The following is a 144,179-nucleotide window of genomic DNA, read 5'->3' on the forward strand; positions in this document are numbered from 1 at the left end:
TGAACCATTTATTTATATTTCCTTTTCTTTCTCTCTCCTCTTTCTGCTAGGGACTGAACCCAGAGCTAAGCAAATGTTCTATCACTCAGAACACCCCAACTCTATCTTGTATATTTTTTAAAAAGGATTGTAACTACTTTAGAATCTCTTTACAGGGGCTGGGGATGTGGCTCAAGCGGTAGCGCGCTCGCCTGGCATGCATGCGGCCAGGGTTCGATCCTCAGCACCACATACAAACAAAGATGCTGTGCCCGCCGAAAACTAAAAAATAAATATTAAGAAAAAATTCTCTCTCACTATCTCTCTGTCTCTCTCTCTCTCTTTAAAAAAAAAAAAAGAATCTCTTTATATATCCGGACTACTACTTCTTTGTAATAGAAATTCCAAGTGTGACAATGCAAGGAACACATTAATTTTTTTCTTTTTCCCTATGGTGTTCCAGTTATCCTGGTATTTATTTATTCAATATCAGGGATTGAACCTGAGAGCACTTAACCATTGAGCAACATCTCCAGCCTTTTTTTATATTTTATTTAGAGACAGGGTCTCACTGAATTACTTAATGCCTTGCTAAATAGCTGAGGCTGGCTTTGAACTTGTGATCTTCCTGCCTTAGCCTCCCTTGCTGCTGCGATTACAGGTGTGTGCCATCATACCTGGCTCTGGTTTTCATTATTTAAGGAAAGGTACATGGTGTTTTTGTTTTTGTTTTTCCTTTTTTTTTTTTTGCTGTTACCACCAAAATAGCTGGAATAGTAGGAGAGTCATGAGAAATAAAGCTAGTTAAAAAAAGGCAGGTGCCAGATCATGTAGAATCCTAAGGTCTACATTAGAAATTTTAGTTTTATTTTTGCTGTGTTTTTATTTGTTTGTTTTGTTTATTTGACACAGGGTCTTCTTACATATCATTGCCCAGGTTGGCTTCAAACTCTTGGACTCAAAAAGATACTCCTGCCTCAGCCTCCTAAGTAGCTGGAAATATAGGCATATGCCACCATGCCTGGCTTTTTAAAAGTTTATTTATTTTTTTCTTTATGTAGTTCTAGAGATTAAAACCACGGCCTCACACATGCTAGGCAATCACTCTACCGTTGAGCTATACTCTAGCTAGTTTTATCTTAATAGCAGTAGACACAGAAAAGTTTAAAACGGGAAATATACCTACAGGGATATTTGAGGAAATCTCCCCTAGCTGGAGGTAACAATACTGGGTTTCTTGGCTCAAATAAGGTGCAAGACACAAAGAAGTGACTGAAGTACTGGGGTATGTGGCGGAATTTATACTTGGGATACTTATTCAGTCTCAACATTTTTAATATTAAAAGACATGTAATTGTCTTTCTGATTCTAACATGGTTCCTATAAATATTCCTACTTAAAGCTAACATTTCAGCTTTTCCTTATCTGAAGTTCAGTAGCTGCCTACCTGTATGGTACATAATATGTGAATCTACTTTCTCCTCTGGGAAGCAACACAATCTCAAGCAAGGTTAGAAACCTCTTATGCAGTTCTCTGGAAAGACTGAGTGGATACCACATCACCTGGTCTGTATAGGCAGACTGGCCATGGACTCAGCTCACTTTTGTTCTTCCCATCGATTGTAGCAATTTGTAACTGTCCACTTGTCTGCAGATAATGTCTTTAAATAATGCTAGCCTGGGAGCCATAATAAACTGCTCATTACAAATTTAGCAAATATATCTAGCTTTGCTTTCCCAGATACATTTGATATATTATCGGTCCATTCCTCTAACAATAGGAAAATGCTGGAAGTTAACAAATGAGTTGAGAAATTATGTGTCAATTTAATTAATCTAATTAATGTTACAGCTAGTGCTTCTTGAAGATAATGGCCTATAGAACTATAAAACTCTAAAACCATTAGTGTCAGCTAATAGGCAAAGGAAAAATGGTCTGTATAACATGAGAAACATTGTTGGGTTAAAATTTTGAAGTCAGGAGTTTAACTCAGATCCATGAACTGAGGTGAATAGAACCTGTTCAATTTGCAGATAATGTTAAAATTAAATAGAAGAATATAACCCTAGGTGACAAGTTGGAGAATCCACAGAATATGACTTTAAACGATCCCAAAAAGCAAAGCGAAATAATCAATCTTACTTTTGACTGATATTTGTCTTCTGAAGTTTTGAACATTTTTTACATTTTCTTATAAAGAAAGTTCTGAAAAGAAAAGGGAATATCCCTGATCTTTGGGGAAAAAAATCCTAAAGAAAGCAATATACATTATCTATTTATAAAGATCCCTTGGATTACTTTGTGGTGAATGGATTAGAGGGCAAAAGTGGTAGTGGGAATACCACTTCTAGGTAATAGAAAACGGTGGATAATAGATGAATTTGAAAGATCTTTAGGAATTATAAACAATAGAATTTGGTGATTAATGGGTGTCAGGGGTGAGGAAAAGGAATAGTCAAATATAACAGTCAATTGTGCCGTGTTTTCCACAAAGTCCTTCTGTTAGTCAGTTAGCTTTTTATTGCGGTGACAAAAATACATGACAAGAACAACTTAGACAATGAAAAGTTTATTTTGGCTCATGGTTTCAGAGGTCCAGTGTATGGTCAGCTGACTCCAAGTTGGGGCAGAACATCGTAGCAGAAGGGTACTGTGGAGGAAAACTCTGCTCATGATGGCTGTGTGTGGGGGGAACCTCAGGGAAGTTGAAGCCTTCCAAGGTACACCAACCAGTGACCAGCTCCTCCAGCCATACCCAACCTGCCTATAGTTACCACATAGTTATAGTCAGTCTGTTCAAACTAAGATGGACTGATTAGGTTGCAGCTCTCATAATCTAATCATTTCACTTCTGAATATTCCTACATTAACACAAGAGCTTTTAGGGAACAACTCATATCCAAACCACAATACCCTTTAAGTAGTCATAAATGGAAAATTCTAGGCTTTGTAGTATAGTCACTGATTTATTTTGCTTTTTCATTACTATGACCAAAAGACCTGACAAGAACAATTTTAAGGAGGAAAAGTTTATTTTGGCTCACAGTTTGAGAGCTCTCAGTCCATAGATAGCCAAATGTATTCTTTGGGGCCTGAGGTGAGGTATAAAATCATGGTAGAAGAGTGTGATGGAGGAAAGCAGCTAGGAACCAGGCACCAGGAAGCAGAGATAGAGCTCTCCTTACAACAAAATATAAACGGTAAAGGCACACCCCCATCAACCCACTTCCTTCAGCCACACCCTACCTACCTAGAGTTACCATCTAGTTAATCCATTCAAGTGAGTTAATGCACTGATTAGGTTAAGGCTCTCATAACCTGATCATTTCACCTTTAAGCTTTCTTGCATTGTCTCACACATGAGCTTTTTGGAGATATCTAATATCTAAACCATAATGGCCACTAATAAGGGGATCTTATCCTTGTGCTGGAACAATGAGGAAGTGCCTGCCCATTACATCTGGGTACTATGGCTCACTGAGTACATTGATAGGTACTGATGTAAGGTAATGTGTTCTGCCTTAATAATCTTCCAATCTGGAGAGTATTTTATTAGATGTGGTTCTTATGCCCATCATACATTAGGCATGCCACAAGAGAACCAATTAGACATAAAAAAAACCAATAGAAGATGAGTCTACCTAGCTGCCTACTTATCTCAATTTTAATTTTTACACAGTTGATTTCTTACTTTAGCAATAAATCAAAGCAAAAGTAACTGAACTGGGGGTTATGGATATGGCTCAGTGGTACAGTGCTTGCCTAGCATGCACAAGGTGCTGGTTTTGATGCCTAGTGCTGCCAAAAAAGAAAAAAGAAACAAAACAAAAAAACTGAATTGAGTTTAGCTTGTTGTTTGTATGTATCTACTCTTAAACTTAAATCAGTGAGTTTCTGGTTTGAGCAATTGACTATGTAGATGGTGAAGTTCAGTTTTGGACATTCTGTCTTTGAGGTCTCTTTGATAATTCAAATAGAAATAGGATCAAAATCCCACAAGAGATTATGGATTAAAAATAAAAATTGAGAGTTCTAAGCTAAATATTTCAAAATTGGAATCAATGGCATGGATGAGATCACCTAGGGAGAGAGTATAGTTAGAAGAGAATATGTCCAGGAAATGAACCTGAGAAAAACATATATTAAATACTTAAGGATACTGAAAAGACAGAAGTATATACCAGAATAGTAAGAGAAGCATGGTGTCTAAATAACAGGAGGAAGACTATTTTAAGTGGAACATGGTCAAGAGTGTGAAATGCTACTGAGAGTCATGTAAAATGAAAACTGAAAGTGTCCACTGGATTTAGCAACAGAGGTTATTGATGGCATTAGTCTGAACTGTTTTGGTACAGTGGTGGTGGTTAACTCTGAATATAAATAGTTGTTTCAGGTCTGTCTGGGAGGTGAAGAGAGGGCACTAAATACAGACAATCCTTGAGAAATTTAACTTTAAAGTGATGAAGAGAGTTTAAAAGCAACATTTTAGGAAGACAGAAAAGAGGAGAGAGCAAAGTAGTAATAGTTGGTTAATTTCTACTCAATTTAATGCATAAGCATTTGTTCACTGCACAAAGGGCACCGGGTAAAGAACTGAAAATTGAGAGATGAGTAAGAAGCAATCCTTTCCCTCAAGGTGGTCAAAAATTAGTAGGGGCAGGTTATAGATGGATAATTACTACAAGGGAAGATGCTTTAGATTAAGTAGTAAAGATACTCTTTACTTTATTAGGAAGTATCTTTATTAGGAAGGAAATCAGAAGATGTAGAAGTGATGTTTGAACTGAGTTTTGAATTCATATGCATTAGTAAAATGACTTTGAGGAAGATATTCCAGGCAGAGGGAAAAGCATAGTTTACTGGAAAACTATATGCAGCCTTTAAAGAGCATGGATTCTTGGAATTATTGCCTAGATTTAAATCTTGCCTCCCTCATTATCAGCTCTGGGGCCTTGGGAAATCACATCTTTGCAAAGCTGCAGTTTACTCATCTATAAAATGAAGACTCAATCCTTGAGTTAAAAAACAAAAAGAAAAGAAGGAAGGCTGATAATTCCTATCTCATAGGATTTTAGAATGGCTACAAAGCTGCTGAGAGCTCTGAATTAAATATCTGGCATATAGAAAACATTCAATATGCAATAACTCATAATTATAGGATCTAAAATGCAAGAATAAGGGCAGGGTCTGAAGCTAAAGAAGGTAATCAGAGGTCAGATCATGATAGATTTGTCAGGAAGGACAGCACTGTTCCCAGCATTAATTAAAACAAACTAGTGCAATTATTAGGAAACAGTTAAACTAAAGTCAGGCTTAATTCCATTAAAAAACAGTATTCAGGAAGTTTCTTAATTATAATCTTCTGTTGATGAAGCCTAAGGCAACAGGTATGTACCTTATAGTCTAATTAGGAGGCCAAAGTTGCTAACCTTTCATTGTGCAATTTGCAAATATATTTTACATTACAACATCTTGTAATACAGTGCATTATTTTCCATAAGATTATTGCTAAACTTCAGTTTTCTTATATTTTTCCCTATGTTTTTTAAAAATGAACTAGTAACATGATGATTCTATGATTTCATTATATTAGAAAAAGCTAGTTCATGGGTTAGGGATATAGTAGTGTAGCCTAGCATGTGTGAGGCCCTGGGTTCATTCCACCCCCAATTTCAAGGGAAAAAAAAATTGTACCCTACCACAAAAACAACAAACACTGATCACATAGGGCAGGCCAATTTTTTGCATTTGGCAGAGGCATTTTAAGGGTAGTCAGACTGCAGCAAAAGCTGCAGTTGGATCTAGGGAAATTTGCAAGAAAATTGGGGCCTCTTATCTTTTTGTAATAGTTTGAATGGACAAAGGTTTCATACTACAAAATCAATAATTTATCCTTTAGATTTTTTTAAAAAATATTTATTTTTTAGTTGTAGTTGGACACAATACCTTTATTTTTACTTACTTATTTTTATGTGGTGCTGAGCATCGAACTCAGGGTCTCCCATGTGCAAGGCGAATGCTCCACCACCAGTGAGCCACAACCCCAGCCCTATCCTTTAGATTTTTATTTTGAGCAAGTTGTTTTTCTCTTTGAGATAGTTCAACTTCTCACTCATGTTAACAGTATTCCTTCTGTAGGAGCAATTTCTGTCTTGAAAACATTTCTGGGTTACTAATGCTTGGAGTGCAGAACTCTATAGAACATTTTTCTTTCTTTTTTGGGTACTGAGGATAGAACCCAGAGGCACTCTACCACTGAACCACATCCCTTTTTATTTTTTGAGTCAGGGTCTCACTAAGTTGAGTAGGGCCTCACCAACTTGCTAAGGCTGGCCTCGAACTTGTGATCCTCTAGCCTCAGGCTCTTGAGTCGCTAAGATTACATAAACTCGCCACCACGCCAGTTGAGTATTTTTGAAGTTAAAAAGATCATGGGGGTATAGTTCAGTGGTAGAATGCTTACCTAGCTGTCTAGCACTTGCACGGACCTGGATTCAACCCCAGCGTAGGGGGGCCTGCGAGGCAAAAAAAAAAAAAATTATGCTGCTGCTATCTTCATTTAGAAAATGTTAGTTCCTGATGATTCCTGTGTTATATATCTTTCCACAAGCATTTTTAACACTGATTTGGGCATTTGATATGAAGTATATTGTTAATGCTGGTTTTGTTATTTGGTATGAAGTGATTTTATTGTCTGGTTCCTGTGCCTCAATTTCCCTTATCGTTTTCTGATCCTCTGGACCTATAAATAATACGTCACTTTAGTACGTTCACGTATATGTAATTGGGTCAATTCTGAAAGATGTAATGGCTCTTCGGGTTCATTTCTCATGAACCCAAGTACAGTTGACTGTACTTTCCCAAGGCAGGTCTTCCCTTTCCGCTCCTAGGTTCTTGATAACCACACTGAGATGATCTATGCGTGCAGGGGTCTTTTCAGGGACTCTGGATTTTAGAGTGTTCCCTTCCCATTCCTCGCCCAAGGTAACATCTATGATCCAGTACACAGTACAAGCGCGGATGGCTGAACCAAACATTTCGGGAAACAATACTACCTGATATTTCTTTATTTCACAGAAAACTGAATCTAATCACACGCACCTGTACGCCTTCCACGTAGGAACCAGCTAGATTGGTTTTACCAACCACTAACGGGTGTTTAAAGGCAGGCTCCTCTATCAATCTTCACTGCAGCTAAGTCTGTCACAGCCCTTCCAGAAAGAGGCGCTTATGGCTTGCCAAGCCGCCGCTCACTGGAGGACGCGGGGTTCTCTGCCGGTTAGCAGCGCGGCACCCCACACAACGCGACGCGCCACTCGGTGAATGATGCAGGACTCGACCCGTTTCCCTGCCCTCCCGCTTCCTCGACGTCAGTCCCGCCCCCTTAATCTTTTCCTGGCGAATTTTAATTTCTCCTCCGCCAAGCGGGCAGAGCGCCGAAAGATCGATGCTGCCTCCACGCTCCGAGAGCCGCCATCTTTTTTTTTTTTGGGCGGGGGAGGGGGGAATGGCAGGAGAAATACTTGTAGGTGCCGCACAGGCTCAACGGGATGCTGACTGGGTTTAGCTTCTTCTTTTCCCAGCACTGTTGTACCAGACCGGCAGAATCCACCAAGGTCCTCTCTCTGACTACCTCTCCGGAAAGAGGCCTCAGCTCCCGCGCGACACAACCCCGTTTTCTGTCCCACAGTGAGTGCAGCGCGGCGGCGCGGTACCCGTGCGCGCCTCCGCGCGCCCTCTGCTGTCAGTTGCCCCGCGCGTTCCCGCCGGCGCGCGCGCCGCTCCCCACACGCCCGCGCCCCTCCCCCGCCCGCCGGGCTCTCGGCGCAGGCTCGCTTGTTTGTTTCTGCAGGAGCCCAAGGAGAGGCCGAAGCCGAGACGATGCCTGGGAAGCTGAAGGTGAAAATCGTGGCCGGGCGCCATTTGCCAGTGATGGACCGTGCTAGTGACCTGACTGATGCCTTCGTGGAGGTTGGTGCAAGGTCTTGCCCCTCAAAATCCAGAGAACGCCAAGCCCAGTGAAGGATCTACCCACCTGCTCCCAACCCCTCAGCCCATTCCCTTTCCACTGCCCTGCTGTCGTGCTTGTCCAGACCTCCCAAGAGGGATGTCCGCCGAGGCCGAAGCCCATGTGATGGGTGCATGGCTGGCCACAGTCCGCGGTACACCCCGCCGCGCGGAGAGGTTCTTACTGCTCTGCATGCGGGGTGACCCTAATGTCTGGACTCACAACAGGCCACCTGCCAGTCAGCACAGATCCCAAGGCGTGGCCGCGCGGCCACGGAAACACAAGCATGTCCTTCTCTAGGGGAAGGATGACTTTTGGCGCCTGTGTGATGGACCTCTGCGTGAGAATATACATACAGCCCTTTATGGGCATTCCGAATCCTATCCTGCATTGTAGGATATCCACCTTTAGCCTGACATTTTCAGAACCATCAGTGTAAGTTCCAAACACAACTGGAACACTTTCTCTCTTGTATAGACTGGTAGTTCTGACGAGCTGTTTCAAGTGTAAATTTAGTGCCTTGAGGTAGGAAGTCATTAAGTGCTATGGATTTAAATTACAAAATTGCTTTTTAAATCTAATGATTAGTTTAAAAGTCATGCAAATTAGTGCAGGCGTACAGCCTGGAAAGTAATAAACCAGAGGCTGAAAGAAGCCAAGAAAATATTGCAATAAAAGTCGATGTGATGAGCCAAAGGATTACAGCAATAATCGTTTAGGCTATTAATGCTTAAAGTTAATAGATACATGATAATATACAGCCTGATTTCATCTCAATATAAAATATTTTTTGTATTCCTTAAATGTTCTCTCACCACTGTAGTTTACCTCTACTTGTCATGGTAATTCTTAATCCCAACTTCATATTCATTTGAAAAAATTCTGTATGCTTTTGGCTAGATGTTAGGTAATAGGGATACACAGATAACCAAAGCATACTTTTTCCACACATTTTAGTAACTAATAGGTAACATGAATTGTATTTCATTATTGCCATATCTGTGCTAAGTACTTTTTAATTATTATCCCATATTACAGATGAGGTAACTGAGGCCCAGGGATGATAATATATTGCATAAGATTACTTAGCTTGTAAATCTCCATAGCCTGGCAATCATTTCTCCTAACCACTACGCTATTACTGCCTCTCCACGCAAGATGAAGAGTGTTAAATTCAAATATGGCAACTTAATTCTGTCTCTGAAGGTTTAGGAAAACTTGTAAGGAACTGACATTTGAAGCAACACTTGAATTGGGCCTTGAGGGACACCCAGAATTTTTACTGTACAGAAGGAATACAAAGACAAGAATGTGACACCTGGTATATTCAGGGAACCATCTTAATTTGAGATGTGTCTGGAATAAAAGGGGTACGTGAGTTTGAGGGTTTGAGGCTGGGCTGGTAGGTTTGAGTCAAATCTAATTTCCTATGATGTTTTTCCTTTATAAATAGGCAGTGGTAAGCCAGGGGAGCTTTTTCAGTGGAAATAAAAGATTATATTTGTATTAGGTTGTTTCTTTTGGGGATTACCTGAATTTATTGATTTATTATTTATGGTGCTGGGGATGAAACCCAGGGCCTCGTGCATGCTAGGCAAGTGCTATGTCACAGAGCTCTATTCCTAGCCTGATAGGTCCTTGATGTACTGGACCGATGTGAAGCAGGAAAAGCAGTTAAGAAGATGGTAAAATTGTCAAGGCAATATGTGGAAATGGGAATAGATTAGTAAAGATTTGAGAATATTTTTGAGATTAAAATTCTTAGGCCTTGAAAACTGGATTTTGCTGGTGAGGGGGGAGATCAGGTTCAAGGGTGACTCATTAATTTCATTGTTCAATAAATAGTTGTTAAGTGTCAGCAATTTGCTAGTCCCTGTGATCCTTACTGGTCTAGCTGATATATGACAGTGAACAAGACAGACTTTGTTCTTGCTTTTAAGGGACTTATTTTTGTGACTGAGACAGACATTTAAAAAGCAAAGAAATTATTAAATATACGATTATAAACTGTGGTGAGTACCGTAAAGAAACAATAAAAAGGGAATAATAGGGAACATTTACCTTAGGTTGAATAAAATCAGTCTGAGTGTCAGGCAAGCAAAGACCGATTGAATGAAAAGGAGCCAACGGGAGTGCGTGTGTGTAAGCATAAGCATAAGGCAAGGGGACAGAAGAGAAGCTGGAAAAGGAGGAAAAAAGAGTCTCAGAAGAGGGAGGACGCTGAGGAGACTGGTGTGTTGTAGGAAGTGAAGGAGCATGTTTATGGCAGTCATGTTGTGAGTAAAGGGGAGAATGGTATAAGATAAAGTTGGAAAGTTGGTCAAGTAGCCATGATTAGGATTTGGAATTTTATTTTATGTTCTTTTGTGGTACTGGGAAGTGAACCAGCGGCACTCTACCACATTTCTAGCCCTTTTATTTTGATAGAATCTCACTAAGTTGCAGAGGCTAGCCTTGAACTTGTGATCCTTCTGCCTAGCTTCAGAGTTGCTGAAATTACAGGCCTATGCCACACACCAGGCTTGGAATTTTATTCTAATTTCAATCAGAAGCAGTTAAGCGAGCCTTTTTTTGCTATGTAGGGAATGGATTGAAGGGAAAACAGTGGAGGCAGGCACCTCGCTGTGAGATTTTGAAATAGTTCAAATAACAAGGTAATGTTTTGTTAGTGGAGAGAAGTGGATAAATTCCAAATATATTTTGAAAGTAGACTAGAGAAGTTGTTGATAGATTGGAGTCATGGAGAAAGGAAAGGAAGATTGAAATATGATTCCTAGCTTTCTGGAGTCAGTGGGGTAATATTTTGAGATGCTGCAGGGATGATAGAGACATATTGGAGATAATCAGTTTCCATTTGGGCATGTTAGAGTGGGATTGTCTTTAGGACCTTTCTTTGTGATTGTAAAGGAGGCAATTGGATTTGTTACTCTGGTATTCTAAAGAGAGGTCCTGGTTAAAAGTGTTTCTCAACCTTTGAGACTTAGTACCCCCTTAATATAATAGATATTTTGATGTCTACTCTTAATATTCTGGCATGATTTTCATAGCTAATATAATTTATCTGTGCTCATAATAAAAAAATCAATGCAGTGCTTCGATCATAGTATGACAGAGAAATAAAGGTATTTTTTAATGATTTCAATATTGAAATATTTGTCCATAAGCATAATAGAAAACAGGAAGTAATCAGATTGAGTCAGTGGATATTTATTGAACCCTTGTATGCATCAGACACTGTAGTGGGCAGTAAATAAAGTGAAAACTACTTTGCTCATAGAACTTACCTTTTCGTGGGAGGGGGAAGTGCATAAAAAATATAAGTAAAAGATGCAGTATGCTAGATGGTAAGAGTGTGCCCTGGAGAAAATAGAGCTGGAACATTCGATGGAGATTGCCTTACTTATGTGTAAAATCAAATGACTGCCCTTCGTGGAGTGAGGCAGAGGTGTAGTTCTGGCATCTCATAGATCTTCATTGCTACTGGTTATCTGATTTTCCAAAATACTCAACTCATGGAGAAGAACCAGAGTTGTTTCTTGATTATATGATGGCTTTAGTTTCTAAAACTATACTTTGATCTGTAAAACTGAGTTAAGTTCTAGGTAGATTTCTTAGTCATGTGCCTATGTGGTGGGACATTCAAATGTCATGACATGGGACAAATCTTCATTGTTGTGACTTTTGCCTTGTAGGACTCCTTCTATCTCTAGTCCTTTCTCATTAACTACTACTATTGTTTCCCCCAAAACACTACTAGAATTTCTAAAGCTTTCTTAGAAGTTGATTCTTTTCCTTTTGGCAAACTTCTAACTCTTAGGGAAGAGAAAAGTGAGATGGATCCTTGAAAAAAATATCAAGAGGTATATTAGAGGATGACTAGAGAAAGGAAGCTGAGATTGTCAGGCAGTGGGTGGGCAGGGGGCAAGGTGGGGGGAGAAAAATAAGGAAGTAAGTCCTAACAGGCCAGAGGAAGTTTCTAGAAAGAAGAAACACTCATCTGTCAGATGGCACTGAGAAATCAAATAAGAGAACATAGAAATCATTGGATTGGACAATATAGAGGTTGTTATTGATCTTGATGAAAGACTTGATGAGGATGAAGCCCACACTGTAATGAGTTAGAACTAAAGTATGTAAGAAATAAGGAAACAGAAATAACAGGAGTAGGCAACTGTTTCAAGAAATATGGGTATGAAGGGAGAAATAAAAAATACTGTGGTACCTAAGTATGTAGGTTTTAGATATTTTAAAACATGTTAGAAAATACTAGAACATATTTGTGTTATAATAGGAATAATCCAGCAGAAAGGGGAAAATTAAAGCAGGAAAAAGGGGATAAAAAGGATTACCACATAATAAGGGGATAAATTTTGTAATATAGGCTATAAGTAATATAAGCTCACAGGAAAGGGAGATAATGAATCCTAGGCGCTCTCTCTCTCTCTCTCTTTTCTGAAGAGGGAATCTTCCTGTGTTGCCTAGGCTGCCCTAAACTCCTGGGCTTAAGTGATTCTCCCTCCTCAGTCTTCCAGGCTACAGGTACGTGCCACCAGGCCTGGCTAGTTAAAAGAAATCTTTATGCTGGGACTGTAGGATGGTAAAATTTCCATAGGCAGAAAGAAAAAGAGCATTTTCAGGTGAATAGGATGAGCCTGGTAAAAGCAAAAGGAGGAAGAGAGCACATGTAATTGAAAGAAGGGTTCTGTCAAATAGAAGTGGAAATAAAAGCAGTTAAAGTGGATACAGAGTGCTGAGTAGTCTGATAATCAGAGTAAGAAGACTGTGTAATAGAAGCTTTCTTAGCCAACTTCCATTGACTGACTCATTGCAGTCTCCAGTGCTCTGCATGTCTTCCATCAAGCATATTCTTAGATCCCCCCATATCATTAGACTACTCTAAAGAGAGTGTGCCCCCATAAGTTGGCTGATATACTTTACCCAGAAGTGGTTGTGTTTATTCCCAAATCTGTTTATATCAACCGTTGTTATTGTAATTAATTTAAACCTTATATAAATTGGTAGAATTCAGTTAATAAGGCTATGTAAAGACTTATAGAAATAGTCTATAAAAATTGATGTTGAATTAGGTGGAGAAAAGATTATGAAAAATATAGGATGCCACCCCCATCTAGTGTGGGAGGCTGAACTAAAGTCACTCGTGTGAACTTGGGGTGACACAAAATACCATACAGACACAAAATACCTTTTATATGAGCTTCAGGATGTCTTCCTTGTCTCCCGGGCTCAGGATCCCCAAAATAGGGCAAGAGAAGGTCACCAGAGGCTGATGAGAGAGAGAGGCGGGGGTGGGGGGAGAGGGCACGCATGTTTGCAAGGGGGCTTTTATTTGGCCGGGGTGGGGGTGGATGCTGTTTCTTAGAACATTCTATCCAAAAAAGGCAGAAGGGGTAGGATTACAAAGGAACAGGTGAGTGTAACTCAACCCCAGGGGTGATGCCTACACCTGGACCCACGCCTTGTTATCTGATCTGGGGTAACTGCCCAAGTTACTTCGGACTTATAGTCCTTAAAGTCATGTTCATCCAGGGCGGTCCCCACTATAGGATACTTTATTATTATTATTTTTTTTACAAGTGATTTAAAATTCTGTCACTTTACAAACCCAAACCAGAAAGCACAGATGACATGAATGTGGTTTATGCAAAAAAAAGATATAGAAATCTATAGTGGACCTGTACTCAAAGAAGAGGCCTTTGCTTGTGTTAGAAGGCAGGAATGAATGTTTACATATTTTATATTAACATGTTTCAGCTTGTATTACAATTTTATTATATTATTATTTGGTACAGAGGATTGAACCCGGGGCGCTTAACCACTGAGCCACATCCCTAGCCCTTATTTATTTATTTATTAGTTGTAGTTGGACACAATACCTTTATTTATTTATTTGTGTAGTGCTGAGGATCAAACCCAGGGCCTTGCACAAGCTAGGCGAGTGCTCTACCACTGAGCCACAACCCTAGCCCCCTTTTTTATTTATTTTTTTTTAAAAATATTTTTTAGTTGTAGTTGGACACAATATCTTTATTTTATTTATTTATTTTTATGTGGTGCTCAGGATTGAACCCAGGGCCTCGCACGTGCTACGTGAGTGCTCTACCGCTGAGCCAGAACCTCAGCCCCCCTTTTTTATTTTTAAAAAATTTTTTGTAGTTATAGATGAATCGAGTGCCTTTACTTTGTTTTATTTTTATGTGGTGCTAAGGATCACACATGCAAGGCAAGTGCTGTAGCCCCAGACTCCCTGCCCTTTTTTAATTTTTCATTTTGATACAGGGTCTTGCTGGGTTGCTGAGACTGGCTTTGAACTTGCTATCCTCCTACCTCAGCCTCCCAAGCCACTGGATTACAGATGTGTGCCACTGTGCCTAGCTTGTATTGTTTTTTAACGATTCTCTGGTTTAATCAAGTTGCTTGAGTAACTGGTTAAGTTCTGGTACTGAGAATTTTTACTCTTTATGAATGTGAGGAGTTTGGGGAGCCAGTGAAGACCAGTAGTACTTAAAGATGATTCTTGCAGGAATCTTTAGGAAGAGTAAAATGGGGTTCTGAACAAGGGAATAATTAATGAAATATATCTCTATTAATGTGCATGTTACAAACTGTTTGGCTAAACTATGTTGTTATTTTGTGTTTATCTAGGAGCTTTTGAAGGAATACTCAGAGGGAAAGAAATTAATATTTAATGAATATTTTCTCTGTATCAAACATTTTGCTAGGTTTCTACATGCATTATCTCATATAATGCTCCCAGCAACCCTGCTTTTCAGAGGAGAAAGTAGATTTAAATAGCAGGTTAAATAACTTTCTCAAGGTAATTTAGCTAATCAGTGGGAAAAGAGAATGCCTTACTTTACTGGTGGAATCTGCATTAAAATTCCTGATGTTCTTTAACAAAGTTGGAAGACATTTAATTACTGAGTAATAAAATATCCTTTGAATTGAATAAGGCTAAATGAACTGTGATTCTCCTTTACTAGTAGAAAAAAATCATTACATTTTGGCAGAATGCATACTCTAGACTTTTTCTTTTTCTGAAATCTTGTTTTTTGTTTGTTTGATGTAGTTTGGGAACTATCAGATCTTTATCTAGAATGCACTGTTGTAAAAAAAGTTCAATGTAGCAGAGCTGTGGTGAGGAACAAAAGAGGGTGCTGAACTTAAAACATGATTTGCTTTTTTGGTGAATCAAACCCTTAAGTGTATTTATTTAGCATTTTAATGTTTTTATAATCCTAACAACATTTTACTTCAAAAGTTTTAGGTAAATTAAACAATAATTTATCCCAATAAAATATGTAAGATGTTCCTTAATTTATGATGGGATCTTATTTCAAAAAAACCCATGGTAAATTGACAGTATTGTAAATTAAAAGTGTGCATTTAATACACTTAAACTACTAAATATCAGGGTTGGGGATGCAGCTCAGTAGTGGGTCACACATGCCAGACCCTGGTTTAATCCTCAGCACCACAAAACAAAACAACAAAAAAAACCCAATGACCAACCATTGTATCTCAGTCTAGCCTTCTAGCCTTCTGAACCCTTCTTTCAATTACATGTTCAGAACACTTATATTAGCCTATAGTTGGGCAAAATCATCTAACAAAAAGCCTATTTTATGGTAAAATGTTGGATATCTCATGTAATATATTGAATGCTGTACTGAAAGTGAAAAGCAGAGCGGCTGTATGGGTATGCTTTTGCACCATTGTGAAGTTGAAAAATTCTAAATTGAGATTAGAAACGATGGAATATTCTAAGTTTGGAGACTGGCTGTATTTCCTTCATGCCTTGAGTATTGAAGTATAATGAAAATTAGATTAGTGAGTAAGCAAAAACCTCTCCCTAAGTTTCTTTTCCCCTGTTGAGTTTCATTTCTTTAACATTGTGATTTGAAAAGAAAAAAAATATGTAGTATGTGAATACCTCCCATTAAAAAGCATTTGAACACTCAGAAATATAATTTGGAAATTCTTATTCTTCAGGGAGAATTGCTGTTTTTTCTTTGGCTTGTGTTTGTATACCCTCCCTCTTCTTATTTATTTATTATTTATTTAGTGCCAGGAATTGAACCCAGGGGCACTCAGCCCCTGAGCCACATCTCCAATCCTTTTTTTTTTTTTTTTTTTTTATTTTGAGATAGGGTCACGCTGATCTGCTTAGGGACTTACTAAGGTCCGAGGCTGACTTGAACTCAAGATCTTCCTGATTTAGCCTCCTAAGCCGCTAGGATTACAGGCTTGCACCACTGCACCCGGCCCTTCCTCTTCTTTAAAAAAAATTACTTTTATATGCATATCACCTTTTTAGAAAGAGATGTAATTAAACTTTACATATTTTTCTGCTTGTTTTATCCCTTTTTCTGTCATTTATAATCTTACTATGACAGTATATATAATCAACTCCATTTTTTAATTGGGATGCATATGATTTATTTAATTACTTTCTTTTTGAATGACTATTTAAGTTTTTATATTTTGGGGGAGGGCAATTTCTGTGGAAGTACTTCTCTAAGTTAAATTCCTGGAATTGGATCTGGAATTATATAATTTGATTAGAATAATGTTATTGCCATTTGAGTTTTTAATTTCTAATATTTTGGATTTTAAAATGATACATTAAAAATAGGTAATACATATTTATGGTTCATAATTCAAAAGATACAAAATGGGTCAACTTTCATTTTTACTGCCTTTACTTTAACCAACCCATTAATCTCTTTCTTATGTCATCATTAAATTTTCTTGTAAGTCCTTCTAGAAATAATCTATATACTTTAATGTTTTTCATTTTTCTCTCCCCAAAGAATGCTATATGCACCATTCTGCAGTATAAAGTTTTTGTTTGTTTGTTTATTGAACTGAGGGCTTTTGGCATGCTAGAGAAGCAGCCTACCATTGAGCTAGCTACATCCCCAGCTCTATTTTATTTTGACCTCTGTTTCTTATCAGTATATAGGGAGCTGTTTTATTCTTCTATTTAGTACTTCATTTTGTGGCCAGGCTGTGGTTAACTCAGTCATTTCCAAATTAATGAATATTTAGATTGTTTCCAATATTTTGCTACTATAATGCTGATATGTATTATGCACCTCTTAAGCTCTCAAGAAATAGAATTGGGAGCTTAAAAGACATGGACATTTAAAATTTTGGTATATGTTAAACTGTTCTCTGTACAGACTTCTAAATTATACTTGCATCAGAAAATTATGAGAGTGCCTCATCAACATTGTTTTCAAACCATTTGATCTTTGCCAGCCTAAGTAAAAATGTTTTAATTTCCATATCTCTACAATGAGGTTGGTTATCTTATTTGTGGCAGGAGGTGGGAGTTGGGGGTGGTTCCTGGGAACTGAACCCAGGGGCACTTTACCACTGAGCTACATCCCTAGCCCTCAATTCTTTTTATTTTTTATTTTGGAGACAGGGCCTGGCTAGGTTGCCCAGACTGGTCTCAAATTTGTGATCCTCCTGCCCTAGCCTCAACATGCTGGGAATATAGGTTGAGCCACCACAACCTGCTCTTATTTGTCTTTGGCTTCATGATTCTTTTTTTTTTTTTTTTTTGTGGTGCTGGGGATTGAATCTAGGGCCTTGGGCATGCGAGGCAAGTACTCTACCAAATGAACTATATCCCTGGCCCTGGCTTCATGATATTCTTTACCATGCAAGAAACTGCTATTTTTATTTGCTCTTTTTAATTCTTTTATACCCCTAATCAAACTGCTTATGTGCCAAATGGTTTATATCATGATAAATCAAACTAAATGATAAAATAATAGAAATATTCAGAGAAGAAAAATAATTGGAGTTTTAGATATTTTGCTTTTGGAAATTTTTTGGACCAATTAATATCAGCAATTATAATTTTTACCTGATTGAACCAGCATTTACGAAGCATATACACTGTGCCAAACTGCTGTGACCAAAGTGAATAATCCTTAGTGTATTTTGAGATTAGGAAAAATAATTGATGATGATAACTGAAGGAATCAGGGAAAGAGTTTGAAGAGATCAAATGTAGAAAAGGGAGGCAAGTGAAGAAGTAATTGTCTGTTTTGCTCTTCAGCTTCTTGACCACTTCCAAATCTGGTCTGAGGTTTCACAATCACCATTCTTTTTTTTTTTTTTTTAAGAGAGAGAGAGAGAATTTTAATATTTATTTTTAGTTTTCGGCAGACACAACATCTTTGTATGTGGTGCTGAGGATCGAACCCGGACCGCACGCATGCCAGGCGAGCGCGCTACCGCTTGAGCCACATCCCCAGCCCAATCACCATTCTTTGATGGAAACAAATCCCAGGGATTTTAACTTACTTTTATTCCTTCTTTATTTCCTTATTTACTTATTTTTGGGTCTTTGGGATTCAGTGCTTGCCAAGATTGTCTATGAAATAAGATAAGTCTCCTTACTCAACCCCTTTCATTTTCCCTGAAGATAGGAACATAAAACATAATAGTTTATTGCCTATCATATTGTGTGAGTACAGATAAGGGGTTAAGAAAATAACAAATATGGGTAAGTTAGAAAATAGAAAGAAATATTACTAAATTTTTCTAATAACGGGCTGTGCTTCTGGATTCTCTTGCTGAGAAAAGAGGATAGTGAGCTGGTCTTTACCTCTTGATTTTTATTTTAGCATGTCATCTCTCCTTAAGATTTTTCTCCTGTTTGGGGGTGAGGACCTTATTTATGCAAGGAAACTGCTTTACTACTGAGCAGTCAGTCTAGGACTTTCCTCTTTTTTTTTTTTGTGGTGCTGGGAATTGAACACAGGGTCTTGTGCATGCATGCACAATCACAACTGAGCTAATTCTCCAGCCCAGGACTGTCCTCTTTCATCTCAGCATATTTAGTGACCGCACTAATCCCTTCCTCCATGCCAATAAAATGATCTATGATCTATGTTTTGTTTTTTCCTGTGCAGCTAGCTGGTCAAGCAGAGCAATGGAAATTAGGTGAATCTGCAAGCACCTTGTCAGAGCATACCTTTTTCCTCTTGGCTTAGGGGATAGTTGGCTTTTTTTCCCTCTATGCTTAATTTTTCTCCCCTTGCTTGGCTGACATTAACATTTACTTTTTTCCACATTTCTGATGTCTATTCACATTTCTGAATGGTTTCTTATTTGTATTTAGGTAAAATTTGGTAATACCACCTTTAAAACAGATGTATACCTCAAGTCACTCAATCCACAGTGGAACTCAGAATGGTTTAAGTTTGAGGTAAGTTCTTAAATGCCCATGTTTTTTGAGTATATATTTTCTTAAGTGACTCTTTTCCTTTAGGAATGATAAAAGTATCTTTCATTTCAGGCATAGTAGATTTTCTACAGTATAAGAATATTTCTATTTCTGCCTCACTAGGAACACTGAGTTTTTAAAAAAGTTTTTAAAAGAACACTGAGTTTTTACCTTAAAAAAAATATAGTATATGGTAATGCAGATGGAAAAAAAAAAGCCTTAAAGTGTATTATTTTATTATTATTATTATTATTTTTGGATTTTAGCATATATAAAGAAATACTTAAGAACAACATACACAGTATTTTTTTGTGCCATTTTAGCCATTTTAAAGTATACAATTCAGTAGCATTAATTACGTGCCCAGTATTGTACAACCACCATCACTATTTCCAAAATACTTTTATACCCTGAATAGGAATTCTGTGCCTACTAAGCAGTAACTCGCTAGTTCCTTTTCCTCAGACTTTAGTAACTTATCTATATTCTATCTTTTTGAATTAGCTTATGTTAGACTCTTCATTTAAGTGGAATCATAATATTTGTCCCTTTTTATTTGGTTCTTTCATTTCCTTATGTTTTCAAGGATCATTCACATTGTGGCAGGTAGCAGAATATTATTTTTTTAAGCTAATATTTCACTGTATTTGTGAATTTTGTTTATTAATTTTTTTGCAGTGCTGGGGATTGAACCCAAGACCTTCTGTAAACCAAGTGCTACTGTACACCCTGAGCTACATCCCCAGCCCTTTAAAAAATTTCTATTTTGAGACAGAATCTCATTAAGTTGTATAGGCTGGCCTTGAACTTGGGATCCTCTTGCCTTAGCCTCTCAGGTCACTGGAATTACAGGTGTATGCCATGATACCACTGCCCCCTCCCCCAGTTTATTTTTTTAATGGAGTTATTTATATTTTTGTTGTTGATATGTAGAAGTTCACTATACTAAATATCAACTCCTTATCAGGTAAATAACTTGTGAATTTTTTCTCCCATTTTAATAGGTTGTCTTTTTACTTTATTGACACTACCATTTGTATAAAAGTTTTTTATTTTGTTGAAATTTGAGGTATTTTTTGTTGTTGTTGCTTGTGCTTCCCTGATCCATTCCCTATATTTTTTCCTGAGAGTTTTATGGTTTCAACTCTTATACATAGGTTGTTAATCCATTTTGAGTTCGTTTTTATAATAGCTTGAGGTAAGAGGCCAACTTTATTCTTTTATACAAAGAAGTCCAGTTGTTTCAACATCATTTGTTGAAGAAACTGTTCTTTTCCCGTCCTTCTCAGAAATCAATTTAAAGGGCGCGTGTGAGGTACAGACCACACTTATTGGTAGAGTGGCTGTGAGTTGGTGAGGGGTAACTTGGCTATCCCAACTGTATACCAAAAGGATGCAGTTGTAGAAACTATTATTCCTAATCTCCCAATGGCTTTTATCCAAAGGTTTCCAGCCAGATGGATCTTTCTAAGGAAGAAAATTTCTAGTTCCCATTAACTCCAACTCTTTTAAAAATAGAGTTCCATATTGTTTGGATAACATTGGTTTGGAAGTCAGTAAATTATTGTAAACTATTTTCAACTTTACCTTTGAGATAAGTTAAAACAAATTAGTTGTACATAGAAGTATGGGAGCTATTCCATTGATCTATATGTCTGTCCCTATGTCATTACCATATTGTTTTGATTACTGGAGCTTTGTAATTAAGTTTTTAAATCAGGAAGTGAGCCTCCAACTTTTCTTTTCATGTTTAGTTGATTTTTTTTTTTTTGTCATGAACTGTTTTATCTCTGCATTTTTTCTTGTGGATATGTACAGATTTTCTTTTTAGCTGTTTTCAAAATGCCATTTTATATTTTGAAAAATGCATTATTGCACACATTCAATCTGTACCATTTTCAACTACATTATTAAGATAAAATGTGGACTATGTAAGTCAAAGAAAGTGAGCAGAGAAACTTGCTTACATGATTTCAGATTTATAAAATTATGAAGTGCATCTTTCTTGTCCTAGAAAAACATTTGAATACTTACATAGGTTTATTTTGAGACTTCCTCCTTTCTTATAACCTAGAAACGGTTAAAAAATATTAATTAATTACATTGTTATTGGAAAGCTAGGAGGAGGAAGGCTTCATGTGTTAGTTTTTATGATGCTAAGAAATTATCATTTTAGAAAATACCATTTTATTTTGTTGATGATTCAATACTGTTAATTTTTAAGGTTAAGGAATACTTCAGTAGCTTATTTTAAACAATATAGGTTCTATGGTATTCCCTATAATCTCAGCTACTAATGAGCTGAGATGGGAGGATTGTGTGAATGAAGCTACTATCCTGGGTAACATAGCAAGACCCTGTCTTAAAAAAAAAAGTGTGTTTGTGTTTATTTGTAGTTTTTCTGAAGTAAGAGATTTTTAAAATATTAATGGTTTCAGAAACTATAGTCACCAGCCATTTTCTTTACAATTTAAATTACTATTTTGACTAATGCTTCTAGTTAATAGCATATATGATATCAAGAATATGCATAAACTTTGTGTTTATAGTTGATGTTATAAAGTTCTTTTTTTTAACTGTTGTTTATTTGTGTATGTTTTGAACACTCAAATATCTTAAAGTAGATGTTTTCTCTCATATAAAAGAAATGTTGAGACTGTCAGTATATAGCTTCATGTAGACATTTTAGATTCAAGACCCTTTCTGTCTTTTCTTCATCATCCATTCATGAGAATCATGTGACTTTAATTATTTTTTTGTATTTTTTATTGGTACATTATAATTGAACATAAAAGTGGGATTTGTTGTTACATATTTGTCTATGCACACAATATAACAGTATAATTTGGGCAGTTTCACTCCCTAGTACCTCTACTTTCCCTCCCTCTTGTCCCCCTTTCCTCTACTGGTCTCCCTTATCTTTTTATGAGAGTTTGCTGTGCTTTTCCCCACCTTTTTCCTCTTTAGCTTCCACATATGAGAGAAAACATATGACCATTGACTTTCTGAGTTTGGCTTATTTCACTTCACATAATGCTCTCTCAAGTTCCATCCATTTTTCTGCAAATGACATGATTTCATTCTTCCTTTGGGTGAATAGAATGCCATTGTGTATGCGTACTTTGGCTTGTCTTCAAAGTGACTCAGAGTCACTTCAGGTTCCAAGTTAGCAGCTGGAGTTCCAGGCATCTTCCTAGTGTTCTAGGCTGGCAGAAGAAGGTAGAGAAATGGGGAGTACTAGAGGGACCAGTGAATTAACGTGCACTTTGAGCTGAGCAAACCCTTTGTTTGTTTGTTTTGTTTTGGTACTAGAGATTGAACCCAGGGCCTAGCATGGTATGCAAGTGCTCTACCACTGAGCTATAACCCTAATCTCTAATTCCTAATCCTTGACATCATACTGTTTTTATGTGTGTACTAATCTCTTTTTATCTTTGTGCTTAGATATCTATTCTTTTACAGAAATAAGTCATTTTTAGCCAGGCAGAGTGGCGCACGTTTGTAATCTCAGCAACTCAAGAGGTTGAGGCAGGAGGATATCAAGTTCAAAGCCAGTCTTGTCTCAGAACATTTTGAAAAATGACTCGCCCAGGGTTAGAGAGCCCCCGAGTTCATTCCTCAGTGCTAAAAAAAATTTTAAAAAGTCATTGTTTTCATTTGGTATATGTATTCATTTGTGATAGTTAAGATTTTAAAATTAGATTTAATTTCAAGGTATACTTTTAGGTGGATGATGAAGATTTACAAGATGAACCTTTACAGATCACAGTTCTTGACCATGATACTTACAGTGCAAATGATGCCATTGGTAAAGTGTACATTGATATTGATCCTTTACTGTACAGTGAGGCTGCAACAGTCATCTCAGGATGGTTTCCAATTTATGACACTATACATGGTAAGGAGTAATAATTTAAGAAATATCATAAAATTAATGTTTTATATTTATTCTTAAAGACTTTACTGCTACATGGTTTTAAAATGTATATCTTACATGCCTTTTTAAAAATAGACAGGTAGAAAAGTAATAGTAAAATATTGTTCATAGAATTTTTACTCCTCTGATCGGAAATTAAAATTATGCCTGCAAAATTTGTGCAACATAGTAAGTAAATGCATTATTTAAAAATTATCTTGAGGTACTGGGATGTAACTCAGTGGTAGAGTGTCTAGTATGCATGAGGGCCTGGGTTTGATTCCTAACACCTCAAAAAAGAAAATTAATTTTGCTGGTACTCTGTTTCTAAAACACATTTTCAAACTGATAATATTTGCTTATAAAATCTTAAAAGTTTTTTTGTTGTTAAAGCAGGGTTTTCAAAGTATACTGTAAGAATAATTAAGGGTCTCCAAAAATGCTTTCATAGGGTCTGTGAGTTGAGAACTATTTTTAGCATAATATTCATACATATTTACTACATTTATTCTCACTTTATTCCAAGAATACAGTGGAATTTTCTGGAAGTTTTTCTGACATTTGATGTTACCACCAACTGAATGCAGAGCAGAAATGAGAATCTGTGTTATCATTAAGTAAATTATAGGTATTTGAAAAATGTAACAATACTTCTCTTAATACTAAATTTTTTTAGTATTAAGTGATCCCCAGCGTTGCAAAATAAATGAATGAATGAGTAAATAAGTAAGGGCAAATATAGAACCTGAGTTATACAGTCAGAAAAAAAAGAACACGTTTTCAGAATACAGTGCAACAAATGTGCATGATATATTATGGATTACAGAATGCATGTTATAAAGCATTCATTATGTGATGATCTCAAAGTTGTTTAGAACCCAAAGAATTATATTTATGTGATATCATTGGAGAAATTTGCAGAATACATTATCAAATGTTTATCCTAGATAATTACTTTTCTGGATTATTTTTCTTGTTTGCCTCCCCTCCGCGTTTTTTTTTAACTTTTCCCCTATTTTTCTATAACATACATATATAATACACATACACACACAGACACACACACATATTTCCTTTATAAACAGAAATCTAGTCATCTTTTATGTTACCAATTAAGAAAATATACTGATATACTGCCAGTTATGGCCTTATGAGCCTTTAGTTTCAGCTTCTCAGGAGTTTGAGGCAGAAGTTCATACTCCTTGAACCTAGGAGTATGAGACCAGCCTAGGCAAAACAGGAAGACCCTGTGGTCAAAATTAAATGAATAAATTAAAAAAAAAAGAGGCTGAAATACTAATCTGGACTTGGATTAAAGGTAGTAAATAGCTATATAAATGAATAAATTTCCCCACCATTTACTATTAAATATTGTTTCTAGGGAGTTAAATATGTTTATGGGCTCTTTGTTAGAAATACAATCTTATGATTTCAATAGACAAATTAATAAATGACTTTTCTTAGAAGGCCCTCTGCCATAAGTGAATTTGAAGTCAAACAGTCAAGTGAAAATATTTAGTAAATATTTAGAGCTAAGAGCTGGATCATTATTTTTTATTAGACTATGTTTTGAAAACCCTTATTTTTTGAATTTTAAAATTGGTGTATTTTAATTATTTACAATAGTGGGATTCATTATGCCATATTGTACATGCACATAGAATAATTTGATCAATATCATATTTTCAAAATTTTTTAGTTAGCTTATTTGAAATTTTATTCATTGAAGTGAATACAACTTCTGTTGAATTATAATCTTGCATTAAGTGTTAAGAGTATATACTCTGAAATCATAAAGATCTTACTTAAATCCTGGAATCTTTCACTAACTAGCTAATGACACTGAATACATTATTTAATTTTTATTAATTACATGTTTCTTTCTCTGTAAAATGGGTATGGTACTATGACAGAAATTACCTTTTTGGGTTGATGTGAATACAGTGAGATACTATATGAAAAACATTTAATATGCCATCTGTCAGTACTCAGCAAATGTTATCACCACCATCGTTATCATCATCGTGGTCATTGTCATCAATTTAAATGGGATTCTGCTCCATTCAGTCTTAGTTCAAATAAATGCAGACTTTTGGTAATAGTGAAAATTATTCATTCTTGTGCATAGGTGTTCTGCTTCAGAAAATACAAGAAAACCACTGATAATGAAAGTAATTAAGATACAAAGTTAACATTATTATTATAATTTATACATTATTTTGAAACCATTAATTGCATCTATTTGCTTCATTATTTATTGTACACTATTTTCTTAAGGTATATTGATTTTCCTTTTGAATATGTAGGTATCCGTGGAGAAATCAATGTAGTTGTCAAAGTAGACCTCTTCAATGATTTAAATCGATTTAGACAGTCATCGTGTGGAGTCAAATTCTTTTGCAGTAAGTAAATATATTGTCTTATTTAACAGGAAATTTAATGATTTTTAAATGTAGAAAAATTCAATTAATATTTTAGAAGGCTAATAAAAATGGTATACTTTGATTTTAATACTAAAGAAAAAATTGTTAATTTTCCAGAAACAATTACTGTAGCTCTCTGGCTATTTATTTGATTTAAGAGTAAATGTTATCTAATTTTTACAAGTTTATTGAAATTTATTTTTGAAAAATCCAGTAATGTTTTATTGTAGTATAGGTCACTGAAGGATAGGAGCAGAACATTTTAGCCAAGCACTGTGGTACAAACCCATATCACATAGGCTTTTGCGAGTATGAAGCCCCAAGAACTCCCTGAAATATATGAGTCTGGCCTGTGCAAATTTGGGCATCTTCTAGCCAATCCTTATTAGTAGGGTTGAGAACCACTAGGTAGTTGATTATCTTTGATACATAAATGCTGTTTTAATATACTAGTTTGGTGTAGATGTTCTAAGATTCTACCCCTTAAGATCTTACATAAATTCAATGACATTTTATTTAAATATATATATATATATATATATATCTATATATATATCTTTTTTTTTTCAACATAGTGCCTTTATTTATTTATTTTTTATGTGGTGCTGAGAATGGAACCTGGGTCCCGCCCGTGCCAAGCGAGCGCTCTACCGCTGAGCCGCAATCCCAGCCCTGACATTTTACTTAAATGAGTCTTAAGTGAGCACATATTAAACAAGTCTATTATATAGAGCAATGACTGTTGGACCAGTTGACTATATGACCATGGATTATTAGAAACTACAGGGCTATTTGACTCCTTTGGTTATATCAGAAATGTAGTGGTCTAATTCTTAAAACTGCAGTATGTGGTATACAGAAGAACTTCTGCCAGGGACCCTGAATAATTTGTCTTAATAATAAACTAGTTAACTTTAATTTTGATTTTTTTTTTGCCATGTCACTGTACTTTTAATTCAATATTAGATTCATCACATTTTGTGATTCCCTTCCTGTGTATGTTTTTTATTTTTATTTTTTAAATAATTTTAATTTTTTAAAAATTTTAAAATTCTAAATTTGTTATATACAACAGCGGAATTCATTACATTTCATATTACACATAGAGCACAATTTTCATATCTCTGGTTGTATACAAAGTACCTTCACATCCTTCATGTCTTTTACCTTGTGATAAACAGAAGCTCTAATAGATAGTTTGTTTTAACATGTACTTTGGATAATGATGTTCATCTCATTCCACCATCATTTCTATGCCCATGCCCCTTCCCTTCCCCTCCCACCCCTTTACCCTATTTAGAGTTTGTCTATTCCTCCCATGCTCCCCCTCCTTACTCCACTATGAATCAGCCTCTTTATATCAGAGAAAACATTCGGCATTTGGTTTTTTGGGATTGGCTAACTTCACTTAGCATTATCTTCTCTGACTCCATCCATTTATTTAATTTTGATTTTAAAACTTTTTTAACTGATATATAAAATGTATAAATTGTACAGGTTTTTGGAATACCATGATATTTTGATTTTTAAAACTTTATATGATATGGAGTGTTACTTAAGGTCTCTAGCTGTTTTCTTTTGTTTTTCTTCTTCTTTTATTTTTCAGTAGTACTGGGGAATCAAACCCAGAGCTTCATAGTTAGGCACTCTACCACTGAGCTACATCCTCAGTCCTCCTTTTTTTTTTTTTAAGTTTGAGATGGGGTCTCACTAAGTTGCCCAAAGTTGCCTTGAACTTGGCAATCTTCTTACCTCAGCTCCACAAGTAGCTGGGACAACAGGCATGCACTACCAGGCCTCGCTCTGTAGGTATTTTCTTAATTGTAAAAGTACAATTCATATTTATCAGGCTTACATGAAAAAGTGAGGTGTGTCATGAGAGAAAAGTTATTTGTAAGATTAAAATGTGTCTTAGAAGACTTTTTAATTGGGAATATTATAATTACACTAGTAATTACATAATTACATTGAGATCATCATAATATAAAAGATGTTTTTGTATATCCAAAAGGTAAGAACTTTGACATGCATTTTTTAAAATTCATTTTTACCTTGTGATAAACAGAAGCTCTAATAGATAGTTTGTTTTAACAGCAACGTCTATTCCAAAGTGCTATAGAGCTGTGATAATTCATGGATTTGTAGAAGAACTTGTAGTCAACGAAGACCCAGAATATCAATGGATCGATCGAATTCGTACACCAAGGGCATCAAATGAGGCTAGACAGAGACTCATTTCATTAATGTCAGGTATAAATAAAATAATTTCATTTTGATTAATACTGAGTTTTTGCTTTCCTTTTGTAATGAAGGCTAAGATTTTAGGTGACTGATTCCCTACTCTTGGCCCCATCCCGCTGAACATTTTTAACAAGTGGAAATCTGAATCAGAAGCTTGTAGTAAACTAGGTAATGAAAGGAAATTGTGTTATTGAAGTGGGGTAGTGGGTGGAAAGAGCCCTGAGTTAGGAGGTTCAGAAAGGAGTCCTGAGCAGGAAACTGGATTTTAGTTTTCTTTCCTCTAGCATTGGTTTATAGTCAGAACTTAAGTAAATCTTTTATCCCTGTCTCTGATACTCTCTGTTCAAATGATACTCTCTGTTCAAGACTTTTCGTAGTCTTTTCCTGAGAATTTGTTGTTTAGTTTCCTCTATTGCTCCTGGCACTTCCTTTGCCACTCTTATCTCATTACCTTTCTTTATTCTTCTTTGGAGAACTCATTTACTACTTGAAATTTGTATTTATTTTTGTGTGTGCGTGTGTGTGTATACAATATATATTCACAAAAGACACAAACAAGAATATATGTTATATTTAATAAATGTATTATATTTGTATTCTGTATATTTGTGCTGTGACATAATCATACTGTATTATAATAAAATTATGTTCTATGTATTATGTTTATACTTATATATTCTCTATAATATCTATTTTTGTTTACTTATTTAATTATCTTTTTATCCCACCAATGTTAAACTTCACTAGATTTGGAACTTTACCTTTACTGTTCACCCAAGCATCTCTAGCACTTTGAGGAAGGGAAGAATGCCAAGCACATAGCACAGAACCAAAAAAAGGTTTGGTAAATGAGGTGCATGAATGAGTCTCATTTCCCTGAAAGTAGGAAGTTAGACCAGATAATCTTTTAAGTTCCCATCAAGTTCTAAAATTCTATGATGTTTTTAAACTTGTTTTTTTGTCACTACCTTATCTAGCTTTATAGTATGTATTGTTGGGAAATGAAACAAAGCATGAGTTTTTTTCTTTCTTTTGTGGTAGGTGAACTACAAAGGAAAATTGGCTTAAAAGTACTCGAAATGAGAGGAAATGCAGTTGTTGGCTACTTACAGTGTTTTGATCTGGAGGGCGAGTCTGGGTTAGTGGTACGAGCCATAGGAACAGCGTGTACTCTGGATAAATTAAGTAGCCCAGCAGCATTCCTTCCTGCATGCAATTCTCCATCTAAAGAAATGAAGGAGTAAGTATGAATTAATGAAATTGTTCTTATGGAGATTTTTATCTCTTACCTATACATTTTCATTTGCTTTACAACATTTTAGTAGCATTGTTTGATGTGTATTTCATTTTCTTCTGTGATTTTTCTTATCAGAGATGACTGTCAAACTTTAACTTAAAAATATTTACATAATCCTAGTATTTTATTTATAATATAAAACGTGAAGTAGTATAAACTTAAACTTTCTACATATTTATTTTATTTTATTTTTTTTAGAGAGAGAGAGAGAGAATTTTTTAATATTTATTTTTTAGTTTTCTGCGGACACAACATCTTTGTTTGTATGTGGTGCTGAGGATCGAACCTGGGCCGCACGCATGCCAGGCGAGCGCGCTACCGCTTGAGCCACATCCCCAGCCCCTATTCTACATCTTTAGACATTATGTATCTAAAACATAAAGTGAATATTCATGCAATGTGTGGAATTTTATTTATTTTTTAGGGAATTATAATTAATTCAATTATAATTATAATTAATTCAATTATAATTATAATTGAATTATAATCCAATTATGTTTGTTATTGGCAACATAGTATAGAGAGGAACAAGGATTGGCTTGTGCAGGAGTCTCAAACTCAGATGTCTACAGAGGCCAGGCAGTTTATTAAAATAAAATAATTGAATAGGAATACTGGGGTCTGTGTAAGGCTGAAGATGGCAAATCCTCCCTCTTTCTTTTCTTTCTGCTTCTTTGCTTCCTCCCTTCCCTCCACCCCTTGTCTTCCTCTACATTTCCTTGTCCTCCCCCGACTTTTGTTTTTGTGATGAGGGGGTCTCACTATGTTGCCGAGGCTGACCTTGAACTCCTGTTCTCAAAGCTATCCTTTTGCCTTAGCCTCCGGAGGAGCTGGGATTACAGGTGCATTCCACTGTGCTTGGCTTGGCAAACTTTTCTTTCAAAGGAGAGATGCTTAATAGTTCAGGCATTGACAATAGGGTCTCTATCTTTATTTATCAGAAACAAAACAGAAAAACCCATGAGTTTGCCCATCCCCTATCTAAGAGGTTAGAATCATAAATTTTTATTTCTAGAAACTATGTGTGATGGTTCCTTTGGTTGGATTTGGTCTATGTGTTCTTATTTGTGTCAAAGGCAGAGATTCCAGTTTGGTGATGTTATATGTTTGTTGAACATCGGTAATTAAAAAATTGGAAATCCAAAGTGCTCCAAAATTCGAATGTTTTTTAGTGTTGGCACTCAAATGTTTCAGATTTTGGAACATTTTGGATTTTGGATTTTCAGAATAGGATGCTCATTGAGTAAAGTCTGTAAATATTCAAAATCTGAAAAAAAATCTGAAATCTGAACTCTTGTTCTCAAGCATTTTGAATAAGTGATTTGAAAAAGGACTTTCCTGTCATAGTGATTAGGTTAGTAGGTTCTTTTGTGGGCCAGAGATACTGACACAGCAAGGAACAACTTGTAACTACAAAAACTTGTTCCGTCCTAAATGCCAATAGTATTTTCATTGAGGAGCACTGATTTAGAGATATGTCTAGATTGAGGATTGGTAAACTTTTTAAATAAATGCCCCCATAGGACAGGTAAATAATTTTAGTTTTTGCTAATGCAACTATATGACTCCACTGTTATAGCACCATAGCAGTCATAGACAATATGCAAACTAATTGGTATGGCTGAGTTCCAGTAAAACTTTATTTACAAAACAGATGGCAGGTGGATTTGGCTTGCAGGCTGGAGTTTACTGACTCCTGTTCTTGATTGTCTGGGAGTCAGCATTCTGTAGTCAGAAAACTTAAACCATTTCCCAGTTCAGCCATATTTAAGGGAGGTTGATTGGAAAACAATCACAGTCTTAAAAAAAAGTGTTCTAAAATCTGACCCTTTTTAAAATGACATTTTATCTTAAGCATATTCTTTTTGGTTAGCTATTTCCTTTTTTCTGGCCTTTAGTCATTTGGATTAAATTTTATTCATAAGAGGAAGCATGGAATTGCATAATTTTATTTGAAAACACATTGACAAATGAAGTAATTAAAAAAAATAAACTCAAGAGTGAAGTTGCTAAAATAGGTCTGGAAGAACATGAACTGTCAGCTGCTAGAGGTAGAATCAGATTGCAGGTTTAACTTTTTGAGGGATTTAGAATTTTCCCCCTTCTTTTCATAGCAAGTTTAAGTGAAGACCTCCTTCTCTCCACTTGACACTCTCTAGTTTTACCTACACTGATTGAAGGGACTTGGCTTTTGCAGTTGTGATATCTGAAGGTCTTTTTCCACTCTGATATTTAGTGGAAAGAAAAAGCTGTATTATCTGTTGGTGTCTTAGGATGAGATATGAATAGCAGGGGAATATGTTTCACATGCTTTCAGGAAGAGATCCATTGATGTAAACCTTCTGGGATTGTATAGATATTCTCCTCTTCTAATTTGTCATAGCCATTGTCTTTAAATTATCAAACATTTACACAATGAAGAATTTAAGTTGTTTTGTTAGGATTTTCTGAACAGCATCTTACTACCTAGTTCATGTTATTTAGAAAAACCCTCTGTATTCAGGCAACTTTATTTGAGCCAGCTTCATTGTATTCTTGATAGTTTGAGTGCTATTTCCAAACTTATTTTATGTCTTGGCTGATTATAATTATTCTAGTATTTAATTATCATATAACATTGCTGAGTCTAGATAGGAGTTTGATAAAAGGTAGTGTAGATTGGATTTAACGGATTAAATGAATTACCTAAGTGAATTAGATATTACAATGTATAGAATGGACTTAATATTAGAAATACCATAGGTTGTTATTGTGAGGCAGCCTTTCATGCAAAGACTGATAGAGTCAGAACTCCAAGAATACATTATGGTATGCTTCAGTGTATTTGAATTATAATTTGATGTCATAATTTGAACATTTTAATGGTATGTTCTACTTCATGAGTTTTTTTCCTTTTAAATGTTTAACATAATGCAAAATATAATACCCTTTTTCTTGCTGAACTCTTGGTGGTAAAAAGTGTTAAGTCTAATGTATCACTTTTCTAAAAATGCTTTCTAAGAGACTTTAGCCATAATTTTTCCTATGTACAGCTCTGATTCTTAGACTAGACTTTTTCAGTGTAAGAATTCTCAGATTTTTTTCATGCTTTAGCAACAAAATACAAAACAAACAAACAAAATCTCACTTAGTTGTTTCTATAAAAATTGATTGCCAATAAGGTGTTTGATTTTCATCAGTTATACAAAACACATTTTAAAATTTATGTTAGCAACAAAAGCAGAAACACTTTTCCCATTGTAAATCAATAATATTTTCAAAAGGTAGCCTGTGGAAGCTGGTAAAAACCTTTGTGGCCAATAAGTGACAGCTCATGTTTGATCCTTGACAGGTTATGATTGGTGGGATTTTTCCCTGAGCAGTTAGTACACTCATTAAGGAAAGGCCAGGAAAAGTAGAACTCTTGCCTGTTTTTAATTTGACTTCTAAAAAATGGGAGATATGATAGTTTATTTATATAGGGTTCTTCCCCCCGTTGTACAAAAACAAAGATATTGTACAGTGAAATAATTGTTAACATGAAGTTCACGATTCTTTTTTATGTAATATACCTATTTATTACATTCAGTATAACTTTTTTAGCCAAATTCCTCTTGAAATTTAAATTTTTTAATATGAATTTACATTTATATATTTAATCTAAGTTTATTTCTATATACACAAAGATGTGTTCTATTAGAGGATATAAGTTAGTATCTTACAAAATTTCAATTCAGAATGTAGTTTATGTAGTATATTCAGTATGAGAACTAGACAACATTATTTACATTGCTTTATTAGTATGCTTGTAAAAGCAGTGTCCCTTTGTTTTGTTTTGTTTTCAGTGTAGCCTGGTTATAAGCTATATATTTGATACGTTGAAATACTAGAATGTGTGTATCTATTTATATACTAGAATGTGTATATCTATTTATATTCATTCAGTTCACTCATTTCTCTTTATGTGTCAGTTTTCACATTCTTAAATATTCTTGTCGTGAGATTCTAGACAGAAACAGTTGTTAGTTAAGCTTTCTTCATAGAAAAATATAAATATATTTGCGGTTTATATCTCAGTTTCAAAGGTAATATGAGAACTTTATATTTGACTTCTCACTTTTATAGGTGTTTCTTCCCATAAATATTGCATAGTAAGTTCCATTTTGATGAAATTAATATATTAAGGCAACTTGAAATCCAAATCTTAGTATTTTTTCTTATTTACAATCATAATTTATTAATCTGAACCTTTCAAACTACAACCATATCCTAACAAATTAATATTTAGATGTTCTTTTTGAATTTCATCTTATTTTTTTTGCATGCGAGGGATTTAAAAATAAGTTCTCTCCTTGAACTAAAGCTCCTTCAAAATTATTTAACATAACTTTGCAATCTGTTGTATGTATTGTTTTCTTTTCTTCCACTTTGACCACAAATTCCCTCAGGTCTCCGCTGGTCCATCCTCCAAGCCTTGGATGCCGCTCGACTCACAACAGCCCAATTCACACTGCTACTGGCTCACGACTTACTCAGAACTTCTCTGTGTCTGTTCCCACTCTCATCTATACTGGTACGAGACTGCTCAGACTCCAGAGCTGGGGAGAGGCAGGCCACGGGCAGAGTGGCTGCAGAGGCAGGCAGGCAGGTAGCGTAGGCAGGTACCACAAATCTTTGCTTCTTCATTTTCTTACTGGAAGTCCAGCTGCAGTGAAGAACTTCTGTATTTAGTTGCCGCAGAGGCTCACACATTATGGAAGTGAAAGTATTCTTCCAGCTTCCAAAGTCTCTTCCACAGATCCTCTCAGAACCTTATCTTATATAAGTGTACTGTGAGTTTTGAGGAGAATCTCTCAAAATGTGTTTTGTGATTATTTCTATAATTTTTTAGAAATGAAATTGTTAATAAGATTCTAAAAGAAATAGATACCAAACCTTCTAGTTTGCTTGTTTTCTTTATGTACTAAACCTGTTAACGGTAGGGTCTGTTTCATTCTGTGGAAGAGAGCTATTGGAAAACAGGTAAGCAACTATTCTGCATTAAATGTGATGTTTCTGTGTAGCTATATTCATTTTCCTCTTTGATGTGTTTTTAGCTGTGGCACTCTTGATGCTATAGGATAAGGAAACATTTTTTTCTTTTGAAGATACCTGTGTGTGTGCAAATATGAAAACAATTATGAATATTTCCACACACCATTTGTAGCCATCATTTTTTCTTTTGTAACTTAAAAAATCATTTTAAAATATTTTGTCATTTTTTTAATTTCTCCTTTTAATATGTTTTAGCCCCTAAGTCTGTCATTTCATGCTTTTTTTGCTTTATCACTTGGCTTATTAACTGTTTCAATGCAGATAATATTTATCTGGAGAATGATGAATGGTTAAACAGCAATTGGTTGTCTTTGACCTCATTCCCAGCTCCACATTTAAGAAATGACTGCTGGCCCTGCCCCAATACTTTCCTGGTGTTTGGATCATGCTGCCAACCGTCAAGCCCTTTGGCACATGATTACTTATTTTTTTCCACCTTCTTCTGGCAGGATTCCCTTCAATGAAGATCCCAATCCCAATACTCACTCATCAGGACCCTCAACCCCTCTGAAAAACCAAACTTATTCCTTTTCACCTTCCAAGTCCTACAGTCGACAGTCCTCTTCTTCTGACACAGATTTGAGTTTGACACCCAAAACTGGTAAGGCGCTTCCACCCACCTTTTATTTTTTCTTTTCTTAAAAAAATTTGTTTCTGTTTCTTACTAGCTTTCCATCCAAATCTTTCCTCCTGTTTTTGGCATTTAAGTTAAAAAATAATGTGACTTGATTATTTTCAGTTATTACAATTAAAATATTAAGGTTTTTTTTTAGTTCAGAAATTATCTTGTTTAAAGATCAACATTTTGTTAATTTAATCAGAGTGTAGCCATAAAGTCCAAAATTCATTTTTGTGTGTAGACTTTTTCATTTCATACTCAGGAGGAATAACATCTTAAAGCATTTGAATAGAAAGTAACACTAGTGGCTTACAATCAAACTCCTTGAAGTATTAGCATTTTTAAATTCATTGTTTGTGCCTCTCTGAATTTAATTCTGAGATTTGATTATAAAAATAATTTTCAGAACTGAAATGATTACCTTGGAGTACATAGCTATTCATCTATTTATTAATTTGTTATTTAAAATGTCTGGGTTTGCTAGTTTTATTCTCTAGCTTAGAAAATGCTATTTTTAGTTATACTTGAATATTTCTCAATTATTAAACTTATAATTTTTTCCCTCTCCTATTTGTATTTTTATGAGTAATCTTTGTGGGTTTTTATGCATATGTTTATGATAAAAAGTTCATACAGATTAAGTTAGTATCTTACTCCCTAAAATAGAATTAACTTATATAAAGCATTAAATTATTGTTATTTCTAAGGAAAATTAAAAATAAGTTAAAACATTTAACAGTTTATAATTTTTGTAAATAGTATTTTTGTCTGGCAGTTTTCCCATCAGATTGATTTAAGTATAGTTCTTATTTGTATTACTTTTAAACTTACCATCTTTAATAGACTTACTTTTGTGTTAGAAAAGAAATTTATAAAATGATCCCAGATTTTGTGAAAACAATGAAAAGAAAGCTAATTCCAAACCAGTGCTACTTATAGAGAAAGGACTTTTTTTTTTTTTTTAAAGCTCATAGCTTTAATTTCTATTTTTTATAAATGTCATTAAAACATAAAGATAATTATAGACTTACTTCTTTTGATAATAACTTTATTTTTACATATACATTAAGCTCTTCATTTTCCTGAGTTCCACCTCTGAATTCAACCAACCATAGATTAAAAATATTTGAAAAATAATTGGATCTATGCTAAACATGTACAGATTTAAAAATTGTCATTTTTCTCTAAGCAATATTGCTAACAGCTATTTACATTACATTGCATTAGGTATTATAAAGTAATCAAAGATGATTTAAAATGCATAGTATGTACACAGGCTATATTCAAATATGATTGCATTTTATGTAAGGGACTGGAGCATTTGTGGATTTTGGTATTGGGTGTGGTGGTGGTGCTTATCCTGGATCGGTCTGTTGCAGAGCTAAGAGATGACTGACTTTAATTATGAAAAAACATCTAAAAATAAGATAGTATTTGACTATAATGGATGCTTTGAAATGTGACATTTTAACCATATTTATGCTATAAAAATTGAATCACTCAAAGTACAGTAAAAAATGTTTTTTAAATAAAGAATAGGAGAGTCTGGCCTTCATATTCATGACAATCAGAATTAGACAGACTTAGGATAGTATTTAAAGGATACTTTTTGAAGCTTTTTTTCACTAACTTTGTATTCCAGGCCACTTTTCAATACTCTTATCTATTATTTTCCTTTGCCATATCACATAAAGTTTTGAGAGTATTTCCTTGGCTTTTTGTTTCTAAAGTCTATGCCTACTAAAGCAGATTGTTAAGATATAAATCAGTTGAACCACGCTTCTCTTAACTGATAGGCAATTAACAGTATTAGCAATGACAACCTTTTTGTATTATTAGTACTTAAAAATTTATTTACAAATGAAGTATTAATTTTCGTGTGTAAGCTTGCTCTAAATACAGTTTGTTTGCCCATAAATATTTACTACCTCAATAGCTTATTTATAAAATATTAGCGGTTTTTAGTTTCTTGGCCTTAGCATGAGCCCTTAGATATCTGAATAGTTCTGAGGAGCATTCCTGTTTTTCATAGAGAAGTAATTTGGTAAAATTAAAATTGTTTTAAAATTCCTAGAACTATAATTCAGCATGTTTGTCATGCTTTTCTGCCTTCTAATTTATCCATATGTAGAATAAGTATCTTGAGAAATATTGGAATGAGATAATCTGATTATAATTGATTTATCATTACTAACTGGGAAGACAAAAGTAGAACAAAAGTAATAAAGCTTGGATAGAAAAAGTTGTTTTTTGTTGTTGTTTATAATTAATGTTCTTGCTTGTTTTTTCTGGTAGGTCTCCTCTTTTTTTAAAAAAATTAACTATTTCTGTAAATTTTAACTTATGACATTTTATGAGGCTTTATTTTTTTCCCCAAGTAGTCAACTAATAAGAGTGGGATTTTCAAATGCTAGTGTTAGAATACTAATTCGACACCTGACTTGAACTAAATTTTTCTTTTTTAATCAGGTCGCTAGCTATGTATAGTTTCTGTGATCCAGAGGTTATCGGACCCTGATGAGGCTCAAATATCCGTACTTCACACAGTACTGTGATCAGATTAAAGTGTGAACAATTTTAGAGAAAAAAGAAAAGTATTAATATATCTCAAAGCTGGACAGAAGTTGGTATTTATTTTAGATTAATAATGACAATTGCCTACACCTAATATGGTGCCATTTGATTTTATTTTTTAAAGTAGATATTCAATTCAAATACCCACAGTGCTATCTTTTATATTAGCTAGTAAAATTTAAAAATACTGTACTTTACCACTTTAAATAAGTGTTTATAGTTGAGGCAACAAGTTTCAGGCTTTAACACTTTGAAATGTGGTACATTTTAACCCTTTGAATTCATAAACAAGAAAAGGGTAGGTAATTTAAGTATTTTGAAGAAGTCAGTTAAAAGTAAGACAAAAATGATTAAAATGGCATTAAATCCTCAGTCATTAAAATTTTTTTAAAAGAATGTAGAGTTTGAAAGGTTTTCATTTAAGTTTTAGAATATACCTTTTATTTGTATTATATTGGATAGACAGTTTTGCTAGTGACTTTTCATATGCTTAGTATAACTTGTCTATACATTTTAAAATTCATTTTTACTGTTATGTTTGCTGCTTCATCATTGCTTTCCTTATCCTGCGTTTCCTGATCATCTTCTGAATCTGCATCTTTTCTCTGCTACTTTCCTCCACAGCACCTTACCCACAGGGACCTAGGATTTACCTGTGTCCCAGCTCCCCCTCTCTCTCTTGTGGTTCCCTTCATCTTAAAAAGTCCTGTCTCCTCCTCTCGGAATCTAGCCTTACCCCTCATCATTCTAGCCTTGTCAGCCCAGTTCTGAGGAAAAGTGTTTCTTTCAGTGAAGAGCTGTTCCTGGCTGCTTCTGGTAGGATCACATTATGTCAGCTTTTTAATCCCTTTAAACTTTGAAAAAGTTTAATTATTTCATACTATAAAGAATTATTGCATATTTTTACAGGATGTATTTCTATTATTTTTTTTACTGATAAAGAGTTGAACAATTAGATTTATCATAGGATATAATTGAGCATTACTTGATGGATAATTACGAATATTTGGTAAATTATTTTATACATTAAAAAAAGTTTATGTCTAATGACATAGATCTGGCTGTTCACAATAATTATTTAAGTTCTTAGTACTAGCATTTCTGTTTTAGATGCTTTACTTTCTTCCCTACATACCAATTCTGTTCACGTTGGACCTGTATCATCTCATTGCTAAACCATATGGTTACATTAGTAAATTATTCTGTTTGAATCAGTTTAAGTCTCATTTTGGTGATATTCTTTAATTATCCATTTTTTTCTGATCATTGCATTAATCAAATTATTCTATATTTTTTGATTTTTTCCTTGTCACTACAAATTTACATTTTATTTTATGGCTTTTAATATGCTTCATATAAAGATCTTAGTTTAATTTCTGTTTAGCGTTGTATAGTCTCTTAAAAATGTTTAGGTTAATCTAAGAAAATTGAATTTACTTTTTACCTTTAAAGAACAGAATGGGACTATACACATGCTAATCTTTGTTTCCTTATCCAAGAACAGCTAAAAATGTAAAATTAAATTAGCTCCTTTTTAAGTTTTTGTAGTAAATTTGAAAGTATGCATTTTCAGTTTGAAATGGGTGGGATGAATTCCAATCTGTAGAATCCTGGGTTCTCACCCATCTCCTGCTTTCATGGATCATAGTTTATCCAGTGGTTCTTTCAAGACAATAAAATAAGATAGGAAAAGAAATTTAAAATTTTTTTAAAATACAGAAGTTTTAAAAAATACAGATACGAGCTTGGGAAATATAATTCTTACATCCATAATTATGTACATTTGTAATGTGTCTATTACATTTCTGTGACTTTTGAGTTTTTTTTTTTTTTTTTCCAAAAAATTTCTTTTTATTTTTTGGAATGAATGTTGACATATATCAAAATAATACCATTTTATATGATGTTATGTTTAGAAATGGGAAGTTATCAGAAAATAAATATACTAAATTTAAAAATTACCTAGATTTCATGTTCTTTAGAGAATTTTGGGATATTTTTAGTGATCTCAGCGTTTTTCTTTTCTGTATTTATTCTTAGTCAAACACTTACTATTTCTCTTTTTTTTAGTGTTCTTAAATTGTTAGCATAATAATAATTATCATTTTGATGATTTTTATTTTATTTATACAAATATTTATCATCTTTAACATAATTTCTTTTCATAATTCTTAAAACACATTGAGTCTAAAGCTAACCATGATCAGAACTTTGACATCTTGCTTCCAAAGAAAATTTTGCTAGTCTATTAGAGTAAAACATGTGCTTTAGTTGCCATCTTGAATACTTTAAATGTGTGGATCATTTTATATTTTGACTCATGAGATTTATGAAGTTGAATGCAATTATACTTTCTGTTTCTATAGTTGGATTTTTTGGTTGTTATTTATGTGCTAATGTTCTGTAGGAATGGGCAGTGGTAGTGCTGGAAAAGAAGGGGGGCCATTTAAAGCTCTTTTAAGACAACAGACACAGTCAGCATTGGAGCAGAGGGTAAGATTTACCAGATATTCTTATTCTTACACTGTTAATATGAACTTATGATCTTATGCTTCTGTGTACATATTTACTTTCCAAAACCAAACTGTTTTTGGTCATATCTGAAAATATTATAGTTTTAAAATCCAACTTGTGTATGAATATTTACTTTTGACTTGGAGTAATTCTGTAACTATTTTATGTTTTCCTCTAATTATTTATTAGAAATATTTTAAAGAAATATCCATTGAATACTGAAGTCATTTTTAATTTTGTCATTAAAATTATAAAGAAATAACATTTTTGAAGAAACAATATATCAGTAGCATTTATTAAAAACAATTCTTTAGTAATATTTTTACTTAACAAAATTATTTTTTATCAATGGTCAATCTCTGAGAGATAAGAAATGTATATTTTCTACATAATTTTACAGATTAATATAGTGTTTCATTAATATAATACATCTATTTTGATTGTTATGTTTAATGTTTACTTGCATTGGTTGAGTGGGAAAATGAGTAGTTATAGTTTTTGGATGATTTTTCTCTCTCTCTTTTTTATAAACTTCATTGCTAAGGGAGGATCGCCTCATAGGTTCTGTAGAAGGCGGGTATGTTTCCAAACATGTGTGAGAGCCTATTTCTTGTATTAGAAGCTTTTCCAGTTTTAATCTCAGTCATTTAAGTTTTGTTTAAGCTTTTAACAAATGTTGCTAGCTTTTTTCTTTTCCATAATGCAACTTTTTTTTTAATTTAATAGCTCCATTAGGCTCATGTTCTTTTTTTTCTACTAATACAGTGCATGATTTTATGTGTTATGTCAATTATTTTAAGACACAGTTTCATAGCTTTTATTATGTTTGATTTGGAAGCTATAAACATGTATAGAATTTTCTTTATTATATTTTATGCCAACATTTGGGAGAAAAAAAGGTGAAGCATAGTAAATAACCTGTGAAAGGATGCGTTTTATAAAACAAAGGTTTTTTTTTTTTTTCCTACACTTTGACTGTTGAGAACAATGTTTTTCAGATTCTCTTATTACAATAATAAGAGAGTTTATTTTTCTAGGCTATTTTTCCTCATATTGAAGGTATCCATGTGTGCACAGTTTACCTTTTAGACAAGGACAGGAACGGCAGAGCTGAATTGAGCAGACCCATACGATGAGCTGTATCCAGTTCTTTGCTTTATACCCCGTTGAGCAGCACCTTTCAGCCACTCTCACATCTCAGAAGCATACCACCTGCTACCACCAAAAGGTTCATCCATACATTTAAATCACATGTTAAAACCAAATACAGCAAAACACTAAAACATGGAAGAGAAGCAGGTCATTTTTTAGGCCAGAATACTCTTATGTCTGCCTCTTCCTGTTTTTGTGTTCTCTACAAAGTCCTTCATATTGGTATATGATTTCTTGTAATCAAATTACCATTCTAGAATTCACATCAACAGAAAAACTTAGGTTGCCTTAAATTTGTATATAATGAATTTTGTCTGTATTATATGCCTTGTCCATTTTAAGAACCTTTAAAACTGTTTCACTTGAAGGGGAAAAATTAATGAAAATCATTTTGGATTTAATTAGCATGAATCTCTTTTTAAATGTGCTTTTAAACATTCTTAGAATCTTGGCACATTAACACATTGGGCATACATTACTGAACAATCTTCATGTAATTAAAAGGAAAGGTGTTGAGAACTCTAGTTTTCATTTATGACTTTGTAAAAGCTGGGTGTGTAACTGCTGTGGTAGTACATCTATATCATTTGTTATGCAGTGGTAGTTACTTAAGTTTACAAGACTACTTCTCTGCCCTGTATGAATAATAAATAACAAAACTTCATGGTTGTTGACTTTGCCTTTCACCTGTGCTGCCATTAGTATAGTTTTTGGCTTTTGCAGTTTTGGGGATCAAACCCAGAGCTTCGTATATCTAGAATGGCTTTTGTTTTGGGAAAAATTTGTACAGAAGTATGAAGAATCTTCCCATTTGTTTAGATGTGTCTTATATCATTTTGAATATTGTTTTTTAAAAAATACTCATTTCTATTCTTCGCTAAATCTCCCTTTCAAATTTTATTTAAAGAGATACTTCACTGCCCAACCTCATTTAATAGGTTAATTTATTTAAAAATAAAAATATTGTTTTCTTATACAAACATTAAGAGATCTTGGCAATAGATGCCAGGTTATTGGGAGATGAAAAATTAAAGTAAAAGTTTTATTTATATTTAAGTTGAGGAAAAAAAAACAAGTTACTTTTTAGGTTCTGGGGTGTATAATTTTCTATAGTATAAAAACCTAGTTAACTTAGTTTAACTCAGTGTTTCCCAAATATATTTTATCATGGAATCTTCTTCTAAAATACCTATTTATGAGGAACATACTTTGAGAAACATTGATATAAAACACTGTCTTCTGGTGATTAGTAATCTTTTAATATTTATTTTTTAGTTGTAGTTGGATACAATACCTTTATTTTACTTATTTATTTTTTTGTGGTGCTGAGGATCGAACCCAGGGCTTTGCCCATTCTAGGCAAGTGCTCTACGACTGAGTCACAACCCCAGCCCCTGATTTATAATCTTTTAAAAGTAGGTTAAAATTGTACAATAAATTATTGTAGGAATCTGGCATGGAGTTTTATATCTAGAAAAATTCTCTTGGTAATAAAAAGAGTATATGATTTTAAAAACTATTTGTATATCTTTTTGAAAAATTCCATTTAAATCTTTTGAAAATAATCATGTTTTATTGATTTTTCAACCAGCCTATCTTTAATCATACACTGTTAAATATTTTTATGCTTCATACATATGGCTTATGCCAAAGCGTCAAGTAAAATCCATGTCGGGACCACAGGGAAAGATCCTTTAAATATAAAGACTTCTAGAGAAAATATCTTCTATGATTGCTAAAATTCACATTTAGGCTTTGAAAGCAGGGTGTGCTTGGCTCATTTAAGGAAACTGTCCTTTCAGTGGAAGAAAAAAATCTATAAATTTATTGAGTGGAATGAACAAACTATAGATTCAAATCAGGTCTTTCACTCAGTGTTTTAACCAGAAATAACAGGGGAACCAGATGATGAGGTTTGTTGTTCAGAAACAGTATATCAATCAAAGGTCCTCATGACCTCAGTTTTTTATCTAAACCTGGAAACAATAGACCCTTCTCTCAGGGAATGGGAGAGACTATAAAGCATAGTTTTGACATCCTTCCCACAGAGCAAGTGTAAATGTGCAACAGCAGTCTGTGCTGATGTAATGGAGATGATAGGTACTTAGAGTAACTCTTCTAATTAGAGAATAGTCTGAAGATGGACTTTTGATTAACTGACTTTAGATTTTTTTTTTTTTTTTTTTTTTTAGTTGTAGATGGACACAATACCTTTATTTTGTTTATTTTTGTGTGGTGCCGAGGATTGAACTCAGTGCCTCATACGTGCTAGGCAAGTGCTCTACCTGTTAGCCACAACTCCAGCTTCAACAGTGACATTTTTGCTTCCAATAGGTTAAGTTCTGTATTTTAAGGTGAATTGGTTTGCTAATTGACTGACACCTTAGAGCTTAAGTTGGCAGTGAGCCTTCATGTTTCGGAGGGCAGCCACTACTACTATCCTTCTGCTCTAGAGTGTTGCTTTCCCTCTCATTCCTTTATCTAATCTCCCAAAATTTGGGGAGAAGACTAAAAAGTCCTGAATAGAGAAATCATTTAAGTTCATACTTTTAGTACTTATCTAAAATATTATATGCATATGTTTTCCAATGTGTGTAAATTTACCTAATTTACTTTTTAGCTTTAGAAGAAAGCAGTTTTCCATTTAGTTTCAAAAAAAATATTTTCAGTGTCTGTCATTTAGATATGTAAAAGACTTAAGTATAAAGATTAAGTGTAAAGTATTTTTTTTTGTTCTTTGGGACCATCACATACCTCATGTATTTTGAGGTACTTTTAGAATCTCAATTTTCCTAATTGGGGGAGGGGGTGGTGCACAGAGAAGGGACAAACCTAAAGACCCAACTTATTATGGAAAATACTAACATTTTTAATAACATAAGCTCACCTATACATGTCATTTAAAACTTACATTAATGAGCTGGCATCATAGCTCATTGGGCTAGGGTTGTGGCTCAGTGGTGGAGTGCTCGCCTAACATTTATGAGGCACTGGGTTTGATCCTCAGCACCACATAAAAATAAAATAAAGGTATTGGGTGTCCACCGACAACTAATATATATATAAATTTTAAAAAATTGATGATGATGATGATGATGTGTATTCCAACTAAATAGTTTATGATATATTTAAGTGATATATGCCCCCTCTATCCTCTTCCCTTCTTTCCCTCTGTCTGTTATTTGGACCAAACCTAAGCAATTCCATAACCTTGTTTTTTACTCTTTTCTTACATAAGGTTGTCTTTTCTTGCTCCTCTTCTTCTTCTTTTTTTTTTTTTTTTAATTTATTTCTTACATACATGACAATAGTGGAATGTATTACTTGTTGTTCGTATATTAATAATTTCCTCTAAATTTTGACCAACTTTTTTTTAAATATACACACACATACATTTTTTATACTTTACTTTTATGGATTACTGATGTGTGCAGGACTGTCTGCCTTTATGTTAAATGTTTCCGGATTGCTATGTTTTGTGAATTATGCTTATGTGAGTTTGTATTCTCTATGCTTTAAGCAGCCAGTCAGAAATCTTGCTGCTATTTTATGTGCCTGCTTGTAGCAGTATTTTGTATCTTTTTCTGTCCCTTCTGTTTTATTTTTTGTATTTAATCTGCCATGGTCTAGAAAATAATATAAATTTTAGAATTATACATTCCTAACATATATAACTATGTAACTACTATATATAACAGTGAATACCATCTGTGGAGAGATCCCCTATGAATAAAACTGCATGAACTTTAATACTTGTAGCTCTGATAGTTCTTTTGACTATTAAGAGCTTTGTTTTGCATATTTCCAGATCTGTTACATTCAAAAATAGTTGAGGCTACTGGTAAATGACTTTTGGTTGAGGGAGCTACATTCATCTATTTTCTAGCCAGACAGGTCAGATAACAAATTCCCATTACTTGCTTCCATTTTGTATAATGTGAAGGGGGCCTGTATGCTTGAGCAGCCAACTAATTCCTGGGTGTAATTTCTTTTCTTTTCTTTCTTTGGTACTGGGGATTAAACCCAGGGGTACCTTATCACTGAGCTACATCCCCAGTCCTTTTTATTTTTTGTTTTGAGATAGGGTTTCTCTAAATAGCTGAGAATCTCACTATGTTGCCCAGACTGGCCTCTAATTTGCAATCCTTTCTCAGCCTCCAGAGTTGCTGGGATTATAGGCATGTACACTGCACCCGCTCTGTGTACATGCCTATAAATGTCCTTTCCCTACTTTTTCATTTCTCTTTTGAGTTTTTCTCCTTGTCTCTCAAGTTGAGAGGTTTTCTGTCCTTAAGAGAAAAGGGGAGAATAAAGTTTGGAAGACCTTGTGGAATGGTATTGCCTCCTTAACTCTTACTACATATTTTTACCACATATTCTCCATACCTCTGCTTTTTGCCCTTCCCCCTACCCCTGCTTATGGTGCTAGGGATCAGACCCAGGACCTCACACGTTCCAGGCAAGTATTCCACCACTGAGCCACAATGTCAGTCCTCCTCTTTTCTTAATATATGTTTAAGTACTTGCAGTTGTTACTGCTGCTGACAGAGTGAGGATAGTAAATATTTCCACACTGTGATGCTTTGCACACCTTGACTTGGAATTTGTTTTTTTCCTTTCTCATTCCCCTTAATCCACACTGCTCATCCTCTTACTCCCCCTCCATTCATCCCACTTTCTTTCAGGTCTCTTTCCCCAAGCCTTTGGAATCCTTACCAGTATCTTATATTGTGGATGTGCTTGAGAGGGCAGTAAATAGATAATGGAATAGAGGGGTTGGCTTATTCTCTCATCTCATTGTAAAATTGTACTAGAGTAGGAAATGTGCTTTCCAGATGTCTCATGTTTGAACTCTTAAAAACATTTTTTTCACAATGAGATTTGATAAAAAAGGGTCTTTGGAGTCTGCCTAATATTGTATATGTGGAAAATTTTAATTACAAAATATTTGTAATGTATAATGGATAGCTTTTTATTTTAATGTATAGAATGTATTTAATAAACAAATTTTTTATACTTCACACGTGGACAGTTATATTTTTTCCCTTTCTTTCTACTAGGAATTTCCATTTTTTACCCTGACTGCATTTCCTCCTGGATTCCTTGTGCATGTTGGAGGTGTTGTTAGTGCACGTTCTGTGAAACTTTTGGATCGTATCCACAATCCTGGTATGTTCTTGCTTTTACTGCTTTCCTTTATTTAAATTCTGTTTATTAAAACTGATTTTTATGTTTTATGGACCAAATCTATCTGAAAAGAAAAAATGAAAAGAAAGTATAAACTGGCACATGTTACTTTAAAATATTTGTAGTAATCTTCATTAAAAAATGATCAAACTCAGTAAAAGTATATGTTAGTTACTTTTCTATGTAAAACAAGCACATCTTGATTTATTTTTGGCTAAGGAAATTCCTAAATGATTTTTGAATCAGCAATTTTCTTTGATAGGGGAAGATAGAAAATTTTTACAATTTGACCATTATGGTCATTAATTTAAGATGTTAATTCTTTTTACTAGCAATATGTTTTTATCATTAATTTCTTTGTTTCTAAAAAGAGGTATCCTTTTAAATTGTGAATATTGTGTACAGTATCCAAAAATTAAAAAGAACAAGAACAAACTAATATTTGGTTTTTTGGTTTCTTTTTTATAACTATTTGTTCTATGTAATGAACAAATGAGAATAGTAGCTCACTTTAAAACATGGGACCATAATTATTAAAGAAGATAGTCATCAAAGCCCCAGTAATTTCAGGCTCTTAGATTAGAAGTACTCTGGTCATTTTTCTAAATCTAAAATAAGCATGAGAAATGGTAGGAACTTACATATGGAATGTATTTTTGCATCTCTCATTATCTAGATGCTCAATCATTTGCTCAAGTCACTAATTTTGATGACATATTTTAAACCTGAAGTTATATTAGTATTCTTATTTGGCATCTGTACATACATATTTTTGAAAGTTTTAATTTGTCACTCTGGGAAGTAATATCTTTGTGATGCTTATACTGAGAACTATGAAAAAAAAGTAGAATCCTTTAAAATTATTGGGTGGAAAACATTGCAGATAATGATTTTGAGGATTTATAGCATTACCATTCTTTCAGCTTTTTCAATATTTAATCCATGTTGCGTGCTTTCATTTTGTGTGAGTTAATTTCAGAGAGGATGCAATTATTCAGGACCCTGAATACTATTCAGAGAAGAAGTGCTAGCTGGGTCTACTTAATTCAGAAGCTTAGCAAATACGGCTTTAAGCACCAGTATTTTCTTTTTCTTCTTTGGTTTATTTTTTCCCCATTTCTTTTTTTTTTTTTTGGTTAATTTAAGAACTTTTCTTCTTTGTAGTATTTGTGTATTCTTTGTTTCTTAGAGAAAAATTAAGACTAATGCTACTTTATGGTAGTAAGATATTGGGGACTGTCAAGTTCTATATCTTTGTGTTTAGGACTTTGAATTTTTTGGAAAGTTTAAGGAAATACTAGTTAAGGTACGTGACATTAATTGGGTGACACAATGCTAGTCACCTATATTTCTATGGATTTTTGACTCCAGTATTTTAATAGATGGTATCTACTAATGAGATTCCAAAAACAGCTTTAAGGTTATTTTCAGTCATTGTTAATATCTTCTAAAATGAAAACATTTTTATTTTATTTTGTTGCTTCCATGTACTCTGAATAAATGGTAGAGTCTGGGAGAACAAAGTTTACTTAAATAAACTTACATGTAGAGGTGTGTTTTAAATGCCACTTATTTATTTATTTATTTTTAAACAAAAGACTGTTTTTTTGAGGGGGGTTATCAGACCTGGCAATTTATTATAGCTTTGTTACAACTGTAAGAATCTAGGTCCAGTGAAGAACATGAGAATCCTGTTACAGAATGTTTTTTTGTGTCGTAATTAGCAGTCACCAGTTTCCTCCTTTCTCCCCACTTTCAGAATAGTTTTTCAGTTCAGGTATAGAAATTCTTCAGTTATTAATGGACTATTCCCAAAAGACTATGGGCATATACATATAAATGCTTTCAATGGTGTATGAGTTACATTTTCATATTTTTTCCTTTTAGTTAAATACATGTCAATTATATATTCTAATGATTTCAATAGTATCTTACTTTGATTTAAAATATCATTCATTGGATTGTTTTATGTATGTATTATACACTAAAAAGGAACATTTACTTAAGATCATTTGTTAATCTCTAAACTGCTTAAATATTTTTTTATGAAAAAATGTTAATTTGTTGAGAAAATTAAACTCTGGATTAGCATCTACTATAATGACGATGTAGTAATTTTGTAACACTAAGTCATTCTGCTAATAGAAACTTGGGTAGTGATATATATGTGTCAATGTTGAAAATACTGTTTTCACCCTCAAGTTAATCTTTTAGCTATTTTTTGACTAGTGAATATTGGAAATTTTTATTTCATTCTCAGTATACAAGGAAAAAAATAATATTTTAGAAGCACTACCACCTACCAAACTCTTTGGATTATTTGGCGATTTTCTGTTTTTGAACTTTCTCCTTTGCTAACTATTAAGTAAACAGGAGCATAAAGGTGAAGAATGGGGTGGTTTAAAAAAAATCAAGGTAATTAACTTAAACAATTAGACTAGTTAATGTTAGTTTACTATATCATGCTTCTTCTTTCCTTTCTATTTCTACTTCTTATTAACTCTGCTGTCTGTCTTTCCAGTTCCTGTCGAGTGGTATTGTCAATTGTGTTTTTGTTTATAGTTTTTTTTTTTGTTTTATCCTACTATTCTCCACCTAAAACTGATCTACTAATTTGCTGTTTTGAACTCAGCCTTTGTCGGAATTATGGGTAACACAAGATCTTACAAACTACTAGACTGGAATAGTTTCAATTCAGGTATTTTAATGGTCATTCAGTACTACATATGCTGACAAAAATTATGGCAGCTCAGTGAAGTTTTTAGAAGTGTTCTAGATTAAATAGGTTTAATATCAATTCAGTTACAAAGATATATTCTGCAATACATATGTAATAACTTGTAATTTCCATGGAAATGCAGATATAAAAATGTGTTAACTAAAATGAATTAATTAAAACCATAGAAATACCATAAATTATGAATGACTTTTCTTTTGTGACTAACTTTCAAATGAGAATTAAATTATATATTTTGGACAATTTTCATATCAGGGAGATTATACAGGCATTAATTTTATGATTAAGCAAATATTTGTTAAGTAATAACTATATATGACTAATTTGATAAATCTTTTAAAAAGTAGACTTAAACTGCATATATAGATATGAGTGGAATATACTTAGTGTTTTCTAAAGTTCTAAAAAATGTAATTGTTAGCATTTTTATTTATAATTCTAGAACTGTTCCAAAATTTGGCAATTCAAGAGCAGATTTCTTTGGAGATTAACAGCTTCTATAACATTTCCTCCTTCTCCTTCCATATGAGAATATAATTTTTCTTTTTGAGCCATTTAAATATTGATATAGTTTATAGCTTTTCAAGAAATCAAACTAAGAGAACTTTACAGCTGATGATGTGGTTTAGAGTCAGAACCAGTCAATTCTTTTTGAAAAAAGCATATTCTCTTACTAATATAAACATCTAAACTTTATATTACTATCTTAGAATTAAATTTAATTATAGAACTATTTTAATTCTGTATCAAAGCTGATATTTTGCCTAAAGAAAAATTTCAGTTCTTTGGGTCCAAAAGTATATCTTACAGAAAATCAAAAACACCAAAGGGCTTAGTATTTTAGATAATATCCCATAATCTTTTCAATATTATAAACCTTTTGAGTTTGTAGGAGTCCAAGAGATAAACTCTAATGTAAGTAATGCATATTTGACTCTGAAGCAAGTCATATTCATCATGTAGATTTATCATAATTCAATCTGCTAAACAATCTGATTAGGTCCAACCTTTACAGTAAGTGGACTGGTGTCAATTGGTAAATCTTTAGGGAAATTGCCTCTATTTTCTATTCATGTTTTTACCATCATGCTGTCATTGATTTTAATTAAAATTACCATTTTTAGTGTAGTATTCTATAATTAACTTTTAATGAGAAACTTAGAAATATCTTGTTGGATTTATTTCATAGAAGCTATACATTTAAAAAATATGTTCAGTTTAGTACAGTGGGTAGAGAACAAGGTTGTGTTTAAAAAATACATTTAGTGCATTGATCTTTAATAGTTTAAGGAAGGTCAGAGGTGTTCAGGGTGAGATATATGTTGGTCAAATGATAGAACAGTCTTAAAAAGTGGGAAAGGCAAAATTAAATCTTATAGACATGGGGACATTATTTCATGTAAGCAGAATTACAGAGTTTGACAAAGAGAAACATGGTTGAGGAAGGAATATATCTTGCCATCATTTAAAATAATGCCAGGTGAGAAGTATATGAAGAAAAAATATAGATATATTAATGAATGTTAAAAGAACATACCAATGATATTTTCAGTTAATTGTTCTTATCTCATTGATGAGGCATTAGGATTTGCCTGTAATAGCTGGTACATCTTCATAAATAAGGTTGGTTTTGATATTAGTTCAGGAAAAAGCACTTGATAATTCTGAAGAAAATATGATGTTTTTGGTAAATATATATTCAAATCATTTATGTATCCTATGTAATTTGGGACTGTTTAGCTGTTGCTATTTTATATTATAATAGAAAATCAAAATTGAACTTGTTAGTTAGAAAAGTAATTGTTAGTATTATTTTTGTTATTGCTAGAATTGTTCCTTCATAATGAATTTCCAGGATTCTCTGACATCATGTATCATGTGATACATTGTAGCCTTCCAAGAGAAAGGAAAAAGAAATGATACTACATTAAGTATACTTATTAATTATTAGACATTCTCATTTCAGAAACATTAAAATGTAGAAAGATATAGGAAAGCATGTTATGCCACACAATACTGTTTCATAAATATGGTAGATATGTCACATAAGCACATACAGTCATGCACTGCATAATAAATTTTTGGCTGTATATTATGGTGGTCCATAAATATATTATTGCCCAATTGATGATGTAGCTTAGTTGTGTAAGTACATGTAGTGATGTTTGTACAATGATAAAAATCCATCAAGGCATTTCTCAGAACATATATATCCCTATTTTTGAGTGACATATGACTATTTTATGCCATATAATTTGCTAGATACTAGAAGGCAAAGGTTGCCAATCCCCCTGCTTTCACAAAACTCATATTCTTGGGAGGTATAAAATTATTAAATGATATATTGTGTAGTATGGTGTTATACTAGATGAAGAAGACATGATTAACTGGGTGTCAGGGGGCTTACAGAGGTGGCAATTCTTGAGTTCAGATTGGAACGATATATAGGAGACTCTCATAGACTTATATTGCAGGCAGCATATTCAGTTAATACATACTTTGTGCCAGGCATGGTGGTGCTTGCCTCAGCTCAGGAGGCTGAGGCAGGAGGATTCTAAGTTTGAGGCCAGCCTTAGCAATTTAGTGAGGCCCTATGCAACTTAGCAAGACCCATCTCAGAATCAAAAATGAAAAGGGCTGGGTGTAGTTCAGTGTTAAAGTGCCCCTGGATTCAGTCCCCAGTACCAGAAGGGAAAAAATATATACATTGTATGTGGTTCTAAAACTTCCAGCATTTAGCAGAACGGTATCTCAGCCAGTACTTCTTTGATGATGTTTACGTAGTTACATCATCCTTAACTAAGTCGTTTGCCACTGAGTTAAAAATATCTTCTGTAGTTTAGCTTATTCCCCTGTCTGTTTTTTTCCTGCTTTGCTATCTTAAGTTTGTGTTAACTACAGTAAAAGAAAATATGTTTATAGAGCAGGAAGAATTGACCCCTTCTTTTATTTATTTATTTATTTTTTTGGGTACTGGGGATTGAACCAGGATGCTTAACACACTGAGCCACATCCCCAGCTCTTTTTATTTTTTATTTTCAGATGGGGTCTCATTAAGTTGCTGAAGGTCTCGCTAAGTCTCTGAGGCTGGCCTTGAACTTGCAATACTCCTGTTTCAGCCTCCCAAGTCACTGGGATTGCAGGCATGCCAACCACACCTGGTGGTTCTTATGTTTTTGAGAAAGGAATGGTAAATCTTGCTGTTAGGAAGGAATATACTGTATTTATAATTCTTTTTCTTATCTTTCTTTCTTTTTTTGGCAGTACTAAGGATTGAATCCAGAGGTGTTCTTCCACACAGCTACATCCTCAGCCTTTTTTAGTTTTTATTTTGAAATGGCCTCACTGAGTTGCCAAAGCTGGCCTTGAACTTGCTAACCCCCTACCTTAACCTTTGGGGTAATTAGGATTATAGGCAGGTGCCCTGACTTCTGGCATATTTACAGATGTTGTTTGTGACATGCCAGGAACAGAATCACACAGTAATAAGACAGGGTCTTCTAGAGACTTGGGAGGCTGAGGTAGAAGGATTACAAGTTCAAGGCCAGCCTGAACAACTTAGTGATACCCTGTCTCAAAATAAAAACAAAAAAGACTGGGAATGTAGGTCAGTGGTAGAGAGCCCTGGGTTAAATCCTCAAAACACACACACACACACACACACAGAAAAATAACAGCAACAGCAACAACAAAACAGGCATCCATGGTTATATTTGCATTAAATCATTGACTATAGTCAATAAGACTAGAGATAAGGAGACAGGTGATTCACAAAAGGAGACTTAAAGGAGAGCTAACTTTATTGAGAATTTACTATGTGCCAGACACACTTCTAAGTGCTTTATAATAGCAGGTTGTTTAATTTTCAAAATGAATCTCTAAGGGAGACAATAATCCCATTTTGTAGATGATCAAAATGAAGCAGAACAGTTTCCTCAAGGTATGGACACCTAGAAAGTGACTTGAACTGTAATGTGAACCTGAGCATCCTGGCCTCAGAATCTATACTCTTAAACACAAATTAATGAAATATTGAGAATATAAAATCAACAGGACAGGTAATGAGTGGAATGTGGCAAGTGAAGCAAGCTAGTGTCAGTTTTCAGCTGAGAGAGAGAGAGAGAGAGAGAGAGAGAGAGAGATAGATAGATTATCCTATAATTAATTATAAGCTTTCAGTTAGCCATTGACTCTGTCCTTGGAAACACAAGTTTATTGGAAAGTTGAACTATAAAAAGTAGAGTAAATATTAATAGTCCCAGCCCATTGTTTTTCAAATGGGCATAATCTTTTTTGCTTTATCTCTTGATAAAGACTATTTCCGGATAGTCACACATAAAATTTTTTAATGAGTGATGGTCTCAGTGTAGTTGTGGAAAATATGCTATATTCTTTTTCTGTATGGGATGTATGTCAGCTGAGATGATTTTTCAGGAAGTAGCAAGAGAGAAATACATAATAGTTATATAATCTGGCTTGAAAATGAAATTATATATTTTTGAAATGCTTTTAATCATTTAAGTCCTGAATTGGTAAAAACAAGTTGGATTTTATGAAAAACTAAATAACTTTTGTTTTGGAGAATATTTAAATAATTTTAAAGTATGTTTTTGACGAATCATAGATTTTAGGACATATTATACCTAAGTTTATTTTACTATACAATAAATTTTTACTAGGGATAAGGCAAAACTTTATAATAGTTGTTTGAAATTAGAAAATTTTTTTGTTAGTTATCAAAATATTTGTTTAGAAAATTCATCATATTTTGGAAGCAAAAATTTAGTTAAAAACTAAAAAAAGTATGAATATTTTCACAAAACGTTTAATTTTAACAATATTTATAGAATATGTATGTCAGTCTGCTTATCTAAATTTTTTTTCTTGTTTTTTAATTTTTGGTAAAATCTTTTTATTTAGTGAATATTTGTGGAGTGCCTGCAAGGTGAGGGAGCACTGTATTTGGTGCTGGGGAAGGAACACTGCAAGGCAGATGTCCTCTTCACACACCTGGTCTTGGCTAATTCTTGTACTATTTTCTGGTGTGTGTTTGTGTGTGTGTGTGTGTGTGTGTGTGTGTGTGTGTATGCACACACATGTGTGCTAGATAAATGGAGATGGGTGGTAGGTTCTCTTGCAACTTGAATTCATCTGATAATCTCAGCAATTATTATTTTTATTTTATGTTAGAGGTACTTATGAGCAGATGTGTAAAAACTAAACCTAAAGTAGTTGAGCAACTTTTGATTGTCAGTATTTTAAAAAGTTTTCAGGAAGAACGTAGAGTTCAAGAATGCATAAATGTACCGATATAATATATGAGCTTTTCTATATTACCCGTAATTTTGGAATAATGAATATGTAGTTGCACTATATATAGAAACAGTGAAATTCCACAGTTGAGTAGATTACATATCAGAATTTTTTTTTTTTTTTTAAACAAGTAACAAAGACTCCAGTATAGTCCAACATGGGTTATATGCCAGCTACCATCCTAACATCCCAAATTTCTAACTAGGTCTTGATTGCTCTGTATTTGCACATGACACCTTCCATAATGAGACTCCTTTTCTTAGTCTATTACTAATCCCCACCTCGTTTGAGGTTATAAACTCTTTGAACCTAAACTCTCTTATTTCTCTTTCATTAGGAGAAATGTATCTTTCTTAAGGTTATTGATTGGAATATTACTTTCGGGTATTTGGGAATATAGCTTTTCATGCTATCCTTAATGAGATAGATTACCATTGTATTTAAAACCTTTACTTGATCCAACCTAAAATCTCAAAGGGATTGAGTTTAATAAAGGCACATTATGTTGAGTTTACCAGTTTTTTACTTTCTGACATACAAACTGTTAAGAATCTTTACCCGTTTCATCTGCACTTCAGAAATAAGATAAAATAATAAAAAGATGGCAAGATATCAAGCTGTGATCGGGCTCTAGAAAGTAATAGTAGTATAAATGAATTAATTCTGATGTTGGCCTGCATGTGCTAACATTATCCCTAAAAGAGACATCAAGGAGATACTGATTTAGAGCTCAGCTCATCCTGCAATTAAAAGGATATATTAAAAGATTTGTGATATTATCTATGAAGAGTTTAGATCCATAGAAAAAAACTTAAAATAGTGTGAAATATAATTTATATAATAATTAAATTTTAATTTTTCTTAAAAGGTATCTTATAAACAATTCTATAGTTTATTGGGAGGAGCATGGTATTTAAAGTGAAGATGTGTATATATATTATTTTTTTAAAATATCTTTGAAATGTCTATTCAAGATGAGCACACATCTCAGCTGTATATCCTTCAAATAACCAAATTGTATCCAGTTTCATATGTGGCAGGTATAGTTGCCATAAATTTTTGAGCCAAACTCTGTTTTGCTTTTATATTACTATGGTAGATTCTCAATTTTCTAACTTTGTAGGGTGAATTAAAACAATTCAGATTCAATAGTGTGTTTCCTATAAAAATATAGTTAGCAGTTTTTAAATTTAAAAATTCTATTATAGAATTAAATACTGTGATGTATCTCAATTCTTATTTTTAATAAATTAGTCTTAATCATAATTACTCTTGAGGATTCTCTGGATTATCTCTGGCCTGAGTATAATAAAGTCTTTAAGATCAATTTCACTTTTTTTTCAATATTAAATAAATTGATTAGTCTTAATTTTATTATAATTAAATAACCCCTAAATTTAATAGACACAAAATTCATCCTTTGGTTCCTTGTTATAGATTATTATTGTTAATACAGTTACTAATTTGTGATTAAGTGCTCCCTACTGTATGCTTGCCTTGCTTTCACCTAGAATCTAGGGCCATTACTTTCTGTAACCATTTCAGTGAGCTGCCATAGTTTTCAGTCTGTACTGTCACCTGATCCAAGCATGCGCCAAAATATCACTGTTCCTGGCTCCTGTATGCTGAATCTGCTTTGCAAACCCTTCGTTCCTTGAGCTTTTGCTTTAGCCAAAAACCAAAGTTAACAAATTATCTGGATATGGACATATACCATTTGCTTCCTTAGCTCTCATGCTGTGTAACTCTCTAGCTTTTTATTAAACTTGTAAATACTTTATTAAATACAATAATGGCATTCCCATGTGCAGTTGTGTGGCTCATGTGTCAAAATAAAGGCTGCTTGTGAATTTGTCAGAAGAATATGAATGCTCCACTTGCGTGCGCTGCATTCAGCTTTTCCGTGTTTTTTTTTTTTTTTTTTAATCAACCACTTACTCTTTCATGGTGTTTGGTTTAATTACCTGGTTATTATATGTGTTATACCAAGGTAAGTTTGATGTAAGGTAACTTCTGTATTCTATGTGGTTACACGTATTTCATAGGAATTATTACATATTTTTCCATTTAAATTGTTGGCCATTTCTAAATAAATATTTTTTAACTTACAATAATAAGTAGCTTTCTCCATTTTTAAAATTAATTTTTAAAGTAATGTGGATTATTTCCTGTAAAATTTGTTTTTAAACCAGAGAAGCTACTGCATGTTACTTATGGTATAGATGTAGGCAAACCTAATGTAAGAAAATCTATTCTTTTAAAAAATATAGTATACAATTATTGGGTTTAGGAAATAATATTTTAAACTTCCCAAGTGCTTTAAAAAGTAAGTAGCAGATTCTAATAGTGAGTTTAAGGAAGTTGGGCTTTTTATTTCATGTAGTCTTTTAGGAAAACACTTATTTTCTAAACTGAATTATGCTTCTATTGTTATTTGTGATATGTTTTTCTCAGCATCAGAAATAATTTGATAGATGAGGACAACAACTTGAGTAATTGTTTGTCTTATAAAAGATTCTCTTTTAGGAAAGGATGTTAAATGGATGTTCAGAGTGGTTCACAAGCACGTATGTCTTAGAAGAAAAAGCAAATTTGAGCTTGAAAGTCTATCTGTGCTGTTTATGTACACATTTCAGTTACGAATGTGAAGAAAAACTTTGACATGTAGTATTTGTGCAAAATAGGGCCTCCTAATTGTTTCACACATTTCTTAATTTCATAGTATTGAGTGCTAACAGATTGTAGTCTTTTCTATTTCTCTTCCTTCTTTATTTTATCTTGTACTTTGATCTTTCCTCAGTTTCCTGAAGTCTGTATTCTTTCTTTTCTTCTGAAAGAAAGTTTTAGGGTAGCTCTGTCTTGGATCCAAAACTTAAATTCAAGAACTGGCTGGCATAATTTTTAGTTCTGGCTTTTATCTCCTCATTTCTACCTTTTGCTGCTCTCCTCCCTGTGGAGGAAACAATCACTTCATAGGAATGTGACCTATAACAAACTTCCTAATCTTTTTTACTTTGCTGTCTTCACTATTTTAATAGTGAGTATAATTCCACTTACTCTACTTATTTTGAAATGGATATATACTGCAATTTAAAAATAGAAAGTGGTGTTGGATTGTTTGGTTTTCAGTTTTAATAGTTCTTTTTCTATGGAACCTTTTACAATAAGAGCTTAGCACCCTATTTAAAGTTGATTAAGTTTTCAAATTGTTCCCAGATACGAATAGGCCACAAAAAGAAACAAATCAGGATATGCTAATTATAGACTGTTGAGTTCTGTTTTTAACATCTTTGCTGGTAAAAACTTAACTCTAATTTGCAGCTGCTGTTCACCAATAGTTTGCAGCTAAATGCAAGTGATTAGGAAGTATGTGTGACAGCTATCACTTTTAAAATGCTCCATTGCAAGCAATATTAGACTTCCCTGTGGCAATAAAATATAATTCTGCTAGTCTAAGCTTTTCTTGTCTTTTTTTTTTTTTTTTTCAGTGCCAGGAATTGAACCCAGGCCTCCCGCATGCTAGGCAAGCACTTTACCACTGAGCATACAGCCTCAGACATAAAGAGCCATATAAAAGTTTATTATGTTCAATCTGAAATTTGTCCTTCTATACATTAGCCAAATATATATATATAATCTTTTAGATGTATTTGCTTTCTTTTTTTATTGACCTATCCCCTTATTTCATGTCACTTGATCTAGCACCCACAACTCTGTAGAAGGATGGCTGCATATAGCTTTCTCTTTCTCTCTCCCCCTTTTTTTAAAAATATTTTTTCAGTTGTAGATGGACACAATAACTTTATTTTTATGTGGTGCTGAGGATCGAAACTAGTGCCTCACATGTGCGAGGCGGGCGCTCCACCACTGAGCTACAGACACAGCACAACTTTTTTTCTTTAAACATTGACAAGTCTTTGTATTTGAAAAAACCCAGACTATAGTGGATTATAAAAAAAAAAAAAAAGGAATGAAATCAGAATTTTTATTAACTTTATGGATGTGACACATAAGTCACACAGGTGAGACATAGGGTATTATCTTGGTGAAGGTTAGAATCTGGAAACTCTAGATCTACATTTTAAGTTGTATCTAATAAAATACATGCCTATAGGTGTCCCTTAAAGTAATAAAGCAAACAGCTGAGTGGTTTGCTTTCTAGCAACCAATTTAAAAATGTTAAATCTTATGCTTTTTGAGAAGTAGCATTTTAAAGAGGTTAAGTTTAAAAATGTTGTAGAGCAGTACTTCTTTATCTCAAATAATATGTTTATTTTCAACATTGCTTATTCATAAAGACAATGTGCTGTTGAGTAGTGAACTGATTTAAAATTTATTTTTCAGATGAACCAGAAACTCGAGACGCATGGTGGGCAGAAATCAGACAAGAAATAAAATCACATGCTAAAGCCTTAGGCTGTCATGCTGTAGTGGGCTACAGTGAGTCAACCAGCATCTGGTAAATGATGACAACAACTTGGCTTTTTAGACACTGGAATCTAGTTTATCATGTGAATGGAGAAAAAGCTTTATGCAGATGTAAAGCAAAGAATAGGAGGGTCAAGAGCTTGGGTCTTGGGGTGCTTTGGGCCACATTTAATGTGCCATCTTTCCCACTTAATCACTGTGAAGCTTAGGGAACATTGCTCAACTCCTCTGAGAGCTTCAGTTTATTCATTAAAATGGAGAAAACAAAACCTGTCCAATAAAAAGTCCTTCAGGGAGTAAATGAGAGTATTATACTGACATATAGCAAGTATAAACACTATTTTACTACAGTTCATGAGTTTGTAGACTTTTTCCTTACACTGAAATATTTGGAACTCTTGATCTTTTATAAATGAATTAGCAAGTGTCTTAAAAGTTTGTAAACTTATTCTACCTCCATTAACTAACTGGAATATAACTTTATTCTGCTAACAAATCATCCTTTCTAACTCTTCCAAGGTAGGAAGGGGCTTCCATATCCTCAGTTCTCAGCTCCTTTTTCTCTTTCATTTGAACAGCTTGCCCTCTTTTAAAATCAGAACCATTTTACTGTTCACAGCCCTACCTCCAAACATTCTTCTGCTTTTCATTACTTGTCTTCTATTTCTTCCAGTTACATATTCTTTCTAGTTGCCTGGGTTGAAGCTTCTCATGCCAGAGTCCTTTATTGCCATTTGACTTTCAACCATATTTCAGACCTCATTATCTCTCTCCCCTACCCCAGTGCTGGGGATAGAATGCAGGGGCACTACCACTGGGCTACATCCCCAATCCTTTTAATTTTTTATTTTGAGATAGGATTTCAAATAAGTTGTCCAGGCTGGCCTCAAACTTGCTATCCTCCTGCCTCAATCTTCTGAGTGGTTGGGTTATTGCCTCTTAAAACTATTTCATTAAAAAAATTTGAAATTCTAAAATTTTACTCTCAGATAATAATATTTTCCCACCAACTCATTTGCTCATTTATACCTCATTTCTTTTGACCTGTATTAAGTATTTTCTCATTTTCTTTCCTCAGTCTGACTTGATTTGCTCTTTTTGCCATCCTTGAACCCTATTTTCAGCCTCTTCAAAATTTATGATTAAAATTTATTCTGCTAAATCATCAAAGGATGATTTGTTAGCAGAATAAAGTTACATTCCAGTTAGTAAACGGAGGTAGAATAAGTTTACAAACTTTAAAGACACTTGGTAATTCATTTATAAAAGATCAAGAGTTCTAAATATTTCAGTGTAAGGAGTCTGCAAAGTCATGAACTGTAGTAAAATAGTGTTCATACTTGCTATGTGCCAGTATAATACTCTCATTTACCCCCTGAAGGACTTTTATTGGATAGGTTTTGTTTTCTCCATTTTAATGAATAAGTTGAAGCTCTCAGAGGAGTTTATCAATGTTCCCTAAAATTTATGAAAAATTTATGATTATGTCAGCTAGAAGCTGTTTTACTTTCTTATTTTCCATCTTCTATTCTTGGATAATTATTTTTCTTTTCTTTTTTTCTTTCTTTCTTTCATCCTTTTTTTTTTTTTTTTTTAAGAATTTAACCTTTATTTTATTGTTTTTAATGTGGTGCTGAGAATCAAACCCAGGGTCTCACTCAGGCTAGGCAAGCACTTTACTCCTGAGCTATAAACCCGGGCCCTCTTGGATAATTCTTAATGCCAGATTCTCTGCTCTTGTGGCTATCATTATTTTAGAGAAAAATAAATGTAGTAAATGTGAGTATTATGGGGCCATGCTATTCACTCTTTGGTGGTCTTTTTCTTTTCTGTAGCAGACTATGTATTATACATTTGAACTATTCTATTCCTGTGGTAGCTATTCTACTCTAGGTAATTACCAGCTTTGTAATGCTTGTTTTGCTTTATTTTCTGACAGATGGTCTTACCTCATTCATGGATTTAGTTTCATAGGCTTTCAGGTTCAAGTGATATCAAGTGATATGATTTTAAAAGACATAGTTGTTACCATCAGATTTACATTTCCTCCTGGAGAATTGTGACATGTATAATCCATTTTATGATTTGAGATTTACCAGTACACTTCAAGATCCCAGAGGGCTGAAAATCAAAAAGAGGATAGAAATAAATATTAATGATGTAACTATTGCTTGAACTTAATCTTGAGAGATGAATATGCATTATGTAAATGAAGAGAAAAGTCACAGGGCATGTTCAAAGCTAAAGATATAGCAAATGAAGAATGCCAAAGGGTATGGCACGGCTGAAGATAGGTTACAGGTGCCTGAGTCTAAGTATTAGGCCATTGAATTAAGGAGGGATCACAGGTGCAAGAGTCTGTTTTATATATCAGTCTAGTGAATTTACCTAGAAGTTCAAATTCATCTGCCAGAAATTCCCTTTTTTCCCCCCTAGACCTTAAAAACAAAAAATCTTTGTATTTATATACTATCTTGACTATTTTTTTCTGTTCTAACCCATCCTGTTTAGTGTTCTAGATTAAATTCTTTGAGGTGCACTCTGCTTTGGAACCTCTTGACTCAGAACCTTTGCAAACTCATGTTATTCGTTCTGAAATTGCCAGTGCCCTCGTACCTTTTATGCCTTGCATTCTTGTACTCACTCATGTTTCACATGACTATTTCTTTTGTATGTTTCTATGCTTCTGTTCCATTTACTCCTTGTTTCTACATTTTGTCCCTGGGCTGCTACTTGTCTTATTTGTTTTGGGTGATAGCCTTCAGTAGTTATGTTGATTTGTTTTATTATTTTAGCTTTCAAAACTGATGATATATAAAGAATTTTAAAAATTATTTTAAAATCAATTTTCTATCATATATTTTGATCTATATTAAGCTCCATTTAGTATATTTTGAATAATATCTTAGGCACCTTTATAATCATTCAGATTCAGAGTAAGCTATGGCAATATAGATATTTACATAGTTATACTTTTAGAATAGTTTTAATAAAAATTTATATGCATTAAGAAAGTATTCTAATATAATGTAGTGGATTATTATTGGATCCAACAATGTTGTATGTTACTGCTTACAGTTTGAAACATTTAAATCTTCCAGGTAGCTATTGTTATTAATATTATGCTTTACCTTGTTTTTCAATTTTTAATTTGTAGAGAATTCTTGCCCTCTCCATTTTAATAAAGTTACTTCCATTTTCTATCCCAGATTTAGAAGGTAAATCCTGTGGTATTATTCAATATTTAGTAAAGTCTAACTTGAATTTATCACTCTTGTAATAATTTTGATATTTAGCATTTTCCAAAGTTATATTGCCTGAAAATATTCACTTGTTTGTATTTTTCCTGTTTTACAGTGAAGAGGTCTGTATTTTATCAGCATCTGGCACAGCGGCTGTTCTGAACCCTCGATTTCTGCAGGATGGCACCGTGGAGGGCTGTTTGGAACAGAGGTTGTCATGGCAGCCTGCCTTATTTTCTGTAATGGCAGAGAAGGGAGAAGTTGTCTCCTTTTTTTCCCCTCAGAACCAGAATAGTTGTCTATTAGGGTGGCTTACAGTGGTACAGTATAGAAATTGGGACGTGGCACTTTACTAATGTTTAACTAATCTTTGGTAACAGGTAAGTATGGGGTTCAGCACTGTATTACACACATTATTTCTGTCACGATAAGTGACATGTGTGACTATAGTTTTAGTCCACTCTTGCTTTGCTGTGACCAGTACACCTGATGAGAACAGTGTAGAGGAGGAAAAGTTTATTTTGACTCAGGGTTTCAGAGATTCAGTCCATGGTTGGCAGAGTCCATACCTCAGGGTTGGAGGGGAGTGGCAGAGGAAAGCGGTATAGAACATGTTAATATCAGAAAGCAGACAGAGAGCTGTACTCATCAAGGACAAAATCGAAACCCCAAAGGCATGCCTCCAGTGACTTACTTTCATACCCTGCCTGCCTAAAGATACCACCCTGTTAATCCATATCAGTGGAATAATCCACTAATCGATTAGTTTACAACTCTCAAATCTAATCGTTTCATCTCTGAGCATTCTTGCATTGTGGCATACATGAGCTTTTGGAGGATAGGACATATCTAAACCATAGCAACTACCAATTGAGGAATTTTTAGACTTTGTTATAATATACAAATTATTTTATTTGACTTTGCCTTTCTTTCCCCCTTATGCCTCCTTCAAAAACAAAAAAGAGGCCATGAAATAAGATTAAAAAAAAAAAAAAAGTTCTTATTTCACAAAAATAATCAAATCACTATACTGTATAAAATTACAGATAAAAACTTCATGGAAAGTAACTGTAGTATTTGTAAAACAGAAAGTAAGAGTATTAGGTAAAATAAACTTTGTGACTGACTTAATTATTTAGTCCCTTTGAACTTTTGTTACTGTAAATATGAAAATGTTTTTCATAAACAGACAAAACCATCAATTGTATATATAAACATATTCTTTTTTTAAGCATATACATGCATATAAGCTATTGGTTTGATATCAGAGTCTACATGAATAAAATTTATTTTAATTATGCTTTATGACACAATGTTGCATGCTTGCTTTCTTCCCCAGTATTAATATATTAGTTATAAATTAAGTAAGGAAATGAAAATAATTCTATATTTGGTCAAATTTAGTATAAATTGGCAAATCTGAATATTACAAATGTATTTTAGCTCTAGTCAAAAGAGAACCTTGTTAAGTTCTTCTTTTGTCAATATTTAAATGGATGTTGGCCATTCTGTATTTCAGAACCTCAAAAGTTATAAATAGGTCAATTTTAAAGTGTGTTAAACAATTATAATATTCTGTTGAATATTATAATTCTGTTAATTTTCTCACTCCTGAAATATGGTTCTTAACACTTCAGTAGATTTAATTCCTTTTTTTTTTTTAATATTCTTTTTAGTTGTTGATAGACCTTTATTTTATTTATTAACATGTGGTGCTGAGAATCAAACCCAGTGCCTCATTCATGCCAGGCAAGTGTGCTAACACTGAGCCCAAGCCCCAGCCCAGATTTGTGTGTGATTCATGCTGGGGATTGAACCCAGGGTCTCAAATATGCTAGGCAAACGACATTCAGCTACCACTGAGTTACATACCCACCCCGCTAGATTTAATTCTTAAGTAGATAGAAGCCTAATTTAATAAATTATTTTTCCCATTTTTGGATTTTTCTGTTTTGTGGCTTAGGTATGTGTAGTAAATTTTCAAATATGTTAGTCCAGGACAACAGATGCCATCTCTAGTTGTGAACAAAAAAGCTTATCTTTTTTCCTGCTATAAAATTATCAGTGCTTTTGCTGAGGTTGATTCTCAGCACCACATAAAATAAATAAATAAAGGTCTATCAACAAGTAAAAAAAAAAAATTATCAGTGCTTTCTAAAAAATTTTTTTTTCAAAGAATGTAGAATAAAAGGCAAATTTCAAATGCTTTTGGAAATTTTCATGCTTTTATTCTTATCCCTTATAATGATGTATCACTTATGTTCAAATTTGTGTGAAGTGTTTAGTTAAACCTTGTTATGGTTTACCCCTTCCTAACATGGACTTTGGGTTCACGCTGAAATTCAAATATGAGTTCTGCTACTTTGTATTAAGTGTGACTTAGCAAGTTAATTTTCTGGGTTGATTTCAAGTTAAGAACTAGTATTAGTTATTATTAGCATAGTTAGTTATTATTAGTATTATTTTTAGTATTATTAGTATAGTTAGGAACTAGTATTTGCTGCTGTTTGCTAGGTATTACATTGAGTTTGGGATATATGTTTAGCTGTAGTTTTCTTAATTGTCAAAAACACCCACAAACATTTCTAGGTGGGTATTACATTTTCATAGAGGAGGCTCTGAGACGTTAAGTAACTTATTCAAGGTCATACAGTTCACTCAGATCTGTTTTGACTTCCCTCATATTTCTAACATATGAAATGCTGTTTCTACAGTAGAATAATAATAACAACTAGGAGTAATGTAATGTGATTTACAGGGTTATTAAGAAAATTCAATGAAAAAATGTATATAAGAAATCTATAGATTGCCTGTCTTCTAGTTTATATAGTGTGAGTTTTCCTTCTCCCCTTTTTAAATTTGTTTGCTTGCCATATTTAATCTAGTAGGCTGCCTTAGGTTAGAGAGATCTAGACACATCTTTCCAGAGCTCTAGAAGATATGGCTGTTGGAAAGTTTGGGGTTCTCTGAGGAGCTTCACACTGTTTCAGTTCTTGTCTTGATTTTCTCAAATTTAGTGACTGAAAACATGTATCATTATTTTAAAATGAATTCACAAATAGGCATTTTACAGTGAATGGGGAGGAGTAGATGGTTTGCTTGTGGCTTATTTATGATATGTATGTCATTTATGACATTGGCATTTGGTTTGTCAGAAGTGTTAGAATTTGGTCATTGGAAATTAGAAGTCTTAGGGAGTATACCTATTTTTACCTTTCCTGCATTTCTTTGTAAATGCATTTGTTTTTATGTTAATGTTTTCGAATTAACTACTACATAAAAACATTAATATAAAATAAATGCATTTACAAATAAAAACAGGTATTTTTTTAAAACAACTTAATTAACAAGTAAGTTAATTGTAAAATGTTCTTTTTCCCTAAGAAATTTTTTTTGTGCTTACTTTTGTCAGTTAGTAGGAAAATGTCACCTTTATTGTCCATCCATCTGTTTTTATATAGTATCTTTGGAACAATGGTAAGCTGATGAGTCATCAAAGTTGGTACAAGATGGTTTTCTATTTTAAAGCTACTCTCATAGAAACAATGTACAGATCTGATTTTATGGTCATTTGTAATTCTTACCAGTCAAAGTGGTACTCTTACTCCTGTGGTAAAAGTTATATAGTTTGTATAGAAGTACTAAGTAGGTAATATTTGTTTCTGAAAAAAATCATAGGTTTTCAAGAATGCCTTTTTTATTTTTGGTGTGTGTGCTGAGAACTGAAAAATTCTTTCTTTCTTTCTTCATTTTTCTTAATGTATTTATATAGGCTTGAAGAAAATTTGCCTGCAGGCTGTGGATTTTGCCATATACCATATGATGAACTGAATATGCCATTTCCAGCTCATCTCACATACTGCTATAGTTGCAGGAAACAAAAAGTTCCTGATGTTCTCTTTACAACTATAGACCTCCCAATAGATGCAATAGTTATTGGAAAAGGTTGTCTTATTCAAGCAAGGTGTGTTTGTAAATACAGTATTTGTGTTCCCTAAAAAAATTATCAGGCATGGAGTTATAAATATTTATTGTTTCCTACCTATTTGATCCTGGATAGGCTGTGCAGTTCTACTGGAACCTTTATTCCATGTACTTTAGGAGGAAAAAATATCTGTATAAAACTCAAATAAGTTTATGTGCAGAAAGAGTTTTTAAATATTTAAATGCTGTACAAATGTTCATCATGGTTATTATTAACCTCTTTATAGGCTAGGGATATTACTAGCATAGATTGCTTAAATGACATTATATATATGTTTTAGTTAGCTTTTTTGCCACAGTTACCAAAAGACCTGTCAAAAACAATTTTAGAGGAGGAAAAGTGTATTTGGGGCTCATATTTTCAGAGATTTTAGTCCATAGAAGGCTGACTTTACTACTCTTGAACCAAGATGAAGTTGGACATCCTGGTGGAAGTGCTTGAAGGAGGAAAACAACTCAGGACATGGCAACCAGAAAGCATGGAGAACTGGGACAAAATATAAACCCAAAGACAGGGACTGGGGATATGGCTCAGTTGGTAGAGTGCTTTCCTTGCATGCACAAGGCCCTGGCTTCAATCCCCAGCACCACAAAAAACAAAACAAAAATCCAAAGACAGGCCCCCAGTGACCAATCTCCTCCAGCAACACCTTACCTGCCTATAGCCACTGCCCCATTAATCCAATCAGTGAATTAATTTCACTGATTAGGTTTAGTTCTCATGACCTAATGGTTTCACCTCTGAAAATTTTTGCATTGTCTAATTCTTGAGCATTTGGGGGATACCTCCTATCTAAACCATAACAATGTATATTGTGAAAATTGACCTTTTCTTTCAAAAAACAGTACTATGTGTTGTTTCTTTTACTGCTTCACTTAACTGTTGAGAGTTTCTTCAAAAAATGCACTAGAGTAGGACATTCTAAATTGTGACATACAGCAAACAGCTGTAACTGTCTAGGTTCTCACCAACTGCAAGGTTACGAAGTCCTTTGGACATTTCTGTCCTCATCTTGCTTGACATCTCACCAGTTAGTGACACAGTTGGTCATTTTCTCCTTTTTGAAATTTCTCTTACTTAACAATGTCACACCTTCTGTTTTTTCCTACCTCTCTATGTGGCCTTTGGTGTCTTTGATGACTCCGCATTTTGTGATTTTCAAAAGCAATGGGTTTGGACCCTCTGTCAATTTGTAAATCTATATGCTATCTATATGTCCATGACTCCTAAATTTATAACTCTAAATAACATACTTCTGTTCTTCAGATTCATATACCTGTCTACTTCACATCCTGTTTTGATATATCACAGACATCTCGTGCTTGTTCCAAGTAGAATTGCTGATTTTTTTATCATCTTTCAGATTGTTTCTTTTCTTTTAAAAAAATATTTATTTTTTAGTTGTAGTTGGACAAAATACCTTTATTTTATTTATTTATTTTTATGTGGTACTGAGGATTTAACCTAGTGCTAGGTGAGAGCTCTATTGCTGAGCCACAACCCCAGCCCAGATTGGTCTTTTCTTTTTGAATAAAAACAAAACAAAACAACAACAACAACAAAAGACTACCTTTCTCTACCCAATTCTTCATGCCAAATTTGGTCTTTGATATTGTCCTCTTTCTCAACCTCTCCCTATCAAATTCATTACAAAGTCATGTTGAATTTTCTTCTGAAATATATTCCTAAGTAATTCTTTTAATGCATCTATTGGTGATGAACCATCTCTTTTGTTTGTCTGAAAAATGTCTTTGCTTTTATATTTAAAACATATTTGGGGTTGACAGTTATTTCCTTTCAGTTCATTAAAGTTAGTTTTTTTAAAAAATATAATTTTTAGTTGTTGATGGGCCTTTAATTTATTAATTTATTTATATGTGGTGCTGAGAATTGAACCCAGTGCCTCACACATGTGAGACAAGTGCTTTACCACTGAGCCATAATCCCAGCCCTGAAGATAGCTTTTTATTACTGCCTTTTGGCTTTTATTGCTACTGTTGAGAAATAATATATTAGTCTGTTGTCCCTTTGAAGGTAGACTTTCTGGTCTAAAATAGATGCTTTTATATTCTTTTTAAAAAAATTTTAAATTTTATTGAATTATATATGATAGCAGAATGCAGTTAAATCCATATTACACAAATAGAGCATAATTTTTCATGTCTCTGGTTGAACACAAAGTAGAATCACACCATTCGTGTTTTCATACATGTACTTAGGGTAATGATATTAGTCTCATTTCACCGTCTTTCCTACCCCCATGCCCTGCCTTCCCCTCTGCCCTATCTAAAGGTCGTCTATTCTTCCCATGCTCCCCCCTCTCCATCCCCATTATGAATCAGCATCCTTATATCAGAGAAGACATTCGACATTTGTTTTTTTGGATTGGCTTACTTCACTTAGCATTATATTCGCCAGCTCCATCGATTTACCTGAAGTTGCCATGATTTTATTTATTTTTAATGCTGAGTAATATCCCATTGTGTATAGACCTACCACATTTTCTTTATCTACTTTTGTGTTCTTTTATTGAGTAAAATAATTTTTTTCCCTTTGCTAGTCATCTGTCGTATGATCATTGGCAGTTTGGAATGTTAGCTTTTAAATTATATTGTCTAGTGATTTGATAAATATTATTTCATTTAAACATTTTGAAATTTTTAATTTTTTTTTTCTTGGTGATGCTGGGGATTGAACCCAAGACCTGTGCATGTGAGGCAAGCACTCTACCAACTGAGCTATGTCCTCAGACTGAATTTTTTTATTTCTGTTTATTGAAATAAGACAAAATAAATTTTACAGTTGTAGATGGACAAAATGCCTTTATTTTGTTTATTTTTAAGTGTGCTGAGGAGCGAACCCACTGCTTCATGCATGCTAAGCAGGTGCTCTACCACTGAGCTAAAACCTATCCCGAAATAAGACTTACAGTGAGTTTACATAGTAATAAAAATGGCAGAAAATATTATTGATGTAACTTAATAAGCCGATTTGGAACAAATAAATGTTTTATTAAGTACACTTTTAGAAAGTTTTTAAACTTTTTGACATTTCTTAAGATAATATCAAGAATACTGTCCACTGACTGAATTATTCTTCTTTACAGGTTATGTCGCTTAAAAAAGAAAGCACAGGCAGAAGCAAATGCCACAGCTATCAGTAATCTCTTGCCATTTATGGAATATGAAGTACATACTCAGCTAATGAATAAACTAAAACTCAAAGGAATGAACGCTTTGTTTGGACTAAGAATCCAGATCACAGTGGGTGAAAATATGTTGATGGGCTTAGCAGTAAGTTTAGAAACTTTTGGTTTTATGATTTCTATTGTTGTAGTAGATTCTGTTTTATAGGAGTCAGTCTTTTAAAAAGACTTAGTTGAAGAAACTACCATCAAGACCTGCAATGGTTGGGGCATTTTTAGGTAGGGAAGACTCTGGTGTAGGTTTTCACATGTTTTAAAGGGACTGTAACCATAACCATAGTAGTTAAATATCTAAAAATTATCATTTTTAACTTATTAGTAAGTTGACCACTGTGGATCCAGATTTTATTATTGTTTACAAATTACTGAAACAGGGTTTTTACCTCTTGGCACTGTTGACATTTGTGCAGGGTGACTCCTTGTTTCTGGGTGCTCTCTTCTTTATTGTAGATGTTAAGCACCATACCCACTGTATGCTAATGCACCCTTCTAGTTCTGATAACCAAACATGTTTGCAGACATTGCTAAATGTTTTCCTGCCTACTGTTAGAGAAGTAAGCTTTATCATAAACTTGTACCTATGGCTAACAGTGGAATGTGTAATAAAATATTTGTATGTATATCTTTTTTTCCCCATGCAGGGGATTGAACTCAGGGTCTTGCATATTCTAGGCAAACTCTGTACCACTGAACTACGCTCCAGCCTTTTAACTTTTTATTTTGAGATAGAGTTTTGATAAGTTGCCCAGGCTGGTCTCAAACTTGTGATCTTCCTGCCTCACTTTCCAAGTAGCTAAGGCTACAGGCATGCACCATCATGCCTGGCAAAATGTGTATTCTTAAGTGCCAGTAAAATGTGAGACTGGTTAAAACTCTGTTTCCACTTCATGTTCCCCTTGTTTTGTGAGAAAATGAGTTCTGTCTGGAAAGATATCAATGGAGAAAGTTAGTGCTACTTTTGTAAATTGCAAAGGACCCAGAGAAGTATGTGTTTGCAAAACATAATGATCATAGGAATCTAATCAGTATTTTTGGAAATTCTTTTGTTTTCTAGATACTTTGCTAGTCAGGATTTTTGTCTGTGTCACTGGCAATTTTCAAATTTGAATTCTCTTGGCATCTTTCTAAGACATGCATAGATGTTTAATTTTAAGAAATTTATGGAACTTGGAATTTTTTTTAGTATATCTTTTTATTTTGTAGATAAAATGCCAAATTGCTTACTATTTCATGTGTCTTTTCTATAAGAGCAAATATATAAATTTTTGTATGTAGGGGAGAATTGTTTTATACTATATAATTGTTTTATAATAAATGTACTTATTAGGTATCATAATTTTTTTAGCAATAGAAATTTGTAATAATGAAGTTAATCTGGTTTACATTAAGATACTTGATGTTTAGAGTAACTAGAGAAAAATGTTTAATTCAGAGGTCTAAAAATTTGCATGCTTGGCAAGACTGTAACATAAATAAGTAATTTGGGCTGAATACAAGACTAGCAATTGATGAATACCTATGGGAACTAAGAACTGGATTCAAATTTGAAGGTTTAAAGACTAATAACTAAACCAAACATTTCTGATGGTTGAGTCCTACGGAACCAGTTTATGTCCCTGGTATAATTTTAACTTTGACTCAAATACTGATTTTCTGGTTTCATACTCACGTTTCCCTTCTTGATCATTAAGTGACATTACAGCTATTTGATATTTTGTTCTTTGTGCTGTTTTATATTTTCTCTACTTAAATCTTGAGAGTAGCTTCTATAATAGCTAATACTCTCATGAGTGTCTGCTAGGTGTCTGGTCCTGCCTGTGCTAAACTAGAAGGAATGTAATACTGTCTTCACTTTATGAGAGAAAAGTACAAATGTTATTATAGGTTGAGACTACAAAGTGTTATGGTTATGTGTGCTGGAACTGGACTGCAAACAGCCCAGTACTCAACCATTCAAGGCCATTGCCTCATTAATGAATAGAGCTAAGAAAGTTGCTGTGCTACAGCTTCATGTAGCATAGTAGAGGTTCTGCAGTTGAGCATCAGACACTGGGTTATGGGTGTGGTGATGGATGCCAGTGAACAAATCAATAAAGAGCATTCCTGAGATCAGTTTGGTCTGCTCAGACTTCATTGTAGGCTGCCATGCCCCTTTTAGGGTGGATTTTGACAGAATTGTCAATTGATTAGTTAAAAATTAATTAAAAATTCAAAATATATAAATATTCAAAGTCAAAAGAATTATCTTCTCTTTCCCATTCTGCCTCTTCGATTTTAACAATTTGCTGTTTATACTTCTTATTTTGTTGCTCTGTGTATAGTAGCATAAACATAAACATATATGTAAATCTCATCTTGTTATTATTTTCCATAGTAGTTTTCCAGTACTGATAGTTTGTGGTAACTATTTTAAGAGTCTGAAATTAATAGTTATTTAATTAAGTATTTTAAATAAATATACATTAAATTAAAAAAATTGTGGCAATTATGGTTATATAGTGAAATTTTCTTGAGTTTCTCAGTGAGAAATATCTGGATTAAATTTCTTTACATTTATTGAATGTGATCTTAACTAAGTTCAATGTCCTGGACTTCAGGGTTTTTTAAATTTCTTAACTTGCAAAACTTTCCCTTTTACTTTGCCACTGTTAAAAGTTGATTGTCAGGTCTGGGATTGTGGCTCAGAGGTAAAGCACTTGCCTAGCATGTGTGAGGCACTGGGTTCCATTCTCAGCACTGCATATAAATAAATAAATAAGATAAAGGTCTGTCAATAACTTAAAAAAAAAAAGTTAATTGTCTGGCTTGGGGCTGTAGCTCAGAGGCAGTGTGCTTGCCTGGTATGTGTGAGGCACTGGGTTCAATCCTCAGCAATGCATAAAAATAAATAAAATAAAGGCATTCTGTCCATCTGCAACTACAAAATTTTTTTTTAAAAAAAGTTGATATTATACTCATTCATCAAAAAAAATGTGTAGCAACTTTTTAGTTATTTATTACTATTGTCCTTTTTTATGCAGCTTATTTTTTATACTTACAAAGTAAAAACTTAAAAAAATGCTGTGGTGTATGCACTGAAAAGTAAATTTCCTCTTTCACACTGTATGTGTCTCATCTACCCAGGATCCTTCTCAGAGGAAAGCACCTCCTGTTATGAGTCAGGCTTTAGCATGCCCTTCTAGAGATGGCCTGTGTGTGTACTGATGCTTTATTGTGTTTTCTTACAGAACACAGGATCACATTCCTAAATATGAAACCTTTTTAAAATATATATATATATATATATATATATATATATATATATATATATATATATTAGTGGTAGATGGACACAATATTTTTATTTTATTTTTTTATGTGGTGCTAAGGATTGAACCCAGTGCCTCACTCAGGCTAGGCGAGTGCTGTACCACTGAGCCACAACCCCAGCCCTAAATATGAAAACTTAAAGACCATAATTCTTAAATATTTTATCTGATTATTTCTCTGTTTTGCAAGTCTGCCACAGGTGTATATTTAGCGGCTTTACCAATGCCTGGTGGTATTCAGATTGCTGGGAAGACTCCTAATGATGGTTCATATGAACAGCATATCTCTCATATGCAAAAGAAGATAAATGATACAATTGCTAAGAACAAAGAATTATATGAAATCAATCCTCCAGTAAGTAAAACAATTCTACATTGTAAATACACTGCTTATGAGTAGGTCATCTTATTTTGGATTTTTTTTTTTTTTTTTTTTTTGGTGGAGGGGAGTTTGAGGTCTCACTACATTGCCCAGGCTGGTTTTCAACTCCTGAGCTCAAGTGATCCTCCTACCTCAAATTCCTGTGCAGCTGGGACTATAGGTGTGTGCTACTGTGCTTGATTTAGATTTGCTCTCTTTTTTTTACTTGTTCTTTCACTTCCCTTAACATCTTTACACAAATGTTTCCTTTTTCAGAAGTCCTACACTGACCACTGTATTTAAAATGCAATTCTGCAAACCATTTTTGGTGCTTTCTCTCATCCTTCTATGTTTTGTTGTTTTCTGTAACTCTTTTCTGTGTGTGTATGTGACTTTTTGACACACACTCACATGCAGGCAAGTTTTTAATTTTGTCTGTTGCCTGTGAAAACCAGTGGAATGAAGCTCCATCAGGGCTGTATTTCTGATACTTAGAAAAGTTCCTTGTAGTAGCTTCTTAATAAATATATTTTTTTGCTTAAGATTATAAATGGTCTTTATTTTAATAAAAAGAAAGTGTTTATGGTAAAAGTGGAAAAGGAGATATTTCATTACAGCTGCTTTTTTACAATTTGCTTGTCAGTCATTTTCATAGTCAGTTTTCTTGCTAAGTTTGCCGTAAGTATCACAGTGCTTCCTCCTCTACAGATGCCTTTTCATTAGTGTGAATTGAAAGAAAGATGTTTTGGAGTTAGAATGCAACTGTTTTTATGAGTCTCTGATATGAAATACTTCCACAAAGGGAATATTCTGAATAGAAAAATGGACCACATATTTTTTGTGGTCTTCTACAGTAGTACATCTGAATTCTAACTTCAGACAGATAGCTTTTGTCAGATTAGCAAAATTGTGAAGTTGAGAGGAATTCTAAGGCTAATGCCTAGAGCTGTGCTGTTCAGTGTGGTAGCCACTGGGGCACTTGTTGTGTGATGAGTCTGACTGAGATCTGTTCCAAGCGTAGAGTACACACTGAATTTTGTAGACTTAATTTAAATATGAACGTAAAATATCTCATGAATATTTTTGTATTCATTACATGTTGAAAATTTAATATTTTGGATATATCAAGTTAAAATCTTTTATTAAATTGATTTCATCTTTTTTATTATACATCACAATAGAGGAGTGCATTACATTCATAATTTTTTTTGCATTACAATTCTTAATACACCTTAATTATTATGAATTATACTGCTATAAACATTGATGTGGCAGTGTCCCTGTAGTATGCTGTTTTTAGGTCCTTTGGGTATAGTCCGAGAAGAGGAATAGCTGGGTCAAATGGTGGTTCCATTCCCAGCTTTCCAAAGAATCTCCAGACTGCTTTCCATATTGGCTACACTAATTTGCAGTCCCACCAGCAGTGTATGAATGTATCTTTTTCCCCACATCCTCGCCAACACTTGTTGTATGTCTTCATAATGGCTGCCATTCTTACTGGGGTGAGATGGTATTTTAGAGTAGTTTTGATTTGCATTTCTCTGATTGTTAGAGATGATGAGCATTTTTTCCATAAGTTTGAGAAGTGTCTGTTCAGGTCTTTGGCCCATTTATTGATTGGATTATTTGTTTTTTTGGTTCTTATCTTGTTGAGCTCTTTATATACCCTAGAGATTAGAGCTCTATCTGATGTGTGAGGGGTAAAAATTTGTTCCCTTTATTGTGTGACTTGCTTTATATTTCTGTTGGGCAACACCGACTTAGAGCTTCTCTAAGTTGAATCAAAATGTTGATGTGTTAATATACTAATACTTGAAAAATAATCTTTGTAAAAACTCTCATACTCTACCATATGTGTGTGTATATATATATATATATATATATATATATATATATATATACCATATGTGTGTGTGTGTGTGTGTGTATATATATATATATATATATATATATATATTAGTTTTCACACATATATATTTTAGTTTTCAATGGACCTTTATTTTTTATTTATTTATATGTGTGGTGCTTAGAATTGAATCCAGTGCCTCACACATTGCCAGAAAAGCACTCTCTCCCACTGAGCTACCACTCTACCCAGACTCCTCTTACTCCATCATAATGAATGATTGTTAGCTATACATTTTTCTTTTGTAATAGTATTTTGATATTTGAACATCTATTTGTAGTGTTTATGCCAGTTGGGGAGAAAGCCTTGTAAGTTAAATCTTAGAGCCCCATTTGTTTTGTATTTATTAGTTCTAATAAGTTGAATTCATTACTAAACAGTGCTTATCATTTTTTTTAAATCCATTCTGACCTGCCACAAAATAATAACTCTTCCTCCATTGTGTTCCTGTTATACTGTAATGTCTGCTAGTAAATTGCCTATTACATGTTATTGTCTATCTTCTTTTAATATAATATAGTCAGCCTTCTATATCCATGGTTCAAACATCTGTGGAATCAGCCAACCTTAAATTAAAAATATTTGAAAAAAAAATTATAGCTGTACTGAAAATATATATCTTTTATCTTCTTCTTATTCCCTAAACAACACAATATAACAACTATTTGCATATCATTTACATTATATTAGTTATTATAAATAATTTAGAAATAATTTAAAGTATATAGAAGGTACTGGGGTTGTTGCTCAGAGATAGAGCATCTGCCTACCATGCACAAGGCCCTGGGTTCGATCACCAGTGCTGCAAAGGAGAGACAGAGAGAGAGAGAGAGAGAGGGAGAATGTGAATGAATGAACACAGAAGGATATTGTAGGTTATATGTAAATACTGTGCCATTTTATATAGGGGCTTGAACATCCACAGATTTTAATTAATCTTTGAGGAATCCTAGGACCAACTCCCTAAAGATACTGAGGATGACAATATAAGCTCCTTGAAGACAGAGATGTAATTAATTGAGTGTGAATTAGGTTACTTTATTCAGTAAGTACTTATTGAATTGTTATTACATGTCATACAGCTTATATTTTGAGAAGGGAGTGAGTCTATCACAATTAAAAAAAATCAGCATATATGGATTTTGTGTATTGAGGATGACTATATTTGCATAAAAGTGTTCATCAATTTATGAATCTGCTAATATGTCCTTATTTCAGATACTAATTGCATTATAATCCTTTAGAGTAACATCTCAGTTGTTTGACAAACTTAATAAACAAAATTAATTACCAGGCCACCGTATACATTATAGTTTTGTCTTTTTAATTGTGTACGACAGTCAATATATTCCCATCCTGAAAATATGGATCAGTGTGCCCCTTTTTAGGATAATAACCCCAGATGTGATGATCATTTGATTTTTTTTTTTCTTAATGCACTGAAAAATGTTTCTAATGTTGAGATGTAGTACCACTTAATCAAACTTTAAGATAAGGTATTAGAATAAGATACAAACTTTTAGAATACTAGTATTAGTGATGAAACCTCAATATGAATCTTAAATATATTAAGTACTAGACAGTTATATTTATTAGATTAATGATGTAGTGATCAGAGGTATAATTCTCAACTACTATGAAATCATAAAAAGAAATGCATCTAGTGAGAAGAACATTGCACTAAGAAAAAAAAGAACTATTTTAAACAGGGTCTTTACCTAGTCTTCAGACAGGCAAATATCTTTACCCTGAATTGCAGTGATTTCTTTTATTGTGTGTGGTTCTGGGGATTGAACCTAGGGGTACTCTACCTCTAAGCAATACCTCCAGCCTTTTTACTTTTTATTTCGAGACAGGGCTTCACTAAATTGCCAGACCTGGCTCTTTCTCATTTTGTGATCATTATATTGTGCATCTTATCAAATTTATATAGGACAGGTTAATTTGAAATGCAAATAAAATAAATGGATGTGAAAGTACTCCATAGATTATTATGTTATGAAACTGCAGTGGTCATCTTTTGTTTAAGATGTGTACTAGAAATGAACATTTAAAATTCTATTTTTGAAAAACTTTTACTTATAATTTCCTTGATTTTGTAAGATAGCTCTGGTATACCAATGATAGGCCTGTGCTCACATGTCCTTATTTTTCTGTTAATTCTTTGTAGCCAATAGTGATTTAGAATCTTTGGTAAGATCATTGACTGAGTAATAGGGAAAATCTTACTAATCCATGTGAGATTTCACTATATACTTATTTATTATCATTATTATAGCTATTAGAATTTATTTAGCTTAATAAGTTGCACAGCAAATATATGCATAAGTACATGTGTATATGTGTATTTGTTCACATATTCATGTTTCTGATACTTAACACCTTTGAAAATTACCTCTGGGTAAAAAAGGATATAAAAGGTGAGTAACTATTTTGGGAAATATTTCTTTGAATATTTATGGATAATTAAGACTTTAAAATGCCAAGTAGAAAATGCACATAGTCAGGAGTGATGGATTTCTGAGCCTATTTTAAAGTCCTCTCTGTCAGTTTTGCTTGTCTCTGTGACAGTTATATATTTCTAGGTTGGTTCATCAGTAAGGCTGTAATTATGGATAAAAAGAAATAACTATATCCCCTATAAATAGCTAAGAAGGGTATACTTAAATATAGAGTTAATTAAATATATTTAGCAGATTTTTTTCTCTGCTTGGAAGTTGTGTATTAGTATGAAAGTTTAAAATCAGACTGAAAAATATAGCCTCATGTGATATAAAGCAATTATATTTCCTTTAGGAGATATCTGAAGAGATTATAGGATCACCCATCCCAGAACCTAGACAACGCTCGAGACTTTTAAGATCTCAGTCAGAAAGTTCTGATGAAGTTATGGAATTAGATCTTTCACATGGGAAAAAAGATGCTTTTGTTTTGGAGGTAATATTGCTTCTAGCTTAATTCTTAAAGCTTTCAGAGATTGTGCACTTTACAATTAGATGCTAAATTGATGTGATATTTTTGTGTTATTACAACTGATAAATATCAGTAAAGTTTTATTATAGAAATTGGACAAACCTGAAAATAACAGAATTTAATGACTGATGGAATAATGCATTTACTCCTGAAACAATTAGTGTATGGGTTGAAATAATATGAAAATATAGATTGAATGTTTCTAATCCAAAAATCTGAAGTGCTCTGAAATCCAAAGGAAAGGAAACTAAATGAGGGTGCAAGTTGAGAGAGAAAAAGTCAGATGTTTTGATCTCAGTGAAGCTGGAAGCTGGTGGTAGAATTATGTTGGGGTAGAAATGGAGATTGAGAGTCTGTGTTGGGAACAGTGCTTCAGATGTGGGCAGAGGACTGAAAGAAAAGGGGAGGATTCAGTAAGAGACTGAAGTACAAAGAAATTATGGTTGGAGAATACGTGAGATCTTGCAAATGGAGCATTTAGGGAACAGTGGGTTGAGGTATGGCAGTGGGTATCTAAGCTGTAGTGGGACTGAAAGTGAATGCATTCCAAGTTTGATGTGAGGGGAAGGTCTTTGGGACAGGGTTATATAGGTTAATGTCAATATGTGTCCAGGTAGTTATTTTCACTATTATTCACAATGCAAAGGTTGTGAAAGAAGAACACTATGATTTAATTTAGATATACTTATTTTAGATATGCATTGAAATTTTACCCTATTTAATTCCATTAAAAAGCAATTCTATATTTGATGAAAATATTCTTCTTAATTACAGAGAGATAATGATTCCTTACTTTTTTTTGAAAGTCTTTTGAAACATATTCTTATAGAAGCTTGAGAAAAGTCTGAGTTAAAAAAACTTATTCTAATTAGGATCCCATTCTTGTGGTTGTACATGGTGTTTCACTGGTGGTGTATTCATATATGAACATAGGAAAGTTATGTCAGATTCGTTCTACTGTCTTTCCTTTTCCCACTCCCTTCCCTTCCCTTTATTTCCCTTTGTCACTCCACTGAACATCTTCTATTCTTCCTCTCCCCAAATTGCATTCTAAAGAACAAATAAATAAAAGAAAAAGAAAACATTAATTTAAAAATTTTGGAATAATTATGCATTCACTGCTAATATGACAACAGTTTTAATCTTTCTGTTTTCAGATTGATGACACTGATGCAATGGAAGATGTGCATTCTCTCCTTACTGATGTTCCTCCTCCTTCAGGTGAACAGAAGAAATTGAGTTTGAGATAAAACTAATTTTATGTATCAGCGTTTTAGTTCATGATTGTTAAGCGTATTAACTTTATTGTAAAGGTGTTATCATAGTGTGACATTCTGTCATATACTTTGTTTCTTCAAGGCTTAAAACACATAACTTAAAAATACTTGTGTTAGAACTTAGGTACAACTGATTTTAAATACTTTTATGTTTATATATGAAAACATCCCTGTAATTATTAGGATGGTTAAAAGGTTTTTTGTAGGTAGAGAGTTTAGAAAAAAGAATGAAAAGGTTTTACAGTTGGAATTTCATATAATTAAAAAAATGTTATTCTTTAACATAAAATCAGTAATATTATCATGTTTTAATTATAATTTATTTTGGCAGGCTTTTATAGTTGCAATACAGAAATTATGCCTGGTATAAATAATTGGACATCAGAAATACAGGTAAACCCTTTATTAATTTTAAGCAGATAGCACATAAGTTATTTAATAAGTTCATCTAAATATCTATTTTTTTTTGACATTGCTTTTGACCTTCTTTGCCATTAAAAGGACTGTTCTTTTTCATAGCATATTAATTATTATTGTTTGCTATTTGGCACTTTTATCAATTGTTATAGTATGTAGTTAAAAATCATTAAATGACATGCTGTTCTGTCTTTCCACATTTAGATGTTCACATCAGTAAGAGTAATCAGATTAAGCAGTCTTAACCTGACTAATCAAGCTCTCAATAAGAACTTTAATGATCTCTGTGAAAATTTACTCAAGGTAGGAACCTTCTGACTAAATTTTATTTAAAGGCCTTCAGAATCTTGACGTTACACAGTTGTAGGCTGCATTGTTTTTATATACCTAAAGATCATATCTCTGTCAGCAGGTGGGATGCTAAAGTTGTCCTCTTTTTCTTAAAAGCAGTTTAAATTAGTTAATGGCTTAAATCTCATAAAAAAATCTGGTATATATTTGTAAATTTTGAAAAGCACATTATTTTTTATTATTAAATCTTATTGTTTATTTAAACATTAAAAATTTATTCTTGCTCAGCACAGTAGCACATGCCTATAATCCCAGCTACTCTAGAGGCTGTGACAGGAGGGTTACAAGTTTGAGGCCAGCCTACGCAACTTAGTAAGACCCTCAGCAATTTAGTGAGAACCTGTCTCAAAATGTAAGAAGACCTTGGAATGTGGCCAGCTTAAAGCACCCCTGGGTTCAAGTTCCAGTATCAAAAAAAAAAAAAAAAAGAAAAGAAAAGAAAGTATTCTTAATATTATACAAACAGAAGTGGGACAGTTTTATTTTACTCTTTTTAAATATTTTTATTTGCCACAATGTAGTGTACATTGACAAAATCAGCTTTTATAATTTTTAAAAATGAAAACAAAGTGACATAACTAATATTTTCTGTTGTGTAGAGCCTGTATTTTAAACTACGATCCATGATCCCCTGCTGCCTTTGCCATGTAAATTTCACAGTATCTCTGCCTGAAGATGAATTAATTCAGGTAATTAACATTCAATCTATTATTGAAGATTTCTAGCTTTTATCAGATTTGTTTTAATATTTTTTAAATTATTTTTTTAAAATTTATATATGACAACGAACGGAATGCGTTACAATTCTTATTACACATATAGAGCACAATTTTTTGTACACATATCTCTGGTTGTGTACAAAGTATATTCACACCAATTTGTGTCTGCATACATGTACTTTGGATAATTATGTCCATTACATTCCACCATCATTTCTAACCCCATGTCCCCTCCCTTCTCTTCCCATCCCTCTGCCCTATCTAGAGTTCATCTATTTCTCCCATGCTCCCCCTCCCTACCCCTTGTTTTAATATTATAATTTTGCCATAATTAAATAATTTAAACACATACTGTTTTACCTCAATATTTAAAAAAAATATGTCAGTTTTGTTTTTCTGAACTCTGATTATCTGAAGGTGGACTTCATATATGTGCTCCAGCATGTGAATAATAGATGAGTGCTTATTTTGTGGGATTTCACCAATCCCCATCTGTTAGAGAAGTACCTGAGCTCTTTCTGGAACATCTAGCTATACAAATTGGGCTTAGTATAGTAGTTAGAATATCTGAGTTTATATATAATTCTCATTTGGGATCTTAACCAGGAAAGGCAAATTAACCAATTGACATAGGTTGTTTTCATGATATGGAAAACGATTTTTATGAAGTTTAGTTTTGGCAACAATTATTTTGCTAATCATAATTGTTTCTGCAATTTTAGGTCACAGTCACAGCGGTTGCAATAACTTTTGATAAAAATCAGGCTTTACAGACCACAAAACCACATGTTGAAAAGTCACTACAAAGAGGTAAACCTTTAATGGATGGGAAGTATAGTTCATGATTGTCTGCATTACAATTCAGTGATAAATATAAAGAGCAGGTAGGTTAAATGACTTTTTTAATTGAAGAGATATTTACCTCATTTTATTGAGGTAACTGGATAAACATGGCTGACTTGATTGTTTTTTTACACATGACTGAGTGATTAACTGGTATTCACATAGGGAATGCTGCTGTTTTTAGACTTGAATGATATCATGTGAATTCTGTAGTAATTTAGGGGTTCCATGCCAAGATCTCTGGTGAGGTCCTCAAGGCACCTGAGAATTAATTGATACAGTAAGCAAAATTGTGACCCTGTTTTTCTCAGGAAAATTTTAATTATAAACAGATTCTCAGACATGTCCTTAATCCAGTAAAATTTAAGAAGTGCCATTCTTAAGATATTCCAAAGAAGCTGAATTATTAGAAATTGATATTATAAAAAAAGAAATATCTGGGGAAGAATATAATGCTTTCTAAAGTTTAAATGACTTATTGACTAACTAAAATATTCATGATTAACCTGAATGTTTTAAAGTTGATTTAAATCCCACATAGATGAAATTGATAAGATTTGATCATTGAGTTAATTTCAAATAGATGTATTAAGTGATTATGTGTTCAGATATTTATTGGATAAATTAAATAATGGCTGTTTTAAGCATCATATAAACTAGTAAGTTACACTATACAAGAGAACAATAATTATTATTGAATGCTTACTGTTTACAAGCCAGTGTGCTAAATGATTTATAGGTATTAATTAATCTTTTAAAATTTGACAACCTTCCCATCAGGAAAAGCAGCACCTCTTTCAACATCATGCAGGTGAAAGATACCCAGGGAAGAAACCAGGGATGAAATAGCCAGTATACATTTTGTGGGGGTGAGAAATATAACATGCACGTACACGTGCATGTGTGTGCATGCACACTCCCACACTCCCACAGAGTAGATATGCGGTTGCAAGTTCTTAATTTCTTAAAAAATCATAATAGATCAGTGCTAAATAACTATTGTTTTTCTTTCCTCTCCAGCTTCTACAGATAATGAAGAACTTCTGCAGTTTCCACTGGAACTCTGTTCAGATTCGCTTCCTTCACATCCTTTCCCACCATCTAAAGGTTGGTTAAGTAAGAAATTCAAATGCGAATCCAAGTTATAGTGCTTTCACTTTCCTCATTATAGTCAATCTTTCTTAATCTTGAGATTTATCCTTCATTTCTTCATTATGTGTTTCTCCATGTTCATTAACAGGAGAAAGTAATACTCATTTAATTTCTCAAGTAATTTCACCATAAGTTATTAAGGTAATTTTTTACATGATATTCCATTCTCAGACCTCAAATATATCAACATTTTATTTTTAAAGATTTGTACTTCATAGTATAACTTTTCACATGTAGTGTATTTGATATTTGTATTATATTTGGTAAGTTTTTTGTCCAGAAATAACCAAAAGTTTCAGACATCAGAATTTCTCAGAGGATAAATGGAAAAGTTTTAGGGTAGTACAAGGGAGACAGGGATGAACTTCCTGTCATATGTTAACTTTTGCTATAATTGAAGAACATTATTATGTATTTTTAAGATACTGCAGTTTTTTTAAGTGCAAAACAATTATCTGTAAATTTAATAGCAGTACATCTATTTTGATCTGTATAATCTTTGGAGAAAAATGGGAGATTTTTCCCATTTCTCTTCTGATTTCAGTGTAATTTTTAAAACTTTTCAAAACTATCATACCTAATTCTACACTATATAATCTTAATAAATGTAGTTTGCATTTTTTATAAATGCTTTTTCTGAGAAATGATGCATTTTTTTATTTAAAGTCAAATATATTCTATTTTTATATTCTGTAACGCAAGTGAAGTTGTTTTGTGATTCCTACTTGTTAATTATTTTATCTGATATCAAATTATGTGTAAAATAGTTTTATGTTCACTTTGCATATGTATCAATAGAATCTTTACAAACCAATTCAAGGTTTATCTGTAGATAAATGGATTGTGACTTACATTTTGAAGATGAAAATATAAACTATTATTAGATTCTGAGCTTTCTAACCTAGTAACTTCGGTCATATTTTCTTTTTGTCCTCACCTAAAATTCTAATTTAGAACTCCATGAGAATTTTAGCATATCTCAATTTCCTTGAAAGAATAGAAAGGAAAAATCATATTTAAAGAATATGCTAAGTTCATATTTCTGAATTAAAAATAATTTCCCAAACAAAACATTATTGTCAAGATTCTTCCTTGAATCATTAGATAGCAAGTTTTATTTGTTTTAAAACACATATATTATAGGGAAACTTGTATTTTACATAGGGTTAATTCCAAATGACTTTTAGGTGCCATTTCATTAATCCTTACCCTACAATGTGGCAAAAACCCTCCAAGGCCTAATCAACACAAAAAGATTTGATTGCTCATCTCTAGAAACAGATATTTGTGGAGTCAGGCTATATTAGCTCAATGTTACCATATTATTAATACCTACAGAAGATTAAATTGTAAGTTTGCCTTATTTGTATTGATAGCTTTCAAAATGCTATCCAAGGTAGTTGTAACTAATGCTTATTTAGTCATTAGTGTAAGATGATACTTTGTGAACTAAAGAACAAGGTAAAACATTTGCAAATCATTTTAGTGAGCTTGGAGAGGGATCACGAATGAGGTAAAAAAGCAACAGATGTGGCCCTCTTTGCCAAACTGTGACAAGATGTAAGAATTTGGGCTAATTACTTAACCTCTCTAAGCCTCAGTTTCTCTTGTGTAAAATGTGAGAGGGTTAAGATTCTCTCCAGCCTTTAAAATTCTGCAATTACTTGGGTTTGTGTTTTATAGTTCTTCTACTATAAACATGTTAAAAACTTAAAGAAAAGTCAAAAGCTGAATTAGTGCCCAAAGTCATACTGATCTTCTATACTTGTTATTTTAAATGTTTTCAAGAAACTTCTAATCAGTTAATCCAATAAGTTTTAAAGTCTGCTCCTCCAAACCATAGGGGTTTTCCAGAGATGCCTCAGGCTGCAAAGAAGGGTGAGGATTGAGAGGATAGATCTCTGGATGGACCTGCCTCTGAACCAGAGCAGCTTTGATTCAGTGAATTTTACACATTAGTTTTCTGTATTTTATTTGAAGAAAGGGTTTCAAAGATTTGAAAACCACTGAATCAGATCATGCTACCTTTATCATCATCAAAATTATCAGGATCATCATCATCGTAATTATCAGTTTCATAATATCTAATACTAATATACATGTAAAGCTTTTTACTCTTTTTACTCTATAAAACCTATGTACCTTTTGTTGAATATTACATTTTAAAATTATTAGTAAACACCTAAAAATGCATCTGTATCTCTTCATAGTTTTATAGTTTCTAAATTGTGATTTGTGATGCATGCTTATTTATTGTCTTTGCTTCCTTGAGTTTTTTCAGGAGGACATGAGTTAAATTTGTTCTTTAAAGGTTATTTGAAAGTAATTTGGAAGAATTAAGGGTAAGATGGGTTTTGAAAAGGTCTGAAAAATGTGGTAATAGAGCCTCATAATATGAATGGAGTAATTATGCGCTTTGACATGGTAGAAAGTGTTGAAAATTTAAGCTTAGCAATTTAGAGGAATTAAGCAGGAAAGAGAAAGTTAAGAGTGTTTAGGAGTGAACAATAAAAAATGTGTCTGCTTTCTTATATGTAGCCAGAAAGCTTAAAAGTCAACTACTCATACAGATAAATTTACTAAGTTGGTTAGTTAAGCTGATAAGTTTTTTTTTTTTTTTTAATTCTAATAACAATGGATTCTAGTTTACATCTCATGTCTTAACTCAAGTAGGGGATTGAAAAAAATTCTTATTTTCTGGTGTGTTGACAGAGTAGTTTCAAGAGCCAAGCTTAGTATGTTTTTTAGCACTTCTGTCTTTTCACTTGTAGATAAACCTTCCATTATCTTTTTATATTATTGAAAACGAGTAAATGTTTTGTGAAGAAATGATGCTGTAGTTACATGTATCTTGGTTCATTGTGTTGAGTAAGCCTGGGCCTGAATTGTCCATCCATGTTCAATTTTTTCCCTCCATCATTTATTATATTTGGTTTTATTTCTCAAGGTACAAAAATAATTTTATGTATGTCTCAAATTTATGTTGATTTGGTGTTACCTTCCTAGTTATCTCTTTTTTTAATATTAAATGGTGCTGAGCTTCAATAATTTTCAAAAAGATATTATTCCATAAAGTCATCAAAATTCCTTACTGAATATGAATACTATGAGGAACATACATGATGTGGTATCAACATAAATTATTTATGTTCATATGAGGTTATATTATGAGAAAAAAATGACTATATCAAGATTTTTATAGTACTTTCCCCTCATCATTATTATTCATACCTTAATTTTTCTCTAAGTCATTTTCAAGATTCTTTAAAAATTATATATATAAAAAGATGAGAGAGTAAATGTAATAAGAATGGGGAGTCTGAGTAAATGCAGTCTGAGAGATACATAAAATACTAGTAGATTTTTCTCAGACTGCAGTCTGGCTAAAGAATTTTATGCATGTAGTCTTAATTTTTTTTTTAAGTTGTAGATGGGCATAATACCTTTGTTTTATTTTTATTTATTTTTATGTAGTGCTGAGGATTGAACCCCAGGGCTTTACACATGCCATACATGCATTCTACCACTGAGCTACAACTTCATCCCCTGCATATAGTTTTTAGAAAAGGTTAGCATATCACTTCAAAAGTCTAAAGACTTAAATTATACTATCATTTTACAGAGCTTATAAACTTAGATTAGACAAGTATGTATAAATCATGTACCATATATTTCAAGTACTTTATAAATATAATGTCTCATAAATTTTTATTAAACACTGATAGTTTAAATATTTTAAAAGGTTTAATTAGTATTATATGTACAAATATATGAGTGAAACCAAATAGAAGAGGATTTTTTTTAATACTCATCTTGTTTTTTGCTTTCATTTTGCTTTATGCTGGATGATTTCTTTGTGTACAGTGATGTAACTATAGCCTGACGAGTGTAGCAAGTACTGATTAGTGTCTGGCTTTTGATGTAAAAAACAACAACAACAAAAAAAACCCAAATTGATTTGTACCTGCAATGCATTGCTTTCCATAATTAGGTCTACACACTAGTAGTTTTTTTAATCCTTATTTTTATTATAGACAAGTTTGTTTTTGTTAAACCAGATTTGATTTTAAAAAGATGGTTTCATTTTAATGATCTGCCTAAGATTATTTTAAACTAGCAATTAGAAATATAAATTTCTAAAAACTATAAGAACTTTCATTTTTCCTACTAATTAATAGTTAACAAATATAATTCCTTTATACTAACTAAAAAATGTCTTTATATACTGATAACCTATTGCTTGTCTGCTGTTTCTGTTTTTGTTTTTAAAGTACTGTGTATTTTGTCATTATGACCAAATGGTAACAACAGTAAAAATAACAACTGATGTTCTCCATGTTATATTGGATGTCCAAAACAATCAGTGGCAGGCTTTGAAAGGAGAGAGATGATGAAGAGAATAAGGAAAATAGAAACCAAAATGAGGAAAATGTATGCAAATACTTAGCCAAGAAATAGGTTGGGAAGGAAGTTGATGAAGAAATAGAATACAGAGTCTTTACCTCTCTAGCTTCTTAAGGTACCTTGAGGACAGTGAAATTCAGAGGCAAAGGGATTAAAAAGCAAAGAAAAAAGTGAATTGGGCAACTGCCAGAAAACCCAAATAACTTGGAAGAGAAGCCATAAAGGGTAGTAGTAAGATGAAAAGTGGATGTATAGAGATGGAAACAGGAGCACATAAGAAGGGGATTGAAAAAGACAAGTGGCTTAGGATGTTGTACACCTTTAAATCGAAAACATAAATTACCCAAATAGAGAAGTTAATTTTTTTTGGTCATCTAATGTATGTATGTATTGCCTATGTATATTGCTGTTGAATTTTTCTCTTTTGAACTACCCAAATTGAAGCTATTTCCATCTTTCTTTATACCTTAATAATTTATAACTACAGAATGGCAATTTCATTATCAATTCATCAATATTTAAGTACCCTTATGGGTAAATTTATACTGAATGTTCAGATACACCATTTGCTTTAACTTAGTCATTAAACCAGATTTTATAGTTATGAGGCATAGCCAGTCAGTGTCTTATGGATTGATGGGACTGCCTAAAGGAACATAAAACCCAATTTTGATCATAATAGCTTACTTAAAACTGAGAATGTTAAAATGGGAAAATAAAGTATAAAATTTAAAGACTCCAGATTATGTGTATTTTAATCTGCCAGAGATTCTTGTTTGTAGAATTTTTCTCAGTTTTAGGAATTTTTATAGATGTATATGTAAGATTGTCTCATATACTTTTTAAAATTATTCAGAGCAAAGATGATCTTTATATTTAATGATATAAAATGAATCGTCAAAAGATTGGGTGATCTGTGTAGAAACTTTATTACAGCTGCCTTGGTCCACTTTATGTTGCTGTAACAGAATACCCAAGACTGAGTATTTTATTTAAAAAAAGACATTTATTGACTTGTTCTGGAGGCTGAGAAGTTCAATATCAAGGTATTGGCATCTGGCAAGGACCTTCTTGCTGCATCATCACAGGAAGGAAGAGCAGAAAGAAACAAGGAGGGGCTGAACCACCCTTTTTTAATGGTACCAATCCTTTCCACAAGAATGGAGCCCTCATGGCCTCATTCTCTCTTAAAAGTTTCTAGCTCTTAATTCTGGTTTTTTTTTTGGTACTATGGTTCGAACTCAAGGGCACTCAACCCCTAAGGCACATCGCCAGCCCTATTTTGTATTTTATTTAGAGACAGGGTCTCACTGAGTTGCTTAGCACATTCACTGTTCCTGAGGCTGGCTTTGAACTCTTGATCCTCCTGTCTCAGTGTCCCAAGCCACTGGTATTACAGGTGTGCGCCACTGCACCCAGCTTAATACTATTTTGATGGCAATTAAATTTTAACCACAGTTTTGGAATAGATAAACATTCAGACCATATTAACAGCTAGCCAATAGTTTTGAATTGGTTATAAGAAATTATTTAGAAGAATGAAGAAGTCTCAAACCTTAGAAACATTGGAGAGTATAAAATTGAAGGAGGAATAATCCTTGCCACATTTTTTTCTTTTGTCATCAATATGCTCATTACCACTAAAATGCTTTTAATCTGGGTTAATTTATCTCCGCACACCACTAGAAGTAGGGCTTCCCAGAGTGTGCTAAGAATAATTAAATTGTTGTCCTACTTACTAAGTTTCTAGGGTTATTTGAGAATGATGGGGTTTAATCTTTGTCTTTTATGAAATGGGAATAGAAATTTTGAGAGAATGGACTGCTGTATGGTTGGATTGAGGCTCTCTTTGCAGCTGGAATGGGGATCCAACATACAAAGTGCTCTTCCACATAGATATACAAATGGCACTCAACTGAGCATTAACTAATGCTCAACAAAGCCTGAATGACTTTAAATGAGATTTCTACCCTTGAATATGAAGTCTGCTGTCTTTTATTTAAAATTGATAGTGATTGCATGTTCTTCAGTTTATTTCTTTTTAACCAGAGTTACTAGTTTCTCGGTAAGTGAGATTTCTTATAACTGTGGTGCCTTTTCTTTTGAAAGGCCTATTAACTGGGAATCCTGATTTTAATGAGAAGGAACAATCATTGGGTATTTAAAGTATTCAAACTAGCCTGAGGTGCCAATCAGAGTCTATTTCCTGCCAGGATCTGCTCACCTGGAGTCTTTTCTGTTAGGAGAAAAATTAAGACCGTAGGCAGTATGTTAAAATGTAACACAGCTCTTTTTAAGTGAGATTAAAGAAATTCTCATCCTTTCTCCGAAGAATGTTTCTAGTTTTAAAGCATCATTTTTTTCAGTTTTAATTCAAATGCATTTATATTTGAAGTCAGGTAATAAATACCTGCCCCTCCTCAGAGTCCCCTCTCTTCCCTACTCTTATAAATTTAGTTTTGGAAAAGTATGAATTATACATACTAAAAAGTTCAAGTAACATCAAAATCATGTAATCCAAAATAAAACTCCCTTCTCCCTTTATTTCTCTTCCCAAGAGGCAACTACTTGTAACAGTTTCATCAGTCTTCACAAAGATTCTCTTTTTATTCTTTATTGGAACACACATATTTTACATATTATTGGGTACCTTGATTTTTCCACTTGTGACTTAGAGGTGGGAATAAATAACTACATATTTAAGTAAGTTCTGTCTATGTATTTGTCATTAAATTGTATACAATTGCTTCTGCAGATTTCTATATTACCCAGATAGTATTGAGTTATAACAGAGAATTTAATTTTAGTAATTTTTCAAAAATTATTTTAGTCATTCCTCTGCCTATGCATTAATTTTTTTTTCATTGAATTACTATGAATTATTGTACTCTCTGTAATTCTATACTGACCAAGTCTGTACTGCCCAAGGTAGTAACCCTGAAGAACCTTTGAATTCTCCTAGAATATATAAGCCTGGGGTAGGTTCATTGCTGTCCCAGTTTCTGCATTGAGTCCATTCTTGTCCTGAACTCTCTGTAGATATGTGATAAGTCTTCCTGCTGGCCTTCCTATGGGCTCCATCTTCTCCCAGACTGCAGAGCTCCTCAAGATCCTGTATCAGGACTGTCCCCAACTAGACTTCTAGGCACAACAGTCAGGGAATGTGCACAGCATGGTACCTTCACAGACCTTTTGTGGACCTTACCTAGTGTTCTCTTTTATTTGTTATCTATCTATCCAGAGGATTGTCTACCACTGTATACTCTCTAGTATTCGCTACTGGTCACTTGCTTATAAAATGGTGGTGGGGTTGAAAGGGAGCTTCTTCCAATTTGGAGAAATGCTATGTACAAATGACATTTTAAAATAAACTTTTATAAATTTAAGAATATTACCAAAGATCAACACATTAAGTAGAAATTAAAAAATATATTTAATTTATATTTTTTTAAAAAACTGACTGGCCCAAATTATTCTCAGTATATTTCATGTGTCATTTCTAAATTGGCAACACTATTCTTTCATTTGTTCCATACTTTGAAACAAAAATTCAAATATGCTAGTGTGGATAGAACATGGGCCTTAAAATTGGATTATGACTTTCTTATAGTACTACTTACATTTGCATGATACCTTAATTATCTTTACTAAACATAAAATATCAGGGAAAACCTTGGATGCTAACTTCCTGAGGTGCTGGAAAGGGAGTGATTCTAGTTTGGAATTGTTAGTTATTTCTCTGAAGATGAGTCAGTTTTCGTTCCACAAAGTCTTGCTACCACTAGAGGGAGCTGTTGATAGTTCCAACAAATAAAAGAGGTTCATGGTAAGGAAGGGTAGGGGTAGGAGGCAGCATGTGTTGATCTGTGAGTCATAGCGCATTACTTTGTTTGTAATTTTTAATCTTACTGGCTCTTACTCCCTACAAACATGTCTCTTCCACGTTTCACGTCAGATATTCCTCCCAACACAGTGACCCTTTGTCTGTTTTTCTTACATTCTGCTGTCATTCTACTAACATTTGTTACTGTTTATATTTTCTTATGACTATGAAGTTTCTGAAACTCATTTTGTGTTATAGTAACAAGCAGTCTTCCTTACCATGTTATTTATTAACTGAGCTAGCTTTCATGTCAATAGAAACTACATTTTAAACCTAAATATTTCTATTTGGTTTGCTTTTATAATGAAGCCATAAAGATTTATTCCTATTCTTCTGGCTTATAGAAGATATTAACAAACAACAAAGAAGAGATGCTGGCTTGTACTTAGCATTCAAGCTAATGTTGTTCATATTGTCTTATTAGAACACCTGGAGAGTGCAAGTTCTAACTCAGGTATACCAGCCGCACAGAGAGGTGAGTTTGTTTAATTAAGCAAATAGTCACCAAAGGTGTGGAATTCTAGTTAGGTGGTGCATAAAATTTCAGACACTGAAGAAATGCACTGGACAATGGAATAGACACCACAATGTGACTTTATTGTAGTTAGCATTTGTATTTTTTATTCATTAAATATTTATTTTTTTAGCATTTTAATGGTTTCTCAATTTCTAAAAATAAAATTTTAGCTCTGACTTTTTTTTAAATTAGCAGTAGTGAATTATTTTTTTAAAGGGGGAAGTTATTAGACTCATACCCATTTCCCACCCCCTTTGTCAGAGGCTTTGTTACCAAAAATCAGGCATAGAAACAGAATATTGACAAAAATGATCCTTTAACTTTTATTACTGATAGTAGAAAGAAGATATTTTCATTCAAGATAAGTCAACTAGTAAGGATTTTTTTTTCCAAGTGTTTTCAACATTTTGATTCTTTTTATTTTTTATTTTAGGATAAAAATAGAGAAGGGGATTAGTTATAATGTTGAAATTGTAAATTAAATTCTAATAGGAATAGCTAAAATAGTTAAATAGAATGGAAAATAAAGTTATTTATGTGTGGTCCTCTCATTGCTGTTAGACCCCACTAACATTCTCCCCAAGAGACCATACAGCTGTGACATCACCAAAAATGCTCAGCCAGATGATCAAGAACTTGGTTTTGGACAAATCAGTGTCGAAAGCTTGACTCTTTACCACCTCTCTTATCTGACTTTAAAAGACCATTCTTTTTTTAAGTTGCAGTTAAATTACATCATCAGAAGGAGTGTTATGACGAGTAAGAGACGTCATCCATATTTTTTCTTTGTTTTTTCTTTTGTTTTCTGTCTGTGTTTTCAGCAACGTCAGTTGATTACAGTTCCTTTGCAGACAGATGCAGCAGCTGGATAGAGCTCATTAAACTGAAAGCTCAGACCATAAGGCGCGGATCAATTAAGACAAGTAGGCGGATGTTTCTACCACATTATGATGATCTGAGAAGCATATCCCTGATTTCGCAGTGATGAAGGCTAGACCTTACTACCTAGTATTAACATTGCCAATCAGTCGTGTGTTGGAGTGTGAAAGCTGCAGATTCTAATGGTCATGTAGGAAGAGTAAATGAAGGGCCTTTAGATTTGTTAATTTTAACAAAACAGAATTTTTTTAAAATATTACTTTTTGTGAAGGCATAACTAAAAATATATAAATAGATATGATCTCCTTCTAGATGGAAGGTAATCACCAGCTCTCTCATCAAAGAGGTAATTCTTCTAGGACCCAGCGTATTTTGTATATTGCATCTGTCAGCTTACTAAGCGATATCCAGAGGGCTAAAAGAATAAGTATTTCTGGAGAGAAAGTAATTAACTCTCATCTTACTGCTAGACTCAGTATGTTTATGTTCTTTATCTATACCCCATGTGTTTTGGTAGATTTTAAAGTAACTATATTTGAGAAAAAAAAAAAAACTACATTAAAAGGGAAGGAACTACCTTTTAGAGTAATTAACAGAGGCTATGTAACCAGCCAGGTCTGGTTTTGAATTCTGGAAGTGCCAATTTAATAGCTGTGTGACCTTGGGCAAGCTATTCAATTTCTCTTAGCTTCAGCTTCCTCATGTGTAAAATGGGGATGATAATAACCTATGTTGCTGGGTTGTAAGCAATACACATACACATAATATGTCTGGCTGATAGCAGTTATTTGGCAAGTGGTAATTATTTTGTGTTACTTTATAAACAATAACCTTTTGATGGCCAAGGTCATTTGCTAAGTTTTTTAAATTATGAGTTTGTTTAATCAAAAGGTTTGGAAAGGAAATATATACCACTAGTTAACATAAGGTTTATCTACAAGTTGACAATGATGAAGTCGTCTGAAAAAGATGGAAATAACTGTACTGGGAAATATAACAACTTTCACACTCTTTGTAATAATTGGTTTCTACAGCAGATAATTTAATGCTCTGCCGCTTTTTCTTTTTCTTCACTTCATAACTGATCATTGTGTGTGTAGCTACTCCGCATCAACATTTTCTTTTGCAGGAATGCCATTTTTCTTCCAAAAGAATTCATTCCAGCATTTCCTCATGTGTTTTTCTTTCTCTCTCTTTTAATTGCATGCAGTGCATGATGATTTCTTTTCTTTCATGACATGGCTTAGCCTCACAGACAGCTGAATGTTGTCACCACTTACTTGGAAACCTTAGGGAATAAGTGACCGATATGCATGACCAGTATCTGTTCTTAATGTTACCTCTTCTTTTCTTCAATTTTAGCTGTGACAGTTGAAAAAGCAAGTCCAATGGGTGAAGGAAATTTCCGGAACCGTTCTGCTCCACCTTGTACAAATTCCACAGTTGGAGTTGTTAAGATGACACCTCTTTCTTTCATTCCTGGAGCAAAAATAACTAAATATCTTGGGATAATTAACATGTTTTTTATTCGGGAAACTACTTCTCTTCGTGAGGTAATTTTACTGAGGTTATTTTGTTGGCGTTTGGATTTTCTTTGATTGACTAGTAACAAAACCAAGTTTCAAATTATAATTTTTCCCTAAAATAATAAATATACATAAGTACAAATACATATTTTACTTATTTATTTCTATTTTAATAACTTAAATATATTGATTCTGGATTAAACTAATGCATTTCATACAGTAGCTAGTATTATTACCAGGAGTTTGTGTTAGGTTTAAACACATTTGTTGTTAGAAATTCTAGATTTTTATCAAGAGCTTTATTAAATCAAACAAATTTATCTATGTTTTATTAGATTCTTATAATAGCCCTGAAAGAACAGCTTAGTTTTTTCAGTAGTTATTTGCCTGAGATACATTTAAAGAGCAATTTTTAAGGGATCACCTTTAGAAATAGTGGAGGACCATATTATAGACATGTTTATGTAGATATTTTATGTAATTTAGCTTAATTGTTTCATCCCTCTGAAAAGAGAATGGAGCTGTTCATTTTCACTCAGTAAAAAGAAAATTATATTGAATCTTATGTTATAAGCAAATTAATACTGTGATATAGGGATAATTTTTAATTACTGAGGCTTGAAAGCAGGTAATTGCTTTATATTTTACTTTAGTAGCAGTTTGTACTTAATAAAGTATGCTTGTTATGGAAATGACTTAGTTGTGCTTCCCACCCCCCACCCCCCACCCCCGCCTTAGTTTTACTAGAAAAACTTCTTAGAAATCAAGCTTGCAGGGGCCAGGGTTGTAGCTCAGTGGCAGAGTGCTTGCCTACCATGTGTAAGGCACTGGGTTCAATCCCTGGCACCATATGAAAAAAAAATAAAAGGTATTGTGCCCACCTACAATTAAAAAAGAAAAATATTAAAAGAAATCAAGCTTGCATACTGTTTTCAATATCATGCTCACTGTCCTGCATCTAGCACAGTGTTTGGCATGGAGTAACATGATGCATTTTATGTAAATGAATGATGATTTCTGACAGATTGTTTCATTAATTAGATGGAGATTTTGAGGTAAATTATTATTTTTTTCAAAATCTTTATATATATTATATAATATATATATATTATATATATATATATATATATATATATATATAATATATATATATTATTTTTTTTGTAGTTGTAGATGGACAGAATGCCTTTATTTTAATTATTTTTATGTGGTGCTGAGGATTGAACCCAGTGCTTTACACATGCTAGGCAAGTGCTTTGCCACTGAGGTACAGCCCAGCCCCAGATAAATTATTTTTTTAAATATTAAAAAAAATGTTTTTTTCTTTGCTGGGGATTGAATGCAGGGGTACTTTGGCACTGAGCGTTATATAACACTAGACTTTTAATTTGTTATATTATGATAGCAGAATGGATTTCAATTCATATTATACATATAGAGCACAATTTTTTTATATCTCTCGTTGTACACAAAGTAGAGTCACACCATTCGTGTCTTCATACATGTACTTAGGGTAATGATGTCCATCTCATTCCACTGTCTTTCGTCCCCCATGCCTCCTCCCTTTGCCCTCTTTAGAGTTCATCTAACCTCCCATGCCCTCCCCACCCACCCAAACACATTATGAATCACATCCTTAAATCAGAGAAAACATTTGGCATTTGGATTTTTTGGCTTGGCTAACTTAACATTATATTCTCCAACTCCATCCATGACTTTTTTATATTTTATTTTGAGACAGGGTCTCGCTAAGTTGTCCAGGCTGGCCTTGAACTTGTAATCCTCCTGCCTCAGCATCCTGAGTCACTGGGATTACGTACAATTATGTACCATGACCCCTGGTAAATCTGTAAGACTTTATTTTCTACATCTTCTCTACTGCATAAGCTCCTGTACCCAAAAATGTTGCTTCATAGTAGATTTCTCTTTAATGGAGACTTTACAGCACAGTATTACAGTTCTATTCACAGCCTGATAAATTATTTACTTATATCAATGAAACTTTTTAAAATTAAAGTTCTATAGGTACTCTACCTTCAAAATTTCTTAATAGACAGAAGGAAACCAATAAGACCAACAGAAAAATGTACTGATCTGTGATTAAGTTGGAGGCAATCTGAAACAACTCACTTAATTCCTTAATTGCAAAAAGCAAGACCTTTATAGGACTATGTAGAATGCCCTGGCTTTTTAGAAAGATGTGATTTATTAAAATGATTTTCTAACAGTGTACTCAGCTTTTCCCTTACTTCCAATTTAAAATTGGAAATTTCCTCCTAGATTTAAGTAATCTCCAGGAGAATTTCTAGAAAACAGGTGGACAAAACAGTGTAAACTTTGATTGACCTTTAATTTCTGTTTTGTTTGTTTTTTGAACATGGAAAAAATTCCCTGAACTAATGGATTTTACTCCCTAACAAATATTTATGGAATACTTATTTTGTGTACCTGTTAGGTATAAGTATATAATGTTCAAAACAGATTCAGTCAGTACTACTTATGTGATTATAGTTTATCATGGGCAGATTACAAATTCTCTGAGCTTCAGTTAAGTTTAAAGTAAGGATAGTGAATCCTCATCCAGCCATGTTTGTAATTAAGTTTTGTTTGTTCATCCATACAGTAAATCCTATGAATTTTTGCCTGTTATTAGGATAACTTGGGATGATTTAATACATAATCTTTGACATTTTATGTACATTCCTAGATACATATAAATAATATGATTATTTTGCACATTGTTGTTTAGGAAGGAGGAGTCAGTGGTTTCCTCCATGCCTTTATTGCTGAAGTGTTTGCAATGGTGAGGGCTCACGTTGCTGCATTAGGAGGAAATGCTGTCGTCTCCTATATAATGAAGCAGTGTGTCTTCATGGAGAATCCAAATAAAAACCAGGTGAGATACAATTAGAAATCTCTGATTTAGGGGAAACCTGAGAATTTCCCTTATGGCCAGCCAACGACCTCATCACCCTCCCAGAATAAAAATGCTCTTCAGATTTCTTTGATTCTAGATGCTAAAAACATAGTTTAGTGAAGTTATTAATAAGTATGGTCATATATAGCTTAGGTGCTATTCTCACATCTCAGGAAACAAGTTATTCTTAACCATTTTTGGAACTTCTGCTCCTGAGCTACTATTTCTAACATCATCTTGGTGGATATTTGGAGTACAGTGATGTCTGACTGCAGAGAGCTAAAAGTACAGGTTAGTTTATCCTGTGTTGCTGAACAGTTTTAACTGCCATACAGTGCAGGGTATATCATAATAGTTTATTTCTGTTTATACTAGTTTATTTCTGTTAAATAATGTTCTGTTCATGGGGAATAAAAAGGGTCTTACTAGGTTAAATTTATAAAATAAGGTTCTTTTATCAGTTTTTTTTTTTTGCATTTTTTAAAAATATTTATTTTTTAAGTGTAGATGGACACAACACAATGCCTTTATTTTTATGTGGTGCTGAGGATCGAACCGGGTCCTGCCCATGATAGGCGAGTGCTCTACCACTGAGCCACAATCCCAGCCCCTCTTTTTATCAGTTTTGAGTTAAGATAACTCACTTAAAATTGTAAAGGATTTATTTTTTAAGTAAATGGCTATATGAGCTGTGATAAAGGCAGTACTTCTCAACGTGCTCCTCTTGGCATACATCAAAAATCATATTATTTGAATGACACGCAGTGGTAGATGGATGAAATTCCTTATGGCTATTGGTGATTGCTCCTCATTTCTGGCCCATCAGAGGGGACCATTGAAAGTGATTTCACCTTTATTTTCAGTTTCTTCACAATCAGTTTCTTCTCAAGGGTGCTTCATTTACTTAACTTTCTCAACAATTTATATCTTTTTCTTATTGGAGTATATCATATTTCATTAATAGATATTGAAGAAAAAGTAATGCTGTGAGACTGGAAGACAACGTTCTGATAAATTTCAGCGATAGCTAAGGAAAGTTAGAAGGGAGAGAAGGAAGGGGACCTATCAAACATCCTAGGAAATTTTTTGGTAGATAGCCAGTGTGCATTTAGGGCTCAATGAGATTTCTTAACTGAAGTTGTATATTCAGGACCAGTTTATTGATCAGATTTGGAGCCAAGTAGATTGTATAGAATAGGTAAAAAGGGTATATAGTGGAGCAGAAAAAGGTAGAAAGAGAGAGGTAGAAAAATCAGAAGACGCTAAGAACTACCTCAAGACAGATCATCTGTAAGGAGAAGAAACCAGAGAAGGGGCATCCTGATTAGGATTAATAATTTGTTGTAAACAATCTGATATAATCTGATCATGAAGAAAGCATCTATCAGATCTTAAAAATAAACCTTGTTCAACTGAACATTTCTTTACAATAATTTTATTTAGTGTAATAGGATTTCCCTAGTTCTATTGAAAAGATCCTTTCTTGCTTAATTATTTTGTATTTGAGATTGAGATTTGTAGTTTTAGGTTTTTCCTGGTATTAGATTTATTCGATTTGTCACAATTATCACTTTGACAAGTACTTCAAAATCAACTTGTCCAAAACAAAATCTTTCTCTGTGCCTTAGTTTCCTCATCTGTAACATTGGGATAAAAACTGGGGAAATATATGTAATATGCTAAAGTGCCTGGTGGATAGTAAATACCATAAAAGTTGTTACTATTATCTTTTAAATATTACAAAGTCTTTAATGAGAGTACATGATAAAATTTAAGGTTATTAGTATGTCATACAAGGTCTTCCAAAATTTGGACTCTTCCAACTTTTTTAGACTTATGTTTTTACCTTTTACCTCTTCCCAATGCCCTTAACCTATGTATTGATTTATGTAGTTTTCCACCAAATGAACTGTGCTTTTTTGCATTTCTAGCACTTTGTAACATTGGTATTATTAACTCCCTTCTGTAGGTGAGAAAACTGAGGCTTGCAGAATTTCATTGCTCAATACGAGGCTCTAAATAGAAAAGCTAGAGTATACTCCCACTTCTTTCATTCCAAATGCTTTGGGCCTTCCCACAGCCAGTCTTCCTGAATGATAACTGTTAATTACTGCTTGTCACTTAGGTGCTCAAATGTCGGGTGCTATACTTCATGTCATTTAGTTTTTATTCACTTTTAATTTATTGTGTTATCTTGCATACCCTTAAAAAGTATAGAGAATTGTCTAACATAAACACTTTTAACCTGACAGTCAGCTTCAGAAATAAATATTAAAAATATGGTGGGAGCCTCTATGGACCTATTTCTTTTTGCTACCTAGTGGACCATCCTTATTTTGTTGTCATTTCTAGGTAGGCTTTTATATTTTAAAAATTATATATGTATGTAACTATAGTCTCATTTTGTATTAAAATGTCTTAATGTATTTTTAAAATAGGTAATACATAATTCAAAATTCAGAAGGGGTATTAAAAGAATATAAACAGAAAATTTCTCCCTGTCTTATATCCACTCACTTTCTTCCCCTGTACAACCAAAGTTATTCATGTTTTTTTTTTTGTATATCACTTCTAGAGCTATAACACTTCATAGCATGTAACATGAGAGATTTTAGATACATTCAAGCAAAGATATGCCCTTTTTCCACAGCTTGTTCTTTCACTGAATTTTTCTAGGCAATTGTTCCATTTAAGGGCAAAAAGATTATCCTCACTGTTTATAATAGCCACATAATGCTTCATGGTATGGATCAACCAGAATTTCTTTAACTAGTTCCCCACTGATGAATTTTTAGGGTGTTTCTAATAAATGTTATGCTAATACATACAGCACTGTAACGAATATGAAACAGAAGTGATTAGCAGAGGTCTGAATGTATCTGTAGGAAAAATTCCTTAAAATGAAATTGGTAGGTCAAAACATAGGCCTTTGTTTGTAGTTTTCTTAGATATTGCAGAAGTTTCCCTCCTTTGAGAATATTTTCCACATTCTATTTATTTTCATTAATTCATCATGACATTTATGAGTTCTATCCTAAGTTCTTAGAACTTTTAGTTCATTTATATTCCATTATTTATTTAGGCTGTTTTCTATTTTTTTTTTTATTACAAACACACTGCAGTGAAAATCATAGTAATTTTTTAGTAACATGTTCAAGATTTTTTCTAGTGCATGAAAAAAAATGTATATACAGTATGTGTATCTTATATACTCACACATAAATGAGAGTAAGACTGGCAGATCACAAAGTGTCTACTTTTTTTTGCTTCATATCATCAAACTCCTTTCCAAAGTGGTTTCACAACCCCCACCCACCAGAAATGTTAAATGTGTTTATATTGCCCCATGTCTTTGCCAACACGTGGTAATAATGAAACGCTACTTTTTTTAACGAACATATGTATCTAAGTATTTTTTCATATGTTTCTAGGCTTTTTGAATTTCTTTTCCTGTGAATTGTTCTCTCATTCTTTTCTTATTTGTTTATTGAGTTAGTTGTTTTTCCTAGTGATTTGTAAGTCTGCATTTTGTTTTGTTTTGTTTTGGCTGTACAACACTATCCCTGTATAACAGAAGCCTGTGAGAGTATTGTTGAGTGTAACTGAACTGGTCCTGTTTGTTGTTCTTATAGGCACAGTGTCTTATAAATGTAAGTGGTGATGCAGTGATTTTTGTTCGTGAATCAGACTTAGAAGTGGTATCAACTCAGCAACCTACTGCCAACTGCCAGCCATTATGTACTGGAGAAGATGTTACAACCTGAAGAAAATAGGAAAGAAAGAGCTCACCTCATTGAGATTTATCTATCTCCATTGTTTTGTCATTATCGTCTTAGACAAAAAGAAATGAAATTAATTTGAAATAGTTAAGAAAGAATTAATACATTATGCGTAGATTTTTGTCTGGAATCTGTTGGAGGCATGAGAATTTCTAATCTTGATGTTTTGTTTGCCTAGTCTATATAGACAGGCCCCATGAAATATTCTGCCTTCAATAAGTTAAAATACATTTCTAAGTGAACTGTAGCAAAAATGAAAGTTACTTGTAATTTATGTTGATTTTAATAAAATCATAATTTAAAAATGAAATGGGAGGATTATCAGGAAACTAGAATAGCTACCTTATATAATTTAGAAAAACAAAGCAAGAAAGTCACATATTATTAATGAATAAATAATAGATTTGAGAAATGTGGGGAAAATGGAGAAGAGTTTTCAGAAAACTACTGTGTGGATTTCTTAATGTGTTTTATTTTGATGAGGAATTTGGTAATAACTCTCAGTGGGTAAGTGCTTTCAGCCGTCTTTTAGAAAGAAGTTAAAATTCTGCAACTTGATTCTGAAATACCTCTAACTACTGTAAAAGAAAAAGTAATTTATTAAAACTGATATCTTTTCATTGAAAAGTTTTAATATCTCCAATGAGGGAGGAAAATTTATAATATAATTTCATAACTGGCCACATTTGAGTTAGTATTTAATTTGTCTGAAGAGGCTTGGCTTCAGGTGGGAAGAAAACATTTGTGAATTTTATTGAAGTAGTAAAAATATAATTGATCTAGTAGGAACATAAAAATTATTTTCCAGTAAAATAATATTGCACTCCTACCAAATATACAGAATTTTAGTAGTATCTTAGAAATTTTTGGTAGTGAGTTGGAGTGTATTTGGCATAGAATTTGGAAATGTAAATTGAAGTAAATATGCTGCAAAATGTTGAATGTATACATAGAAATACTTTTTTGTCAATGCCAAATGCCCACTGTAAATGAATCTTAGATATTATATTTCTCCTTTGCACAATAAAGATTTCTTTATAAACTCATGATTTTGTTCTCCAACAAGCTGCCCTACGGATTAGTTATTTCCTTGTTATTACAGGTGTCAATATTTTTCTGTATTTTGTTTATAATTTTATTTTTTAAATAAATTTATAAAGATAAACTGAAATGTTCCTAAATCTCTTTTTTACCTTTTGGATATAGTACTGTGAGTTTTCTGAATCACTTAACCATCTTATCATCTCCATTTATTCCTCTGTCAACAAACATCCATTGTGTGCTTATTATATGCAAAGCCCTGGTCTTTCACCAACTGAGTAGTTGGCATTCATTCAAGAACATAGTTTTAGGTGGTGAACAAAAATAAGTTCTTGCTTTCATAGAACTGCAAATTTGGCTGCAAAACCAAATAATTTGTAAAATGTGTTATATATTATATTAAGCAATTACTAATGTTTATTGAATGTTTATTATATGGAAGCCAGTCTATTTTTTTTTTTTTTTTTGTATTAACTTTTTAGTCCTTATAGAAGCCCTACTGTTAGCTCCATGTTGTAGTTGAGAAAGTTGAGTAGTTTGTGTGAGTTTCCCAAAAACAATGAATAATGGAGCCAAGAATCGAGCACAGTCAGTCTGGCTCTATATCCGACACTAAGTGAGAAATGTGAATGCAGCTTGGAATGAAGAGTTGAAAGAAGTTCAGTCAGGAAACAGTGCATAGGAAACAGTTGACTCTGGTCATAATTTCATTCATCCATCCATTTGTTATACAGTAGCTATTTTGTGATAGCCTTGTATATTCCAGAGTCCTATTTAGGCAAAGGAAAAATAATGCAACTATCTCTAATTGAGTACTTCTTTGTGTCATGTCCTGTGCACATAATTGCTAATATTTAAAGGAAACCACTAAAGAAACAGTGACATCTCCATTTTTAGTGTGACCAATTTGCTATTCATCATAGACCCAGACTATTTCTGTCAAAGCTGGAGTTTCTTTACTTAGACTTGTAGCCTGGCCACTTGGACTTGCACCGAGGCATTTATTGTTGGATATCTTTGAGGCATATTTGATCTGTACCAACGTTGGGTCTTTCCAGAAAGACTGAATATTACCTAGGCTCCACAAACTGCTTGTGTGGAACCCCCAAGAAACAATCATCTGAAATGAACGTGTTCATACTTAGTCTTTTGGAAATACTGAGGCCAGTGTTGGATTGCAGTATTGGACTATTGGCAAAAGTTTATGTATTTATAATAACTTAATGCATACACTTTCTTGATGAAAGTGCTACATAAATTATCTATGTGGCTTAATCTATTAAAATGTCAAGCTTCAAACTATACATTTAAAATAGATGAGTTTTACTGAATATATGCTATATCTCCGATGTTTTAAAACATTGGAGGCTACATAGTAGGTTATTAACAGCAATGGGGAGGTATGTGATGGGATTCGAAAGCTAGCCAGGTAAAAGGTAAAAAACAGCTTAAAAACTGTGTATATTGGGGCTGTGGCTATGGCTCAGCGGTAGCTCTGTTATTTGTTGTTCATCCACACAGTTTATGGTAACCCTTACCATATCCATACTTGAATTTGATTATGAATAATGTGACTATCTTTTCTTTTTTAGGTTCCCTTAGTTAAGATGACTTTCCTTCTCCTTTTGATTTTTTGGACCATCTTGAAAGTTCATCAAGTTTAACACATCCTGAATTGTTCTCATCTCAGTGGTTCAACACCAAATTAGCTATCCTTCGCTATTTCTTCTCCTCTTCCTCCCTCTCCGCCTGCATAAGTGTCATCATCCACTTAAGCAGTTTTAGTTTGGATCAGGAACATAGGAGATCCAAAGTCTATCCTTTTCCCTCATGGCATCCTGTTTTATACTAAATTATTATTTTTTAAATCAATAGAAATAGTGCATTTTATTTATTTATTTATTTTTGCATTACAATTCTTAATACACCATTATACCATAATTTATCATATCTGATTATATATAAGGTATGTTAAACAGTGCATTTTATAGGCAAAAGTAGAGTGCAGTAAATTCATAAACCAGTAAGTCATTATCATTATTAAGTACTAAGTACTGTGCATAATTGTATGTTCTATATTTTTATACAATAGGCAGTGCAGTAGGTTTGTTCACCCCAGCATCACCACAAATACATTGTTCTATGACATTAGAATGGCTAAAATGCCATTAGGCAATTGGCTCCCTGCTGATCTTATGGGATCCACCACCATATAGGTAGTTTGTGATTGACAAATGTTATGCCAGCACATGGCCATATTTACAAATGCTTACATAAAATCTGATTCAAGCTCTGGACCTTTTTCCTAAAAGAAAAATAAGCATACACACAACACTTAGCATCTATTTCAGGAGGTTTATCGAAACTACTTCATCAACCCCAAGTCAAATAAGGAAATGGACTGAAGAAAATATTAGTAATGGCAGGGCAAATGCTGTACTAAAAAGTTTGGCATTTTTTTTTTTCTGATAAGAAAGCCAAGGCATTTTGAAGACTACATGAATATACATATATATACATATATATGTAAAGTATATATTAAATTTAAGGTGTACAACATGTTCTGAAATATGTATACATTGCTGAATGGCTAAATAGAGCTGATTAACATGCATTGCCTTGCATTTTTTTTAAAGTGAAACCACTTAAAATCTATTTCAGATATTTTAAAAAATATAACACACTGATACTAATTATAGTCACTAGATGCATAATAGATTTCTTGAAGTTATTTCTCCTAGTTGAAATTTTGTGTCCTGGGACCAATATCTCCCCAACCCTACACTTTTGGTAACTACTCTCTCCTATGAGTTCAACTCTTAATTCCACAAATAAGTGAAACAGTGTTTTGTTTTTTTGGGTGCGTGGCTTATTTCATTTAACATACTGTCCTCCAGGTTTATCCAGGCTGTCACAAATGAGAGATTTCCTTCTTTTGGTAGTATTTCATTGTGTGTATAGACTGCATTTCTTCATCCTTTCATTGGTTGATGGACTCTTTAGTTGATTCCATATCTTGGTTATTGTGAATAACACTGGAATGAATATGGGAATGCAATGTCTCCTCAACATATTGGTTTCTTCTCTTTTGGATATATACCCAGTAGTGGGATTACTGGATCATATGGTAGTTCTATTTTTAATTGTTTGAGAAAGCTCCATAGTGTTTTCCATAATGGCTATAATAATTTATATTCCTACCAACAGTGCAAGGCTTTCCTTTTCTCCACATATTCTCCAACACAGCCTATATTTTAAAGGCAAAGTATGAAAAATAAAATGATTCCTCTGCTCTTTGAAGTAAGAGTTTTAGGTCTGTAGGAATCAATTAAAACAAGCATTTGTTCATTGGAGTTCAAAAGATAATATTTTAAGTATTAAAAAACCTGAAACAATCTATAGAGGGCAGAATAATGGGTCCCCTCAAATCTTCTCATCCTATTCCCCCGTGCATATATTACATGATAGGATAAAATGCACTGTGGATGTGATCAAGGTTAAGGACCTTGAGTTGGGAATATATGGTTTATTTGGGAGGGCCCTAGAGTCTAATCACATCAATCTTGAAAAGTGAGGTAGAAGAGAAAGAGAAGAGTGTGTTAGGAGGATTCAACCTGCCATTGCTGGCTTGAAGAAGGGAAAAGGAAGCTACAAGCCAAGAATGTGGGTGCCTCTAGATGCTGGGAATGGCCCTGGCTGACAGCTGGAAAGGAAACAGGGATCTTAGTTCTGCACTGTAAGGAACTGAATTCTGCAAAGAAGGTGAATGAGCCAGGAAATGGACCGCCCCCCCGCCCCGCCCCAGTCTCCAGAAAGGAACACACTCCTACCAATGACTTGACTTTAGTCTGGCACACCCATATTAGTTCCAACTTACTGCAATAATAAATTTGTGTTGTTTAAGCCACCAAGGTTGTGGTAATTATGATAGCAGTAGAAAAATAATACAAATTCTTAAAATGTGGAAGAATGGAGATACGTAAAGTAAAACATTTCCATATAGTCATGCATTTGTGGTAACATTTAGTAGGAAATGTTTCATAAACTCAGAATATAAGTATAGTAATGTTTCATATTTTTCCTTTTTTTTGTATATCTGCCTAATTAGCATTAGTTCAGAATCTCCCACCTTTGAGCTTGACTCTACTTATAGAATTCTCCCAAGAACTCCAGAGTCTCAGCACGGCTCTCAAAGGGTTAAATCCAGCCCCCACACCTCCTTAGTTTGCTATTTCCTTTGCTTCTCACTATCCTGTGGTGTCCTGTTGGAGTGGTCTCCACATAGCACTGAGAAGATACTGCACTCTTCATGCAGGGATGATGCCATTCTAGCCAAGACTCCCACACCGGCTTCCAGGATACTTTAGACCATAGATACCGTTTTCTTCCAAGGAAGCATGCCCCAGTTCAATTCCTACTGCTCAGCTCTCTTACTTTTCAATTGTGGCTGCCTCCAGAGGACAGGAAACCTAAAGAGGTCCATCTTATATCTGGTTCTGGAATCTGCCGTATCCAAGCTGTATTCTCAGTGCTTCCAGGAAACCTTACGGCTACCTCCAGAAAAGCCATGAGAAAGGATTCCAAGGGAACTTAGGAATGTCAAGATGACCAGTAACAGCCATTAAACTTCATCTGTTCATGTTATTATATTTTGAAAAGGTCTTGATATGGTAAAAAAATTATTAACCTTTTAAGTATTTAATTTCATATGTCTTTTGACTTCTGTTTTAACAAATCTTTCCTTACTACAAAAGCATAATTTGTTGGGGTTTATGGAGGTATAGCTTACATACAAAAATTTTTACCTTTTTCGAATGTAAAATTCTATGAATTTTGAAAGATACTGTGGTTGTTCATCCATCACCACAAGCAGATACAGAACATTTCCATCATACTAAAAAGTTGTTTCATATTCCTTTGTAATTAATTTCCTCTGCCAACACTTTTCCCCTGGAAACTGATGATCTGTTTTTTGTTTCCATAGTTTTACCTTTTCAGTAGTGTTATATAAGTGGAATCATACAGAATGTAGCCTGTGAGTCAGCAAATGCATTTCAGAGTCATCTGTTATTGCTTGTGTTAGCAGTTCATTCTTGCCTTTTTTTTTTCCCCCTGATTAGCTTTCCATTGTATGGATGCTTCACAGTTTGTTTATTCTTTCACCAGCCACCATGTATTGGGTTTTTCCCAGTGTTTGGAGATTATTAATGAAAGTTTGGAAACATTATATACATTTTTTTTTGTGGGAGGGTATAAGATTCCATTTTTCTTGGATCAATTGCTAAGTATCTATGGAAGGCAGAATAATAGGTCCCCAAAGATGTCCATAGCCTATTCCCCTGTGAACATATTACATGGCGTAACAAAAGGGATTCTGCAAGTGTGATCGAGGCTTAGGACCTTGAGACAGGGAAAGCAAGGGAGGGATGACTTGCTGTGTCATATAGTATGTGTATGTTTAACTGGATGTGAGAATGCCAAATTTTTCCAATACATACATATATATGTATTTATACACAATATAAATACACATGTATTTATATTGTGTATAAATACATATATATGTATATATATATTTCGCATATATTATGGATGCCAGTCTTTTTTTTAAATATGTGTTTTGCAGACATTTTTGAGGAAAAATTTTTAATTTTGATGAAGTCCAATTCATCATTTTTTCTTTTTCTTTTGTTTTTCTTGAGCTAACTTATCTGTTTATTAGAAAAGCATTAATACCACATTTTTTGAAATTACTGGAATTTTGTTGGACTCAGGCTTACGACTTGCAACCAAAGACTGTGCAAAGAAAGCAAAGAAAAAGTTTGTTTTAAGGAGGAGACAGTACACACTGGTAACACAGGAGATCATGTAGACAAAAGAAGCCATCTAGTACGTGATACAGACTGCAATATTCAAAAGCATTTTCAACAAAATGTTTTTTTAAACCAAGAACAAAAAAATTAAGCAATGTTTACAATAGACATAAATCTTATACAATTCCGAAAGCATTTGTTTTTCAGATCATAGAACATAAAATGAAAAAAATGTATATGCCAGTGAAATTTAACTACGTATCTTTATCATTTATTAAAGTTGCTTTTATGTTCCACAGCGAAAAAAATGCCAGATAAATAAAATCTTAAAAAATTGCCTAATGAAAAATAAAATAACCAGTGGCTTTTATTTTTTTAAACATTTATTTTTTAGTTGTAGGTAGACACAATACCTTTATTTTATTTGTATGTGGTGCTAAGGATGGAACCCAGTGCCTCACACATGTTAGGCAAGCACTCTACCTCTGAGCCACAATCCCAGCCCCACCAGTGGCTTTTAATGGCTTCTACCCATTTTTTAAAAAATATTTCTTTTTAATTATAGTTGGACACAATACCTTTATTTTATTTATTTATTTTTTATGTGGTGCTGAGGATCGAACCTAGTGCCCTCACAGGTGCTAGGTGAGCTCTCTATCCCTGAGCCACAACCCCAGACCCACCTCTACCCATTATTAATGCTACCAAAGCTAAAAATCTTATCTGAACAGGTAGTAAACCCAGGCACAATCGAACCATTACCAAATTAGACCCACCCACAGAAATATACTACCTGCCCACATTTTTTGCATGGAAAGCTTTTGTTTTAATCTTTGATCTTTTTTTATTTGTTCTAATTAGTCACATACATGACAGTAGAATGCACTTTGTTACATCATATATAGATGGAGTATAATTTCTCATTCTTCTGATTGTACATGATGTAGAATCCCACCAGTTGTATATACTATATATGTACATCGGGTAATAATGTCTGATTCATTCTACTATCCTGCCTATCCCTTAGCCCTCTCCCCTCCCTTCACTCCCCTCTACCTAATCTAAAGTAACTCTATTCTTCCCTAGTGCCCCACCCTGCTATTGTGAATAAAATTGACATTTTGTTGAACATCGTTTGACCACATGTATATGGACCTATTTCTGGACTCTGTTGTGGGTCCATTACTGTACTTATCCGTGCTGTTCTAAATCCCACTCAGTCTGATTCCTATAAATTTTTCTAGTGACTCTGGCAACAAAGAGTGTGAGTTCCCCAACTTTGTTCATGTTTAAAAAAAATTTATGAAGCTATTCTTAGAGTTTCTCTGTTTTCTTTTCCTTATGTGAATTTTAGAATAGGCTTTTAAATTTCTATTTAAAAACAGTCCTGCTGGTGCTGAGAGCCACGGCCGAGTCTGTATGGCCCCTGGCATTTTGCCAAGCACCATCCAGACTTGTTTACGAACTCTAACATTCCTCTGGCAAAATGCCAGGTGTAAATGCCAGGGGCCATACAGACTCGGCCGTGGCTCTCAGCATGCTGGTATTTTTGAGTGCGCTTGGACTGAATCTACAGACCAGTTTAAAGATTATTGATAGCTTAACAATATTAAGTTTTTCAATTCCCATACATGATATTTCTCTTTGTTTATGTAGGTTGTGTTTATTTCTCTCATTAATATTTGTAGTTTTTAGTACACAAGTCTTGTGTATAAATATATATATGTATATATATATATATATTGATCTTGTATCTTGCATCCATTTATTAGCTTTATTAACTTTTTTGTAGAATCATTGGAGTTTCTGTGTAGATAATCACAGTCATAATTGTGGATAGGAAAGCGTTTATTTTTTCCTTTTCAAACTGAATGATGTTATTTATTTTTTCTTGTTTCTTATTAAACTGGCCTTATTAATAATTACTTTATTAAATTATTAGATATAATGTATAATGGTAAGAGTGTATATCATAGCATTGTTCCAGCTCTTAGGGGAAAAACATTTAGTTTTTCACAATTAAGAACAATGTTTTCTGTGAGTTTTTCTAACATGCTCTTTGAATTTTGTCAAATGTTGCTTTGGGGCTGGGAATATAGCTCAGTTGGTAGACTTCTTACCTCACATGCACAAGGCCCTGAGTTCAATCCTCAGCACCACCAAAAAAAGAAAAAAGACCAAAAAAAAAATGTTGCTTTGCATCTATTGAGATGTTCATATGGACTTTCTTCTTTGATGTGGAGAATCAAAGAAGTCAATTACACATTGACTTTCAAGTCCTGTATCAAATGTTCCCTCTTCTACTCTATGGAAGAGTTTATTCATAATTGATACTATTTGATCCACAAACGTGTGATAGCATTTGCCGATAAAGACTTCTAAGCCTTGAATTTTATATCTTGGAAGGTCTTTAACTAGAGTTAATTTCATTAATAGATACAGGGCTATTCAAGTTATTTTCTTTCTATATACATTTTAATAGCTTGTGTTGTTCAAGGAATTTGTCTGTTTTTTCTAAATTGCTGAATTTGTTGATAGCTATTCATAATATTTGCTTACTTTTTAAATATTTACACGCTATATCTTCTAGTATTCCTGATATTGGTAATCTAAGTCTTCTCTCTTCCTATCTTAATCAGTTTGGCTAGAAGTTCATTTCACCTGTTGATCTTTTCAAAGAATCAGCTTTGAGACTTATTGATTTCTATACTTTTATGTTTTAATTATCTTATCTTTATTATTTCCTTTCTTGAACTTTTAATTTAATTTGCTCTTATTTTTCCAGTTTAAGGCAAAAACTTAGATTGTGGATTGGAGAGATTTTTCCTTTCCCAATGTAAGCACTTAATATGATACATTCCCCTCTATGCCCTACTTTAACTAGATGCACAATTTTGATTTCATGTTTAATTATATTCATTTCAAATTATTTCACAACTTCCATCTTCTTATTTGACACATGAGTTATTTAAAAGGACATTATTCAATTTCCAAATATTCAGGGATTTTTCCAGATATATTTCTGTTGTTGAGTTTTAGCTTCATTTTTTTTCAGATAACATACTTCCCCTCTTTTTCTACTTTTCTCCACCCACTCCTTTTAATTTATTTATTCATTTGGGTTCTCACTTGTATTGCCCAGGCTGCCCTCAAACTCCTGGACTTAAGCAATTCACCTGCTTTAGCCTCCTGAGTACCTGGGTCTATAGGCATGCATCACAATGTTGGCAAAAGAAAAAGTACTGTTTGTGATTTCAACTCTTAAAATTTTTTTGAGACTTTTGATCAACTCATCCCTTCACAAAAGATTTCTCTGTAGCACACAATACTGCTTGATACCATTTTACCCATAATAGAACTTCTTCCAAAATAGCAATCAATCCTCTCAAATCTTGCCACTGCTTTATCAACAAAGTTTATGTAATATCACAAATCAATTGTTGTCATTTAACAATGTTCACTGCATTTTTACCAGAAGTAGATTCCATCTCAAGAAACCACTTTTCTTTTACAGTCATAATGAGAGACTCCTCATCTGTTAAAATGTTATGAGACTGCCACAATTCAGTCACATATTCAGCTTCCACTTCTAATTCTAGTTTGTTATTTCCTCCACATATACAATTACTTCTTCCACTGAAGTTCCCTTGAAGAGCCTCTCAAATTCATCCATAAAAGTTGGAATCGACTTCTTCAAAACCCATGAGTATTTGGACCTCCTTCCTTGAATCACTAATGTTCTTAATGGCATTTGAAAGGTGAATCCTCTCCGGAAGGTTTTCAATTTACTTTGCCCAGATACATCAGAGGAATCACTATCTATGGCAGTTATGGTCTTATGAAATTTCTTTCTTCAATAATGAGACTTGAAAATAAAAAATCACTCTTTGATCCATGAGCTGCTGCATGGATATTGTACTAGCAAGCATGAAAACAACATCAATCTCATTTACACTGCCAACAGAGCTCTTGGGTGACCATATGCATTGGAATGAGGAATAATATGTTGAAAGATCTCTTTTCTTCCCTGGGTGGCAAGTCTCAACATGAGTTTAAAATATCCAGTAAGCCATCTTGTAAAGAGATGTGCTGTCATCCAGGCTTGGTTATTCCATATATAGGACACAGGCACAGTAGAATTAGTGTAAATCTTAAGGGCCATAGGATATTTGGAATGGACAATGAGCATTGACTTCAACTTAAAGTCACCAACTGCTTTAACTCCTAAAAAGAGACTCAGTCCTTTCTTTGAAGATGAAGCCAGGATTGACTTCTTCTTTCTAGGAATGAATGTCCCATGAGACTCTTCTTCCAGTAGAAGGCTGTTTATACTTAAGATCTGTTGTTTAGGGCAGCTGCCTTCCTCAATTATGTTAACAAGATCCTCTAATTAGCTTGCTGCTTTCAAAAGAACTTTTCTTTTGGAATAGTCTACTTTTTTTTATTAGTGCATAATAGTTTTATATAATAGCAGGTCTCATTGTGGCATCTTTGTTTATGTACATAACCTACTTTGATTAATTTCATTCCACAGTACCCCCTTTTGGCCTTCCCTCCTCCCTTCTACCTCTACCTTACTCTTTTTCTAAGAATCCCCCACTTTTTAAAACTTTTTTTCTCTCTACCTTCCACATATGAGTAGAAACATATGTCCCTTAACTTTCTGAATTTGGCTAATTTCACTTAGCATAATGCTCTTTAACTCTATGTATTTTCCTGCAAATTCCATAATTTCTTTCTTCTTTTTTTTTGCTCTGGGAAGTGAACTAACTCAGAGGTGCTCTACGCCAGTCCTTTTTATTGTTTATTTATGTATTTATTTTGTTAAGACAGAAAAATGTGATTTTTATTTAGAAAATTATACCAACTTTATGCATATTTTCTACAACTGCATTCACACCCTCATAAGGGATTATATTAAAGAACTTGGAGAAACCTTAATATTTATAGATTATTCAGAATTAGTTGAGTCTCAAATAAGAGATTTTATTATTGATTTTTTTTTTTAAAATAAATGACAGCGGAATGAATTACAATTCTTATTACACATATACACCACAATTTTTCATATCTCTGTTTGTATATAAAGTATTTTGACACCCAATTTATGTCTTCATACATGTCCTTTGGATAATGATGTCTATCTTTTGAGTCAGCGTCTTGATAAGTTGCTGTGGGGCTTGCTAATTTGCTGAGGTCCTTTTGCCTCAGCCACCTGAGTCACTGGGATTATAAGTGTGTGCCACCACACCTGGGAATTTCTTTCTTCTTTATGCTAAAACTCCATTGTGTATATATATCACATTTTCTTTATCCATTCATCTGTTGTTTTTTTTATTGGTTGTTCAAAACATTATAAAGCTCTTGACATATCATATTTCATACATTAGATTCCAGTGGGTTATGAACTCCCATTTTTACCCCAATTACAGATTGCAGAATCACATCGGTTACACATCCACATTTTTACATGATGCCATATTCGTGACTGTTGTATTCTGCTACCTTTCCTATCCTCTATTATCCCCCCTCCCCTCCCCTCCCATCTTCTCTCTCTACCCCATCTACTGTAATTCATTTCTCTCCTTGTTTTTTTCCCCATTCCCCTTACAACCTCTTATATGTAATTTTGTGTAACAATGAGGGTCTCCTTCCATATCCATGCAATTTCCCTTTTCTCTCCCGTTCCCTCCCACCTCATGTCTCTGTTTAATGTTAATCTTTTCCTCCTGCTTTTCTTCCCTGTTCTGTTCTTAGTTGCTCTCATTATATCAAAGAAGACATTTGGCATTTGTTTTTTAGGGATTGGCTAGCTTCACTTAGCATAATCTGCTCTAATGCCATCCATTTCCCTGCAAATTCCATGATTTTGTCATTTTTTAGTGCTGCATAATACTCCATTGTGTATAAATGCCACATTTTTTTTTATCCATTCATCTATTGAAGGGCATCTGGGTTGGTTCCACAGTCTAGCTATTGTGAATTGTGCTGCTATGAACATTGATGTGGCAGTATCCCTGTAGTATGCTCTTTTAAGGTCTTCAGGGAATAGTCTGAGAAGGGCAATAGCTGGGTCAAATGGTGGTTCCATTCCCAGCTTTCCCAGGAATCTCCATACTGCTTTCCAAATTGGCCGTACCAATTTGCAGTCCCACCAGCAATGTACAAGAGTACCCTTTTCCCCACATCCTCGCCAGCACTTGTTGTTGTTTGACTTCAAAATGGCTGCCAATCTTACTGGAGTGAGATGGTATCTTAGGGTGGTTTTGATTTGCATTTCTTTGACTGCTAGAGATGGTGAGCATTTTTTCATGTACTTGTTGATTGATTGTATGTCCTCCTCTGAGAAGTGTCTGTTCAGGTCTTTGGCCCATTTATTGATTGGGTTATTTGTTTTCTTATTGTTTAATTTTTTGAGTTCTTTGTATACTCTGGATATTAGGGCTCTATCTGAAGTGTGAGGAGTAAAAATTTGTTCCCAGGATGTAGGCTCCCTATTTACCTCTCTTATTGTTTCTCTTGCTGAGAAAAAACTTTTTAGTTTGAGTAAGTCCCATTTGTTGATTCTAGTTATTAACTCTTGTGCTATGGGTGTCCTATTAAGGAATTTGGAGCCCGCCCCAACAATATGTAGATCGGAGCCAACTTTTTCTTCTATCAGGCGCAGAATCTCTGATTTGATATCAAGCTCTTTGATCCATTTTGAGTTAACTTTTGTGCATGGTGAGAGAAAGGGATTCAGATTCATTTTGTTGCATATGGATTTCCAGTTTTCCCAGCACCATTTGTTGAAGATACTATCCTTCCTCCATTGCATGCTTTTAGCCCCTTTATCAAATATGAGAAAGTTGTAATTTTGTGGATTGGTCTCTGTGTCCTCTGTTCTGTACCATTGGTCCACCCGCCTGTTTTGGTACCAGTACCATGCTGTTTTTGTTACTATTGCTCTGTAGTATAGCTTGAAATCTGGTATCGCTATACTGTCTGACTCACACTTCCTGCTTAGAATTGCTTTTGCTATTCTGGGTCTTCTGTTTTTCCATATGGATTTCATAATTGCTTTCTCTATTTCTACAAGAAATGCCCTTGGGATTTTGATTGGGATTGCATTAAACCTATAGAGAACTTTGGGTAATATCGCCATTTTGATGATGTTAGTTCTTCCTATCCATGAACAGGGTATATTTTTCCATCTTCTAAGGTCTTCTTCTATTTCTCTCTTTAGGGTTCTGTAGTTTTCATAAATCTTTGTATAAATCTTTCACCTCTTTTGTGAGGTTGATTCCCAAGTATTTTATTTTTTTTTGAAGATATTGTGAATGGGGTAGTTGTCCTCATTTCCATTTCAGAAGATTTGTCGCTGATATACAGGAATGCCTTTGATTTATGTGTGTTGATTTTATATCCTGCCACTTTGCTGAATTCATTTATTAGCTCTAGGAGTTTCTTTGTAGACCCTTTTGGGTCTGTTAGATATAGTATCATATCACCCACAAATAGTGATAATTTAAGTTCTTCTTTTCCTATTTTTATGCCTTTAATTTCTTTTGTCTGTCTAATTGCTCTGGCTAGTATTTCGAGAACTAAATTGAATAGAAGTGGTGAGAGAGGGCATCCCTGTCTTGTTCCAGATTTTAAAGGGAATGCCTTCAGTTTTTCTCCATTCAGAATAATGCTAGCCTGAGGCTTAGCATATATAGCTTTTACCATGTTGAGGTAAGTTCCTGTTATCCCTAGTTTTTCTAGTGTTTTGAACATAAAGGGATGCTGTACTTTGTCGAATGCTTTTTATGCATCTATTGAGATGATCATGTGGTTCTTATCTTTAAGTCTATTGATGTGGTGAATAAAATTTATTGATTTCCGTATATTGAACCAGCCTTGCATCCCAGGGATGAATCCTACTTGATCATGGTGCACAATTTTTTTGATATGCTTTTGTATTCGATTCGCCAGGATTTTATTGAGGATTTTTGCATCTAAGTTCATTAGAGATATTGGTCTGTAGTTTTCTTTCTTTGAAGTGTCTTTGTCTGGTTTCGGGATCAGGGTGATGTTAGCCTCATAGAATGAATTTGGAAGAGCTCCTTCTTTTTCTATTTCTTGAAATAACTTGAAAAGTATTGGTATTAATTCTTCTTTGAAGGTTTTGTAAAACTCCTCTGTATATCCATCCGGTCCAGGGCTTTTCTTGGTTGGTAGTCTTTTGATGGCTTCTTCTATTTCCTCCTTTGTTATTGGTCTGTTTAAATTGTGTGTATCTTCCTGACTCAATCTGGGCAAATCATATGACTTAAGAAATTTATCGCTATCTTCACTATCTTCTATTTTATTGGAATATAGGGTTTCAAAATAATTTCTAATTATCTTCTGTATTTCTGTAGTGTCCGTTGTGATATTGCCTTTTTCATCCCGTATGCTGGTAATTTGAGTTCTCTCTCTTCTTCTCTTCGTTAGCATGGCTAAGAGTCTGTCGATCTTATTTATTTTTTTGAAGAACCAACTTTTAGTTTTATCAATTTTTTCAATGGTTTTTTTGGTTTCAATTTCGTTGATTTCCGCTCTGATTTTAATTATTTCTTGCCTTCTACTACATTTGCTGTTGTTTTGCTCTTCCTTTTCTAGGATTTTGAGATGAAGTGTGAGTTCATTTATTTGTTGGTTTTTTCTTTTATTGAGGAATGAACTCCAGGCAATGAATTTCCCTCTTAAAACTGCTTTCATTGTGTCCCATAGATCCCGATATGTTGTGTCTGTATTTTCATTTATCTCTAAGAATTTTTTGATTTCCTCCTGTATGTCTTCTGTAACCCATTGATCATTCAGTAACATATTGTTCATTTTCCAAGTGATGCAGGATTTTTCCTTCCTTCTTTTATCATTGATTTCCAGTTTCATTCCATTATGATCAGATAAGATGCATGGTATTATATCTACACCTTTATATTTACTAAGAGTTGCCCTATGGCATAATATATGGTCTATCTTTGAGAAGGATCCATGTGCTGCTGAGAAGAATGTGTATCCACTTGATGATGGTTGATATATTCTACATATGTCGGTTAAGTCTAGGTTATTAATTGTGTTATTGAGTTCTATAGTTTCTTTATTCAGTTTTTGTCTGGTGGATCTGTCCAATGGAGAGAGTGGTGTGTTGAAGTCACCGATAATTATTGTGTTGTGGTCTATTTGACTCTTGAACTTGAGGAGAGTTTGTTTTATGAACGTTGCAGCACCATTGTTTGGTGCATACATATTGATAATTGTTATGTCTTGTTGGTGGATGGTTCCTTTTAACAGTATATAGTGGCCTTCTTTATCCCTTTTGATTAACTTAGGTTTGAAGTTAATTTTATTTGATATGAGTATGGCCACTCCTGCTTGCTTCTGAGGGCCATGTGAGTGGTATGATTTTTCCCAGCCTTTCACTTTCAACCTGTGTATGTCTTTTCCTATCGTATGAGTCTCATGGAGGCAGCATATTGTTGGATTTGTTTTTTTAATCCAGGTTACTAGCCTTTGTCTCTTGATTGGTGAATTTAAGCCATTAACGTTTAAGGTTACTATTGATATATTGTTTGTACTGCCAGTCATGCTTATTTATTTATTTTAATATGGCTTGTTTTTCCTTTTTGGTTATATTTTTTGTTCTTCCCTTTACTGAGTTACCTCCCATTGTTAGTTTTGGGTGCTGTTTTTCAATTCCTCTTCTTGTAGTATTTTGCTCAAAATGCTTTGCAGTGCTGGTTTTCTGGCTGCAAATTTTTTTTAACTTTTGTTTATTGTGAAATATTTTAATTTCATTGTCAAATCTGAAGCTTAATTTTGCTGGATACAGTGTTCTTGGTTGGAATCCATTATTTTTCAGCGTTTGAAATACGTCGTTCCAGGATCTTCTTGCTTTCAATGTCTGTGATGAAAAAAATCAGCCATTAACGTAATTGGTTTACCCCTGAATGTTATCTGCCTCCTTTCTCTCGTAGCTTTTAATATTCTCTCCTTGTTCTGTATGTTGGATATCTTCATAATTATGTGTCTTGGAGTTGATCTATTACGGTTTTGTATGTTTGGGGTCCTGTAGGCTTCCAGGATTTGGCAATCCATTCCATCTTTCATATCTGGGAAGTTTTCTAGGATTATTTCATTCAATAGATTGTTCATTCCTTTGGTTTGAACCTCTATACCTTCTTCTATCCCAATGACTCTCAAGTTTGGTTTTTTTATAACATCCCATATCTCTTGGATAGATTGCTGGTGATTTCTTAGCATCCTTTCTGTGTTGACTATATTCTTTTCAAGTTGATATACTTTGTCTTCATTATCTGATGTTCTGACTTCTATTTGATCTAGTCTATTTGTAATATTCTCGTTTGAGTTTTTAATTTGGTTTATGGTTTCTTGAATTTCTAGGCATACTGTTTGATTTTTTTTAAATCTCTATCTCCTGGTATAGCTTGTTCTTTGCCATTTGAATTTGCCTATTTAATTCGTTTTCAAAGTATACTTTCACTGTTTGGACTTGCTGTCTAATGTCTTCTCTAAGATTCCGTTCCATCTGAGTTAGGTATACCTTGAGTTCTTTCTCTGTCCATTTTTCTGAAGTCTCTAGGTTCTCCTGTGAATTTAAGTTGTCCTGCATTGTTTGTAATCCTTTTTTTCCCTTGTTTTTTCATGGTGCTCACATTGCTTTCCCACTCTGTTTGACTGCTGTGTTTCTGTTTTCTTCTTTAAATTTGTTTTGGTTTTTATAGTTCCAATATCTCTCCTTTGTGTTGGGAGACAATGTTTTGAGATGTTGGATTTAATTGTGACTTAAGGTAAATCATTAATTGCATTAGAGGCCTACAGAATTTGATGGCATGTATATAATTGAGGTTTGAACTTAGGATTTTATGTTGAGGTCGGGCGCTTTGATGGTATGGAGGTTAGTATATGTTAGCTTCTTTGGGGGGTTGCTCCAGTGCAGGCGGATATTAACAAGAGAATAGGAGTACTTGGGGGTAGTTAAGGGCTTAGGCGGACTATGGACCGATTCGTAGTATTCATCTATTTGCATTTAGTAAGTTGTACGTAATCTGGGTGGTCATGCTTAAGAGGAAAGATGGGGAAAAGGTAAGGAAGCAAACCAAGAAAGAGAGAGGGAGAGAGGAAAGAAAGAGAAAAGAATAGAAAAGAAAAGGAAATAATAATTAAAAAAAATAAAATGCAGTAAAATAAAAATTACATTTAAAAAAACAATAGTATAATTGTAGAAAAGAAAAAAAATTAAAATTAAAAAAAATTTTAAAAAAATTTAAAGAAAAAAGGGACACTGTTAGGCTTCTATTTTCTTCGCTTCCAGTAGGTGGTGCTGTGCCTTCCGGGCCAAGATTTTGCCCTCTGGCTGTAGGAAACAGTCCGTGTGAGTCTGCTCCCTCCTCCCACCACTGGTGTCTCTCAAAACCTGTTAGCTTAGGTTTATTCCTGGTTTCTAGTCCCCTGGCTTCTCCTGTCAGCCAGGCCTTTCCCAGTGTGATACCTCTCGGCAGTTCAAACTGCACTCTGTGCCTGCAGTTTCCTGGACGTGGAGCGCAGCTTTTGGGAACCGGCACCTTACTGTTTTGATTCCCTCCGCTAGCCCCTCCTCCTAGAGCTGGCGAAACAGGTTTTGTTCTCACCGCTGGTGGGAGGGAGGAGTTGGGGGTCAGGTGCCTTTACCTTTCCCCCAGGCCTCTACTCACGCTCACTCTGTTAATCATGTCCCCGGAAAGCCGGGGAGAGATTTTATGTGATTTCCCCGCTGTATGGGGGATGGTCAAGATGTCACAGACCTGTTCTATCACTGAATGAGCTGTGATCAGTCGAAAACTGGTGATGGCGACGTCAGCTCTCCAAGATGGTGGCCGCTGGCTTCCTCGGTGGTCTGACCGGTGTGGAGAACAGAACTGTACCGCTTCCTTCCCCGTCTCAAACCCAGAATTCATCACTGAGCACAGTGAGGACAAGCCGGCCGGAGCCCGCAGAATCAGCAGCGCCGTTTCTATGTGTTGCTAGCTCGCCCGTTTCTAGGGAAAATGCCGTTTCCCGGCGCTCGCCACAGTCTCTAGCAGCGGGGCGAGTTGCTGAATAAGTAGCTTGAATCTCTGGGCGGACAAATCTCTCGCGGTTGAGCCCCAGTAACCGATTCTCGGGCGATGGAAATCCTTCCTCTAGGTTTCGGTGCACCCCAATTTTGCTGGAAATTCCTAACAAGATAGCTCTTGGACGTTCTAACTCGTCATTCACCCGCGCAGTGACGCGGTACACGGGGGTGATGCACTCCATTCGCCGCCATCTTCTACATTCATCTGTTGAAGAATACCTATACTGGTTTCCTAATTTGGCTATTGTGACTTGTGCTGCTATAAACTTGAGTATGTATGTATCCCTATATTATACTGATTTTAGTTCTTATGGGTAGACACTGGGGAGTGGTATAGCTGGGTCATATGGTAGTTCCGTTCCTCCATGCTGTTTTCCATAGTGGCTGGACTAATTTGCAATTCCACTGACACTGTGCGATAATTCCTTTTTCTCTACATTTTTGCTAGCCTTTATTCTTGATGACTTCCATTCTAACTGAAGTGAAATGAAACCTCAGTGTAGTTTTGATTTGCACTTCCATGATGGCTAGAGATATTGAAAATGTTCTCCTACAATTGATGGACATTTGTATTTCTTCTTTTATGAAGTATCTGTTTAGTTCATTTGCCCTTTTATTAAATGGGTTATTTGTTTGTTTGGTGTTGAGTATTATAAATTCTTCATATATTCTGGATATTAGTTCTCTCTGTAGGAAGAGTAACTGGCAAAAACTTTCACATTCTCCCATTATGTAGGTTCATTCTTCATATTGCTGATTGTTTCCTTTGCTTCGGCAGAAGCTCTTTAATTTGATGCCATTTCATTTTTTTGATTCTTGGTGTTATTTCCTGAACCATAGTAGTTTTATTGAAGAAATCATTGTCTATTCCTATATGTTGATGTTTCCCTATGTTCTCTTCTAGAAATTGCAGAGTTTCTGGTTTTATTCCAAGGCCTTTGATTCATTTCAAGTTGACTTTTGTACAGGATGAGAGACTGGGAGCTAGTTTCAGTCTTCACATATGTATATCCTAGCACCATTTGTTAAAGAGACTATTTTCTCTCAAGGGTAAGTTTTGTTAAGAATCAGATGACTGACGCTATGTAGGTTTGTCTTTGTGTCTTCTATTCTTTTTGATTGGCTTATGTGTCTATTTCTATGACAGTACCAATCCCCCCTCCCCCATTTTTAACTATGGCTCTGTAGAATAATTGAAGATAGATATTGTGGTGTCTTCAGCTTTACTCTTTTTGCTTAGAATAGCTTTGGTTATCCTGGGTTTTTGTTCTTCCACATAAGTTTTAGGATTATTTCCTAGTTTTGAGAAAAAATCATTAATATTATGATGGGTATTACATTGAATCTGTATATCACTTTTGCTAATATGGCCTTTTAGCAATATAAATACTGCCGATTCATGAACAAAGGAGTTCTTTCCATCTTCTGGTGTCTTCCTCAATTTATGTATTTTCAATGTTCTGCAATTTTCCTTGTAGAGGGGTTTCACCTCTTTGATTAGATTTATTCTTAAGTATTTTATTTTTTTTAAGCTATTCTGAATGGATTTTTGTCTCCCAGATTTCTTTCTTGGAAGACTCATTATTGGATTAAAGAAAAGCTATTGATTTTTCTATGTATATTTTATATTTGGCTACTTTGTTGAATTTGTTTATCATTTCTGGAAGTCTTCTGTTAGACCCTTTAGTATCTTCTGAGTTTAGGATCTTATATTCTGCAAACAGGGACAGTTTGACTTTTTTTTTTCTCTGTTTGCATCTTTTTATTTCCTTCTCTTGCCTAATTGCTCTGGCTAAAGTTTCAAGCACTATATTAAGTAGGAGTGGTGATAGTGGTCATCCTGTCTGTTCATGATTTTAGAGGAAATTTAATCTTTCAGTTTTGTTCCATTCATTATGATATCAGCTCTGGGTTTGTCTTATATGACTCTCTCTTGAATGCCTAAAATTCTTTCTTTGACCTATATTTTTGAAATTTTAATCATAATGTACTGTGGAGATGTTCTTTCCTGGCCTTATCAATTTGGGGTTCTAATTTCCTTCAATATCTCAATATCCAATTCACACATAAGATTTGAAAATTTTTCTATTATTTCATTAAATAAGTGATTGATAGCTTTATCCTTTATCTCTGCTACTTCCTCAATGCCTATAAACCTAAAGTTTGGTCTCTTAATATTATCCAAGAGTTCTTGTGTATATTATGATCATATTTTTTTTCTTTCTTTAATATTGTCTCAATTTAGTTAAAGGCCAGTCACATTGCCCTCAAAATCTGATATTCTCTCTTCTAATTGATCTAATATATTGGAGATATTGTCAGTGGAAACTTTGGTTTACTGAACTTTTCATTTCCAAGATGAGTTTGTTTGTTTGTTTCGGAATCTGTATCTCTTTATTGAAGTGCTCTTTCATATCCTCTATTTTCTCCTTTAGTTCATTCCATAAATGTTCTTTTAATTCATTGATCCTTTTAACAATCAAATTTTCAAATTCTTTGTCCAGTATTTCACCCACTTTAGTATCTGTGAATTCAGTTATTGGAGATTATAAACTTTTGGTAGCATTTTGTTAGCTTTCTTTCTTTCTTTTTCTTTTTGAAGTTTCTATGATTGCACATCTGTCATGATGGATCCTTCTTCTTCTATTATGTGAAGGTCTTCTAGTGAGTGATTATCTCTTTATAATCTTAGCATAAAAACATACAATCAACATAATGAAGGTTCTAAATTTAATTTTGAGAATCACTTTAAGAGGAGAAGGTAACTGTCAGTAATGGTGGTAACTTAATAACAAATCATATACCAATCTATCTTTAAACACTTGTTACTAGTGATCTCTATAATTCTATTAATCAATGAGAAAATTCAGCCAAAAATAATATAGAATGGACTTAAAAGATAAGTATTAATGATAGTATCCTTAATACTAAATTGTATTGGAATAAGGGGGAAAATAATAATAAAGAGAAAGAAAAAGGGTGGGGAGAGGAAGGGTGATTGAAGATAAAATGAGTGGATACAGGGTGAAGGAGAAGGGGAAGGAATGGAGATGAAAAAGAAAAAAGTATGGAGAAAGAGTTTAGTTAATTGAAAACATATGTAAAATTAGATAGAACTATGCAAAATACAAATAATAAGGGAAGACCCACAAAACACTTTACATAAAACAGCTAATATAACAACAACTCTAAAAGGATTCAGTATTCTCTTTGCTGATGGTTTCTAAAATGGAGACACTTCTCTCCGGGGTTTGAATTTTAGAATCTCCCATCTATGAGGATGTTTGTGGGAAACCATTATTGTGCTATGTGTTCATTTTCAGTTCTGACCCAAACTGTCCAAACTTGTTAGTGCAGTCTGTATGTTGAGCTCTGTCCCCTCCTTGCCTACCATCCTGTACTGGGGGAGCATTGTCCATTTCAGAGCAGAATTTGCCCTCAATATAACTCTGGTTTTTGTATCCAGGGATGGTGTAATTTTGGCTTGAGATGCTGGCCAGCCTTCTCACCCAGGAATCCTGTAGACTGACCTGGATGGTACTGTACAACTTGTTCTAAGAGTCTTAGTCTGTGTGCTGTGGGGAGGTGCATGGGAAGTCCCAAGGTCATGTCAGTAGATCCTCTAGATACTTCTGGGCATAGGAAAGGTAGCATCTTCCCACCCAACCCTGACTCAATCCACTTCTACTCCCTGTCAACCTTGCTCCTTATCACAGAGTTAAGACCACCAATTTCAAATGAAATTCCCCTATGATCTTAGACCACCTGTGAAACTGCAGACTGGCAACTACAGGTTCCTATTGCTGCCCAGAGTTTCCCATAAATTTATTTTATGGTCTGATTTCTTGACACATGACTTGGGACCCACCAATCCAGTAAAAATTAAAGCATAAGTGGCCACTGGGTCTTATTACACCACTGCAGAAACGTCATTTTTATTCAGTTTTGGAGAACATTAATCTATGGTGGGTTCCTCTAGTCTTCCATTTTCAGAAGCCTTACATCTTGTACTTTAATGTTATGGATATGGATTATTTCTTAAACTCATGAATCTACCTCTGCTAGCTTCAAACTTTTCCTTTGCAACTCCCTCAACTCTCTCAGCCTTCATAGAATTGAAGAGAGTTAGGGTCTTGCTTTGGATCAGGCTTTGACTTAGGAGTGTAGTGGCTGATTTATCTTCCATCCAGACCAGAAAGACTTTCTCTGTGTCAGCAGTAGATTGTTTTGCTTTGTTATCATTTGTGTGTTCGCTGAAGCAGTGCTTTTACTTTTCTCTAAGAAATTTTCCTTGGCATTTATAACTTAGCTAACTATTTGGTGCAAGGGGCTTCACTTGCAGCTTATCTTGGCCTTTGACATGCCTTCCTCACTAAGCTTGATCATCTCTAGCTTTTGATTTAAAGTGAGAGAGATACAACTCTTCCTTTCATGTAACACTTAGAGATTATTATAGGGTTATCAACTGATTATTAATTGATTACTAATTTCTACATTGTTGTGCCTCGGGGAGTAGGAAAGCCTCAGGAGAGGGAGAGATAGAACAGCCTGTTATTGGAGCAGTCAGACCACATGCAACATTTATTGATTATGTTTGCCATCTTTTATGGGTAAGATTTGTGGCACCCCCAAACAGTTACAATAGTAACACCAAAGATCACCAAACATAGATCCCCGTAACAGATATAATGATAATGAAAAAGTTTGAAATGTTGTAAGAATCACTAAAACATGGCACAGGGATGTTAAACGAGCAAGCGTTAATGGAAAACATAGTGCCAATTGATTTGCTTCATGTAGGATTGTCGTAAATCTTTACTTTGTAGCAAACACAATACCTACTAAGCACAGCAAAGTATGCCTGCGCATAATGAAGTGATTACTAGATTAATCAAATTAACATACTCATTATCTCGTATAGTTACCCTCTTATATTATACTAGTACTTATGTTAAGACTATCTAAATCCACAGTTTTGGCAAGTTAGTGGCAGACAACACAATATTATTAACTATAGTCCTCATACATTAGTTCTCTAGCCTTATTAATCCTACACAAGAGCAAATTTTATTTTTTTGTCTAATTCATTTAATATTTTATTTTTCTAACAATTCCAAGCTTTCATTGTCTCTATCCTTCTCTCAAGTAAGCAAGTGTTTTAATATTGTTGTCTGTGATTTTTAATTCTAACTTTTTAAAACAAACACAAGTTGTGATTGTTTTCACATTGTAAATACACTTAGATTAGCAATGTACTTTTCTGTTGTCTGCTTATTGCTTTTTACTTACCATTTCTTTCTTCAGAGTTCATATTCCCTCTTGCATCTCAAGTATATTTACTAAAATTTAGTTACGTTCTGTATATATCTCACATTTTTAAATAGAAAAATCTCATTATTTTACCTTCCTTCTTGATGTAGTTGAGTTAATTATATACATCTGGGCTCACAATACTTTTTCCTCAGAACTATGCCACATAGTTCCTAGCAGAACACCAGACACCTGTGAATAAAAGAATAGACTTTACAAGTATTAGGGGTGAGAGTAGCAAAAATAATGTTGGGCTAGGACTCAGAAAAACTGGCCCGCAATGTAAATCTATATATTATAATTTGTCTTTGGCAAAATCCATTTAAATACCATTTTCTCATTTGAAAAATGAGAAAAATAATCTGTGTCTCAAATCACATTGTCCTTATGAGTTCCAAAATAAAAAGAATGCATATAATTTTTTTTTCTTTTTGGTGGTGCTGGGGATTAAACCCAGGGTCTTGTGCATTCAAGGCAAGCACTCTACCAACTGAGCTATATCCCCAGCCCTACATATAATATTTTGAAAATGCATTGTTCCTAATACAATTATACAATTTCTGGGCAATTAAGTATTGTAGAATAATATCCATTGACAATATTTCCAAAATATTGATTTAAGTCTATACCCATTTATTGAATTTGTGTGTCTGTCAAATAATTCAGAATATTTTATAAGCTTCATTTATTTCTCTTTGTTAAACAATAGAATCATCTTATTCTGTTTAACAGACTAACTCTTATTCATGTAATTTAATTATATTATTGAGTAGAAAGTCTACTGCCACAACAACAGAAATAGCAAATATTTGAAGATTCTCCTCAAGTGTGTTGATAGTGCTTTCATTGTTATGGTTTTTGAAGTAGATTCAAATATAAATGGTTAATTGGAAAACTTGATATTCTTAGCAGTAATGCTTTTTTGACAGGAAATTATTTACTTGAGATCGTTTAGGAGGATTGATTAGATCCCTAGAGATGATGACAGATGAAGCTTAAAATGAATAATGACACAGCATCTACCATGTTTTAAAATGGTTTTTTCTCCTTATTTTGTATTACAGTCAGTCCTATGCAATATTTTATCCTCTTGGATACAATTTTTCAGAGTCTGCTAGTGGGTCAGGTGGACGGAACAGGATGAATTCTTTTGGCATAAGAATGAAGGTAACTATACCCCACAAGATCCTGAAACACATGTATGTTTTAATAGAAGAGTAACCTATTTAGGTTATTCTTATTTGCCTTGTGTGGCATCTGCTAGGCTTATTTAGAGAAACCAGTCTATTTATAGATGTCATTCCTATCTTTCTCACTGTCTAAAATTGAGGAAAAATTATTTCTATTTTTGCCTGGCCATATTCACTCACATTTGATGGACCTCCTCAGAGTTTAAACTGGTCAGTGTCCTAATCCTCCACTTTTAAATAGAGTGCTCAGCCATGGTTGACTGCCAGAATAGGTATTAGAAATACTTATTGGTACATAAGGTTTTCCTCTACACACTGGCACAAACACCTCATTTACTGAAGTGGTTATAATGATGGAAATAAAAGCTGAAGCATCAGTTTATAATGGGTAGAAGGAGTCAAGGAGCAACTGGGCCCAGTGAATCGATTGCTATTTGTCCCCGTAGGCATTTTCCAGAGGGACCTTCACATTTATTCTTGTCACATTCCAGAGGCATGAATCCAAGGGTTCTCCAATTAATAGGTCCCAGCTAGAGTCCACTTTTCTTTGATAACTAATGGAATGGACACAGGCACAAATTTATCCTTCAAATGTTAGGTATTAAAGTATTAATAATCTCTTTACAGTTGCTTTTCTGTATTGATTCAGCTGATCTCTGTGTATTAAACCAGTTCTACTCCTACCAGCTGAGAAATTGTTACATAATACGGGTACAAGTCAATATTTATTACATATAAAATGAATGAAAGTTTTTCCTTATCTTCTTTTAATTAAAATGCTGTTATTTGTTATCCAAGAAAGGCTTTTAATTAAGCATATAGCTGCTAATTCTCTTAATGAAAAAACTAGTAAATTCTTTCTTTTGAGGGGGAGGTTGAATACTTGCTTCACTACCGAGCTACATCCCCAGTACTTTTTCTGTTTTATTTTGTATTTTGACACAGGGTCTTGCTCACTCGCTGAGGGCCTTGCTAAGTTGCTGAGGCTGGCCTTAAACTTGTGATTCTCCTGTCTCAGCCTCTGAAGTTACTGGGATTACAGGCATGTGCCACAATGTCTAGCCAGTTAATTCTTTTAACGCTTATGTGTCTTCAATAACTTGCTATCATTTTAAAATCATGCTATTTGAGTTTTAATCTATCCTAGAATTTTAATCTATCCTATATATCCTAATCTATCCTTGTATGTGTGTTTTAACATTTCATGTTTTAAGATTTAAAATTTTTTTCCCTTTCTTTTCTAGGCTTGTTTTTATAACCTCAATTGATATTTTAAAACTAAGGTCACTAGCCAAGAACCTTTTAGTTCATCCTTTTGTAAACATCCTGGTTTTTCATAACTGCTATTTAAACAGCAATCAATCAGGAAAAGAATAAAATGTCAGGAAAGTTAATTATTCTTTGGTCCAAACCCCAAGTTAATGTACTTCTCAATTTGAATATTGGTTTTGTCTAATTATTTAAAGCTTTGGAAAAAATATGGAAAAGCAAGAAAGTTGATGTTAGGTATTATTTCTGTTTTCCTTTTTCTTTCTCACATTACAGGAATTTCTGTGATTCATTCTCCTTGTCACTTACTGCATCAGATGTTGAATGTGATTTGCAGCATAAAATACCACCCATCTGAGGTAGTTATCTTTCCATGTAGCATGAGGAGACAAAGGGTAGTTTCCTGGAATGAGAATTATACCACGAGTGAAATAAGAAACCACAAATAGGCTTTGGCATGATATATGGACCATTAGCCTGCTGAGGATGGCTGGCAAGAATGCCGGGATTGAGGAGACTCTTGTAGTTCTGGTCCTTCCACTCATCTAATATGGCTACTTTTCCACCTTAAGGGCACCTTCTCCACGTGGTGAGAAACAATAATAATCATAATAATACAGAGAAGTCACTCTCTTTCATGTCAATTAATTTTAATTCTCTATGTAGCACTTACTGTTCACTACTTGACATTCTTCATGTTTATTTTTCTTGATTATTCTCCTAGACTGAAACGTCAGGGAACTTTATTCATCATTTTTCACTGCTGAGTATCCAGCATTTAGAAGAGAGCCAGAAATACACCATACCTCAATGAATCTAAGATGATATTGATCTTAAGATGCACTGTCATTTTCAGTAAGCAACAAATTTTAAAAATGCTACCAATGAAACCATGAGGCAATGCTTTCTTGTGACCTTAGACATTTTATTTTAATTTATTGAAGAGCCCTCTTTTAAGTCTATTCAGAGACACCATAGATTTATTGTATATCTTATTCTACACTCCTAAATATGAAAATACAAGCATTAATAAATTGGTTAAGCTATTCCTGAAACAAGTTCTCAACAGAATCCAACTCCTCAGTATTAATTTTCAATGAAAATTTTCCAATATATGTTCTTTTCCAAGCAATAATATTATTGTCTGTGCCATCCAGAGTGTTGGCATGCTGGGCACAGAAGCACAAGCCTGTAATTCCAGCTGCACAGGAGGCTGAGGCAGGAGGATCACAATTCAAGGTCAGCCTGGGCAATTTAGGGAGATTATCTAAAAATAAAAAGTAAAAAGGCCTGGGGTGTAGCTCAGTGATACTGTGCTTGCTTGGCCTAGTAAGGCCCTGGGTTCCATTCCCAGAACTGTAAAACAAAACAAATCAAAACAAAAACAATGTTGGTGAAGTTTATTGTCTTTGAAAGTTTTTTCCTGTTCATTCTTTAAGATTTGATGCTCATGAACAGACAGTGCCGGCAGATAGCAACCATAAAATTAATTTTCATTTCAGAGCTGTTAAAGTATGGAGAACTGTAAATCTTAAAACTGCAAATATGGGACCATTGGTACTCAATAAGTGAATAATAGCTGAATAAATGAATGTTGTTCAATCTATGTGACCTTGGGCAAGCCAATTCATTCTTTGATCCTTATTTTTCTCATTTAGAGAATGGAATATGTTGGACTAGAAGCTCTCAAAAGAAAAAAGAAGATTTTGTAAATGGCTGGAGTTGTATAAACGTAAGGAGATATAATTTTAGTGATCTATTAAAAAATACTGTCCAACTGGTCTTTTAGGATTCAAGTATCCAGGTTAAATTAATTGCAACCATCTGTTTTTTCAAATAAGTTTAAGAAGTGCAAGAACTCAGCTAAGAAAATATGTGATGTGAAGTGTAGGGATTCTGGCCATGCTGGGCTGGTCCTTTTCTTTCTTCCTGGTTGTGGTTAACCAGTATATAACCTTTGAGAACACTGTCATCAGAAAGTGAAAAACTAACCAATAAAAGGATTTTAAAATTTTAGGAAAAGTGTATTTTTAGCCTGTTCCCCAGGATGTGGGGAAAAGATGACTTCTGAACTCTTTGCCAAGGTGAGAAAACATTTAGAGTCTCCAAGGAGAGACCAATTTCCTGGTTGCAGCTTTGGTGGATTCTCTAGCCAACATGGGAATAGCTGGCCCAATACCAGGTCTGATAGGCAGAAGCTGAAAAATCTTAGTTGCCAACTATGATCTGTCTGTACTCAGCTACTGAAGTCATACATCTATAGGTGTAGCTGCCCCTGCACTAAGTACAGGATTTTTCCTTTATATTCCCAAGTCAATGCCTAAAACCCATGAACAATGCCATGACCCAGCAGATAATGCACATACATACATACCATTTAGCTAAGACTCTCAGTAGGCCCTGCCTGATTCTACTACTACATCAAGTAGCCTCTATGGCCTTAAAGTTGCTATATATCAACTGTTTCAGGAAGCTCTATTTTTGGATACAGTGATTTTCTGCTAAAAGGAATGAAAATAGAATAAGGAAAATTATTCTACTTTTTTTCTTCTATGTTTTCGTTACTTCCAGTGTCTGATTCTATTGTAACTAATTGCTTCCCACTTGTTTATTGCCCTGGATTGTAAGACCCTCCACAGAGAACTGAGGAAGAACAATGGAGTACATTATTAACCAGTTTAGTCCTTGTTTTTTATTTGTTTGTGTTTGAACCAACCCAGAATGGATAATTTATTGGAGTTTGCTGCTTCAGGAAATGTTCCATTTTGGTTACATGACATAGAGAGAGGCTGTCTTAATCCTCCCTTACATCCTGCACATACTAGGCATGGTGCAAAAAATCACACTGGTGTTGGAAACTTCTCTTCTCAGTCTAGTTTGAATTTCTACTTCTAGGTCAGAATTGGAGATGGATTCGAAAGGAGTTGATTTTAATTTTAAAGACCACTTCAGGGATACTCATCCTACACCAGTTCTGAATATATTATATCTACTAAAGATTTCAAGGTACCCTGCCAATTTTTTAAAATATTATAATCAAAGACACTTAGTTATTGGTATTTCTGCAGCCACGGAAAATACCAGGCAATTATACACAAAATGTATTTTCTCCTTTGAAACTGCAAAGCCCCAGAGGTTCTGACTAATAGCCACTCTCTTCTAGACACATTATTCATTGTAAACTAGCTTTCCAGGAACGGGGAACTAATTACCTGCCATTTGAAAAACTACATGTATGCTAATTCATATAATGAGAATTTCAAACACTCTTTTGTCCTGGTCAACTGTTTTTGATTCCTTTCTTTCTTCCTTCCTTCCTTTCTCCTCCTTCCTCTGCTTTCTCTCTCTCTCTCTCTCTCTCTCTCTCTTTCTTTCTTTCTGTGATGCCGGGTTGAATCCAGGGCTGTGTGATGAGCACATGCTCTGTCATTTAGCTACAACCTCCGGTCTGGGTTTAAAAACATAATAATAATAAAGGCACCAAACTGCTGGGCAACGTGGCACATGTCTGTAATCCTAGCAGCTGAGGATCATGAATTAAAAGCCAGCCTCAGCAAAGGTGAGGAGCTAAGCAACTCAGTGAGACCCTGTCTCTAAATAAAATACAAAACAGGGCTGGGGATGTGGCTCAGTGGTGGAGTGCCCCTGAGATTAATCCCTGGTACCCTCACCCCGCCCCCCTGCACCAAACCTTTTTTTTTTTTTTTTTGATGAAGCTTAATAAATAAGAAAAATAACAAATTAGGGAAATTTGACTAGCAAAGAATTTGTCACCATTCATTATTTGATGATCAACAAACAAGTATAATGGATGATAGAAACTTACTTACTGTAAGAAGAAAATTATTTACAGCATCAACTGTTAAAATGCAAGTCCTTATTGCTTATGATTCTGTATAGCTAGCAGGTCTAAAATGAAGATGATAAAAGGTATCTCCAGATTTAGGATTTGAAAAACACCACTTATCAGTAGCAGAGAACATTTTGAGAGGATTAGATGGAATGCTTTTGTGGGGTCGCCTTCTGCCCACATATAGAAGCTTCCTGAAGAGCAACATATGGGATGGTTATGTCCAAAGGTTGCTTTTAGGAAGTGACCCAGAGCAGTCTTTTGTCTGTTAAATTTGTCCTCAGTTGTAATTTTTAGGGAAGGCTATTCCAAAAGTAGTCTGAGCTCTAAATTCAAAGATTTTGGGAAATCTTTAAGATATTATCAAATTCAAAACAAATATTTAAAAAATTAACAAAGAAGATACAATTATCTAGAAACCCTTGGATCATAGAGCTCCCCAGATCAAGACCCCTCCATTAACCCCTCCATCCTACAAGGGCTTTCTCAGCATTTAGAATGAAATAAAATCTTGCAAGTTTCTGTTTGAATTGCCCCTGCCTCCCTTCCGGACATTAAGAACATCGTTCCCAGTGTCCTTGGCTTCCTTTGTTTCAAGTATAGGAAAGCAGAGACAATGTGTCTCTTGCCCATCATGGTATCACTCCCAGTAGGTGTTTTTTTTTTTTTTTTTTGGTACCAGTATTTGAATTCAGGGGCACTTGGCCACTGAGCCACAACCCCAGCCCTATTTTGTATTTTATTTAGAGACAGGGTCTTGCTTTTGCTGAGGATGGTAGGTACCATCCTCCTACCTCAGGAGGGAGGTAGGGATTAGGGATTACAGGTGTGCATCACTGGGATTACAGGTGTGCACCACTGTGCCCAGCTGTATGTATTCATTTTAATTGTGGTGTTTTATGGTTTTCAAAGAGCCTTTACGCTTTTTCCCCTTAGATCTCTCTTATTTCCTAGTTTCCTGAAACCCTCATATTCTTGGTATTAGATTACTAGGACACTTGTTGTTGACAGAAATAACCAATAAATAAGTTGCTCTGTGTGGCTTTGTACTGACATTGAACAAATAAGACAGTACAACAATGGATGATGAAGGGGGCGGGGAAAATGTGTTTAACACTCTCAGAAAATAATCAGAAAAAGTCAGTGTCTCCAAGCAGAGAAGTCGGATCACAAGTGAGTTTTTGCTGTAATTCTGGGAGCAAGGTAAAGTACATAAATGCAAAATGTGGAGGTCAGCTGGTAGAGATCAGTTAGTGTAGAAGATGCCTGTAGGGTAAAGAGTATGAATCATAGGCAACATCCCCAAGCAGAGCAAAGAGTTGGGGTCCTTATATTGTAAAGGATGTGGTCTCTTTAAGTCCCACTTGTATGAAAGTGGTCATAGCACTTGCTGCGATGGTTCCCTCAATGAATATGGAAACTCTGAGCTAATGTACACTCCACAGGAAGAGCAAGGAGCACGTGCACTGAGATTCTGTTTTGCTTCTGCTGTGAATGAAGTCATTTTCTGAGTCAAATAAAAACAACCTACCACAGTTTATCGTACCTCTAATTCCTGCATACATTGTGAGCCAGGGATTGGCCACTCTGGCTATGGTCACTTGCTCAGCACTGAGCTTCCTTTCCCCATTTGTGAGTGACAAATCATCAACAGAAAGCGCCTGTGTGGCTGGGTGCAGTGGTGCCCCCCTGTAATCCCAAGGACTTGGGAGGCCGAAGCAGGTAGATCGAAGCAGGTAGATCGTAAGTTCAAAGCTTCTCAGTGTGGCCCTAAGCAACTCAGTAAGATCCTGTTTCAGAATAAATAAAAAATAAAAAGGGCTTGGGATATGGTCCAGTGGTTAAGTGGTCAATTCCTGGTACCAAAACAAAACAAATCAAAATAGAAAACACCTATGTGTATTTTTTTTTTTTAAATCTCTGAGTTTAAGGTGTGAAATTAAGTGGTTTTAGTTAAAAGCCCAGATCACCATTTGAAGAATGTCGGTGAATGGACCAGCAGGGAGGTTGTGTACCCACCCCCACCCCACCAAGTTTGTATCAAAAAGTAATTAAAAGAGCTCTTGATGCAGTTCACACAGGACTAATCCTCCAGGCTGTAGATTGCAATACTGCCAGCCCCACATGATATTCTAGAACCTTGCCTTTCCCTACTGAGAAAAATAATAGAGAATTGTTGCCTAACTTCTGATGCTAGATCACCAAAGGCAATACAGACAGTTTCTCTCCACCATCAGACCAAGGTCTTGGAGGGAGCAGCAGCCAATATCCCTGCCATATGGGGGAGAGTGTTCAGTTGGATCCAGCCCTGCATTTATTATGCAAGGATTAACTACCACAGATCTCCTGCCTTTGCTCCTTACCTTCCAGTCTGGCAGCCTGCCCATGGCCGACTTCACATGACTTGCTTTGGGCTTTTGCATGTGTCACACACTCCACTTGGAATGCGCTCCTCCTCCTCTTCTAAGCAAATACACATTCTTCATTTTTATTCCTTAATATAACTCAAAATTTCTTCTCTGGGGACTAATGCTTTTCTGTGTTCTCTGCATATGTGTACACACAAAGAACTCTTTGATACTGTACCTATTTTCACTTGTGGGTGTTTTGTTTTTCTTTTTCCTCTGCTTTTCCCCAAGGGCCAAGTCTTAAATTTTCAACCAGACTGCTCATAATTGGAATTTACTGGAGGGGCAACATGAGGTGGTAGGACAAGGGACTTGTTCAAGGCCCAATGGCCCAGGTTAGTGTATTGGCCCAAACACACATTAGTAGTCAGCCCGTCAATCAGCTATTTACAAGCTATTTAATGTCTTTCAGTCGTTTTACAAGAGAAAGAGGCAGGAAGATGTGTGTGTGTGTGTGTGTGTGTACGTATGCATGCCCACAAACATGAATATATTGTTTCAAGGAACTAGTATATGTGATTGTGCAGTCAGGCTGGGCAAGTGAGAAATCTCTAGGCAGGCTGGCAAGGCTGACACTGTGAACTCCAGGCAGAACTTCTTCCTCCTCACAAGAACCTCCAGTGATTGGATGAGACCTACTCACGTATGGAGAATAATCCTTAACTGATCACAGATGTTAAGCACATCTGCAAAATACCTTCACAGCAATACCTAGACTAGTGTTTGAATAATTGGATACTGTCACCTAGCTAAGTCCACACATAAAACTAACCATCACACAGTAATTGGTGACTAAGTTTCCTCATCTGTAAAATGGGGATAATTCTAGTAACACTCTGTATGTATAAAGTGCTCCCAGAGGTGTCTGCCATATAGCAAATGCTTAATAAGTATAGTGATTATTGTAAATTTTTTTTGTATGAGTACATGGTATCAGAAAAACTTGCACTAGTCATAGACAATTATACCTTATGAAAACTATTTCTGTAAAGAATGCTATTTATGTTTAACTATAAGGATCTTGACAGACTACTTCATATAATTCATTAAACCCTGGCTTCTAAAAAGTCATGACACTTTTTTAAGTTGAAATTTTTTAAAAAATATTTTTAATATCTTTATTTATTTTTTATGTGGTGCTGTGGATCGAACCTAGGACCTCGAACACACTAGGCGAGCGCTCTACCGCTAAGCCACAACCCAGCCCCTTAAGTTGGATTTAATTTTTTTTTTTAGTTGTAGATGGACACAATACCTTTATTTTATTTATTCATTTTTATGTGATGCTGAAGATCAAACCCAGTGCCTCATGTGTGCTAGGCAAGCACTCTACCACTGAGATATAGCCCCAGCCCCTAAGTTGAATTTTTATAACAATTAAAACAAACAAACAAACAAACAAGACTTGTTGAGAGCAGCTGAAGCTGTATTGCCAAACAGACAATCAACCACAGAGAATGCAAAGAGTGCAAGTCCTTGTTAAGCAGCTGCTGGCAACCCCTTAATCAACAAGCAGGGAAACTGATTCTGTTCTATTTTCTTCTTCCTACTTTGAGGCTTCCTCTCCAATGTCCCATGGTATATGGGGACAGCCACCTCTTGAATCAAAGCTCCCGTACCAAGATGTGATCTGTACTAATGTACTTATTTTAAAGTACAAATGTAAATACTAAGTTCTATCCATTATTTCTCTGGGGAGAATTTGCTTTACCCTGAGTTGCACTTATTAATCTAGGCTTCTTACTTTCCAAGGGAGTAGCTTTGGCCACAGGATGGTAATGCTGTAGCTTAGTCCTTGAACTAATTGTCTTATGTTTGTTTTTTCAGGCAGCTACTGTCTCCTTAGAAGGAAAGAATGAGGTGAAAGTTTATAGTCTATCTCTTGGCAGAGAAAATCATTTTCTCTCTGTGGGACAAATTGAAAATGAATTCTTCATTCACACCCCTGCAGAATTCAGTAAAGTTAGTGGAGATTCAAGGGGCATCACCCCACTGACAAAACAAAAACAAAAAATAAAGCAAAAAACAAATACTAGATGTAGCTTCAGAGTTGTCAGCAAACAATGCAACAGACACACAACCTTTTCTACATAGGTTTACTAGTAAAATAAGCTCAGAATATTTCTATGTTATAGTATTTTATCTGTAATAAAAGAGCTTAAAATGATGGCTAGATGTCTAATATCTCATGAAATTTCATGAGCACCCCAAGCATAATGGCTGAAGACAAATGAAGTGAGCAGATGTAAGTAAGGCAAAGGTTCAAAAATGCTTTTCCATAGTAATTATGTTTTATAATTTGTCTACTCTGAAATAGTTCCCCATATCTCTTTGGTAACTTACAACCTTAATGTTATACTAAGTTAAATAAAATGATGAATATTAATTGACTATGTTATTTTCAAATAAGACAAAAATCTCAAAACACTAATTGCTGAACATAAGTTTATCTACTTTGTGCTTTGAAAGATCGCAGAACACTTCACCCTTAAATATGCCAACTGACATATTGACTACTTTGAGTTAGGGTATTTTGAAAAACAGCAAATGCAAGACCAAAAAAACCAAACACTCTGATCTTCTTTCTTTTTCTTAAAAACAGGAGATAAAAATTCCACACGAAAGACCTTGTCCCTATACCAAAAGGAAAGTAACATTCTTATTGTCACAGGTGGGAAGTTGAGGCAAAGGGAAATTTGCACAAACAATAATTTAATTTTTAGGCCCAGCTGAAAACTTCAAGAACACAGAAAAATTTGCCTACCCTATGGATTTTTTTTTATGGCAGAAAGACTAAAAATATTTGAGTATATTAGTAGACATGATTGGTGTGTCACATTAAAAAATTGTACTATGCTTCTTTAGTATGGTTGAAGTTGCAAAATGTACTTCCTTTTTTCTCTGGAAATTAAGGTTACTAAGAGTTAAAAATTAATACATGTAATGTATATCCCTTATCCTTTATATATATATTTTTATTTAAGGACATTGAGTTGCTTGGGGCCTCACTAAGAAGCTGAGGCTGGCTTTGAACTTGCAATCCTCTTCCTCAGCCTCCTGAACTGCTGGGATTTCAGGAGTGAGCCACCATGTCTGGCTATTGACTTGCTCTTAAGAAGAAATTACAAAAGTATTCTTTATGTATTTTAAGTAAGTGATTTGACTAAAAACAGTTTTTTGTGTGTGTGTGTGTGTGATTCGTGTTGTTTTTATCATGCCTTTGATTACTTAAAACTGAAACTTCTCTGTTAAAAAGAGCTTAGCCTTTTTCAACTCTGTAACTTTCTGAATTTGCCTTTGAAGCCTTTATCATTTTGGTTACATAAATATTGTTTTAGGGTGACCTGGGTTTCAATTTTATCAAATGTTTAAAATCTTTTGACATTTTTGACAAATTTGCCTTCCCAAAACTAAATATTAAATTAATTTTTTTGACCTTCAACTAACTGAGATTTCCCAGAGGTCCCCTTGAATAGCCTTGAAAGGATTTCTCTCACTACTCATAAAAAAGAGATTTTAAAATAAAAAGGTTTATTTGGTGTATATATTACCTGGGAAGCTGTTTTAGTCAGCTTTTCACTGCTGTGACCAAAAGATCTGACAAGAACTATTAAAGGAGGAGAAGCTTATTTTGGGGCTCATGGTTTCAGATGTCTCAGTCCAGAGATTGCTGATTCCATTGCTGTAGACCCAAAGTGAGACAGAACATCATGGCAGAAGAATGTGACAGAGGAAAGTGGCTCAAGACATCACACCAGGAAGCAGAGAGAAAGGGGAGAGAGAGAAAGAATTAGTTCTGCTTTCCAGAGACAAAATATATACCCCAAAGGCACTCCCTCAGGGGACTCACCTCCTCTAGCCACACCTTACCTGCCTAAAGTTACCACTCAGTTAATCCCTATCAGAGGATTGACCAGATTAAGGTTCTCATACCCCAATCATTTCACCTCCAAAATTGTCTCACACATGAACTTTTGGGAGACACCTAAATATCTAAACCATAACAGAAGCATTGGCAAATAAGAATTGAAAACAAACCTTTAAGGTTCCAAAAGTTCCTAGAAAGTTATCAACTTTCTTACTCTGTATAATCAGTTATAATTCATTATTACTTTAAAATATCATGTCACAGAATAAACAAATTTCAATTTCATTTAGACAAACTGTCATCCGATCTTTAACCATGGTCATTGTAACCTGTTGTTTTATTCTCTCTGAAAGTTTTTGCAAGTAGTTATGGTGGATAACTGCAAGATATTAATGGAAATGACTGACATACTAGTTTCTGACAACCATAAGATCAGACTGCTGAACTCTAGTTGTTCTACTGCAAGCAGCCATCCCTAACTCAAGTCCTTCTGATAAACGTGCAATGGTAGCTCTGAACACAAATGAAACACAAAACACAAAGCCTATTCACTGAAGCTGGATGACTTGACAGAAACTTCAGAGAAATCATCACAACAGCTCAAAAATGAACCACCTTTGTGTCTGTTGCTATGTGGGCTGTGCAGGAAGTTCACCAGAATACCCAAGACGTCACAGAGACCTTCAAGTTGCCAATCAGGAAAATCTATTAGACAGAAATTGCTGTATTGGGGGAAAAAATGTGTTTCTATGTCAGTAAGTCAGCAATTGTAGACACAACTCTTGGAGATCTAAAAGGTCAGATCCAAGTAGTCCACCAGACTGGGGAAGCACAATCAACTGATTTTGATTGGTTAGATTTTGGTTCTTGGGAACCTAATTTTTATAGTATTTTTAAATGCTTCATATCATCTTCTCATTTATCATATTCAAATACTCCTTCTGTGTTGTATTCTCAATGAATCCCAATATTATGTATAACTAAACTATACTAATAAAAACATTAAATAGTTTAAATGTTCATCAGTAGCAACTAACTGAACAGATGATCTCCTTGAGAACTGAATGACAAAGTCTAGAAGAACAAGCATCATTGAATGCTGGGAAAGTAGCTCAGTGGTAAGGTGCCTGCCTTGTGTGCTTGAGACTCTTGAGACCCTGCAATAAGCACAGACGCGCGCGCGCACACACACACACACACACACACACACCAAAACAAAACCAAAGAACCCCAAACTAAAAACCTGTTGAGAATCTGGTTGGTAACCTACAGATATTTATGGAAAAAAACATGTAGAGTCTGAAAATCCTTTTGATGAATCTGAAATGCTAGCTCTAATCACAAATGAAACACAAAACACACGCTTTCATCCATGTTAGTATGATTCAATGACATTAATCCAATTAGTTACAAACAATGCAGCCTAGATAGATCTGCTTGCATGAAGAATGTAAATTTATAACAGTTAAATACAAAAAGGTCAAAATATTTCCTCATCTATGTTTTATAAACTACACTGTAATTGTTGGGGGTAGAGGGATCTTCACATCATTTTCAATTTGAAATTTCTTGGTTGATGATCTATATTTTATCTTATTGCATGACAATCTGCATTAATTTTTTTCCTAAATTGATCTGATTTTATTTTTTGACTAAACCCAAAGACAGTGAGATCAAGATATTAATTATGCTCTTCCAGGGATATGAAAGGGAAGTGGCTGGCCTAGGAGCTGGGGGAGGGTTGTGCCAAAGAGTTAGAGGGATTCGAGGGCACCTGAAATTCCCAAGTCAATGACAATTTGGAAATTTGTAATTCTTTCAAAAGAAAGGTACGCATTGGCTTCTATTCTGCTTTGGATTATTAGAAGCTGCTAAAATAAAAGTTACTGTGAATGCTCAACAGATGTGGGAATAAATCTTTTGTCTGCCTTTTATTATCTAAATACAAAGTAATGTCTGGCTGATTCTCCTTGTGGAACCTGCAGTGTTTTGACATATGTGTTAGTAAAGTTATAAAATATAGAAAGGAAAAAATTGTATAAATGAAACAACAAGAAAATTTCCTGAATTTTGAATATATTTCTATTCTTAGAAGCAAACTTTTTTTTTTTAAATGACATGATTCTTTTTCTCAAATTCCAAAGGTTATCTTTTGTCTTTTTTTTTGCATTGAGATGCCACAGGACTGTAGATCTTATAAAATGTACATTAACAAGGAATCTATTTTCATAGTTCAGTAAGCCTCAGTAGCTTCTGACTACTTCCTATGACAAGAAACTTAGAGCTTACAAGGTAGCATATTCTGTTTTTAAAAATACAACTTTAATATGGGAAGACAAATACTAGGTAATTTCTGAGAAATATCTCATATCACACATATAAGTACAAAATAGTTCTCTTGTTTTTTTCATCTGACAGAGATGTAGTTAAATCTTTAAGCTGATAATCAAATACCTGTTTAAAAGACTCCTCATCTCCTTTTAAGACCTGCTGCCTCTCCTCCTCCCTTCCCACCTACCACTGGAACCCAAGTCTTAGGGGCATGATTTCATGAGGTATATACACAGTGAGAGTATACTACCCAGCTCTGGCATAGAGAAATTCCACATGTAGAATGTTTAGGATAGCTGGTGTATATGATCACAGTTCCTAATTTTGTATTTGAGACTGCTTTTACATTTTCTGATCATCACAGCCAAAATTTTAACACCAAAAGCAGGTTAGTTTCAGGAATGCTGTTGAAAAATCCTAACTTTAAGCAAGAAAACTTGCCCTTTTAATTGTAATACTGACCCAAGCAGATTAAATTCTAATAAGACAAAGGCTTTATTTAACACAAAAACACACATATACACAATAACCACATTGAATCTCTCAGTAAGGTTCTAAGACAACAGATACTAATAAATATTTGTCTGGGAAACAGAGCCAAAGAAATAATTACTGGAAGTAATATTGGATTTGAATGTCCTCCAAGGTGTTGGTATTGGCCTAGAGTGGAAAGTTCAGATATCCCCTGAAGCTACAAGGTAACATTTGTTACACGTGGTATTTGAAGAAGATGTATGAGAATTTAGAAACATCAATATTTTTAGCAGTTTCTCTTTAGATGGTGAGTAACAGATTTGCATTGGAAATAGTAAAGGCATGTTCATTCCTTCTTTTAATCATGATGTCTGGGGACTTTTTGCCTAGTCAACTCATGGGGTTCAGTTCTTCAAAGGAAGGGCAGAACCAGCATCTACTGCACAAATGCATTGAGGGCTCTGGTCAAAGTGAGTTTTGAGAGGTGCCGTTTGCTGAGAGAGAAACAATTTCTACATTTCTAAAACCCTAAAAGACAGAAGATCTAAACTTCAAGTTTTTCTAGAGTCTGTAGGAAGAATGAGAACACAGCATATGACTTAGGGAGGCTGCTGTTTGCTAGTGATGAATAAGAGTTCTCTGAGAAATTAGTAGAGAAAAGAAAAAAGGGGATGTGATCTGATCTGCAACTTCTTTCCTTCCCCTTTCAAGCCAAGCCTGGGGTGTGGGGGTGTGTGAAGTGTTAAAATCAATCAGATATGCAAATGATATAATCAGCAGAGTGAAAGACAATTTCCGGAATGGAAAAGAATGTTTCCAAATCATATAGGATAGTCCCCTTTAGCTGTGATTTCACTTTCTATGGTCTGCTAACTACTGTTAACCACAATCCAAAATTGTTAAGTGGAAAACTTCAGAAATAAATAACTTTTAAGTTTTAAATTATACATTGTACATGAAGAGCACCATGAAATCCTTACTCTATCCTGCCTGGGACATGAATTGTCTCTGTCCATCATGTCCACATTGTACACATTATTGGTCTGTTTGTTTTAGTTATTAGACTCAGTTGCAATATAGTGCTTGTGTTCAAGTAACTCTTATTTTACTTAATAATAGCTGTAGAGTACAAGAGTATTGACGCTGGCAATTCAGATATGCCAAAGTTACTTCCTTTAAGTGGAAAGGTAAAAGTTCTTGATGCAGCTTCTTGATAAGGAAATTCGAGTTCCAAAATTAATTTTGAAACTTTCAGCATCATGGACTGCGGCAATAGCACTGCTATGTTCTCCCAAAGCTATATGTTTATTTTTGGGCTGGGGTTGTAGCTCAGTGGTAGAGCACTTGCCTTGTATACATGAGGCCCTGGGTTTGATCCTCAGCACCACATAAAATAAATAAATAAAAATAAAGATATTGTGCCCATCTACAAATAAAAAAAAACAAATTAAAAAAAGTTCATGTTTATATGTTTATTTTTCCCCTCTTGGCACATGGTTAAATTACATTTCTCAGCCTCCTCAGCATTTAGGTAGGTCACATGACCACATTCTAGCCAATGAAATGTGCATGGAAGTGATCTATGCCACTTCCAGGTGGGGCCCTAGAACTTCTACTCAGTCCATGTCAGTCACTCCCTTACCTCCCAGTTAGATTCTGAACACCCAAGGAGGACTTTTTAGCAGAAAGAGCCACTAGATGAAATATTCCTGAAATTCCAGAATGATTGAAGCAGAGCCCCAACCTTCACCAATTAAGAATTTTGTCTGGCCTTAGAAGATGGAAAGACATCCCATGTTCATGGATAGGCATAATTCATATTGTCAAAATGGTCATACAAATGCAATATATAGATTCAGTGCAATCCCCATCAAAATATCAATGACATTATTCACAGAAATAGGGGGAGAAAGTCCTAAAATTCATCTGGAAGAATAAGAGACCAAGACTTGCCAAAGAAATCCTTAGCAAGAACAGCCATGCAGGAGGCATCATAATACATGATCTCAAATTATACTATAGAGCTGTAGTAACAAAAACAGCTTTGTATTGGCTTCAAAATAGACAGGCAGACCAATGAAATACAACAGAAGACACAGAGACAAATTCACATTCTTAGAGTCATGTGATACTTGACAAAGGTGCCAAAAATACATGTTGGCAAAGACAACACAAGAGAAAGCTGGAAATCTATATGTACTAGAATAAATTTAACTCCTATCTCTTGAACTGCCTGAAAGTCAACTCAAAGTGGATCAAAGACTTGCAAATAAGACCAGAAACCTTACAACTGCCAGAAGAAAACAGGGTCAACAGTCCATCATTTGGTGCCAGCACTGACTTCCCTAACAAGATCTTTTAAAGCACAAGAAATAAAACCAAGAATTGGTAAGTGGGATATCATCAAATTAAAAAGCTTCTCCACAGCAAAGGAAATAATTAAAAGAGTGTGAAGAGAGAGCCTACTAGCAAATGGGAGAAAAATCTTTGCCAGCTAGCTATTCCTTCATAATATTCAGAATAAAAACTCAAAAAACTTAACAACAACAAAACAACAATGAATAACCCAATTAATAAATGGGCAAAAGAACTAAACAGACATTTTTCCAAAAAAGAAACACGATTGGCCAACAAATATATGAAAAAAAAATGTTCAGCATCTCTACCAATCATGCAAATGCAAATCAAAACTACACTAAGATTTTATGTCACTCCTGTCAGAATGGCAATTAAGAAGAATACAAATAAAAATAAATGCTGATGAGGATGTGAGGAAAAATGTACACTGATACATTGTTGGTAGGAGGACTACAAATTAATACAACCACTCTGAAAAACAGTATGGCAATTCCTTAAAAAACTGTAAATGGAACCACCTTATGACCAATATATCCCACTCCTCAGTATACATTCAAAAGCATACTATAGTGATACAGTCACATCAATGTTTATAGCAGCACAATTCACAATAGCCAAATTATGGAACCAGTCCAGATGCCTATCAAAAGATAAATTGCTTAAGAAAATATGATATATATATATATATATATATATATATATATATATATATACATACACATACACACACACACAACAGAGTTTATTCAGCCATAAAAATGAAATTATGACATTTTCAGGTAAATGGATGGAAATGAACATCATGCTAAGTGAAATAAGCCAGACCCAGAAAAGTAAGGGTTGAATGTTTTCTCTCATATGTGGAAGTTAGAGTAAAATAAGGAAAAAAGTGGTGGTGGTGGACAATCAGGTATTATAAAGATTGGTGGAGTAGATGAAGAAGATCCAGAGGGAGGGAAGAGGAATGAGAAAGGGGAAGAAATATAGAATGAATATAACAAAATCATGCTATGTGTATATATAAATATACCACAGTGAATTCCACTTTCATGTGTATGTTAGAAGCATCCCACCAAAAACAAATAAATAAACAAGCAAAAGGAAGATTAGTAGAGAAAGGAGAATAGGAAGAAGGAGGAGAGGTAGGGAAGTGGAAGGGATTCTGTACATGTTTGATTTTGTTAAAACGAAACCAACTATTATGTACAAATATAATGCTCTAATAAGAAAAAAAGAATTGTATCTGAGATTGTACACCGCTCATAAGCTAATAAGTTAGGTGATTACTTTTTCATGGATCGTGGAAGAGGACACAAGACTCGTAGGTCAGAGACAAAGCACTTTATTATTCATGACAGGAGCAGTAGCCTGAATTTCATATTGGTTTGTGTCTGTTCCCCTCATCTCCCAAGTTCCATTCAGGCAACACCACACAAGAGAGATGTCAATATATGCAGTGGATTGTATCACAGGCCAAATCACTGAGTTTGGAGAATTCGCTGCTGCTTTTATAGTAAGCAGAAGCAAACCTGTGGTTTGCCCTTGGGGAAAGACATTGTCTCATCTTTCAGAGTTGCTGACAGCCTTTATAACCTGTGTATGGCCCTGGTAAGAATGCCTGAGGCCTCGACAGAACTATTTAAAAGTCGTAGTGATGCTTAGGGCCCATAAGGGACTGGGAAGGAAATAAGCCTCTGTCCAACAGAGGTTAAGCCATTGAGATCTTAATCTGCTACAGCAGTTACCCCATCTTACCTAATACATGGACTCACCC

At 34.1% G+C, this 144,179-nt stretch overlaps 1 protein-coding gene across 4 annotated transcripts; it reads left to right on the forward strand.

The window, feature by feature from the left end:
- Positions 1–7,490: 7,490 nt before the first annotated feature.
- On the forward strand, positions 7,491–101,537 carry C2cd5 (C2 calcium dependent domain containing 5). 4 transcript variants are annotated; one of them, XM_071610094.1, is made up of 28 exons: positions 7,491–7,669; positions 7,833–7,951; positions 19,150–19,236; positions 22,981–23,152; positions 25,477–25,572; positions 27,688–27,843; positions 28,876–29,074; positions 34,654–34,805; positions 38,022–38,213; positions 39,805–39,890; positions 46,124–46,232; positions 58,645–58,759; positions 62,086–62,181; positions 65,743–65,934; positions 69,062–69,248; positions 72,659–72,823; positions 77,532–77,672; positions 78,866–78,929; positions 79,317–79,378; positions 79,607–79,705; positions 80,353–80,442; positions 81,195–81,282; positions 82,336–82,422; positions 91,179–91,229; positions 92,093–92,194; positions 93,513–93,703; positions 96,426–96,572; positions 100,226–101,537. In XM_071610094.1, exons 1-28 carry the CDS (start codon positions 7,531–7,533, stop codon positions 100,355–100,357), a joined length of 3,516 nt encoding a protein of 1,171 aa, XP_071466195.1. In that variant the 5' UTR covers positions 7,491–7,530; the 3' UTR covers positions 100,358–101,537. The 4 variants fall into 4 exon arrangements, with proteins under 4 accessions (XP_071466195.1, XP_027790013.2, XP_071466194.1 ...); XM_027934212.2 differs by lacking the exon at positions 38,022–38,213; XM_071610093.1 differs by lacking the exons at positions 38,022–38,213; positions 91,179–91,229.
- The last annotated feature ends 42,642 nt before the right edge of the window (positions 101,538–144,179 follow it).

The sequence above is a fragment of the Marmota flaviventris genome, chromosome 3 (assembly GCF_047511675.1).
Source record: "Marmota flaviventris isolate mMarFla1 chromosome 3, mMarFla1.hap1, whole genome shotgun sequence".
NCBI lineage: Eukaryota > Metazoa > Chordata > Mammalia > Rodentia > Sciuridae > Marmota > Marmota flaviventris.

Bases quoted from the DNA above. Each gene is read 5' to 3' on its own strand.
- C2cd5 (XM_071610094.1), top strand. From the start codon at position 7,531: ATGCTGACTGGGTTTAGCTTCTTCTTTTCCCAGCACTGTTGTACCAGA. The intron at 29,075-34,653 runs GTAAGTATGAAT...TTCTTCTGGCAG, and splicing joins CCATCTAAAGAAATGAAGGA to GATTCCCTTCAATGAAGATC. The intron at 92,195-93,512 runs GTAGGCGGATGT...CTTCAATTTTAG, and splicing joins GCGCGGATCAATTAAGACAA to CTGTGACAGTTGAAAAAGCA.